Source organism: Pelmatolapia mariae, linkage group LG10_11, assembly GCF_036321145.2.
Source record: "Pelmatolapia mariae isolate MD_Pm_ZW linkage group LG10_11, Pm_UMD_F_2, whole genome shotgun sequence".
Taxonomy (NCBI): domain Eukaryota; kingdom Metazoa; phylum Chordata; class Actinopteri; order Cichliformes; family Cichlidae; genus Pelmatolapia; species Pelmatolapia mariae.
Genome location: NC_086236.1, coordinates 74,989,240 through 75,131,539, shown reverse-complemented (window position 1 = coordinate 75,131,539; position 142,300 = coordinate 74,989,240). Strand labels below are relative to the sequence as shown.

The following is a 142,300-nucleotide window of genomic DNA, read 5'->3' as shown; positions in this document are numbered from 1 at the left end:
CATGAGGGACGATGCGACACTGACTCAGAGAAACACAGGGTTTAAATACAGTGGGAGGTAACGAGGGGAATGAGACACAGAAGGAGAGCACGGCTGGGGGAAATCAGAACTGACGAGACAAGGAAGCGTAAAGTGAACACATTCACGTAAGACACGGACCTCCAAAGTAAAACAGGAAGTATGACACAGAGACGCAAACTTGACACGGTGGAGACAGCAACTAAGAAACACAGAGACATAACCAGTAAGGCAAAGGACTCTACGAACCAAAAGACACAGAGGGAAACTCAAACATGCAGACACAGACTTACACAGAACAGAGGGGACACAGAGAGACATGAAGGGCAACGGATCAAAACTAGAAACCATAGAATAAATCACACAAGTACAATAATACAAAAATCACAAAGAACTAAAAACGCTGGGTCAGGAGACCCAGGATCATGACAAGGTCTGATATAAGAACAGATCTAAATACCTAGGCATCTGTATATATGCTGTCTCCAACTCATATTGGATGTAATACAACATTCAGGGAGCTTGTGGAAGTTTAGCAATGGATCCGTCTGTCAGTAATTTTCTATTTTGTCCCCCCCCCCCCCCGTACCTTTCGTATTTCTCTGCTTGAAACTACATGTTTATTGTGTTGACTTTTTTCCTGTTGTGGCCCGTTGGCCTCCACCCAGGTTTTCCACTCACTAAAATTCTCATGCCTGAGCTAACTTATCATATTTTTCTTTCAGTAAAGAGGCCATGGGCTGCCAAGGATACTGGGTGTTTGGAGGCAGTTGTTGGACCATACAAGTATATGATTCCTCTTTTCGAACACTGCAGGGGTCACGGTGGCTTTCTGATGAGGTAAGAGAACTTATCATTATTGATTCTTATTTTGAAGTGCTGCTCCTTCTGCAGTCTTTGCAGTAGAGACACCATCAGTGGTTAAAAATGTGCGGGTAGGTGGGGGAGTTTAGATAGCAAAACTCCAATAAGATTTCTCCCATACACTTCAATAGGAAAGAGTCTTATCAACCACAACACAGATATTGTGACATCTCTGACATCATAGAACCCAGTTCCAATATAAGCAGAAAGAACCTTTATCAGCTATTTTGTTCCTTTCTAAGTTTTTGTGTACAGCACTCAAGCCGTTACTTCAGAAATCGTTGCTGTTGGTGTATAAACTCAGATTTTTCAGAACAGGTAATTGATGCATACCTGCACCGTCTCATTGAGAGACAAAAGGCAAGTAAGAAATGTCCTTAGCCCACTTATTTTGAAATACTAAAAAAAATGTATTTACTGTATGTTCTATAACATTTTTGTATACTTATACACAATGCTGCACACCTGCTGTGTTCAGTAGTTACAAGCTCCTTGTTTACTGGGCAGTTTAGAGGCATCAGCAAGGTAAGCTGGACGTTTAGTCCAAAAAGGGGACTAGTTTCTCTTTCTGAGGACAGAGTTCAGTTCCTTTAAAAAAGACTGTATTTGAAAACACCCTGAGATGCATGGTACCTAAGTACATCGAAATTATTCTACACTTCCAATCCCACAGATGAAGTTCCCAGTTGAAGACGTGGCTGTGCCCTGTGAACTTTGGTACACACTGGATTCTTCTGGTATGTGTTCATTTAGTTATTAATTAGCATAATTTGTTGTGAAGCAGCTTCTTGATGAATGTGTTATTCTTAAATAGGTTTTCGGTGGCAAATTTTTTTATTTTCTTTTTATTTTAATTTCTAATTTATTTTTATTTTTTTAAATTGTCAACATGTCTGCAAAGAAAATACTGTTCATAGACCCAATGGGGAAGGAAGGTGTTTATGACTGGAAAATTCTGCACAACTGGAGGTATGTATGATACCGAGGTGTTATTCCTAGATAAAACATTTCTTGGTTCATTATAAATTCCTTTTTCAACTAGGAATTTTGTGAGGATGAGAGGGCATGAAGACAGCATGGAGTGGCAGTTACAGACACAATAAGCAACAGAATTCCAGCAGTTGCGGAGTTTATTATTCAAATGATTCCATTTATTGTTAACTATAATTAAGATTTTACATTATAATTATGATAAATCTCACAGTTTGCAGAACACTACCTTGCTTTTTGAGAGGTCAGTGAGGTGTTAACCACTACAGAAGTAGTTGTGCTGGAGCAGATGGCTTGCACCCTACTTGAACATCGAGGTGAGTCCAGTAATGTCCTTATCACGTTAGAGTGTGTAATTCCAATTTAAATAGTGTTTTTCAAACAGCACAGTACAAATAGTACTTTGTAAACACTTTCTGATAAGACCTTTCTTAAAGTCTAATTAAAAAGATTCAGGAGACTAATTTGCCATGAAGTATTTTCGGAAAAAATGTACTATTATTTTTTTTATTATTCGAGCAATGATGTTTGAATAACAGCAAATGGCCATGAATGTGTTTTAGGGAACGCTGAGGTCTACTGCATTGTTTGCTGTATGTTAGATGCTGATGCAGACCGCAGCATGACTGAAATATTAAAAACAAAACACATAAGTCTTATTATCATTACTTGCTAATCATGTTTAAAATGTTATGTAATAGTATTTACCAAAAAGAATATGAGCTATTTATTTTTCCTTTCCAGGTGCCGTGTGATTTTTGCCAAAGATGGGCACATTTTGAATGTGCAAAATACAAGGAGAGCAACTGAGAATACAAATGCAAAAAATGTGAGGAAACATGTAACAACTTCTAATAGAAACAGCTGTCTTTTCCTCTCCGTTTCTCCTTGTATTCTGTGTTAACATTAGATGAATGTGTGCTGGAAGCATGTTTTGATAGTGTGATTTGGCCATCAGAGCCTCCTACCTTTAGATATGTACGATGGAGGCATAAACCACGTAAGGCAGTATATTCTGATAAGGCAGCACGGATTGATAGACATGACTATAAATTTACGCTAGGGTACGACGTTTTGTCAGAACACCGGCACATGCTCTGCTCAGCTGGTATAAAGTTGGCTACCGAGTGTCACAGAGTAAAAAGCTGCACACAATTGCAGAGGAATGAATACTTCCCTGTGCTATGGATATGGTTTCAACTATGATTGATGACACAGCAGCCAGCAAACTACAGGCCATTCCTCTGTCCTATGATACCATTGGCAGGCGCATGTATGATATGTCAAAGGACATAGAGGATCAGCTTAATGATAAGGTGCGTGACAGCCGCTTGTCTCTGCAGATGGATGAAGCCACTGACAGTAAGAAAGACTGCTTACTGATAACATGTCAGATTAATTGATGGAGATGAGATGAGGGAGGAACTGCTTTTCTGCAAACAAGATCCTGGCAGAGCCACTGCAGAGAAACTGTTTAAAATCACTGAGGATGGTGTGGGGAGCTGATGGCTGGGAAACGAGGAGGTCTCCTCCAATGTGCAGTGGATGCACTGTGTGATACACCGCAAAGCACTGGCATCTAAACAGCTGGGCCTGAGCTGAGTGACGTAATGACTGATCTCATCGTCACAGTCAACTACATCAAAACACGACCTGAGAAAGCCCAGATTTCTTCGGCACTATGCGACCACATGGCTGTTCAGTATCACAGCAAGTCCCGATGGCTGTCACGTGGTAAGGTGCTGTCCAGGTCTTTGATCTGCGAGTTGAGATCTGCATGTTTTTGAAGGAAGAGATCAGTGATATTGCCAACAAATTCAACTCTAAGATTGAATTTGAAGATTGTCTTGTAAAACAAAGGGGGGGCAAGCAAAAAAAGTTGGGAACCACTGGTTTAAGCAACAGATAATGATGTGGAACAGACAAATCAGATCAACAGCGCAGTGAGGATTGTTGCAGTCTGGTTTCCTCTAGGCTGGGGCGTAAACAGGATGCAGAACAACATAGACCCAAACGTCATTAACGATAATTGAATCAGACCGAAAGTTTGCCCAGAGCAGCATCCTGTTTGGCATCAGTCCTGATATTTCTCTCATTTCCAGTTTGCTCTGGGACTCGATGCATCTAAAAGAAGCTGATGACATTTAAAGACCTGATCAGAACAACATCTGCTCGGTGACGCATTCTACGATTTTATGTGTGAAAAAAATAAGCCTACAAGAGCTGAAGTATCTATGATGTGTATGAATGTATGTATGAAATATGATGAAATGGTGAATCTGAGTGAAACAGAAAAAAAAACAGTGAGCTCAAGCTCAACATAAAACATGTCTGCAGCAATCTGCTAGAAACCTGAGCATTATTTTCTTTTCCAAAGTCATCCAGTGTTGCTTTGTACAGATTAGATTTGCAAAGATCTGAACAGCACTTCCAGCACAAGGCAGAGTAAATCGATTTGTTGATCAGTTATTAAGTCATGTACTAACAGAGACTTGGAAGAGAGAGACCTAATGTTTAATAATCCACATTTCACTGTTTTACTCTTTGGTGCTGTTCAGGATACTGTATTGTGTATATATAAAACTTTGGTTTAGAAACCTGTTATAGAAAACTGTTCCAGGAACTGCAAACAGCTTGTACTGGATCATTTTCATGGCCAATGTGCCAAAATATAAATAAATGTTTACCAAAAATGAAGCTCAAGTGAGTAAAAAGCCTTTCTTTGGGATAAACACAGAAAGACCAGCCTTAGTCAGACATTTCACTTGAAGGAGCGAGCATCCAGTGAAAAAAGCAGTAGCAGCTGACGTCAGGGCAGACCCACCCCAGAGTTTATCTGCTACCAGCTTCACTCTCCTGAGCTCAGACATGCAGCAATCTTCATCAGCAGGGGCGGCATCGGGCACCGTGGTCGTAGTTTTACGCCGGGACCACAGCGTCACCAGAAAGCAACTGCCGACACTGGGGGTGAGACACCTTTACATCCTGATGGGGTCAGATTGAATCCAGACAGAGATGATTAAACCACTGATCTTTAACCTGTGGATGCTGAAGTCATGTGATTCACGACCACGCTGCGGCTCTGCTGTCGATCTCTGAGCCGACTTTAATGACAGAGGACGTCTGTCCTCAGAGGCTTTTGGATTACCTCGGAAAATAATCTCTGTTGGAAATTAAAGTTCAGAAAGATAATGTCCAGAAGACAAGCTAACGTGAATACAGACTCGTGTTACCTTTTAAAGATAACCAACAAGTTTATCCCATTTATCTGCATGTGGAAATGTTTGGTGTGTTAGTTCAAACTTCCTCTCAGCAGAAAGGTGAATGGTACTCATGGCCATTGATAAATGCTTTTTGATCAGTGGTTGTTGATCAATGGTCGTGACAATTTCCATATTAATGATCAAGGAACTGACCTCACAGCCCATTGTTCATTCAGTGGCGCTAGTTTCAGTCATTGAGCAAATGTACTGTTTATAATGTTGGAAACCTGCAGTCAGCTGAGACTGAAGAAGTCACTTCTTGATGAAACGTTTGTCCCACTGAAAATGCTGTGTCTAGTCACGTACGTCGTCTTTGGCATCACTTGTTCTTAGAAAGGTTGAATGAGCCAAAGGCTCTGAATGTTTCCTCTGAGACTTTGTCTTCCTGCAGGTGATTCAGATCATAGTTGCTCTGACTGTCATGGTCTTTGGGATCCTGAGGGCAACACGGTCCAAAGGTCTGGTGTCTGATTCCTTGGTGTACATCTGGGGACCAGTGTTGGTGAGTATTATTGTAGGGTCTTTGAATTGAACTGAACTGAGTCAGCTAAGACTTCTTACTGCTCTCTCTTTCAGTTCGTCATAGCTGGATGTATGAACATATGTGATGGGACTTCAGAGAGACGATCAGGAACTCATCTCTGTGATATCACCATACCTGTACTTCAGGTGAGTCTGCAAATTTGTAGTCCTGCTGGAACACACTGGAGTGAGGCTCGACCTGATTTTTCTCCAACTGAGGAAACAGAAATTTAACATTTAGTGTAATCTGACTGAAATCCAGTCAGTAAAAACAAACTGAGGCCATAGCTCACTGTGAATGTTTAGAGCCAAATAATATCACAGCTCAGTTAACAAAGTCAGTTCAGTCCCATAAATGCTGTATTTCACTTTCCAGTGACTGATTATTTTGGACCTCAGCTTCTGGAGATACACGGTCTGTTCTTCCTTGATCTTTCTGACATGGTCTGATAATCCATCCATTAGAGTTTCTTCAGAACTCTTACACTGTTACAGTGATTGCCTGACCTGCTACCCACTCTAAAGTTTCAGTGGAAAGAAACACTTCATTTCCTAACCAGGCTCTAACCTGTGATGGAAAACAAACCAGATAAATGGTACTTGAGTATGTCTGTAGACAAGGAGAGCAAACACATCCAGAGAAATGTGAGAAAACCTTAGAGTGTGATTAAGATTGTCAGATGAATATGACTTTATGGTCAATTCGTAAAGTCAAACTAGCCTGTGATCATGGAGTGAGACCCCTGGTCCCCAGTCAGACCAGGAGTGACATGTTTAGAAATCTGCCCAAATTTATTAAACCCCCCAAAATGTGACTATCCAGAGTTGGGAGCAGGAAGCAGAGTTGCAGTCTTACACGCCTCTCTGCAGCTTCTCTCCTCCTGCTACCCCCCCAAAAACCCATCTCCATTGAGACTGTGTCAGCTCCCAAACAGACAAAAAACAAACCAAAAACCAGCAACAAACAACTTAAACATAAAAATCACAAAGAAAGAACAATACAGAATCCACATCTGAACCAAAGAGTAAAACAGTGAAATGTGGATTATTAAATATTAGGTCTCTCTCCTCAACAAATCGATTTACTCTGCCTTACAGAAACCTGGTTGCAGCAGGATGATTATGTTAGTTTAAATGAATCAACACCCCCGAGTCATTCTAACTACCAGAAACCTCGAAGCACAGGCCGAGGGGGCGGTGTGGCAGCAATTTTTCACACCAGCCTATTAATCAACCAAAGACCCAGACAGACGTTTAATTCATTTGAAAGCCTGATGCTTAGCCTCGTCCACTCCAGCTGTAAAACTCAGAAACCAGTCTTACTTGTTATCATCTATCGTCCACCTGGACCTTACACAGAGTTTCTCTCTGATTTCTCAGACTTTTTATCTGATTTAGTGCTCAGCAGGGGCGGATCTAGAGAAATTTTCTTAGGGTGGCAAAGAAATCAAATGGGGAGGCAAAATCAAAGCCTTTTTTTTTTCAAACACATATGCAGGTGGTTACATATGGTTAAAATGATTCAAATGCAGTAAGCATACACGTTTTTCATATAAATATAGTCTATAACTTAATTATTGTCTGTAGCCCACGTAATTACACACTTTAGTTACATAAAACATGTGAGTTTTGATGTTATGTACTGTATAGCCTGTATAATAAATAAATATGTAGCCCAATAAGTATAACATCCAGAAAGCTACACAACATGGGGCGGTTCATTTACAAACACAAGTCTAACTTAAGTTTCACAGTTTTTTGTTAGAAATCAATCACATTGTTACAGCTTAAATTACACAAAATGTCAGAAATCTGCACTGTCATGAACACAAATTTAAACCTAATTTTTCATGATTTGTTGGATTAACCCACTGAGGTCTGAAATACAACCGGCCATTTTTGATTCCTTTTGAGTTTACGTTTGTATTTCACCCTCAGATTGTTTCATTTTATTTTTTCCCCTTGCCTTGTTTGGTTTCTTTTCAGCTCAACTGAATTTAGTTGTTTTGACTGACATACTGCATTAGTGTTACTGATCTGAAATCACACAAAGAACTTAAAATCCTAGTAGTATTTTTTATTGTAAAAAAAAACAAAACAACAAAGACAGACATGTTGAGTAAATGTTTATAACTTGAAATGCAAATATAAAATGTAAATTTTGTAAACATATACAAGTATTTATCTAAAAATGCAGCCGATACACCTGCCGTTTTTTTTTTTTTTTCATTTTGTATAAGAATTAAAAAATATTACTAAAACTAAAAATGAGAGAACAATCAGGTTTCGCAATAAGATGCCCCACAAATGATGTGTGCCAGTAAAAAAAAAAGTTTGTCCACCAAAAGACAGAACAGCGCAGGGATAAACCTGCAGGCCTGACAACAGGAGGTGTATCACTCCGCTGGTTTTCTACTTAGTGACAGTGTTTACATTGTAAATGTGCCTTTGTGACATTCATTAGTGGCCTCACTGACACACAAAACAAAACGACTACACAACAGAACAACTACACAAGACAACACAACACACTAAGTAAACACTCCACACTAAACGTCACAAATCTCCCACATCTAAAAACTCTCTCTCTCTCTCTCTCTCTCTCTCTCTCGTTACCGTCGCTCCCAAAACTCTCCCCTCTTCCTAAACAACCAAATCCCACATGTTGATTTTTATTTTAATTGGTCAACATGGTGCATTTTTCCACCAATAGGAAAGAGGTGGCTTTTTTCCTTTCTTTACTGTTTTCGCGCTGTCCTTAGAAAACGCTTAAAACACACACACAAACGTGATGACAGTATTTAGTAAAAAGTGTGGCTTATATATTTTTTTTTATCATAACTGTGGATTTACTGGCCTGTAATTAAAATTTAAAAACATTGAAGTCCGAACTTTAAATGTGGGCTGAAATAGAGACTCAGCGTGGCTGCAGCTTGTTGCTGTGTCAGCTTACATCAGTCATGTGATTTGGAGGTGCAGCGTGTCCGTGGACCACAGAGGGTTAATAACACTCACCTTCCTTCCATTTCCAGAGTGTAACATCCAAACACCTGTGTAAAAAGCGAAATTCCCATGGTGTTGTTCAAAATGTGCTCTGGCACAATCATAAGCATCACTTGCTACTGAAAACAAGAAAAAAGCCGGTCCTGCTATGGGCTGAACCATTTGTTAATGGTGCAGGGGGGGAACACTATGCAATATATTCAGTTTTAGCATTGATATTCACTGTTGACTGTAACTACACTCAAACTGTTAATGCTATCTTATTTTAATAAACAACACTGTCATATGCAAAACTGGGGTGGCACTTGGGGTGGCAAGAGATCATTTTAGGGTGGCACTTGCCACCCCATGCCACCCTTCTAGATCCGCCCCTGGTGCTCAGCTCAGATAAAATAATTATTGTGGGTGATTTTAACATCCATGTAGATGCTAAAAATGACAGCCTCAACATGGCATTTAATCTGTTATTAGACTCAATTGGCTTCTCTCAAAATGTAAAAGAACCCACCCACCACTTTAATCACACTCTAGATCTTGTTTTAACATATGGCATAGAAACTGAACATTTAACAGTGTTTCCTGAAAACCCTCTGCTGTCTGATCATTTCCTGATAACATTCACATTTACAATAATTGATTACACAGCAGTGGAGAGTAGACTTTATCACAGTAGATGTCTTTCTGAAAGTGCTGTAACTAAGTTTAAGAATATAATCCACCCACTGTTATCATCTTCAATGCCCTGTACCAACATAGAGCAGGGCAGCTATCTGAACGCTACTCCAACAGAGGTCGATTATCTTGTTAATAATTTTACCTCCTCACTACGTACGACTCTGGATACTGTAGCTCCGGTGCAACATCTCTAAAGTTAGAAATATCCTGTCTCAGAGTGACGCTGAAAAACTAGTTCACGCATTTATTACTTCCAGGCTGGACGACTGTAATTCATTATTATCAGGAAGTCCTAAAAACTCCCTGAAAAGCCTTCAGTTAATCCAAAATGCTGCAGCAAGACTCCTGACAGGGACTAGAAAGAGAGAGCAGATTTCTCCTGTATTGGCTTCCCTTCATTGGCTTCCTGTTAAATCCAGAATTCAAAATCCTGCTCCTCACATACAAGGTCTTAAATAACCAGGCCCCATCTTATCTTAATGACCTTGTAGTACCATATCACCCTATTAGAGCACTTCGCTCTCACTCTGCAGGCTTACTTGTTGTTCCTAGAGTATTTAAAAGTAGAATGGGAGGCAGAGCCTTCAGTTTTCAGGCCCCTCTTCTGTGGAACCAGCTTCCAGTTTGGATTCGGGAGACAGACACTATCTCTACTTTCAAGATTAGGCTTCAAACTTTCCTTTTTGCTAAAGCATATAGTTAGGGCTGGACCAGGTGACCCTGAATCCTCCCTTAGTTATGCTGCAATAGGTGTAGGCTGCCCGGGGATTCCCATGATGCATTGAGTTTTTCCTTTCCAGTCACCTTTCTCACTCACTGTTGTTACGACCTGGCTAAAAGGCCGCAACATAAAAAAGGAGATGAATACCAGAGTGTCAGTGAGAAGAGGTTTTTTCTTAAAATGGAATACCAGGTTGGCTAAAATGGCTGGTGCCTCCAAGGCAAAGACAAGTGAGCTCTGGGGAGCTTGCCTCAGGTATGCTTTTATCCACACCTGACTAGGTGTGGCCAATTAGCACCAGCTGAAAACATTGAGGAGATTAGGGGCTGCAGAGGGACATAACACTATGTGTTAATAGACCTCTCTGCACTGAATCATATCTGTTATTAATCTCTGTCTCTCTTCCACAGCATGTCTTTATCCTGTCTTCCTTCTCTCACCCCAACCAATCACAGCCGATGGCCCCGCCCCTCCCTGAGCCTGCTTCTGCCGGGAGGTTTCTTCCTGTTAAAAGGGAGTTTTTCCTTCCCACTGTTGCCAAAGTGCTTGCTCATAGGGGTCCCCTATTTGTCCCCTCTGTGCAGGTTAAAAGCGTCGTGGCTTTAAATGTCGTCGCTGGCGGGGCTTCATTTGTTGCCGCACTCATCTTCTTCCTAGATGTATTTCAAACGGTGAGCTGCTTTTCTTTCATGTTGTACGAAATGAGAACGTGTATATGGTGGGGCGTGGTCTGTGGTGCCGTGCGGACGCACCTGCACGGCGTCTGCAGATCACGCCTGTGGTGTTAAATCACGGGGAAGCAGGGTTGAGAGGGTTGTTGTGGAGAGAAGTGCTCAATAAAATGTCTCAAAACACAGATCTGTGGTCCCGTCGTGCCTTATTCTCACCACAGTGTATTCAGAGCACAGGTGAATGTGGCATGTGAACCAGCTCCAGAGGTCTTTGGTTTCACCAGCTTGCGGTAGAAAAGAAACAGTTTCGAGTTTTTAGTTAAGGTGAGGAAACTTCAGCAGCCTGTTTTTCTCTCTTTCAGTTCGACGGTCCATTTTCAGGATTTTCAGCCATTCTGTGCTTGTTTGAGCTGACCTTGTGTGGCTTTTCTCTAGTAGTACGGGACTCTAATGGCAGTTACAATCCCACATTTCAGGTGAGTCCATCTGCAGAGTCCTCCTCAGACCAGTTTGTACACCTGCCTAATAAATAATGAAGTTAATATTTATCTGTGTAGCCAATTTAATTAAAAAGATTTTAAAAAAATGTAATAGTTTGATCTTAACACGCTTTATCTGAGGCACCCTCTCTGTTTATTCGAGTGCTAATTTATTTTTGCAGTATTCACTCACTGTGCCTTTAGGCATTTGCTAGCTTAACTTAGTTCGTAGCCGACTCGCTAGCAGCATGGCCTCGTCACCTGTCCCTCCTGCACTTTCCTGCTCATTGTGTCAGATGTTTAGTTACTCCTCGGCCGCCTGATAGATTACATTTGCCCTTGTGTCGTCCTTGGGTCATTTTTGTCCCTGAGGACCACAGGCGTATGGAAATCGGGAGGACATTGTGAGGGTTAATAAAATGGGACCAAACGGAGTAGCAAACTGAGATTAAACATTTATCTCCATAGAACAAACAGTCCAAAGACCACTGGATGACATCGCAGTGGCTTCATCCATCTTTTACATACTAAACAAATTCACGTGTGCTGAATTTAACCCTGTCCTCCCATAATGTCCTCCCAATTTCCAGTGTATGTGTGTATGCGGGTGGGAATGCACGTTTGTGTCTGTTTTTCTATGTCGATGTGTCAGGTCGCGTCTTAAACTCCACCAGGTGTGTGGGGGCAATGCCGACAATGCACGATATGCATTGTCGGCATTGCATGCTGCTCAGTAACATTCAATGTTTATTATTTACTGTTACTTACAGTTATCTAGGTTGTTGCTGTGATTTCCCTACTGTTGTTCTCTTTTTTCTTGCAGCAGGTGATCCAGTGGACATGTCTTTTCTCTCTATCCCCCTTCCCCTCTCCTTTTCCCAAACTTCTCTTGTCTTTCCCTTTACTATCCCCCAGTCATGTCTGTTCCATTTGTAAAGTAAAAACTGAAAAGTAAAAACTAAAAGAAAAGAAAGAAGGAAAGTCCCCCAGCAGCCAGGGAAACAGGATGGCTGGGTGACGGTGAGGAGGAAGCATAGTCCTAAACAGAAGCCACAGGTACACCACCAACCTGTTTATGTGTCTAAGTGTTTTTCCCCACTTGGGAAAAGTCCCAGTTCATCCACCGGGGGTCAAACTCTGGTAATGTGAAGCTAGAGACACCGGCAACCATAGTCAATTGTCTTCCAGGGGCCAGAGCAGGCGACATTGAAGGAAATTTAAAACTGCTGGCTAAGGGTAAACGTAAATTCAGTAAAATCATAATTCACGTCGGCAGTAATGACACCCGGTTACGCCAATCGGAGGTCACTAAAATCAATATTGAATCGGTGTGTAACTTTGCCAAAACAATGTCGGACTTTGTAGTTTTCTCTGCTCTGAGTGGTGTCCAAAAAAAAAAAATGACATGGGCTTCATAGATACATGAAAAACTTTTTGGGGTTTATTAAATCCCCCAAAATATGACTATCCAGAGTTGGGACCAGGAAGCAGAGTTGCAGTCTTACACGCCTCTCTGCAGCTTCTCTCCTCCTGCTACCTCCCCAAAAACCCATCTCCATAGAGACTGTGTCAGCTCCCAAACAGACAAAAAACAAACAAAACCAAACAACACAAATCCAAAAATTAGCAAAAAATGATTTAAACACACAGGAAAAAAAAAAAAAAAAAAAAAAAAAAAAAAAATCCACACAGAAAGAACAACATCCACAAATCCACAACTAAACCAAAGAATAAAACAGTGCAACTGTTGTTCCATGTATTATTGTAGGGTCTTTACCTTGCAATATAAAGCACCTTGAGGCAACTGTTCTTGTGATACGGTGCCATTTAAATAAACTCGAACTGTAAGGCCCGAGAACAAAAATGTAAATTTCACGGGGCAAACTTCATTCTTCTGGAAATCTTTGTATTTTTCATCTGAACAAAATACAAAAATCCTTTTTCATTAGAGATGTCACAGCACCACAAGCCACTTTAGACTGTGCTCCATTTTTATTTGAGACATGAAACAAGGAGCACACTCCTGATAATGTCACGTTCAACCACCAGAACTAGCCGTTTCTTGTAGTCTTTTGTCACGCGTTTGTGATGCATCACGTTTCTGATGCTCTTGGACCCAAGTGCGCACAGGGCCTCGTGTGGGTTCCTCTATTCGGCCTAACAGGAAGTCAGTTGGGAGCTGGGGCTCTTGGCCAAACATAAGAAAATAGGGTGACTCATCTGTAGTTTGATGGATCGTGGTATTGTAGGCAAAAGTAAGCTGCTGTAAATACATGGGCCAATGGCGCTTTTGCTCAGGGGGCAAGGTTCTCAACAGATCATGCAGAGTCCGATTAAAACGCTCACAGTGGCCATTACCTTGTGGGTGGTATGGAGTGGTGCGAGTCTTTTCCACACCATATAACTGGCACAGCTGCTGAACAACTTCTCACTTCACAACTCCTCCCCTGATCAGAGTGGATCCTAGAGGGGACACCAAAGCGATAAAACCACTCGTAAACCAAAACACTGGCCACAGTAGTTGCCTTTTGATCCTTAGTAGCAATGGCCTGAGTGAACTTGAAAACACATCAGTAAGAATCAATACATTTTCACAGCCATCAACAGAGGGTTCAAGGCATGAGAAATCAATTGCCAGAATCTGATTGGGCCTCGCAGCCATGAGGTGACCCATGGTTGTTTTAGGTTTGGGATAAACTGCTTTAGCCTGTGCACAACGTTCACATTGCTGACAGTAATCCTGAACCTCCTTAAACATTCCTGGCCAATAACACCTCTTACATATCAAGTCTGCAGTCCTGTCAGTTCCCTGGTGACCATGGTCATTATGCAAGCCATGTAAAACCTCATTCTTGAGACTCTGAGGGACCACTAATTGAAAAACCTACCGATAGAGGACCCCCTCCTTCTCTACCAGCTTCCTCCACTGGCGCAACATTTCTAGCACTGCTGCTGGCAAATCTCTCCTCTCCTGGTGAGTAGGGCCAGTTCCTCTGCGCCAAAACTTCAGAAAGCCACTAATCAAGGGGTCATCTCTCTGCAAGGTAGCAAGGTCTGCAAGTGAATGAGAGGGTAAAACCAAAATCATAGATTGGATTACTTGCTGGGGTGTTAAAACTGTTTGGACTAAAGAGTCTGGAAGGGAAGTACCAGGAAGCAGTGTTTCTAAAGACACAGTGTGCTCTGATGGCTGACACTATCTGGACAAAGCATCTGCATTGCCATTTATACGGCCTGGACGATACAATTTATTACCCAGTAAATATTCCCTAAATTTTTCAGTCATAGCCCATTTCAAGGCTAGGGATTCAAGTTTCATGGAGCTGTAGTTGGACATGCTACGCTCTGTGGGCTTTAGTCCTCGACTAGCATAAGCTATAGGACGCACCTTGCCATCTGCTTGCTGTTGTGAAAGCACTGCACCCAGACCCCAGTGACTGGCATCAACCTCCAAGATAAAAGGTTGGGAAAAATTAGCATAAGCCAATACGGGGGAATTCACCAACCGAGCCTTCAACTCTTGAAAGCTATTTTCACACTGCTCTGTCCAAACTTCCTGTAGTGCACGCTTGGAGGGGCGTTTTTGCTTAGTCCCAGCCAGCTCGGCCACCAGCTGGTGAAGCGGAGCAGCTAGGGATGCAAAACCTGGAACAAAGCGACGATAGTAACTAGCAAACCCTAAGAATGACCTCAATTCAGAAACAGAGCTAGGAGTTTGCCAATTAGACACAGCAGATATTTTGTCTGGGTCCGTGGCTACCCCGTCCTTGGAGATCACATGCCCAAGGTACTTTACCTCTGTCTGCAGAAAACAGCATTTTTCCAACTTGGCCTTCATGTTTTGTACCTGCAAGGTCTCCAGTACTGCTCCTAGGCGCTGAATATGCTCATCTACTGTGGTAGAGAAGACAATCAGATCATCCAGATACAACAACAATGATTGGTTATTCTGGGAACCAAACATTCGCTCCATCAATCTCTGAAAAGTGCTTGGTGCATTACAGAGGCCAAACTGCATGCGGTTGAACTCAAATAACCCAAAAGGAGTGCAGAAAGCAGTTTTCTTTTTGTCTGGCTCAGCAACAGGGACCTGATTGTAGCCACTAACCAAGTCCATGGTGGAGAACCAGCGTGCACCTGACAACACGTCCAAGGACTCCTCAATTCAGGGCAAGGGAAAAGCATCCTTCCTAGTCCTTGAGTTCAACAGACGGTAATCCACACAAAGCCTGATACTGTCCACCCGGCAAAGCAGCAGCTCGGTACTCTGTAAATGAAAGCAGGAGATGACTTACACTGGACAGTAAAATGCAGCACGAGTATCCCTCCAACTGTATTGTTTTAGTTGCCTGTCCACAAGTTCGCATCACACCCTAATAAATATTGGTCAGTGGCGGTGAAGTCCACTACACGTTTCTCACAGGAACGCAATGTTTCCCACCTACAAGGGTGCAAATAACTTTAAATCTCTGCCAAACAGCCAGAAATCAAGTGGTACATTTTCTATGACCTACCATTCTAACAGAAGGCTAGGGGGCCCGCATCAAGCCTTCATAAAAGAAGTTAAAAGTGCCAACTTGCCCAGCTTGGACCAAGCACTCACAGCTTCAGGTTTGCTCCAGAGAATACCTAATCGCCTACACCTGAGCTTATAAAAGGGACAAAAACCAGTTCCGCCTACCAGGGGCGGTTCCCAGACTCAGGTCTCACCTGTCACACAATTAATTACACTGCTAACATCTGCTACAGTTTGCAGACAGGTGCCATCGAGGGAGGATGACCCATCCTAAATCCATGTTACCAGTCAGCAAGCATTAATAGCATGCTAGTGTATTCTGATCAAAATCATCTTAATTGAGAGAAAAAGTGAAGAAGAGTGGTTTTATCCAGGCTGGAAATTAAAATCAAATGTTTTGTCCAAAGGCAGGTGGAATTCTTTATTTTACCCGTTTAGCTTCATTCGCATTCATTAAGTACTAGCTGAGAGTGTCCCCCTGCTGCAAACCTGACCTGTGACTAAACTAATAAAGCTTTATAAGCTTGAAATTATTTTAGTGTCTAATAATTGATATTTTTGTTGTTTAGATGACAGGTACCATCATCAACCAGCACGACGAAACTGCCTCAGTGACTGCACAGGGTCCTTCCACGTAGACTCTGCCCACATACCTGAACCCACCCGCAGCAATGGTTCTGCCCTGCCCTTATCCATAGCTCACTTCCTATTTATTTGGTTCTTTTATCCAAGCTCTACACCAGTGACCGATAGCTCCGCTCAAAGGAGTGATTGGTCAACATTGTCAGTCATGTAATCTTCTTACTGTTGAATAAAAATACTCCAGATTTACCTTTATGTTGCCTTGACACTTAAGGTGCTTTGCAGCTCTGAAAGAGCCAAAGAATCAATAAACTGAAGCTGAAAAATTAATCCATGTATGGAGAGGTGTATCATCATCATTAATGTTGCTTACAGTTCAGTGCAGAGAGATCATTAGAAGGAATTGAACATGATTTATTTAAGTACAGAATTTAATTTGAGGTATTTGGTGGTTAGACGCCGACGGCCCATCACAGCAGTGGCAATGACAATAAGTGAGAAAACAGAGGTCCAGAGAGCAAAGGCAGAACAGAGACTGAGCTGCAACAAAGTTTGAGGGCCATCAGAGGCCAGGAGGGCGCAGAGACACTGAGATAAGACCAGTGTTGGTCATGTTACTTGAAGAAAGTAATTAGTTACTGATTACTTCTCCAAAAATTTAATCACAAGTATTAGTTGCTGTTTACTGTCCACCTAAACAAAACTTTCTCACTGAAATCCTACTCTTATCTCCACTCCATACTACTGCTGTATGATTTTAACATCCACATGGACAGAACATCAAATTCATCCACAAGAGATTTTATATCCTGTCTGGACAATTTTGGCTTACACCAATATATGGACGTTTCCTACACACTCCACAGGACATATTTTGGATCTTGTTTGCTGTACTGGTGTCACCCCAAAGAACTATGCTGTATTGGACATGTGTAACGCTTCCACCTGGAAGAAAGTTACAAGCTGGCCAATCGAAAACTCTGAAAAGGCGATGAAACATAACAAAACCAGATGTGATAAGAATGTCACTGCTTCACAGCTGAATGTTGGAGACAGAGTTCTGGTGAGGAATGCGCGGGTAAAAGGGAAACACAAACTTACAGATAAATGGGAATCATCTGTGTACATTGTAGTAAAGAAAGCCGTCAATCTTCCTGTGTATACAGTCAGACCTGAAGGCCAAAACAAGCCCCTGAGAACCTCCGAGACCTCCTTGTGCCATGTCGGTATTTACCACCTTCTGAAAAGGAAATACTTACTCAGCAAAAGAGGAAACCGCCTGTGTTACCTGTGTCTCCTGTACATGATGATGATGATGAAGAGGAGAAGAACTCATCTCATACCTACCTGCTCCTTTCTCTGCTGAACCTGTCGCCTTCACAACAAGCAATGACAATCAATAAACCAATAACAAAACAAATCATAACATCTCATTATTATAATGAATTTCATTCAAAATAATATTATAGAAAAACATTCACATGGGTCCCATCAAAGTAAGTAAATTAGTAATAAAGCTATTAAACATTATTCAAGGTCAATCAAATATCTAAAAAACTGATTTAACTGTAGGTGTTGTGCAACAAGTTCAATATTCTAAAAGGATAAGGCATCAATTCAGAAGTCCCATAGGCTGTTTTGGCATTACATCATTAAAGTAACAAAACAACATCCGAAACTGATAAAACTACAAAAATCAAATCACTCACTCTGTTAGGTCTGTGCTTCACAGGCCCCGCTGGTTTAGAGACTTATTCCCGTGAACAAAGCGAGACAGAGCTCGATCCATTTTAACTTGCAAGGGGAGCCGATCAGACCAGGGTCACAAACATCTCATTAATCATGCAACAGATAAAACACTCACATGTGAACATATGTCGTTTGTCTCTGCAACAGTGAACATGTGATGTGTGTGTCTATGAGCATGTGATGTGATCAGTGATATGTGTATGTGTGTCTGTGTAGAAAACAGAGGTGAGCGTTCATGCTAAAGATCTAATCGTCTTGTTAAAGATCTAATCAGCTTGTTAAAGATCTAATCATCTTGCACAATCATATTAATCCACAATTCTCTAATACACTCAACTCTTGAAACGTTAATTTAAAATTCAGCCATAGTGGAAAAACCAAAAACAACAATATTCAATTAAAGCTGCAAGCAGCGTTAAGAGGGTCCTCGCACCCTGGCGCGTCCAGCCATGCCCAACAACTACACCCAGCACGTCCAATCTGATGTCACTTTGATGGAATTCATGCGTAGAACCACCAGCTAAAACTTAATCTCATTCAATGAAGATTATAGTTGTTCCACTAGATGGCGCTCTAACCATTACTGACAAATGGCATATCAAACATTTCCCAGCTTGATTCTCGACTCATGCCTTCGACGTTTGGGGAAGACTGGACATTGTGTTTTAGCAATTTTGTTCTTCATGGCGAGACATCAATGTTTGCCATGCTGCTGGTGTGGCGCCCTTTCTCTAAAACTCACAGTTTTCAATGTATTGCCAAGACCAACTCCTTAAGGCTTTCCTGGAGAAATTTGAGGCTTCTTAGGTCACCCATCACTATACTGTACCCCAAAGTGTAAAACATGACATTTCCTGTTCCCACTAGTTGGTGCTGCATCTGATGTCAAATATGGCAGTTGAAATATGTTCAGGGGTGGAGCCTTATTATATGTGTGCACTTCGGTCCAGATCGGACAACCTACAGTGGCTTGCAAAAGTATTCGGCCCCCTTGAACTTTCCCACATTTTGTCACATTACAGCCACAAACATGAATCAATTTCATTGGAATTCCACGTGAAAGACCAATACAAAGTGGTGTACACGTGAGAAGTGGAACGAAAATCATACATGATTCCAAACATTTTTTACAAATAAATAACTGCAAAGTGGGGTGTGCGTAATTATTCAGCCCCCAGCTGCCAGTCTTTTAGGGTATGTCTCTACCAGCTTTGCACATCTACAGACTGAAATCTTTGCCCATTCTTCTTTGCAAAACAGCTCCAGCTCAGTCAGATTAGATGGACAGCGTTTGTGAGCAGCAGTTTTCAGACCTTGCCACAGATTCTGGATTGGATTTAGATCTGGACTTTGACTGGGCCATTCTAACACATGGATATGTTTTGTTTTAAACCATTCCATTGTTGCCCTGGCTTTATGTTTAGGGTCGTTGTCCTGCTGGAAGGTGAACCTCCGCCCCAGTCTCAAGTCTTTTGCAGACTCCAAGAGGTTTTCTTCCAAGATTGCCCTGTATTTGGCTCCATCCATCTTCCCATCAACTCTGACCAGCTTCCCTGTCCCTGCTGAAGAGAAGCACCCCCAGAGCATGATGCTGCCACCACCATATTTGACAGTGGGGATGGTGTGTTCAGAGTGATGTGCAGTGTTAGTTTTCCGCCACACATAGCGTTTTGCATTTTGGTCTCATGTGACCAGAGCACCTTCTTCCACATGTTTGCTGTGTCCCCCACATGGCTTGTGGCAAACTGCAAACGGGACTTCTTATGGTTTTCTGTTAACAATGGCTTTCTTCTTGCCACTCTTCCATAAAGGCCAACTTTGTGCAGTGCACGACTAATAGTTGTCCTATGGACAGATTCCCCCACCTGAGCTGTAGATCTCTGCAGCTCGTCCAGAGTCACCATGGGCCTCTTGGCTGCATTTCTGATCAGCGCTCTCCTTGTTCGGCCTGTGAGTTTAGGTGGACGGCCTTGTCTTGGTAGGTTTACAGTTGTGCCATACTCCTTCCATTTCTGAATGATGGCTTGAACAGTGCTCCGTGGGATGTTCAAGGCTTGGGAAATCTTTTTGTAGCCTAAGCCTGCTTTAAATTTCTCAATAACTTTATCCCTGACCTGTCTGCTGTGTTCTTTGGACTTCATGGTGTTGTTGCTCCCAATATTCTCTTAGACAACCTCTGAGGCCGTCACAGAGCAGCTGTATTTGTACTGACATTAGATTACACACAGGTGCACTCTATTTAGTCATTAGCACTCATCAGGCAACGTCTATGGGCAACTGACTGCACTCAGACCAAAGGGGGCTGAATAATTACCCACACCCCACTTTGCAGTTATTTATTTGTAAAAAATGTTTGGAATCATGTCTGATTTTCGTTCCACTTCTCACGTGTGCACCACTTTGTATTGGTCTTTCACGTGGAATTCCAATAAAATTGATTCATGTTTGTGGCTGTAATGTGACAAAATGTGGGAAAGTTCAATACTTTTGCAAGCCACTGTATGTGGGAATGAAATCCAATAAGATTTTCATGGCGAATCAGCGAAATTCGCTGTGGTGCCACGGCCACATCCTAGTCCGAAAATTCAAAAGCTCCACAATTTAATATGGCCCAGGTGTGTAGTTGAGACTGGCCGAATATGAAGGTGATAAGATCAAATCCCAATGAGGAGTTCGCAAAAGCACAAGGCCTGGAAATGGCAAAATTGGAGCCAAAATGGCAACTTCAATCCAAAATTGCGGACTTCCTGTTGGGTTGAGTCAATGGACTACTTCCATCTTGAGTGAACGCTGGCGCGTCTGGCTGCCGCTACTCACCAGTACATTTTCGATTATTTGGATTCCGATTTGAATGAACAGGTACATTCACTCTCAGGACCACATCAGTCTCTGCCAGGGATTGATTTGTAGCGATTGTCCTCAACGTCTGCTACTTCAGCTAAATGTGCTCTGACATCTTATTCCCAGTGAGCTGCACTAGCTCAACTGAGCTATTTTAGCCTCCCTGTTTGTCGCTCCGGCCGGCTCGGCTCTTTTTCCTCCATATCGTCTAAGATGTGGGCCAAGATGTTTTTGAGCTGGTCAGAACTATTCTGGACTCTCCTGATGCTCGTCTACCATCCTACGGCTGGACTGCTCGGCTATACAGCCGCTGAGCTCCTGCGCCTTCGCAGCCAGCTGTCGCTCCCATCACCGGCGGAGCTCCACTACCACCCGGACATCACTTTCCAGCCTCGCTAGAGATACATCCATCGTGGGTCCTGCAGGATTTTCCTCAACTCCAGTGGAATTAAATCGTTTTTTAGTCTGCTACTCGCCGCCCTCGCAGGAACCCTGATCGGGCTGTCAACCACCGATCTCTAGCTCACCTGACCAGGGCGCCCACCATGAACAGCAAGAAAGAAAATACTCCACTAAACTTCGGTCTTCTAAACATCCGCTCACTGACAAATAAGGGACCTCCCATCCAAGACCTCCTATCTGACTGTAAGTTAGACTTTTTCTGTTTAACTGAAACCGGGCAACAACCTGATGACTTTTCTCAACTAAATTAATCTACTCCTCCGGGATTTTACTTTTCTAAACCTCGCTGCTCAGGTCGTGGGGGTGGTCTCGCGATCATTTTTCGCCAGCACTTGAAAGTCCTGCCAGTGAATGTTGATGCCTTTAGTAGTGATGAGTCGGTCGCGAACGAAACGGCTCTCAGAGCCGACTCTTTGAAGTGAACGACGCGAGTCGGCTCCTTATTGGGAGCCATCGTTTATTTTCCCCCTTTCTCTCGCACTTTTTTCCGCTTCACTCCGCACGTGAGCCATGTGCTTTGCGCTGGAAGGAGGGGGGAGGGGCGGTAGTTACAGTCGCAGTAGCACAGGAACAGAGCGGGAGGGAAAGAGAGAGAAACAGAGCCAGGGACAACAACGTCACATTAGAAAGGTATAGTAATCATCCACAACTATTTTCAGTTGCAGATGATAAAGGATTCAGAAAGTTTATTCATGCAGACCCATATGACAGAGAATGTGCATCTTCTTTTTGTTTTCATATTTTAATTTATATTTAATTGTGTTGTGGTTTGCAGTGTTTTGTGTTGTTTCACTTTAAATTTGTTTAAAAGGAAAAAGCTGAAAATTTAAATAGTTAAGTTGAAATGTAAATAGTTGGTTTTTGTATTATATGATTTATTTATTACATTTTATGTGGAGTAAATAAATAAAAGTATATTTACGGTGGCCCCTAGAGACAAAGCACATACAAACTCCAAAACACGTACAAACTCCAAAACACGTACAAACTCCAAAACACGTACAAAACACAACAGAAGTGCTCCAGGATGCTAGGGGGCAGTGTTGAGCTTTTGTTACCTAGTGGCTACACAAGCCAGGAAGTACCAACGACTGGATTTGGTGTGTGGTAGTAACAGGTAAATGAACATTTTCTTTAATTATTTGAATATATATGAGTGCTTGTGTATAAATACACAAACAATACACATATGCTTTCAATTGTGTAATTTAAGTGATCTAGGTAGCTCTGATTTGAAGTTCAGTTAACGCTACAAATGTGTTTCAGAGTTTGTACGTGCTTTGTCTCTAGGGGCAACCATATATATTTATATATAAACATATATAAATAAAACCACGGGTTTTTTTACATTAGTAATTCCTTTTGTGCATAATTTTATATTATTGTTAATAATAAATTAATTAAAGCAACAAAACAACCTGAAGAGCCGGTTGGGAGCTGAAAGAGTTGGCTCTTTTTAGTGAGTTGAGCCGAAAGAGCCGGTTCTCTAAAAAGAGCCAGAAATCCCATCACTAGCCTTTAGTTCCCTAGAGTGCCTTGCATGTGAGCTGACTGGACCCATTCCCACCATCATAGCTACTGTATAAACCCCCCCCCCCCCTTGTCCCAGGCTGTGGAACGCTCTACCCCCAGATATAAGAAACATTGGTTCTCCCCCCCAGTTTCAATCTCGACTCAAAACCCATCTGTTCAAATCTGCATATTCACTGTGAACCCACTGTTTGTTAATTTTATCTTGTGCTTTGGTTTTATTGCTCTTCATTGTGTCATTGTTCTGTTATGTGTTTTTATCTATTGTACAGTGTCCTTGGGCTTCTTGAAAGAAGTACACTTATAGGAATCTAAGCCTCCATTTGGCAAGACTAAGTGATGGAGGAGTTCAATCACACACACTGATCGACTGTAGAAAGCTAGTGAGTGGAATGCACTTGGATTTGGCTTTGCACAGAAAACATAGTGGACTGCCTCTGAGCTATTCAGCTGAATTGCCTTTAGATCGGCCTGTTCATTAACTGTGGTCAGAAAGTCCTGGCCCACAGGTGCAAAGGGCTAGCTGGTGTGTAATGACAAGCATGGCTCTCCCCCCCGACAGTCTTGGAAACACAAAATTCAACCTTGTCATTAGATAACGCGGAAGCACAACTTAAACAGTCCTTCACATTCACATTACTCACACTCTCATAACACATACATATAGGACCTTGGGGGTGGGCACGCTACACGGCATCCAGAAGACCATCCGGGTGTACAACCTCACCCCTGGCGTCGTTGCCCACCTCTCAATTTTAAATACATGTAGACATTGAGGGCTATCAGGAGGGGCTATGCGCTTACCTGCTGCTCTCTGGCATTGGCCTCTTGTTGTCTTACTCTTACAGCTAAGCATGTGGAGAGTCTCCTGCAAACCTACTTCTAAGTTATGACAATTATGAGCTTTTATTACATTCAGGTACAAGCATCAGCAACCCCCAACTGTAGCTTCCTGTCTCCTTTTATGACAGCAGACCCCCAGTGTCAATAAATTCCTTTCCCTGTACACAATAACACACACACTCTCAGGCCTACAGCTAAACCAAACTGAAACACAGACAAATCCTTCCCTATTCCTCTGATCTACTGCTGGACCCTCTCATCTAAGCAAATTTAACACATTATATTCTAATAATTGTTTTCTTGTACTCACAGACTGAAACAGTGGTTATATCGCATCAGCAGAAGCTTCTCAAACCTTTTATTAGATGGTCTGTTCCTATTCGAGGAAAGCACCAATCCAAACGGAACAGCCGTTCCACTGGTGCACTGGATGGAGTTGGACTGTTGTATTTCATGTACATCTTTTTGAGATTTGGGAACTGATTCAGAATCTCAAGCTCACAGCCTGACCTTAAATAGTCAGTTACTTCTTTTTGTTGTGAGAAGCTTTCTGTGGGCTGCTTCTCAAATTCAAAGAAGTCCATTTCAGCTGGGCTGGCTGGCATTCGGGGCACATTAGTGTTGTCAGTTGCGGAAGCAGCTTTCCAACACTCTGTTATCAGGAGCTTTCTCCTACGCTCATCTCTCAGCCAACGAAGTTTCAACTTGGGACAAGTGGCCTCTGCAAGAAGACCTTCTTGGCTATTACAAGACTAGAGAGACTGTGACAGCTATCCAGAACAGCATCAAAACGAGTCTTGATGGCCTGTAACATACAATATGATGCATCTAAGAATAAAATTATTTTACTATATAATTACCTATTGTATTTATTTTGTGGGCTTTGCTATGCTAAACCATCTTATATGCTATCAATACCGTATGAGATTTAATTTGGGTTGAGACTTCTGTTGATATTATGATTAATATTCATGATTAATGATGATCAATATCCCTGATATTTACCAAGGGATGAATATTTGGTCTCTTATTCTATCATTTTAATAATTGGAAGGCTGGCTGTCATTCTAGAGGTCATCTTTCAGGGCAAGTGTCTTTGACATCAGACTTGTGAGTGTTGGTAGTAAAGCCCCATAGGTGCACCCTTGTAAGATGTCCAGAGCTACTGTCAGGGGCTTCATCACAGTGCAGTACTCTTTCAAGAATTGGTACTCCGTTTCATTAAGGCACTTAATTCCCAGTTTTACACACAGGGGATTAAGTTCATTCAAGGGAATAGTGATGATTCTGGAAATGGCCTCATACAGGGAATTCCACCTTGTGGATGTGAGTGCCCTTAGCTTCCTGCAGCTCACATCCTCCACCTGTCCAGAGGCTAATGTTGATTGACTTGCTTTAGTCCAAAGAGCAGAACATTTTGCAATGCTACTCCTACCTGTCTTGGCCTTGGTGTCTGCACAGGAATTTAGATGTTTATCAACATCGGTTGTTGGAATCAGGATAAGTGTGTACAATGCACATCTGTAGTATGGAGGGAGGCTAAACTGTGCATCACCAGATGTGGTTGAAAGAGCTTCTATTACATCAGTAAAAGTCGTTTCCTCATCATTACCTTCTTCATTTTCAGATTCAGACTCCAGATCACAGGGCTGACATACTCTGAATGGCAAAATTGGATGCATTATCCGTTACAGTGGCAACAACTTTAGCTTTTAGTCCATATGATAAATGGCTTTCTTGAATCTCTGCTCTAATTACATCATAGGTATGGCTGCCTCTAATTCTGTTGCATGCTCGGTCGGCCTTGTTGCGCTGTAAAGTGGAGACCCATAAAACATTTATTATTTACCGTCCAGATGCCAGCAGTGGTGGAAACAAAGTCTACCTCTTCGAGTGTAGCCTTCAAGTTAGATTTCATTCGGTCGTATTTTCTCTCAGGGTATCCTACCGATTACTTTCTCTGGGGCAGCTTGACACCACTTTTAGCCGGTATTTTTTCTACGATGCGTCGCAATGATTCAGAGTCTACAGTGCACGATCGTACTCTATCTCTCTGTTGAGCCAACCATCCCTTTAACGTTAACTAGTAATGACTTCATGAACTTCTTCCCAAATAAAATTTTAATCATTAGAGAAAAAACTACCAATAATCATCCCACAGATGTAATATTATCTACAGCTACTTTCAGTACCATTGATATTCATTTAGACTCTTTTTCTCCAATCGATCTTTCTGAGTTAACTTCAATAATTACTTCCTCCAAACCATCAACGTGTCTTTTAGACCCCATTCCTACAAAACTGCTCAAAGAAGTCCTGCCATTAATTAATGCTTCAATCTTAAATGTAATCAGTTTTCAACACCATCAACCATAATATCCTATTAGAGCGATTAGAGCACGCTGTAGGTATTACAGGTACTGCACTGCAGTGGTTTGTATCATATCTATCTAATAGACTCCATTTTGTGCCTGTAAATGGAGAGTCCTCTTCACACACTGAGGTTAATTATGGTGTTCCACAGGGTTCAGTGCTAGGACCAATTCTGTTTACATTATACTGCCTAAGGGAAGCATGTATAATCAGAAGACATAGCATACATTTTCACTGCTATGCTGATGACACCCAACTATATCTACCTATGAAGCCAGATAACACACACCAATGAGTTAAACTGCAGGAATGTCTTAAAGACATAAAGACCTGGATGGCCGCTAACTTTCTGCTTCTTAATTCAGATCAAACTGAGGTTATTGTACTCGGCCCTGAAAATCTTAGAAATATGGTATCTAACCAGATTCTTACTCTGGATGGCATTACCTTGGCCTCCAGTAATGCTGTGAGGAGCCTTGGAGTCATTTTCACCCTGTCATCATGGTTCCAAATGGTTAGATGTCTTTAACATCCTCCATTGAGAGTGTTGCCAGGCATCCATTGTGTATCCGCCGACTAGGGATGGGTGTCGTTTAGGTTTTATCCGATACCGGTGCCAAACCGGTACTTTTGAAACTGTGCCAGTGCTTAAACGGTGCTCGAACCGGTGCTTAAAGAATGAAGAACACAAACTTTGTCCTAAAATCTCTCATGTTTAGCTGTTTCCCTCTTTTTCTTTGGTCATTTTAGCCTTTTTGGCCAGGGTGAAGGGAGTATCTGCCATCAAACAAGAAGACAGCCGCATGTAACTACGACGGTGTTTGCTAGTTCATCTTACATGCATTAATGTAATAACGTGGTTAGCCTACTCAACGTAAATTACACACGAACAACATCAAGCTACTCACACAGAGAAGAACGGCTGCTGCTGCCATCATCATCCGTCATCATTTCTGCTACACTGGCAGGGCTAGGGGCCAGGACTCTCCTCTTCGGGTTCTTGGGGGATGTTGCTAACTCCAGGTCCGATAACAGGCGCCATACCCGCAGTAGATGTGCACGGTGTGAGGTCTCGCAGCAAGCTATCAAATACGGCGCATTTCTCGGCTTTTAAAAAAAAACGCTATGCGTCGCCAGGTGTTTCATCAGATTCGAGGTGTTACCTCCTTTGCACAGTATCACCTTAAAGCACTTGTTGCAGGCTGCTGAGTTTGCTGTGAAGTACAGCCAGACTTTTGACTGCTTCACCTTGGGCATTTTTAATCTGTAGCTCTGCTCTAAAAGAACGTACGTACCTGGGCCCGCCTACTACGCTTGCAATGGTAAAATGATTGGCTAGAATCTGAAGTCTATGACATCTCAGGAAAAAAAAAAAAAAAGCAACATTCAGCTTGTTCGTGGCCATCATCAGTGATAGGCTTAAGCTACAAACCTATTTGCTGGAACGTTGAAGACAATGTAATTACACAGCAAAGCAAGACACGAGTAGGCAAAATTCCTTATGTTTCCGTGCACGGGAGACCAACTGGACAAACGCCGTTCCTTCGCTTGACCCCAGTTGCTCTCGTCCGCTCCCCCGTAACACTGCTCTTTTATTGTGGTTACATGAATATGCATAGGTTCATTAACATATGACATCTTACATAGGTATAAATGAGAACAAAGAATACCCTGTGTGTGTGTGTGTGTGTGTGTGTGTGTGTGTGTGTGTGTGTGTGTGTGTGTGTGTGTGTGTGTGTGTGTCAAAGCATGACCCCATAAACGACTTCCCTAAACCTGCTGGTCTGGAAGTCCAGCAGTTCATCTAAACAAAAGGCACTTAGACTAAAACAGATATAGATACGTTTATCCTACCATAAAACAATAAGACAAGGTACGACCTCTCCCATGCTCCCAAAGTGCTCTGGAATGCACACAAAGTTTGCAGACTATTAAGGATCAAACCTCTACCAATCTACAACTAATTATAAACTCTAAGCATATATAAGTAGATATTTCTAAGCATAAATGACAATCAACATTACAAAAACCTAACAATCAGGGTTTTTTTTGTTTGTTTTTTTAACACACACACTCTTAGTCTTTTAACTTTTAAATTAAAAATAGAAATAATGACTGAAATGTTCATGTTTATTTATTGTAGCAAAGACAAAAGAAGAAGGAAATGACAGGAAATATTTACAGGTATTGATCAGCTGGTATTGATTGGTCAAAGCTCCGTGCAGCTAAACATTACAACCAGACATCAGAGACCAATGAGCTACTACGGAGTCCTGAAAGGGTCAAACCTTTCAAAGTAAGACAGCTTAGTGTAGTTTGAATCCTGAGAAACAAACCAAGATAGGACAAAAACACTGACGTGTCACTCCTCCAAATTAAACTGAAATAACCGTTCCCATACAAAGACAGACACTGAGGTAAGATGCCTCACTCTGCACCGCATCCAAATACTGTGGTGAGATATTAAAACAGGTGTAGGGAGAGGATGTCCCATTAAAGTGTTACAGAGAGGAAGACAGACGACTCACTCTGTTTGATTAGTATCATATAAACATGCATAAAAATATCACGTGAAATAAAAAAGAATCACTGTAGTTAAATTTTACGGACATAAAAACAAAGACAGCGCTGCAGACAGAGCACTAACTCACTGATTACAGACAGGAGTGTACAAGGACGTCCCACTGAGCGAGATATAAAGTCAGTCAAATTTAGTGAGATTCAAAGACGCCTCAAAAGTTTCGTCCTGATCATTTGGTATAAAACGCAGTTCAGTTTCCTGATTATAGACAGGAGTGTGGGACGAGGCCTCGCTGCAGAAGCCGAGTGAGTGCCGCTCCTCTCACTTCTTGAAGAACTTCTTGTTGAGGAGGAAGATGAGGAGGTTCACATTGACTTTGGCCTTATTGAACATCTTCATCACAGCCACACCCTCATACTGCAGCTGCAGCAGGTCCTAACACACACACACACAGACACACACACACACACACGTTAAACTCGTATCACCTGGTTTATGTGGCTCGGTTCGACGTGGTCTGGCCTCGGTCCTACCTGGTATTTGAGCAGGAACTCCTCCATCTCCACGCCGAGAAATCGAGCTTTTACTTTGAAACTTCCTCTCTCGGGCCCGGCAGCAATCTCAAACATGACGTTCTTAAACCTGGAAACAGAGAGATCGTGAGCACACGTCCTCGCCGCGTGTCATACGTGTGCCGTCTGTGTGTTCTGCGCTCACTGCGTGACTGGCAGGTCTTCGATCTCCAGCAGAACGCCCTTCTCGTGCAGCCGGGTGGCGCTGTAGCTCAGAGCAGGAAGCTTGTTCCTCCCTTTGCCGTCCGCCGCCTTCTGACTGGTCGATTTGCTGCAAGAACAAGCCAATCAGTGATGGACCTTATTGACAGGCCTATCGCCTCACTGACAGCATCGTGACGTGCACCTTCAGGACACGCGCGGTCTAAGCACCTCTTTCCTGTTTCAGGAGCTGTTGGTGGATATTTAAGATCAGCTGATGGCAGGTCGGCGTGGATGCCGGCTCAGCTCGTGACCAACGCTCTTGGTGATGTTTGAACTTTTCATGCAAACATTCAGCTCGTACCCCAGCGAGCTTCTCCTCACTCAGATTTCGAACGCACGGTTTAAAGCTCTCGTATTCTGGCGCCTCTGATAGAGCTTCCTGTACCCGGGGCTCGTGGTCAACCTCGGCTCACCTGTTCCCGAATGACTTTATTTGTTTGTTGTACTTTAGTTTATCCCTTGTGTCATTGATCGTGTGACAAACGTTTGTTCGTCCCGCCCCAAAAACCGACGTCACAACTCTCGAGGAGAAAACGCCTGGTTCACACCACAGTGGTGTGATGTCACCACAGCCCCGCCCCATCGCTGTTCATTGCTGCGGTACTTCTAAACGTTTGGCGCCGCCATGTCCGAGAACAGAAAGTTATATCTGATGCTAACGGCCTGAGATGAGAAAAACTAGGTTGTTACCCAAAAACAGCTGCTTGTGCATACCTGTCGGTGAGGTTGTCCAGACAGGAAGTGATGTAATGCCTGTAATAGTCCACCTGCTCACTGTGGAAGCTGCTCTTAGCCTGCAGGCTGCTGAGAGTCTGATGGAGCTTCAGGAGCTCCGCCCCTCGGCGCTGGCGGTGGAGACGTTGCTGACGGATGTCCTGGTGGGGAAACATGCAGTGACATCATAGTCAGGGACGTTTTCGAAAACATGTAGGCAAAAAAACAACAACAACAAAAAAACGCAAACAAAACCAGAAACATGCCAGGATGTAGCGAAGGAGGACGCTGGAATAGGAGGAGATGGAGGCAGGTCTCGTTACCTTGGCGATCATCTGCAGGATCTGGTTCTCGCTGTCTGGCGGTTTTAGGGTGCCGAGTCCCTCCAGACGACGAAGACTCCTCAGGATCTTCCTCTTCTTCTCCTCCAGGCTCAGGTTGCCGTTGGCGACCAGCGACTGGTTCCGCTTCATCTTCTCAGGAGTCCGAGCATCCTGCTGTGCGCGGCGCTGCATCAGCCAATCGTGGCACACTTCCTGTTTGAAGAGATCAGATGACATCATTAGAGATGGGCCGAACCAATATTACGTATCGGTCCGATACTGACCTAAAATACTGGATCGGATATCAGAGAGAAATAAAAAATGAAATCCGATCCATTAAACATCACAAAAGCACCTCACAATACTTGCGACATTTTTTATTATAAATAAATTTTTTATTTATTTATTTATTTTTTTACACGTGCATTAAATTTAGGTTGATTGCGTTGTTTAAGCATCATGAGGTGGAGGGTGGAGGGTGGAGGGTGGGGGGTGGGGGGTGGTTCTAGTGCAGGGCGATATGACCAAAAATATTTATCACGATATATATTTGAAAATTTGCGATAACGATATAACTGACGATATAATTGAATTGAAATACTTTACAACTCCAACTTTATTAGTGCAAAAAACCCATCATTGTATTTTCACTTAAACAAGCACCTGTTTTTTTATGTGCATTAAAGTTATATAAAAATTTAACAGTGCAAATGCAAATTCCTTGCTGACAGTTTAACCAAAAGGCATTTCCAGTGGAAACTGGCTGAAATATTCTCAGCATAACCATGTATAATATCCCCAAAACTTAAAAAGAGGTTATACACACACAATACGGTAATATTATGTTGAAGCACAGTACGTATCACTCCGCGAGGCTCCTGCCTACGATAGCCGTAATGCTCCCACAATCCATCAAGCGGTGCGGCTTCGTAGCTTAGCAAAGTCGTACTGAAACATTTGACATTCGAGCGCCGTGTAGCACATAAAATCGTTTCGAGGTCAGTAAACACAACCAGAATTCATACATAAGGCACACGGGATTATAAGGGGCACTGTTGATTTTCAGAAAAATCACAGGATTGATTTTAAGTGTGCCGTATTTTCCAGAAAACACGGTAATAACGACGGCCCGCTAGCATGCTCTACCAAAAATAGTGCTTTGTTGTGTATCTGACGGACGAAAGCTAAACCAGTTCCACACCACTGAAGCTGCAGCATTTTTACAAACCAGTTCTGGTTCATCGTTTCATTCAACGATCCGCTTTCGCCCTTCTCATTCGCCGTCGCCGCCATGCTTTTTCCGCCATGTGTGTATGAAAACAAAAGCGCATTTTACCCATATTCTATCGCCATATTTCATTTTCTTATCGTTGCCCAACATTATACCGGTATTACTGTGAACGGTATGATAGGGAACCTCCTAAGGCTGGGCCATATTTGCTTTTTTTTGCTGGGAGTTGGCGACCCTATTAGCTAGCAGGAATATTAAACAACCTAAGTACTCTTTAAAACACCAGGATAGGGAGGATGGTGCAGGTTTAAGTTTATTAGATTGATCAGTTTTGCTGAACTATGAAATATTTTGGGTGCAGTGTATTTCTTGCATACAGGTATAACAGTTGTTTTTTAAAACTAGAGTATGAACTTATACAAAATGCAGCAAGATATTTAAAAAAAAAAAAAAACGCTTTATTGATTATAAAACACACTATATCGGATTTATATCGGTATCGACAGATATCAACATTTATGATATCGGTATCGGTCATGAAACAGTGGTATTGTGCCATCTCTAGACATCATCAAGACTGCAGCGGGTGCCGGTCACCGACCAACCTATTAGTGCGAGTTTTACCTGGTCGCGTGACGGTGTCGTCCTCAGGATGTCACACAGAGAGTCACCTGACTGCGTCCTGATGACGTCGATGATCAGCTGCTTGGTGCTGGAACAAAAACAAAACAAAAACCCCCACAAATATTTTCTGTGAACACCAGGTTCTTCTTTAATGTTCAGGTAAACAAACCCTGACAGACAATGAGCAGGTGAGGCTAATGGCTTAGAGGCGGGGCTACCTGAGCAGAAGTCCTCTGGCGTCTGGCTTGTCATTGGCGTCGTCGAAGATGTCAAACTTGTTGGTCAGGGTCAGAGAGACCTCCATCTTGCTACTCTGAGAGTCTGATCCTGGATCAGCTGCGGAGTCACCTGAAGGACAGAAAACAGTCAGACTCGGACTGGCTCAGACCGGAGCGCGACGGCAGAGCATCGGTTGGCTGTACCGATGAGTTCCTGCAGGCTGGGAACCGGACCGAGATCCTTCAGAATCAGGCCGAGGGGGTCTGAGGGGTCCGGGCACAAAACCTCCTGATGCTCCAGCAGCAGCTGCAGAGAGACATGTGAGAGGTTCACGGGTTTATGTAGACCAGGTATAGGTGCACATGCAGCGAAAAGATGACAGTACAGCTGGAGGCGGAGCTTCCTGACCTTGTGTGTGTTGAGCAGCTCGCTCACAGAGATGTAGATCACGGGTCTGTTCACGATCAGCAGCTCCGAGTACTCATCCATTCGGAATCTGTCCTCCGGTTCAGGAACGTCGCAGACGGACTGCAGGAACCTCCTGAGACACACAACACCGTCAGGAGAACCTCCACCTCCCCGACACCTCAGAACGGAGCGAGGTCACCTGAAACCCACCTGAACCTGCTGTGGGTCTGGCTGATGTACTGGTTCAGGGCTCTGATGTGGTAGCCACCTCCATGGAAGTGTTTGTTGGCAGCGGCGTGCTGCAGCACGCGGGCAATGGAGCCCAAGATGTGGCGCTGTTCGGGCTGCAGAGCAGAGCTGGCCAAACGGTCCACCACGTCGAAGCCGTCCGGGGCCACAATGGCCGGGTTCATGTAGCGGTAGTAGACCAGGTTACCAACGATCTGCGGGGAGTAGGGCAGATTCGGCGTTAGCGGTTCAATTCAGGTCACAGCGTCAGAGCCACGTGGTTCTGACTTCAAGACCCGCCGCCGTACAGAGACCAAGCTTCACATCGAGCAACCAATCAAATCTCAGCTCCGACCTGTAAGCTGTGATTTCTGTAGACCTCCAAATCTGCTGATCACACATCCTCCATCATCAGTCTGAGCTCACCTGAGCGCAGCAGGAGCAGAAATTCACGTGAAACACAGCCCACCTTCATCACCTGCAGCACAGGTGTCCAACTGCAGGCCTGGAGTCCTGCAGGTTTTAGATGTGTGCTTGATCCAACACAGCTGCTTTAAATGACTAAATGACCTCCTCAACATGTCTTGAAGTTCTCCAGAGGCCTGGTAATGAACTAATCATGTGATTCAGGTGTGTTGATCTGTGTTCTTACCTTGTAGAGCTCGTCCTCGCCGGCTTCAGGAAACTTTGCCTTTAGGGCGTCTCTGAGGACCTTGGCAGTGTAACGCAGACCATACCTGCGACAACACAGACAACCGGTCAGCAAAGAAGAGACGGGTGAGGCGAGGTGCAGCAGCAGGCACAGACGTACGGCAGCTTGTGGAGGCTGGCGGTGATGGCTTTGAGGACTCGGTCCGTCAGGTTCTTCAGGTTGATGATGGAGATGTCGATGCGTCTCTGGACTTCAGGCTGAGCCAGAGCGTCTTCGGGAGAAACCTCATAGGGCAGCGAGCTGGGTGAGACAGGTGAGACGCACAATACAAGTGAGACGCACAACGCAGGAGAGACGCACAACACAGGAGAGACGCGCTCTGACCTCTTGTGTCCGGTCTGCGTCTCGGTCTGGTTGATCCAGGTCTTGTAGACGTCCACGGGGTCGGTCCTGATGCTGAGCGTGCGGTCCTGCAGGACGTCCTGTAGAGCCGGACCCAGCACCTCGCGCAGGGCGTTCTGACCACGAGCGTGGCGGTAGAAGTTCACCAGCATCTTGATGACGGTGGGGTTTCCTGTGATCACGTCCTGGGGCTGCTCCACCTTCAGCCTGACATCACACACACACAGGTAAGCAGTGACAACACGTTACAGCTCAGATACAGGTGCAGTGACATCATCGTTACCTGATCTCATAGCGGAGCGCTTCTGTGAAGAGCTGCAGCAGCAGAAAGGCCTCGCGGCGGTCGGAGCCGTAGTTAAACAGACTGAACACCACCATCTCCATGAAGGAGGTGGAGCGACTCTGAGGCATCAGGAAGATCAGCTGAGCCAGGTACAGGGGCTGTGTCTGCCACACACACACACACACACACACACACACACACACACACACGCTGTAACTGGCCTGCTGCAGATATAATGTATCATCTGTTCCACTTGCAGTTGCTCAATATCACCACCAGGTGGAGCCCCTGCCTTGCTGGTGAGGCAGAGATGACTGCACGGATCAGGCAGGTGTGGTAATGTGTTGCCATGGACCTGCTCAGGTCAGCTCGAGGTAAGCGAGCAGCGGGCAGGTGTGCGTTTTACCTGCAGCAGGTAGAAGAGGTGCTGGTAGGCCTCCAGTCTCTCCCTCCTGTCTCGGCTCAGAGCCTTCAGGCCTTTACTCCTCTCCACGTCCATCATGTCTGACAGCTGCTCCTTGTTCTTCTTCGTCAGTTTCTTACAGTGAGACACCACTTCCTGTTCACAGACGGCGCTTTGTTAACGAGGACAACGAGGAGCCAATCAGTGTCTGTCTGTGTGTGTGCCGATGAGCTGAGGGGGGCGGGGCCGTACCTGCAGCGTAGCACGGTTGCGGACCAGCAGCCCGATCTTCAGGTCCATCAGGTCCAGGTCGGCCTCCAGCTGTCGGTTGAAGCGAATGCTTCTCACCACCTCCTCCCTCAGACGCAGCAGCTCCGCCTCCTCTCTGATGTCACCATCCCCGAGGTCGAGGAGGTGAACGAACTTCCTGACCACAGATAGAGGGGGAGTGGCCGAGTGCACTAAAACAGGTGAGGGAAAGAGGTCTTATTAATGAGTCATCGATGACACGGCAGCCTGACCAATCAGAGGCATCTGTGAACTCACCAAGCATCCTGTACTGCTCGCGAGCTCGGTTAGCTCTGAAGAAGGCCTGGATCTTTACGACAGCGCCCACCTGTGGACACAAACTGTTACTGTGAAAACAGGAGATTTTGTCTGATTGGCTGACACAGTTGTACACACTGTTGTACTGCATCAGGAACTCACAGGTGGATCTTGATTACCGAGATGCTGAGAGCTCAGCTGAGTTCATGAGTCATGTGAGAGTGACATCAGCAAACTCACTACAGTCTAGTTTATAGTAATGTAACTATCCTGAATATTGATTACAAGTTGTTCACATCCATTATCTCTAAGAGACTAGAAACAATATTACCTGGGTTAATGCATAATGATCAAACGGGTTTCATCAAACAGAGACAGGCCCAGGACAACATCAGAAAGGTCGAGAAACGAAAACTAGAGACCACCGTGTTAAGTTTAGACACCGAGAAGGCGTTCGATTCAGTGAGGTGGGCCTTTTGAGAATTTTGATAAATCTGCAATTGATATTATTTCAGGGCTTTACAATAAACCAATAAACCATTGGAACACGGGACACGACAGGGCTGCAGTATTTCACTGCTGCTTTTTGCTTTGTTTATAGAACCATTAAGTCAGTGGATCAGGCAGAGACAGGATATAACTGGAGTAAGAACGGCAGGAGGGGAACAGAAATTAGCACTATTTGCTGACGACTTACTATTAACAATATCCTATCCCTCACAGGCACTCCCCCAAATCATGGAAATGCTATCAGAGTACGGCTCTTTTTCCGGATATAAGGTTAATGTAAATAAAACGCAGGTATTAACTTTAAACTATGAACTACCAGTTGAAATTAAGAATCGTTATGAATGGAAGTGGGATGCAGATAGCATTAGGTACCTAGGGGTGGTAATACATCGTGACTTCACCAAAATGTTCAATGCCAACTATGCCCCGCTAAACCAATCTATACAATCAGATCTACAAAGATGGAATACCATTCTGTTTCTGGACCTACACTCCAGGATCGAATCAGATTAAATATTCTTCCCCGGCTGCTGTATTTGTTTCAGTCTTTACCGATTGCCATACCACAAACTGTTTTGGTGGATACGATGTTCTCAAAATACATCTGGAACGGGAAAAAAGCCAGAGTTAAATATAAAACGCCCCAACTGAAGAAAGAAAAGGGAGGCCGTGGGCTTCCTTGTCTACGAGAATATTACTGTGCAGCTCAGTTAAGACCATTGATATGTCTCTGCTGTCTAGATCACAGCGCTGGATGAAAAGATGCTGAAGGAACAATAGTTAAAGGAAAACCAGTTACAGCTTTAATATCGGACATAAAATTACAGAATAAAACACACATGGCAGATGAAACCATACTACAAATAATGACATCTGCTTGGAAAGAAGTAATCAGAATTTGCAGTTTGGAAAATGCCTCTAAGGTTTATCGTTGTATTTTTACTCAGTTGTATATAGCATTTGTATTCTATTTTTATCTTATTGTATATTTTATTCTATTTTATTCTATTCTGTACAGTTGTGTACTGTATTTATTCTTATTTTATTTTATTCTAATTTTTGCTTCATAACTTTTGCACTGTCCACTTCCTGCTGTGACAAAAACAAATTTCCCACGTGTGGGACTAATAAAGGTTATCTTATCTTATCTTAAGATGGTGCGCATATGATTCAGATTTTTCCCCGAATCAGTACGATAATAGATTCAAGAACTGGATTTCAAAAGGTATAACTAATTATTATTCATTTGTCCACAAGGGGGCATTTCAAAGCTTTGAATTCTTAAGGAGTAAACATGATTTAGGCTCAGACGACTTCTTTAGATATCTACAGGTCACAAATTATTTGAATCAAAACTTAAAAGTGAACCTAAACGAATCACAATTTGTAGAAACATTTTTATCATTAACCAAATCTGGAGCGCAAAGCACAATTATTTCCAAACGATATAACAGCATCCTGCGGTGTAAAAACGACAGCACTGTCTATACTAAAGCAATGTGGGGAAAGAAGGTAATCTGTGGATTACAGAGGAGTGTTGGGGCCACGCATGCATGACACAGTGGGCTACCACCGGGTCCAGTGTTCGGCGTGAGTTCTGCTGGAAAACCATTATGAGATTCTTCATCAGCCCTGCTCAACAAAGATATCGGGGAATTGTGACACTTGTTGGAGAGGTGGTGGAGATGGAGCTAACCGTTTCCATATCTTTTAGGATTGCAAAGTTATTCACCAGCACTGGTCTCTAATCCATGAACATCTACAAAATGTTTCTTCATTTGTTTTTCCTTTAACCTTTGAGACCATATTTTTATGTAACACACCAGTGGATAAATTTAACTCTAATGATAGAAGACTTTTGTATATCCTACTGGCTGCGAGTAAAAAGCCCCTTACGAGGAGATGGCTTAAGCCCGAACCAGCAACGATGGAAGATTAGATACACTCTGTACAAGAGATCTATACCATGGAAAAATTATCATTTTCTCTGAAACTTCAGAGGGATACTTTCTACAGAACATGGATATGTTGAGCCTGTGAGGTGTGATTTTTTATGAACCATGATTTTTATTTACGTTGAAGCCCTGAGTTAAATTCCCACGTCAATATTAAGATGCTAACGTACCGACCCTGCTACCCGAGGTTATTTTTCCCCTTTCTTTCGTTCTTTTTTTTTCCTCTTCATTTTTCTGTTTTTTTTTTTCTTTTCTCTTCTCAATTACAAGTTTAAAAACGTGAAAGCAAAAAAGTCGCACTACTGTTCTGTTCAACTGCTTTCTCAATAAAAGAGACAATGTTTAAAAAAAAAAAAAAAACAACTCACGTTACGTCTGAAGAAACTCAGCCGAGCGCAATATCGTCTCCTCGCCAACCACATCCTCGCAAACGCCTGGATCTGTTCACACAAGCAGACGACGTAAATAACACTCATCAGGTGAGCTGCACCTGCTAATCTCAGTCACATGATTAGGAACAGCAGCTGTTACCGTGACGACAGCTCTCCAGTTCATGTAGAGGAACTGCAGGCGCCGTCTGTAGACCCTCTGCTCGACGAACCTCCTCCAGTGAGACTGAACACAGAGCAGAGCACACCTGTGACACACCTGTAGCTCCCCGACGAGCCTCGGCTCTCCAAGGGGACTCACGCTCACCTGGATGACAATGACGGCGGCCGTCTGATTCATGAGGAAGTGACGTCGTGCCGCCATCCGCCGTCTGATCAGGAAGCCTCGACAGAGTGCCTGCAGGCGAACGACGAGGGCCTCGCTGTTCCGCCACAGCACGCCGCGACTGTACTGGGCCGAAACGCTGCTGACCACTTCCTGCAGGGGGGGGGGAAAGTGGCACAGCGAGCTTGTAGCCAATCGCAGATCAAACTTTCCAAGCACAGAAACGCGGTTCCGGTTTGACAAGGAAGTGAGCAGGTGAGCCTCAGGTGTGTCTCACCTGTATGTCGTGGCGATCCAAGAAGACGCTGTTGTGCACGAAGCCGGGGGGCCGCTCCCAGCTGCCCTCCAGCCTGCTCAGGTGGAAGAAATAAACGGAGCCGTCCTGCAGGCGGACTCGAACCCACGGACTACGGTTATCTCCTGAAGACACACACACACACATGATTCTCTGTGTGTGTGTGTGTGTGTGTGTGTGTGTGTGTGTGTGTGTGTGTAGGTGTGTCACCTGTGCGTGTGCGACGTGCCATCAGGGCGCTCAGCTCTCTCTGATATTCCGCAGTACAGTCAGGTAGAACTCCGTGAAGCTCCGCCTCCGGCAGAGACAACACCCGCAGCGTCTGCTTCGCCCTGTTCTCCTTCACGGCCTGATTCACCGCGGCAACAGACAGACACACTGACGGACACACAATCAATAATCAATACACGGATCAATAATGAACACGCTGACAGGAAGTTCTGTCCTTTAGTCGTTTCTTCTTGTGCAACTCAGAGCGATGTTCACACCTGTCTCCAAGCACACCTTTAGTGATGTCACTCTAAGATGAAGACGTTTCGCTCTCACAACCTTCCTCCGTCTGACACAAAGCGCCGCAGGTGCGTCGCAATGATCACGAATATCATCAAACACAAACGATGGCGGTCCAGCCTCTGATCGTTTCTAAGCCACATGCTTAAAAACTGAACAGGTGTGGTTACTTGTGCAGGTAAATGAATCTGTGGGCGTTTATCAATATGCGTACTTGTGCGTACTTGTGCGTACTTGCGTTCTCGTGTACTCGTGATACGTCATCAGTCGGAGACCAAGTACTGTTCCAATTCAAAGTACGCATCACGCCGAGAACGCGAAAAAGTCCCGGATGTGTTCTCGCTCCGCCCGTTTTATCGAGCATGCATCGGTGTAGACTTGGGACAGCTAAATATCCCAGAATGCATTTCGTCCAAAACTCTACAGCAGACTCCCGGCACATCGTTTCCAACCCCCCCAAACCGCTCGCGGTCTTCTCACTACTCAGGTTAAAGAAACCCCAGCAGCTGTCTATAGTATTGAGTGTCCACTAAAATAAAAATAAAAGCGTTCTAACATCTCACCTGCTTGTTTTTATTAAGGTATGTACACGTATGTACATGTACACTATTTTTATTAATAGAGGTTTCACTACTGAGGTTAAAAATGATATATAAGTCACTTAGATCACTTCTAAATGTTAATGTTTGGTTTATTTCAGTGTTTTATTTGTTCCTGAGTAAACCGGTTTGGCTGTGATTAAAGTTAAGCTTCATAACATGTTACTCACAGTTAAATTAAGAGGGGACGGCAGTAGAAACTCCGGACCTGTGACATCATCACGTACGCTGGTACAAATCACGAGTCCGTGCTCGCGTTCTCGGCGGGTACGTACTCACCGAGCACGCGAGTACGTACTCGCGTACTTGGGCATTGATAAACGGCCTGTGACTCACACTTTAGAGCTCTCTGACTCTGCTGATTGGCCATCCTCACGGCCTCCTGGATATCAGCCAACCACAGCTCGGCTGCCGGGTCTCTGCTCACCTGGTTGGACAGGAGGAGGACATGTGACTGAAAGTTTAAACTTCACGTGGATTCTACCTGCAGAGGGTCATGATAAAGACTAAAGTCACAGTTTCAGAGGGACTGTTGAGGTGATGGCTCGGTTACCTGAGCTTTGATCTGCCTGGCTTGGCTCAGCAGGGTCAGGTACCTGCAGGCATTGGCAGGTGAAACCTCGTCCACGCCGCAGGAGGGCAGCAACAGGGCGGAGATAAGCCGCTGAGGGTCTCCGCTCATCACGGCCTTGTTTATCAGGCCGACAGCCAGGAGCTCTGAGGGTCACAGGGGTCAGAGGTTGCATGGTCAGCTCAACAGAATTCAAAGAAATTCATGTTTGTTGTTTATAATGACATCATCGTGTGCTTGTAACGATGTCATCGCGTTGTCGTACGCTGTTGTTCGTCCTGCGCCGAGCCGTTCACAGCAGCGATTCCTTCCTGCAGCTGGTTCCAGGTAAGCAGGTCTCGGCCCACCTGTTGTTTCACACCAGCCAGAGTCTCAAAGTACCTGTACGACAGTGACATCATCAGCAGGGATGTCATTATCAACAGTGACATCATTAGCAGGTAAATGGGTAAGAGGCGGTACCTGTCGAGCAGAGCGGGGTCTACATCAGAGAGCCCTGCAGACGAACTGACCAATGAGGAGCTGAATTGCTGTAGGTGTCCCGCCTCCAGACCCTGATTGATGAGAACAACGGCTGATAGCATCTCCACGGCAACAAAGAGCTCCTCCTCCTGCAGTTCTCCCTGGAGGAGACAACAGGAAGTGCCAGTTGAATGACAGTGACAGCAGGGGCGGATCTAGAGAAATTTTCTTAGGGTGGCAAAATCAAAGCCTTTTTTTCCAAACACATATGCAGGTGGTTTATATGGTTAAACTGATTCAAATGCAATAAGTATACATGTTTTTCATAGAAACATAGTCTATAACTTAATTATGTTCTGTAGCCCACATAATTAAACACTTTAGTGACATAAAACATGTGATGCTGTGTACTGTATAGCCTGTATAATAAATAAATATGTAGCCCAGTAAGTATACAATCCAGAAAGCTCACAACATGTGGCGCTTCATTTACAAACACAAGTCTAACTGAAGTTTCACTGTTTATCGTTAGAAAAAAGGTAAAATCGTTACACGCTTAAATTACACAAAATGTCAGAAATCTGCACCGTCATGAACAAAAATTTAAACCTAATTTTTCATGATTTGTTGGATTAACCCTCTGAGGTCCAAATACAACCGGTCATTTCTGACTCCTTTTGATTTTCCCCCTTTGCCTTGTTTGGTTTCATTCTTTTCAGCTCAACCTCACGTGTCTGAATTCAGTTGTGTTTTCATTGACATACTGTGTTAATATTACTGATCTGAAATCACACAAACTTAAAGTCCTAGTAGTATTTTTTTACTGTAAACAAAACACAGACATGTTGAGTAAATTATTTTTATAACATCTCCAGGTAAACCCGCTGTTCCACCTGTGCCGTCTGCCTCTGCAGCAGCTGCAGCTCTCGGTGATAAAATGTCGCCGCAAACGGAAACACTTCAGGCAGCTGGAGGTCAGAGGTCATCAGGCAGCTGACGGTGCGTCTGGGGTCATTTCCACGCAGTGCCGCATTAACGCTCCGGAGGGCCGCCTCCACTGAAACACACAAACACACACACACACATACATACTGAGGCGAGGTCAGAGGTCAAAAGGTGAGCCTGATTCGGGCGTGGGCAGAAAACGGCGTACTGTCTCTGGCGCTCTGAGCTTCCTGGTTGGCAGCGGTGACGCCTTCCTGCAGCTCTTCATGCTCCAGAGGATCCACAGAGCCCTGATTCTGGGGTCAGAGGTCACAGAGAGGTCAGAGGTCACAGAGAGGTCAGAAAGAGGTCAGAGGCCGCACTTGTTAGTTTACCTGGGCCTTCTGCTGGCGGTCTGCGGTCAGCTGATCCAGGTACCAGGGCCCATTGTCAGTACGGAGGCCCCTGAGGGCCAAACACGGCAGCTGGAGCGCCGACAGCAAAGCAAGCTCGTCGGTGGCATCCAGAGCCTCGTCGACCTGCTCCACCGCTGCCCGCACTGACGCCCACAGTGACATCATCGTTAGGTCATCAATACCAGCATTAATGCCATCAGAACAGGGGGAGGGGCTTATTTCTCACCATTGACGGCATTGATGTGGTCCTGGATCTCCCTCTGGGTCAGATACTCCTCGTACATGTCTTTGTCCTCTGCCACAGCCTGCTGACACACGCGCACGAGCACACGCACAGACGTCAACAGTCTGCTCCCCTGACGGGACGGACACAAATCTCTTTAACCAATCAAATTCTTACCCTGCCAGCAGCCCGTTCAGCCTTCCTCCTCCTCGCTTGTTGCAGCATCTCCTGGTAGACACTCATCAGCGCCTCCTGCAGGTCAGTCAGGAGAGCAGCGGGGTTCCTCAGAGCCGCCGCCGTCACACTCACATCCCCTTGGTCCACGGCCTCATTAATGGCTACCACCGCCGCGTGGACTGTTGGCAGAATGCAGGGTCAGTACCCCCAGCAGCCAATCAGTCTGGTCCTACCTGCAGCTTCCTCCTCTATCAGCCAGAGTCTGGTCCTACCTGCAGCCTCGTCCACTGACAGCTCATTGGCCAGGATTCCTCCGATCTTGTTGAAGGCGGGCATCTGGATCCCGTATTTGTCGAGCTCCAGCTTCATGTTGTTGATCTCTTCCTCTGAACAAAGTTACAGGTCAGCAAAACTGACTGTGATTGGTCCAACACCCAGTACTGTAGCACCCACCCTCCAGGGTTTCTTTTTTCAAACATTTTCCAAACCTTCCCAGCACCAACTTCTGTGAAAGTACACGAAATCCAAATTAATCCCAAATTATTAGTTACCTATGTGGCGTTTACCTGTGAACTTGACTTTTCCATACAGGTCGTGAATCTGTGGAGCCAAACCGAGTCTGTACAGGTACAGGCTGCAGAGAGACATGTGAGCACAGGTGAGAGGCGGCACAGAGGACAGGTGATCAGATGAGCAACGAGGCGTACCTGAGCGCGTGGATGCAGTACACCGCTCTCGGCATGTTCTTCTTGTCATACACGTCGGTCGTTTCAGGATGGAAGATCTGGAAACAACAACAGGTGATCAGCCCAGCCTAAAACCAATCAGCTAATCGATACTGTGATCTGTCGATGTGTTCACTGACCGCTGGCAGCCCAAGCGCCGTCATGGCGTTCCTCCAGTGGTTGATGTTGTCAGTGTGGCGGAACTGAAGACCAACAGCCTGCAGGGATCAATACAGAGCTGATCATCGATTTGATCGGTAACCCCCCCCCTAAAGAGCGGTAGACCGGATCAGACTGGTTCTAGCTGGTGTGTGTTGTGACCTGGTATCGCAGCTGCTCCGGGTCGTAGATCTTCTTCTGAGGAACAGTGCTCGGAGCGAAGCGATGACCCAGTTTGGCGAGAATAACGCCGTTCCTCAGCGCCTCCTCCAGCTCTGTGGGAGCAGGAAGCTCCTCCCCCAGACACGCCTCCATCCACCTGAAGAAGAAACTGGTTCTGTTAACAAAAGTGAGCAAACACTTGAGGTTCTCCCGGTCCGGGTCACTGACCTCTTGGCCTCCTCCAGCCTGCACAGGTACTGATAGGCCACGTTCTGGATTCTCTGTTCGTCCATCTGCTCGGCGGTCAGACGCTCATCTGCAACACGCCGGGAAACATGACGTCACACCCGTGTCGCTCCTTCAACCTCAGATCAATATTGTGCTCTCAGTTTGTTTAAATGACGTTGAGCTCATTTCTAACACTATGTCAGATCAAACTGTTCATTACGTTCCCAAAAGGTCGACTGTGTTCGTCTGAAGTGGGAGAAACGTTTCCCCCTCATCAGCTGACCAGCAACGGGCCGTGAGGTCAGTTCCTGGACCGTCGGTCCTGGTTTCAAATGTCCGGTTCATAACCTGCAGTTAGCTGATACTGAAGATATCACCTGATGATGATGATGGTGAAACGTTTCTCCCTCTGAAAACACTTCAGATGAAGAGAAGCAACTTTTCCTTACCCGGATGATCGATCCTGCATTTATTGCTCTTTATCAATGAATGTGATCAGCACCAAGTTACAGACAAAAACACTAATGAGCCACATCATTAAAACCAGCTGGACTCCTGATGCTTCCCTCACACCTGAAAAAAGTTCCAGCTCAAAGATCGTCTTCTCACAGGAAGTATGGAATGTTCAGCTTCCTGCCATCGTCAGTTTACAGTCCCATAGGTGATGACGGTCAGCCGTGTTTCGAGGTCTCGGAGCTCCTTCAGGTGAGCTCGGGTTGACGATGATGGAGGCTGTGACGCACATTTGATCCACAATCTTTGAATCGGTCTGAAGCAGCTGAAGCTTCCTCGCACGTTACAAACACGTCTTCATCCAGATGCAGGCTGATGTTCCCGGGAACCACCTTCATCACTTTAAGGATTTTTATTGAAACTGATGACAGCAGGCTGCTGAGGATCTTTGACCTGGAATCTTCTTCAGGTTAGTCGGAGATGGTCAGGTGGGAAGTTTTCGCTAAACCAGTGAGCTCAGAAAGCAGTCAGTAATAATAATCGATGTAAACTCCGAGTCTTACAAAGGCTGCTTTACTCTGATCCCAATCACAGAGGAGCCACAAGGGACCGTCCTCTCATATTATAAAGTTACAAACATAAGAAATCGCTCTAATATTCACAAACGGCTCAATTATAAATATCCAGAACATTACAGAGGTGAAATATATATGATTGACATTTAACCTGTGAAACTTTATTGCTTCACTGGTTCAGCGTGTTGCTCTTATTGTCTTGGAGTGACTGTAAACACGTCATTTCATTAATAAAAAGTCTTCTGATGACTTTTTGTTTTTTCACACAGAGAAAAACTATGTGCAGCACGTGGGGAAACGGGACTCTTTTTTTCAAACCTGTGACATACACCTGGTTCTTGGTTCGGATCACGTTCACACGTCCACAAACTAACGCCTCCTCCACAGGTTGTTTCACACCAGCGGTGTCCACCTGTACAGGTGAACCAGAACACCGCATGTGTGAAAACGCCCTTAGATCTAGGCTGAGACCCGGATCATAAGGAGTCCACCTGGACAGGTGTCGATCGATCACCTGACCTGTGACAGGTGACTCACCTGTGGTGGTTTTAATGCTGTGGCTGATCGGTGCAGCTGCAAGCAGCAGCACTGAGGTCAGCTCGTCTCAATGACCCCACAGACGCAGAAAATCACGGAGTGTGACACCGAGTTAACTGCATATGAATCTGATTGACCCTGCGATCATTCCGGACTCTTTGACCGACACTCACAGCGGCCGTTCGCGGCTAAATCCACCATGTTGTCCCCCCTCTCGGTGTCCCGGGTCTGTGTCGGGTCGTTACGGGTGTCTCGGTGTCCCGGTCCGGGTCCTCTCGGTGCCCGAATGTGTCCCAAAGTCTCGGTAAAAACACAGAAACCGCAGCGGAGCTCCAACTGTCCTCCGACTGTTTCCTGCCTGGAGTTTCAAAGCTCCCGCCGCTCTCTGATTGGTCGAGCCGTTAGCCTTGCCTCCTATTGGCTAGAACCTCATTGCGGTGGATTGTGGTCTATGGAGTTCACTGTCGTAATAGCTGAATCGAAAACGGTCTTCCCGCAAACATTTACATATAATAACTCACCTGGCGTGACGTCATAATGCAAACAGTTTACTTGCGAAGTCTTCTTCTGTTGCTGCCGTTTTTACCGACCACTTCCGCGTTACCATAGCAACGAGTCAACCTGCAGGTCGGAGCGGTTTAGCAGAGGGGCTAGCTGCTTCAAATGTTCGGTTTCAGGGGACAGGTGAGCAGTGAGGAGGAGGAGCTTCATCATCACCTGCAGGCTGTGAGTGTTCAGTGATGTTCTCTGCTGTAGCTGATTCAGCCCTTTAATAACCTCAGTAAGCTCTTATTGATCAGACCTTTCCTCACGGATCAATAATGACGATAATCACTGGTACTGATTTGTCTCACTTACCTGCGCCTGATCCTGAGGATGGATCTGACTAATTGGTCCACACACCTGAACCTGCAGGTTCTCCAGTGGTCGGCCAGTTCATTGATGAAGGCAGCAGGTTAGCACTTCTGCATGTCTTTATCCAGGTGACTCTTCCTCCTTCAGGTCCAGCATGACGTCCCGTGCAGCCCCTTCAGGTAAAGAAGCTGTGAAGGTGAAGAGGAGGAGTGGGAGTTTGGGGCGGAAGCAGACAGCAGACATCGAGGAATTGACATCTTCTGGGCACAAAGCGCTGCAGGAGGGACGCCCACAGGAGGCACTGGGGTGCTTCAGAGATGCCCTGAAGGCCGCAGACCAGGTGAGGCGGTTACAAGAACAGATGCGGTGTCAGCAGTGTTAGTTGCACTCCTGGCACTACATTTCATATCATGCTCTCAGCTCCAGGACTCGCGGGTCCTGCGGGCCTGTTCCTTTAACCTCGGGGCTGCCTACGTGGAGGTAGGACGACCTCGGAAAGGTCTGGACTTCCTGCGACGTGCTCAGCCTGGTCCCAAGGCCAACCGCCTCCCTGACCTTCAGTTCAACCTTGCCCTGGCCCATGATGCACTGGGGCAGAGCCGGGAGGCCACCACCTACTTCCTGCAAGCTGCCCAGCTGTATAGGTCACAAGGAGACGGCTGCAGCGAGGGGGATGCCTGCGTGGAGATGAGCCGCTGTTACGGCAGGACACGGGTCAGGACCAAAACCTGAATCTGACACAGAACAGGTGAGCCAGGTGACTCAGGTGTGTCTGTCTGTGTGTCACAGGACTGGGCGCTGGCGGCTCAGGGTTACCTGCGAGCTGCAGAGAGTTACAGAGTGGCCAACATGTTGGACTATGCAGCCACCGCCCTGTCAGAAGCAGGAAGTCACATGATCCAATCAGATCAGTGCAACCAGGATGACATCATCGGTGTGCTGTCAGAGTGTCTGAGTTTGATGGGGAGCATTACGGACCCGAGGACTCTGGGTAATCACCTGAAGGAAGGTTGCTTGATACAGAATAGAATAGGCCTTTAGTGTCATTGTGCAATCGAACTGTGGTGCTCCACGGCAACTGTGCAGGAATAAATAAACACACAGGAGTAGGGATGGGTATCGTTTAGGTTTTATCCGATACCGGTGCCAAATCGGTACTTTTGAAACGGTGCCGGTGCTTAAACGGTGCTCAAACTGGTGCTTAAAGAATGGAGAACACAAAATTGGTCCAAAAACCTCTCACGTTCAGCTGTTTTTTGTAAAAAGATAACAATGTTAGCCTTTTCTGCAGCTATAGGGCATATATGGTATCACTCTTGGCTGGAAGCAGTGCTTAAACAATGGAAAAAACACAAACTTTGTCCAAAAACCTCTCATGTTTAACTGTTTTCCACTTTTTCTTTGGTCATTTTAGCCTTTTTGGCCAGGGTGAAGGGAGTATCTGCCATCAAACAAGAAGACAGCCGCATGTAACTACGACGGTGTTTGCTAGTTCACCTTACATGCATTAATGTAATAACGTGGTTAGCCTACTCAACGTAAATTACACACGAACAACATTAAGCTACTCACGCAGAGAAGAACGGCTGCTGCTGCCATCATCATCATCTGTCATCATTTCTGCAAGCTATAAACACGGCGCATTTCTCGGCTTTAAAAAAAACGCTATGCGTCGCCAGGTGTTTCATCAGATTCGAGGTGTTACCTCCTTTGACAGTATCACAGTATCACCTTAAAGCACTTGTTGCAGGCTGCTGAGTTTGCATCTTTTGCTGTGAAGTACAGCCAGACTTTTGACCGCTTCGCCTTGGGCATTTTTAATCTGCAGCTCTGCTCTAAAAGAACGTACGTACCTGGGCCCGCCTACTCTCCTCGGAAACGTAAAATGATTGGCTAGAATTGGCTCAGGAAAAAAAGCACCGAAATAAAGCACCGAAATGTGCGCTGCTTTTCGGTCTGGTTACTACCGTTTATGTCAGAACCGGACACCGGTACCCATCCCTACACAGGAGACACAAGAGAAAGCCATTAGAGAAAAAACTTGCAAAATGCTTGGAGGTGGTGCAGAGATTTGGTCTAAGTAGAGCAGGGGTCCCCAATCCCAGTCCACGAGGGCCGGTGTCCCTGCAGGTTTTAGATGTGTCCTTGATCCATCGCAGCTGATTTAAATGGCTAAATTACCTCCTCAACATGTCTTGAAGTTCTCCAGAGGCCTGGTAATGAACTAATCATGTGATTCAGGTGTGTTGACCCAGGGTGAGATCAAAAACCTGCAGGGACACCGGCCCTCGTGGACTGAGATTGGGGACCCCTGAAGTAGAGTCTGTGTGTGACTGACCTGAGTGACGAGGGTTCAGATTGGTGGGTGGCCAGGGTGGGGTGTGGGGGGATAGTGTTTGTTAACCGTCCGAATGGCCCAGGGCAGAGCTTCCCAAAGTGTGGGGCCCGTCCCCTAGGGGGGGCGCAGAGCCATTGCAGGGGGGGCGCGGTATGAAAAGGGAAAAAAAACCAAAAACGCTTGGACACTGCTAGCACGGGGCTCCCACACAAACGCAAAGCAGGAGATGAAGCATCGCTGAATATGTTTCCAAACCAGCTTCATTCTGTATGGGCTCAAAATGTGGTCATAAATATTTTGTACTTGTAAATCAGTTTTGTACTTGTAAATCAGGATTTGTATGTGTAAAAAGAATTTGTGTGTGTGTAAAAAAGATTTGTATGTGTAAAAAAGATTTGTGTGTGCGTAAAAAAGATTTGTATGTGTAAAAAAGATTTGTGTGTGCGTAAAAAAGATTTGTGTGTGGACTTAGCCAAAAACCCCCTGCAAGTTACACGTACGAATTTTGACCCTATTTTTCTTCCTTTCATCTGATTGGTCAATGTCATGTCAATCACAAATGTAATAATCCAATCAGAGAACAGATGGGTTTGCCTGTCGGAGGGGCACTTTTTTGAAATGCAGGTCCTTGAAGGGTAATACAGTTTGAAGCTGGAGGATCTCTATATAAATATCCGATAGCAGCTAGGTCCCCTAACTTTCAGCAGCTGTTGAAAGGATAAAGTTGTGGTATGTCAGTGGTTAGAAATACCATCATTACTTTAGGATTAGTTTAACACAAAGTCAGGGCTGACCCGGGACCATTGCTGTGAGTCACAGTGCGCAGCATAAAAGTCCTTTCACATCGGACACAGGATGTGCTGCTAATGCTAACTGCTAACTAAAAGCAAAGGATCCAGAATTTGTTGCGCTGGCTGCTGAGCTCTGTGGGTTTTTGCAGCAGCTCTACCTGTACTAGCTGCACCTGCTCCTTGTCGTTTCTATCTCTGACTTTATGTCCTCTACAAGAGTTTGGGTTTTTTTTTTGCTAGTTCTTCAAATGTTCAATAAAAACATGTATGCTAATTCATAACGAAGAAAGCTTTGTAATGAAGACTGTCATTTCCAAAACACTGCCCGCCCCCCGCGGTCCGCAGCGCTGTTGAAAAGGCTGTGGAAGTCCCTGTATTAAGCACATAGACCTGTGACACAAAAATCACCAAACTCAGACGACCACAGACTGTTTTCCTTCGTGGTGATGAAGGAAAACGCTGGGTTGGCATGTAAAAGGGCATTTATTCCCTTCAAAGACCTGCAGTTCAAAAAAAGCGTCCCTCCGACAGCCAAACCCATCTGTTCTCTGATTGGATTGTTACATTTGTGATTGACATGACATTGACCAATCAGATGAAAGGAAGAAAAATAGGGTCAAAATTCGTACGTGTAACTTGCAGGGTTTTTTGGCTAAGTCCACACACAAATCTTTTTTACACATACAAATCTTTTTTACGCACACACAAATCTTTTTTACACATACAAATCTTTTTTACACACACACAAATTCTTTTTACACATACAAATCCTGATTTACAAGTACAAAATATTTATGACCACATTTTGAGCCCATAATTCTGAGCCAAAGACTAGAAAATATGGTGAAGCAAATCTTCCCTTTGGCTTCACCTGCACAAGTGCCGAGGTAGGGCTCCTCAGCAGAATTGGTTTCCCCTGTGAGCACACGCTGGGCTCTCCAAATCACGGACAAACAGTATCCTACATTCTTTATTTTTTTTTAGTTCACAAACACTTGTTGTAATGACTAACTACTCCTGACATTTTGGAGATGTTAGCTCTTTATACAGTAAAGTTACAGCGGGATACAAATAACATCAGGCTGATCCTGACACGATTTGTTCCCCCGGTTCAAATCACAGACAAACAGTATCCCACAGCTGTTTATGTTTTTGAACCCATTTTGCACAGAGAGGCATTTTTGAAAAATGTATTGATAGCAATGTTGAATATTATTACACAGGAAAAAACAACTACATGTAAAATAATCACTGCGTGATGCCTCTGCCTTTCTAAAGGGAGGGACAGTAACTGTGTGTGTGTATGTAAGCGTGTAAAACCTGCAGATAGTCAGATTAACAGTATTTTGTCTCTATCTGCCATTCTGCAATTCATCTCATGTAAACAATAACGTGGCGCACAGCGTGATGTGAAAAAAGGCACACACCTTTGACGCTGCGTGACGAACTCTGTATTCCTCGTCCACACGTAAACACAAAAACGGCGTTTTAAAAAATCTCAGTTTTCGGTGATTCGAAACTCCGTTTACGTGTGGACGAAACAGCTGCGTTTTCAAAAATACCCGTGTAGGTGCGGACGCAGCGTAAAAGAGTTAGTAGTTTATTTTTTTACTACCTGTAATTTATTGCAGATTCCTCGTATTTGCTTAATTGTTTACTAAATGTTTGAGGTGTGAAATAAACTGCAATGGAGCAAAATATGGGCGTGTGTGGTTGGAGGATGTTTGTGCGGGGGGGTGGGGGGGAGTTTGGGAACCACTGACCCAGGGGAAGAGGTGAGTCTGGGGGTGTGGGACCTGATGGACCTGTGGCCCCCACCAGAGAGCCGCGGGTCAAACGTGTTTGTGGGCGGGATGTGAGTCGTCACATGGCCCTGGTTTACCTGAGACAGGAGGATCTGGCGATGGCCTCCAAAGCGGTGATAATAACCATCTGTGCAGACTTCCTGTTCTCAGTCGTGGGCCCTGCGTACCAAACACCCAGGCAGGAGGAGAGCACGCGCTAGTTATTGTAACTGCTTCTCTGTCACTCAGGTGAGCTGTACCTGTCGGTGGGCGTGTCTTACTGCCGGCTCAGGTCTTTCCAGGAGGCAGTGCAGTTATTCCAGAAGGCTCTGAGCCCCGCGGCTAAGTGGCCCCCCCTGCTGCCCAAAGTCTTGCACAACCTGGGAGCGGCGCTGAACTCCATGGGCCAGTTCAGGTCCGCCGTGGACTACCACAGGCTGGCCGCTGGACTGTACGGTGAGGCGCACACCTGCGGCTCACCTGTTTAAGCAGTTCACCTTTGACCCTCACAAACACTTGCCACATCTGTGACCTTTAACACCGATCAGGAGTCTGACAGGAAAATCAGTTTAGCTATAACAATGTTCTGTGTTTGTGTACAGGCTCTCAGGGTTGCCGTGGCAACCAGGCTCGGTGTTTCAGTAACCTTGCGTTTGCCTTCAGTCGGATCGGTGAGGAAGAGGAGGCAGCAGAGAGCTTAATCCTCGCCCTACAGGGATTCAGAGACACAGGTAACACCAGTACTGTCTGTGTACATCGGACAGGTGAGACCCCTGTGCTCACGTGTGTGTGTGTGTGTGTGTGTGTGTGTGTGTGTGTGTGTGTGTGTGTGTGTGTAGGGGACTACCTGGCACAGGCTCAGGTGTGCGAAGCGCTGGCAGAGTGTTACCTGGTGCAGAGGAAGCAACACAAAGCAGTTCAGCTCTACAAACAGGCTCTGAGCGCACTCTCTCACTGCCAGGTGAGTACGGTGGTAATGTGAGGTCAGCAGGAGTGTGTACTCACCTGTTGGAGGTTGTTTGATCAGTGAGAGCGATCAGAGCATGAAAGAGTCGCCACAGAGCAGCGTCGTCGTGTCTCTGTTCAAACTGTCGTTGCAAACTGTATTCATACAGCATTTCATCACACACATCAACTCTACACACTTCACACAAAACAAAACTACACAAAAAAACACAGACACACACACTCGGAGCAGTTCAAATATCTGCCGCTGAGCTGAGCAGGTCACAGCTGTATGACAGTATCGGGAACCAGAGGATGGATTTAAAGGTCATTCTGTGCTGACCTGCAAGCTGATGCAGTGACTTCAGATTTCTGCGTACCCGTGAGGGCTCTGCGTTCTGTATGAGGTGCAGTCGTCGTGCTGCAAAGAAAGCCTTACAACAATCTGACCTTCTCAAAGCTTGGGCCTTGGCTCAGAGTCAGTTTGATAGAATAATTTTCAGTAACACTTACAGTTCTGATGGCCGTCTTGTCCATTAAGATCTCTGTCAGATGTTACACTGGAGCATCAAACCTCGTCTTCTTCACTTTCAGGACAGCGGCGGCGTCCAGGAACAACTGGTGGAGCGACTGACTGCCACGCTGCAGCAGAGTCTGACCGTCGGTCCTCAGGTCTGACCACAACACCCATTCACTAAACCCATCAGTGTTTATAAAGCCCAATAACCTCAGTTTGATCTGAATTAAGAAGCAGAAAGTTAGCGGCCATCCAGGTCTTTATGTCTTTAAGACATTCCTGCAGTTTAACTCATTGGTGTGTGTTATCTGGCTTCATGGACAGATAGAGCTGGGTGTCATCAGCATAGCAGTGTAAATGTATGCTATGTCTTCTAATGATGCTGCCTAAGGGAAGCATGTATAATGTAAACAGAATTGGTCCTAGCACTGAACCCTGTGGAACTCCATAATTAACCTCAGTGTGTGAAGAGGACTCTCCATTTACATGTACAAACTGGAGTCTATTAGATAGATATGATACAAACCACTGCAGTGCAGTACCTGTAATACCTACAGCGTGCTCTAATCGCTCTAATAGGATATTATGGTTGACAGTATGGAACGCTGCACTGAGGTCTAGCAGGACAAGCACAGAGATGAGTCCACTGTCAGAGGCCATAAGAAGATCATTTGTAACCTTCACTAAAGCTGTTTCTGTGCTGTGATGAGCTCTGAAACCTGACTGAAACTCTTCAAATAAGCCATTCCTCTGCAGATGATCTGTTAGCTGTTTGACAACTACTCTTTCAAGGATGTTTGATATGAAAGGAAGGTTGGAGATTGGCCTGTAATTAGCTAAGACAGCTGGGTCTAGAGATGCGTTTTAAGTAAAGGTTTAACTACAGCCAGCTTGAAGGCCTGTGGTACATAGCTGATTATTAGAGATAGGTTGATCATATTTAAGATTGAAGCATTAATTAATGGCAGGACTTCTTTGAGCAGTTTTGTAGGAATGGACAGGTTGATGGTTTGGAGGAAGAGAGTTCTGTCGTTAGTTCAAAGAGATCAATAAGAGAGGCTGGCTTCAATAAATATAAGCATGTCACATGACACAGTACCACCTGCCCACACCTGTGAATGAGCACAGGTGATATCAAACCATCAGACAGGTGATTATTGTCCTGACAGCAGTATAATATGTCCTCCTGTTTAAATGACTCAGAAGCCCCACCCACCGGCACCACACAGCCTCAGGCCACATCGACACAGCCTACCTATTGGACCTCACGTCAGGTAAGTCCCACTGTTACACCCTACACCAAAGGTCAGATAGATCACTGATCAGCTTTGTCCTCACAGGAAGAGTGACATCACAAAGAGCCCGGGCACAGCAGCAAATCAGCATCCAGATGCTCCAGAGACTGACGCCCCAGGTGAGTCTCACCTGTTCCAGCTAGAAACAGGCTTGTGCAGGACTTCATAGTTTGTGTGATTCACGTTGTGTGTGTATGTGTGTGAACAGGATCTCAGCAGGAGGCCTCTGAAACACCTGAATACATGAGCATAGCACCTGGACAGAGGTAAGACCAACACAGCCCAAATCTGGACCTCAGGTGGGCTCCTGTTTCCTCTGAACAAACCACAATGTTTGTATTTCTGTTTCCAGCTCAGAGCAGTTAGACAAGCAGCAGCACAGTGAGTCTCCACCACCTCATACACATCACAGCACACCTGGGGAACACCTGTGGGACATGTGGACAGTATCACCCTATTAGAGCACTTCGCTCTCACACTGCAGGCTTACTTGTTGTTCCTAGAGTATTTAAAAGTAGAATGGGAGGCAGAGCCTTCAGTTTTCAGGCCCCTCTTCTGTGGAACCAGCTTCCAGTTTGGATTCAGGAGACAGACACTATCTCTACTTTCAAGATTAGGCTTCAAACTTTCCTTTTTGCTAAAGCATATAGTTAGGGCTGGACCAGGTGACCCTGAATCCTCCCTTAGTTATGCTGCAATAGACGTAGGCTGCCGGGGATTCCCATGATGCACTGGGTGTTTCTTCTTCACTCACTATGTGTTAATAGACCTCTCTGCATTGAATCATTTGGCTCTCTTCCACGGCGTGTCTTTGTCTCGTCTTCCTCCCCTCACCCCCGCCCCTCCCTGAGCCTGGTTCTGCCGGAGGTTTCTTCCTGTTAAAAGGGAGTTTTTCCTACCCACTGTCGCCAAAGTGCTTGCTCATAGGGGGTCATCATATGATTGTTGGCGTTACTCTGTGTTATTGTAGGCTACACCTTACAATACAAAGCATCTTGAGGTGACTGTTGTGATTTGAATTGAAGTTGAAGTTGATGAAGAGCTGGGGTGCACCTGTTGCCTTGAGGCAGATTTATAAAGGTGTGAACAAACATGTTGTCTGATGTCTGTCTGTACCTGAACACCACAGGAAGAGGGAGGCAGGCTGTCACTGCCGGAGTCAGTTCAGAGCTGAAGCTGTGTGAGGAAGAAGAGAAGCTATTTAAAGCTTCACAGTCACCGTGAATAATAAGGAGCCTGATGAATTATTCACTTTGTACCCATGAATATATTTCTATGTGAAAGCATGTGCACACCTGCAGTGAGGTCTACGTGAGGTTATTATTCCATCTGCAGCGATCTATATTTGGAGCTGCGCCTCCCATTCGGGGACCTCCGAGCGTCTCCGTGAGCAAACAGCAGCAGAGTCTGAAAGCCTCCTGCTGATTGGATCAGAGAGAGCAGGCAGACCGATGCAGGCGGGAGTTCTGTGTGAGCTGCCAACCCCGTTCTCACTCCCAAATCGTAACATTTTACGCTAGGTGACAAATCGTCAACATATTACGTTTTCGGGCACCCAAGGCGTTCCTACGTCACGACATCGGAAAACTGCGGACACATGAGAACCGTTTGGACTCAATCTACACATCTTCGCTTTTTCCCTTAAAATCGCTTTAGAAAACACTATTTCACCTCATTAAAGTGCTGGTTAAGGTTTAGCCATAAGGTTAGGTTTAGGCTTAGGTATACGGTTATGGTTAGGTTTAGGCATAAGGTTATGGTTAGGTTTAGGGATAAGGTTAGGTTTAGGCGTAGGGATACGGTTATGGTTAGGCATAAGGTTATGGTTAAGGTTAGGCATAAGGTTATGGTTAGGCTTAGTGATAAGGTTAAGTTTAGGGCTGCAGTACAGGGCTGGAAACCGCCGCGTACCATAACAACGTGGAAGGTCACCTTTCGCGTTCCTCAGGAACGCCGCAGGACGTGACAAAACGTCGGGATGTTACGCCTCGGGAGTGAGAACGGGCTCGAGCTGCTGAGGGTGGCGGCGCCTTCCTGACGGTGCTGTCTGTCGAACAGGGCTGACTTTAAAAAATTGATTTTAATTTGAATAATGCAATATTGATTCCTTAAATCCTGAACCGGCCTGGTTCTGCTGAAGGTTTCTTCCTGTTATAAGGGAGTTTTTCCTTCCCCCTGTCACCAAAGTGCTTGCTCACAGGGGCTGTTGAGGTTTCTCTGTATTATTGTAGGTGTTTACAGGATTGGGGCGACTGCTGATATAAATAAAGCTGAATTGAACTGAAACCTCATTGGGTGATCACCTCGTCAAACAGGTGTGCTTTGCTTTAAATGCGACAGGAAGTGGAGCTGATAACGTACCTGTGTGTGTTTCCAGGTGAGTTGTGGTTGGACAGAGGGAACCCTCGCGCTGACAGGTGACACATCCATTAATGAAACTTTATTAATCAATTTTTTAAAAGTCAATAAATAAACCTTTTTTTTCTAGCGATGCTTCACTGGCTCAGGACAGTGAGGCCCCGCCCAGCAGCCCAGGTGACATCAGAGAGCAGTCCTCCCTCGTGTCCAGTTGGAGGTCTCAGTTTTGTTTGCTGATGTAAGCTTGCACTGTCTCCTGATTGGACAGTCGGTAATCGGAGAGGACCTGTCAGCGTCACTGAAGTCCTTAGAGCTTCAGTCAGCTGATGCGGTGGCAGCGTTGCCGTGGCTCAGACCGAGAATCAGAGCTGATCCGTCACATTGTGCTGCTCACTCTGACCCGAGACTCCGACAACAGAAAACCTAAAAAAAAATAAAAACACACAACCAGCCGTCTGTCTCCAGGCAGAATTCTTTGGACTGTTTTTCTGTGCAAAACATTTATTATTTAATTGTAATTAAATTATTAGTGATGAAACTATTGAAACAATGATTTTGACTCAGCAGGAAACACACACACACACACACACACAGGGCTGTAGCTCCTCCCCCTCCTCCTCCTCCTCACCGCAGCCTGTCTGAGTCTCAGTGGTTCTCTTCACTGCTGCAGCTGAGGATCAGGATCAGAGGCGGTTCTGTGGGTTCTTCTGGGTTCTGCTGTGCTGGAGTGCAGGAAGAACATGAGGAGGAGAGGAGGAGAACAGAGGAGTCCGACCTGAGGCGGAGAAACGATCCAGAGCTGCTGAGCAGGTAGAAACAAACCCTTTCACAATAAAAGCCTCAGTGAAGGTGCTTTGATGTGACTGTGAACTGAGCTTGGTCTGTTGCTTGGCTCTCTGATCAAACTCAACCTGATCACATCATCCTGAGGGGCGGGGCTAACCTGTCAGAGGATCATCTGACAGCAATGAGCCCTGAACAGCTGTTTGATGATGTCATCTTGTTATTTCCTGTTTTATTTCAAACACTGCAGAGAGGAGACACCCTTCTTTTTCTTTGAGCAGGTCAGCTTGAGCTGCAGGTGAAAGGTGGATGTGTCGGGGGAGTTAGAAGCTGGGACTAATTTGCATACTCAAAACGGAGGTGAAGTAAGAGGGGCTGGGTTTGATGGCGTAGAAGAAGAACTTTAACAGGAAGTTTGTGCTCTAGTTCACCATTGTCGCCCCTGGCGTGGCACACGGCGGTGCAGGTTGTTGGTTATTGTTCACCTCCATCGTCTGGACTGAGTGAGCAGCTCGAGCTGTACAGGACTGTCACCATAGTGTGTAAGCGTCATCTGACTGTAGAGTCTTTACAATACTAAGGACCTTCAGGCGACTGGTCAGTGCTGAAGGTCAGGTGCTCTGAATCACATGTTTATGGAGACTTGGTTTAGTTAACAGGTTGTATTCACTCACACACACGCGCGCACACACACACACACACAGGTCAGGTTACAGCTCAGAGAGGTCTGCAGCTAATTTTGGCTCCAGGATCAGTGTGTGTGCGTGCATGTGTGTGTGTGTGTTTGTGGGTGTTCATTATATCACCTTGGCAACCTCCACCTCTGTCACTGCAGAGGTTCAGACTCCGCCTCCTACGTCTGACTGGCTGAGCTCCTTGGCCGGCATGTTTGTGTCTGATGCTAGAGAGGCAGAGCCTCCACCAATCCGAGGGCTGGGTGGGAAATATCAGTGTGTTGAACAATGAACGAGTGTGTGTGTGTGTGTGTGTGTGTGTTTTTACTATCTCGGTGGGGACCAAAATCCAGGTCCCCACAAGTTTAAAGGCATTTTTCACTCTCAAAATGTGGTTTTAGTGTCAGGGTTACAATTGGGTTATGGTTAGGTTTACGGTTAGGATAAGCAGCTAGCTTATGTCAATGGGATGTCCCCACTAGGATAGCAACATCTGATGTGTCTGTGTGTGTGTGACGGTGACAGCAGACGTCACACTGTGAACAACGAGGGGAAACAGGACACTCGTGGTGCTGAAACACATGTGAAGGACCAGATGTTGATAGGTTCATAGCATAAACCTATTCGCTGGAACATTCAAGACAATTCAGCTACACAGCAAAAAGCATTGAACACCAAGCAGAGCTCTTTATGATTCTCGTATACGAGGGAGACCAACTGGACAAACGCCGTTCCTTCGCTTGACCCCAGTTGCTCTCGTCCGCTCCCCCGTAACACTGCTCTTTTATTGAGGTTACGTGAATATACATAGGTTCATTAACATATGACGTATACATACAGAGTACCTTGTCTGTGCGTGTGTGTGTGTGTGGGGGGGGGGGGGGGGGGGGGGGGTCAGAGTGTCAGAGTGTGACCCCATAAAGACTTCCCTAAACCTGCTGGTCTGGAAGTCCAGCAGTTCCCATGACCCTAAGATTGTGAGTGTGCATGCCAGAACACTCTGGAATGCACACGAGGTCTTTGCAGACTCCTAAGGATCACACATCCTATCACTACACAACCGATTATACACCTCTAAGCATATATGGTTAAATATTTCTAAGCATAAATGACAATCAACAATATAAACCTGACAGTGTTTCTCTTAGAGACAGTTTTCATATGGTCATATTTACCATTAGACTGAATCCACTCAGAGAGCACATTCGCCTCCATCTACCTGTGAGCATCATCTGCTGACAGCAGCCCAGACAGATTTCAGCTGCTTCTCCATCAGAAGCCTGAAGGTTCATTCCACCAATCAGTTGAAAGCGTGACAGATTTATGTTCCCTATTGTCTGGGATTTATCGTCTGCATTATTGATCGCTGATTGGTTCTTTTTAATGAACCAACACTTAAAGGCCTTGTGCTTCCTGCTGGAGCTATTTTTATCTTTAACAGGTGAACCTGAGTCAACTGACTCCCCAGTTACCATGGTAACCCCATCCCCTTCTCCTCAGCCTTTAGGGAGATTCTTATCTGTGACAGATAGGAAGTCTATTACACAATAAGAGCTGTTGGACTACAGGTTGGTAGACAAAGAGAGAAACAGACAGGTGGTCTGCAATATCCAATCAAAGGTCAGCTTGTGAATCATCTTCTGTGACTTAGGAACAGATTAAACCTAAAGAAAACACCTGTACACCAGGTCTCTGTGTGTGAGGTTCAGTGACCCCCAGAAGCCTTGCATCACAATGCAGAGAAGGTCCACTGGTTATAAGATACAGAAGAAGAAGAACATCCCAAACGATAACATGAAGGAGAACATACTAGTGTGACCCCAGGAAAACATTTTAACTGTCAGACAACCCTGAGGGCACAGGTACACAAATGTACCTGCTATGAATGCTCAGCATCCAATGAATACGCTGCTTAATGACTAAAAGAAAATGGGTATAAGAAGGTTTTTGCTAAGCTAACCGTTTCAGATTGCTTTTATAGCTTGTGCTAAGGTAAGCTAACAGTTTGTAACTGCTGCTAGTGTTTGTGCTAAGTTAACCCTACCTCCTAAAACTTACTAACTAAAAGGAGTTAGTAATTTTTAAGAATCTGATTGTGATTCTAAAACTTCATTTTCGTTTTTCTTCTTCTGTACAGGATGGCAGGTAACTGGTCCATCCTGAGGTTGTCTTTACCCCCCACCAGTTCTATGGCCACTACCCTTCACAACACCTCCCAGTACCCTCCTCTACTAGACTGGGAGGCTCCCAGCTTCACCCGGGCTGCTCAGTTCCGAGTTGGAGCCACCTTTGTCCTCTTCTTGTTTGCTGCCTGCAGTAATCTTGCCCTATTGGTCAGTGTGTGGCGAGGGCAGCGTTTGGCATCTCACCTGCGCCCATTAATGCTGAGCCTGGCATCAGCCGACCTGATGATGACATTTGTGGTGATGCCTCTGGATGCAGTGTGGAACATGACAGTGCAGTGGTATGGTGGTGATGCCCTCTGCAAGCTGCTCTGCTTCCTGAAGCTGTTCGCCATGCACGCCTCTGCCTTCATCCTTGTCGTCATCGGCCTAGATCGCCAGCATGCGATTCTGCACCCACTGGATGCTCTGAGTGCACACAGCAGGAACCGACGCATGTTGCTACTGGCTTGGACCCTCAGCATTCTGCTTGCATCACCACAGGTAACTGTGAGCACAGGTAACTGTGGGCAGAAGTAACTGTGAGCAGAGGTAACTGTGAGCAGACGTAACTGTGAGCAGACGTAACTGTGGGCAGAGGTAACTGTGAGCAGACGTAGCTGTGGGCAGACGTAACTGTGAGCAGAGGTAACTGTGGGCAGAGGTAACTGTGAGCAGAGGTAACTGTGAGCAGAGGTAACTGGGGGCAGACGTAACTGTGGGCAGACGTAACTGTGAGCAGAGGTAACTGTGAGCAGAGGTAACTGTGAGCAGACGTAACTGTGAGCAGACGTAACTGTGGGCAGAGGTAACTGTGAGCAGAGGTAACTGTGGGCAGACGTAACTGTGAGCAGAGGTAACTGTGAGCAGAGGTAACTGTGAGCAGACGTAACTGTGAGCAGAGGTAACTGTGGGCAGACGTAACTGTGAGCAGAGGTAACTGTGAGCAGAGGTAACTGTGAGCAGACGTAACTGTGAGCAGAGGTAACTCTGGGCAGGCGTAACTGTGAGCAGAGGTAACTGTGAGCAGAGGTAACTGTGGGCAGAGGTAACTGTGAGCAGAGGTAACTGTGAGCAGAGGTAACTCTGGGCAGACGTAACTGTGAGCAGAGGTAACTGTGGGCAGAGGTAACTGTGAGCAGAGGTAACTGTGGGCAGAGGTAACTGTGAGCAGACGTAACTGTGAGCAGACGTAACTGTGAGCAGAGGTAACTGTGAGCAGAGGTAACTGTGAGCAGACGTAACTGTGAGCAGACGTAACTGTGAGCAGAGGTAACTGTGAGCAGAGGTAACTGTGAGCAGACGTAACTGTGAGCAGAGGTAACTGTGAGCAGACGTAACTGTGAGCAGAGGTAACTGTGAGCAGACGTAACTGTGAGCAGACGTAACTGTGAGCAGAGGTAACTGTGAGCAGAGGTAACTGTGAGCAGACGTAACTGTGAGCAGACGTAACTGTGAGCAGACGTAACTGTGAGCAGAGGTAACGGTAACTCACGGTTGGAGTTTTGTCTCTGACGTATACGCAAAAAATAAAACACCTGGAGATGACTCGCTTTGTTATGAATGACATGAGTTTGTTGCACAGCTGAAAAGTGAATCCAGCAGTCTGTCGTGTAACATAACATTAAGTTGTGTGTCGCTGCTACCTGTGCACCTGCTGCTCGCTCTGCACCCACATGTATGAGGCGACAAGAAGCTTGATTTTATTAAAGCAGGTCAAATGATCATGTTTTCTTGTTAGAGATCCTCCTGTCTGAGCAGTGAGCAGCTTCTCCACCTGTCAGCAGGTGCCGGCTGCTCTCACATACAGCTGATCCAGGTGAAAGTTCCTGCAGTAAATTCTGACTGAGTGTTAATCCTGGCAGGAATGCTCTGGATTATCCATGCACTACCTCCTGCTGATAGCTCAGGCTAACTGCTCCCCTTTGTTTCTATAAGGCATGCTACCGATGCTAAGACGTCAGTAGCTAGTTCAAAGTAAGAGCAGCTTCAGAGCAGAAATGAAACTCAGACCAGGAAGTCACATCTGGATTTTTATCTAATGAACTGTTGTTTATTGTTAGAAATACTAATGTGAGGCCTCCAAAGTGTGACTCTGTCCGTCCATTAGCTGTTTATCTTCAGGACCATCAGGGTGGACTCGGTGGACTTCACTCAGTGTGCGTCTCACGGTAGCTTCAGCCGCCGCTGGCAGGAAACTGTTTACAACATGTTTCACTTCACCACGCTGTATGTCGTCCCCCTGCTGGTGATGAGCTGCTGCTACAGCCGCATCCTGCTGCACATCCACCAGCAGCACCTGAGAGACAAAGGTAACACATCTGTGAACAACATCTGTGAACAACACCTGTAACGCATCTGAACCACACCTGTTCTCAGCCATCACAGCTGATTTGTTGTATGATCACCAATGTAGACACTCCCTCTTTCAGCAGGTGAGTCGCCCCTGCGTCGCAGTGGCACCGACATCATCCCAAAGGCTCGGATGAAGACTCTGAAGATGACGGTGGTCATCGTGCTGTCCTTTGTCGTGTGCTGGACGCCATACTACCTGCTGGGGATTTGGTACTGGTTCCAGCCCGACATGCTGCGCATTACACCGGAGTACGTCCACCACGCCCTCTTTGTGTTCGGGAACCTGAACACCTGCTGCGACCCCATCATCTACGGCTTCTACACGCCGTCCTTTAGGGCCGACCTTGCCGCCTGCTGCCGCTGGGTGAGGAGTGATGCGGACACTTCGCCCCAATACATAGACCGAATGTCCACCAGAGAGGGTCCTCACAGCAAGGAGCACGAGCCGCAGCCCTCCACCAACAACCAGATTGCAGCAGACCAGCCAATGAAAGCACAGGACTTTAGCATGTGACTTATGCTTTGTGTCAGGTGATTTGTATTTGCAGGCGCCTGAGCAGAGTTGTTGCCACAGAATCAGAATAACGCGGTCATTTTGTCTGCATGTTGACTTTATCAGTTTAGATCACATGGTTTGTCACGCCCTCCACAGATGATGCTCAGAGAGAAGGCACTGACCTCTGACCCTTGTGTCAGGCCTTTAAGAGAGGTGACTGCAGTCAAACAGCAGCAGCATGCTGATTCCTCCTGACTACAAATTAAAGTGCATCTTTTTTTCTCATTAATCTCAATCAATCGTTAATCTCATCTGAATCCAAAGAGCAGCTTCTAGTGTCTGGATGACCTCGTCAGGGACACCTCCAAACATGGACGTGCCCACTCTGTGAACCACAGGGTGGAGCTCTAACACAACAGGATGTGCTGCATCCACAGGCTGTATAGGCGTGGCCTACAACAACATCAAATCAAATCTCACTCATTCAGAGCTCAGCCTTCTCAGTCTGTTAGTATGGTGACCTCACAGCAGTCATGTTATTGGTTAGATGATGTCTGACAGCACACACGTGGTCCAGAGATCCAGTTCAGCCAAGGGGACAGCGAGCAGCTACAGCTGCCTGTGTCACCATCCACTTGTCAGTCAAGGAGGCCACGCCCCTAATTATGCAAGCTTTAAGCCTTAATCCAGTTTAAACAGGTGAGTTATGAAAACGCTCTCCCCCCACACACGTTATAATCTTTGACATAGAAGTCTCTGGGGACTGACTCACTGGTACATCTGCTGGATGTTAGAGGAACTGCAGCTTTGGCGGTTCAAACATGACCATACCCATGATCCTTTTGAGCATCATGGAGAAGCATTGATGTGACTCATGCATGTTTGTTTGTGTTTCAGGTTTTTAGCAATGTTATCATCCTCGGCAGTGTTGGGGTAGTTACTCAAAAAAAGTAATGGATCACACATTAGTTTTTACTTTTCTTAAAAGTAGTGTAGTAACTTATTTAATTCCTCGCCGGAGAAGTATGTTGTCAGACTACTGGTTACATTACTTTCTAATTTCTCTACAAAATGACCTGAAACCCATTGTTACCAGTTACAAGTGGGAATTCCACAGTGTTTGTCCTTTAATAAACACCAACCTTACAAGCCCTGCTGAACGGCTGCGGTCTCATCATACGTGAAGCGAGCAGAGTTCATACAACCAACATACAGTTCATACAACATACTTTGAGTTAGTGAGGTAACGATATGAGGTCCATGTGCGAGCACGCTTCTCCCACACTCTACAGAGGGCAGTGGTGAATACCTGTGGCTGTAGCTCAGGTGGCAGAGCAGGTCAGCCACTAATCAGAAGGTCGGTGGTTCGATCCAGGGCTACCTTGTTTGTGTCCTGGCTGCACTTTCCACTCTAGTGTCGTCTTCCTGTCCTTTTGTGTAGTAAAATAAAAGCAATGTCCACATCTCCACTCCTCGAAAGCTATCGCTGTACTGCTCCACCATTGTCCTCCTCCTGCACATGAATCAGCTGACTGTACCATACAAGAATGTTTCTTTAATATTTGTTTTCTTTCTGTCCAGCTGCCACTAACTGAAGAACTTGTTCAATGAAAGTAATGACATAATTGCAACTGTAATGCGATTACATTACTGCATTACTGAAATGTAATGTGATTACGGTAACTTGTTACTTTGTAATCCTTAACACCCAAAACTGGCCGTGGAGTTCCTCAGGGTTCTGTGCTGGGACCAGTGATCTTAATGTATGCTTCCCTTATTTAATACTATTAGGAAACACTGCATCCATTTTTACTGCTATGCAGATGATACCCAGGTGATATGCAGGTGTTAAGGTGAGGTACAAAAGTACTTCACCTCACACCTGCACGAGCTGCTCAGCCATCAATCTCTCGCTGCACAGTTTTAGTGCTGATGCAGTCACTGAGTCAGCCGAGCATTGGTGACCGCAGCACTCGGTGACCCACATGACACAAATCGCTTTAACGTGTCTTTATCGGCAGGTCACATGACTGTACATTAAACTCACCTTGCCAAACCTCAGGTGTCGCTGCATACGCAGCTCGTTCACTAAATAAATGATGAACAAAGACATGTTTTCTACTTCAGCTTTATTTGGTTTTTATGTGTCTGAACAGCAGAAATTAGGACAGAGAAACAGTCTGTGGAGAGAATCTGCAGCACAAACAGGAGGCTCTGAACACGAGAGCTCAGAGCTCGGTTCGGTTTAAAAAGCAGTTTAAAGCTTTGGGTGCTTTTATTTTTGTGACACATTATTCAAACATTTATATATATGTTTATAGAGAAAACAGAATCATTAAAGCATCATTTTTCTCATTGGTTCTAGGCTTCAGTCACTACGATCGCTACATCTCAGGTTTAGTTTCTACAGCGTGTCGACAGCAGGAGGTGGACTCAGCTCGGACAAACAATAAAACAGGTTTTTACGCACAGCATGGCTTTGACATCACGTATGGCTTATGGGTAAATATGGCTGTTTAATTAGAGGCTCTACCGTCAGCTGGGAACAGCTTTTACAATTCTACAAATATCTTCACATCAGCTACAAACATAAAGAATCAGAAAAAAGTCAAACTGGAAGAATCATAATATTATTAGAATAAAAATACAAATTTTAACGTCTTTATTTTGGCAGCTTTCCTCTTTGCTGCCAAACGGCAGCGACGGAAAGTTCTAGAAAAAGAACAGCCAAACAAAACATCCCAAAACTTTACTTTTAGAAACAATCGTCTCGTTTCGGAGCAGAGACGAAGGCAGCGGGGAGCTCTGCGACCTCTGACCTTTGATCCTGAAGACAGCAAGGAGGGTGTTTTGTTGAACTGGGGGAGGAGGTCAAAGGTCCAAAATCAAAGACACTCTGACACAAAGATGGCTCATGACAGTTTTCACCTACGCTAGGGATGTCGAACTCCAGGCCTCGAGGGCCCTGCAGGTTTTAGACGTGTCCTTGATCCAACACAGCTGATTTAAAGGCTTAATGACCTCCTCAACATGTTGTGACGTTCTCCATAGGCCTGGTAATGAACTCATCATGTGGTTCAGGTGTGTTGACCGTGAGATCCAAAACCTGGAGGACACCGGCCCTTTAGTTCCCCACCCTGACCTACACTTTGGCACAGTTTACACTCTGGTCTATTAAGTCTGGGCTTTAAGGAGGAGCACTGTCTCCAGGAAAAAGTTTGAGATTCTTTTCTGCATCAGTGCGACTTAAAACATCCTAAAAGGTTTTAAACAGAAAGCAGTTCAATAGCATTCAAATATGACCCTTTATTTATGGGTGAAAACGATATTTGAAACAGGTGTTTTCAGGTAAAGATCTCCGCATGTTCTAGGAAGTGAGTCCTGAACAGATGAGAAGATGATCACCACTGCCTGTAACGCAGGTGATGAAGGTTCTTTAGAGGACGGAGGAGAGCAGCGTGAGTAGAAAGAAAGCAGTGAGAACCAGAACTCTGTCTCAGCCGAGGACCACAAAGCGCTTTCACATAAACTGTTGTTATAGTGACGCTGCAATTAATGAGGGTGGAGGTGAGCCCAGAGAAGAACAGAGTTCACTGTCGGTCCTGTTCTCCATGGTTTCTGCCATTTGTAGAGCTAACTGTTGATTACACTGTTTTAAATGGCGAGTGATGGTGGTGCACCAATCAGCATGCACTTTGTCACTCAGAGAGTAAAAGTCCTGAATTAGCAGCTAAGAACCAAAAACAGGTTCCAAGAACTTTGGCAGTTTGTACTTCCTGCAGCGTGGAGTGACCACAAGTACGAAAATGTTCCCGCGGTCCAAAAGCATCTATGGTGGTGTCATGGTTTGGGACTGCTTCAGTGCACATGGACCAGAACAGCTCACCATCACTGATGGAATGATGGATTTTGACTGAGAAGCAGGACATCTGCCTGTGGATTGAATCGTTCAGCAGAGACAACAACCCTCAGCTCACAAAGGAGAACGTTAAAGAAACGTTCATGTGAGGAGGCCACAAACACCACAGACGTGAAGCTCAGAGTCCTCAGGGCTGATGGCCAAGCACGGCGTTCATGTACTCGAGGTGATACCGGATCATTTTCATCAGCAAATCCAATCTTTTCATTCTGTTTTTCTACTCTTTTAACTTGTTTTAGGTAGCACCAATGCCAAAATATCAAAAACCTAAAAGAGTTCAACGCTCCTGCAGAGAGAAAATATCATTTATGAGTTAAATTGGAAGGATGTATGTTTGGAAGAAGGATACGTTTCTAAAACATGGACGATTTTTCTCTGTTGGTCTGGAAAATGTTTCTACACATACTGAAAGCACGGATCAGACATGGGACCTGGTCCCGGTCACAGAGCGCTACAGTAAAGTCCTCAGGATCAGGAGGTCAGGGGGTCGGAGGTCACTCGTAGAGACATTAATCCGCACAGAGTGAGCATGCTCTGTGGCGTAAATAAAAACACAATATCTGGATATTTCTGAGCTTTTGGTCAGCGCGGTTTTATCCTTCATTTATTTGGTTTTCCTGACAGCTCATCCTACGACGACATAAGAAAATATACTTTCACTTTCACTCCTTTTACCAAAGTGTTTGTGTGAGACATAAAATGTGATGGCGAGGAATTATTTTGGTTTTGTTTGTTCTTCGACTCAGACAGGAGTGAAAACAAACAGGAAATGCAGGTAAACTAGTTTTTCTTTTCTTTGGAAGGCATTCAGCTCATTTTAAATAATATTTGGCTGAACTCTACAGAAAGCTGCTCTTCATCTATATGAATTCATTTGACACATTAAAATACATCAGAGGTCAGTTTAGACATGGCTTATGGGGCTGTACACACCTGTGGGCAGGTAACGGAAGTGGAAGCCCTTGAAAACATAAAAAAATTTATTGAAATCGGGACAAAAAAGGCCAGAGATGTCCCACACTTTCCTGTCTCACCTTTCCCAGGTGAAGCAGTCAGATCTTCTCAGGTACAGAGCTGCTCTTCCGTCCCTCATCAGCAGAAGCAAAGACGTCTACAGACAGCGAGGGACGGATCCAGAGCAGCGAAGCCAAGGTCTCGCAGGCAAAAAGGTTAAAACAGGGAAAAGGTCCCAGAGGAGGCTTTTGGTTTGAGGTAGGTTAGCTTGACCTGCAGCGGGAGGCTAACAGCAATTTAGAGGTTTGGCATGAAGCCCGAGGTAGCTCTCTTTGGAGGGAAACAGTTTGGCAGAGGAGATGGAGAGAGGGATGGAGGGAGGGGAGGAGAGGCCAGCCGACCGTGGGCCTCGTCTACATCCTGACCAGAGGCAAACTCGACGAGACAGACAAACACTGAAAGGCTAAAGCGGAGCAGAGGAGCGTTAGCGTCCTCTAAGGTTACCTGCTGACCAGAGAAACAATCATTCCCTTTGGCTCTGGGCCTCTGAGGACCAGCAAACGGCAGGTAGAACACCTTCTCAGGTGCATCTCAGAGGCCCGTCTCTGGTCAAGCCGGCAAAAGGCCTCATTGTCTCTGGAAACTCGGCACCGTCGGTGACTAAAACAAAATGACCCCAAACTGAAGAAAAAAGCTTTTGGTTTCAGCAGGAAGTAAGCATCAGCATCTGAACGCACAGGGGGAGGAGCCAGAGTCATGTGACCAACAATTTGTGTGTTTACAGGTGAAGAGTTCCGCTTTGGTTGTGATCTGGAGACAATCTCATTTGGAATTGGTGTCACAGCAGTCAAGTTCAACGGGTTCAGTCTCCCTGTGGGATCAGACGCCACCTGGAGCTTCCTCAGACAAATCATCATCATCATTATAATCTTTACGTTAATCTCTTATCCTAAATGTGTTAAGGCTGTCAGGAGGAGAGGAGGCGCCACAGGCCGGCGTTCGGGGGGGGGCTTCGGGTAATGTGTGGTGTTTTATCCGGTGCCTGTGCCCAGGTGAACAGGTAGAGCAGGTTCAACCATGACCATCAATGGAGGAAGGGTGGAATCGCATCTCTGTAGGCGGAGCAAGGGAGAAGGGGGTCATTGACAGGAAGGTGTTTCCTCAGGCAGGTATTTGACCCCGAAGTCTGGATCAGGACCACCACTTAATAATCATCCAGGTGTGTGTGTGTTTACCTGGCTGAGCTCGAAGCTCTCAGGTGTGTGACCTTTAGGACCACTGATGCCATTCAGAGTGGGTGGAGTCTCCCAGCTCTCCCCCTTCCTGCAGAAAAAACTGAGCACAGAGAACACAGTGAGGATGATGAAGACGATGATGGCGGTGGTTGTGAGAACGATGAAGACGATGATGGTGAAGGCCTTACTTGCGTCTGTATGCCAGCAGGACGAGCAGCAGGCAGCAGAGAATGCAGGCTAGGCCACTGTGAAGGCCGACCAGCAGAGCGGACGTCGAGCTGTCAGACTGATCGCAGTTACAGCTTGAACCAGCTGAGGGCGACAAACATCACATGTTACACTGCTTCCATTGGTGACGGTGTGCAAGAGGTCAGAGGTCAGGCTCCTACCTGCTGCAGCTCTCTCTCCCTCTGCCAGAGATACGAGGCGGCGGTTGGATGGACTGTCTCCGTTCCCGTTAAACGCCACCAGCTGGATTTCGTAAATGGCTGCTGGCTCTGCAGGAAGTAAACAAACAGATTATGACAATGCTGTATTCACTTCCTGTCAGGCTGCCCGTAAACACCAGCCTCGTACTCACCCAGGTGGGAGATGGTGTGGGTATTGATGTGTGCTGGGAAGGTTTCCTGCCCCTGCACTTCTGGGTTGGAAACGCTGCGGTACTCCAGTCTAAAGCCCTCCAGCTTCCCCGGCTTGCTGGGCAGCTCCCAGTACACCTGCATGGCGGTCTGGTTCAGGACCTTAGTGAAGAAACTGGGAGGACTGGGAACTGTGGGGCAGACAGAGCCTGCGGTCATTCACAGAGACAGCATCTCCAAAACGTTTAAACGTGGTTTTATTTCAGAGCGATCAGAGCAGGTCTACCCCAGCCCAGGCCCGCACCTCTGAGGTCAAACCCTGTTCATGACATCAACACATCAAACAGTGACAATGTGTTTCTGCATTCATCCTCTGAAACATAAAGATGGTGCTTAAAGCCTCAGGCTGGGTGGCTGTGCCCTCTGCTGGCAGAAGTGTGGAGCTGCAGCATCTTTCTATCAAACGTCTGATCAGATTACTGTTCATTAATATGAACCCAATCCTTCTCTTTGTGTGTGGTAGGAAGCGCTGCCCTCACACCGATGGATCTTTACCAGAAACTTTTACCAGCCGGGTCTCGTTTCCTACACATCTACAGCTTCCTCAGCTCCAATCAGGACCAAGCTGCAGACCTTCATAACAGACTAGAGCTAATGTTTTCATGTCATTGTGAGTAGATCTGAAACACCTCGTGAACTCAGACGCAGGTGATTAGTTTTAGGTGGAGGTCCTTTTCCGAGGCTGGAATGCTGAGGATGGCGAGGTTTTATAGATTTTAGATATAGTGTGAGTGTTTTCAGTGTTATCAGTCAGAGGTGACCTACCGCCGCCCAGTGTGCTGGCCATGATGCTGTCAGACTGCTGGCTGCCTCCCAGTGCCGAGTATGCCTTCAGGTAGATGGAGTAGGTGGTGGCAGCTTCCAGGTTGCTGAATTCATGTTTGAAGGTGGTTTTACTGACGGCCTCCTGCAGCTCAGCACTGTCCGGCTCTGAGGAGGTCACAGATCAAAGGTCAAACAGGCGAAAGCAACCACAATCGGTGATGGTGCTGCAGACTGATTGATTGGGATTATCGGTTACATGCACCAATCAGTCTCCAGCCAATCAGGAACCAGTAATTATGCCCCCACAGAGAAAGTTCATATCACGTCATTACCCTTTAATCTCATTTCTAGTCTCCTCACATGGACGATCTCAGACTTAAAAATACCAACCCCACCCCTCTCTCACCGCCCAGTTTCCTGATGTGCAGGACATATCCGATGATCTGCTGGCTCACGTGCTCTGCCGGCTGGTCCCAGGTCAGCTGCAGGCTGCTGGAGCTCAGCGGCGCCGCCTGGAGGCCGGTGGGGGCCTCGGGCAGCTCTGAGCCCTGGCTGATGGCGAGGCGAGCGCTGGCCTGATTGGTGCCAGCGCTGTTTTCGGCAATGCACTGGTAGATGGCCTCATCCTCGGGGGTGATGCGGGTGATGGCGAGCGTCCTGCAGGTGGTGGCAGAGAAGAGGTGGGGCGTTAAACCGTGCAGTAACCTCACAGAGAGAAAGACCTTCTGAGCGTAAAAACAGAAGGATCTCACGTGTTCCCGTTGGTGAGCTTGACGTTGCCGCTGGGCATCAGCAGTTTGCCGTTCTTCAGCCAGATAAGGTGGGGGTCGGGGACGCCGGACGCCGTGCAGCTGAAGACAGCGCTGGCCCCTGCTGGTCTGGAGACAGACTGTGGCCACTGAACAAACTCTGGAGGAGCTGCAGGCCAGAAGACAGAGCGTTACAATTTTACCACAGGGCAAACCTGAGCTGGTGGTTTATCCTCTGAAAACTTATTCTCTGTGTGGCCTGTGGGGGGGCGCCGCAGCACCATCACGAGTGGAGACGAACCAGGAACTGTAAAGCTGTCAGAATCAGACGGACGTGCTCATTTTATCTAAAGAACCTCAGAAATACCACAAGTGAGGAACGCTATCAAACATCGTAGCAGCGCTGTAACGATGAGAAAAGCCACGAGCCCAAGGTCAAAACGTTAACACGTATTTAATTTGTATTTAATGTAACTGTAACAGAGGTTTAAACATGTCTTCAAAGGTGATGTTGCTCATGTGAGTCTTTGGAGCCACCTGGTGGATGAATAACTCGCTACATCAAACTAATCACTAAAAACTCATCATGCTATCATCACAAACACATCCACGCCGTGTCCTCAGAGTGAAAACTTGACCTTGTGTCTCTGTTATCTTTGAACACCACTTTGACCTTTGACCCCCGCCCCCCACCCCCGCCTCCCCACCCTCCCACCACCACCACCACCACACACACATACACCACACACACAGACACAGCTGTCTGTCTCCACCCGCTTCATCTCCACGGCTACAGGGAAACCGTACACACACATCTCTGTCACCCCACAAGAGCCCCGCCCCCTCCCACTCTAAATGGAAAGAGGGGGAGGTCAGGGGTCAGAGGTCACAGGGGAGGGGAGAGAGTTCGGGGATGAATAGGAGTCATTTATAAAAGTGTGTGTGTGTGTGTGTGTGTGTGTGTGTGTGTGTGTGTTGCTCTTGAACTTGGGGTTCTGTATCTTAGGAGGTCAACGGTCATTATCCCTCCACAAATAAAATGTATTTATGTGTCCACCCCCATATCTCACACACACAGACACACAGACACACACACACACACACTTTTTTATCATTTTTAGCAGAACTGTATTTTGTGTATTTGTACTTTCCTATTTTCTGTTCTGTTTCTGTTGTGTTGTTGTGTGGGCTGTACGCTAGCCTGAACGATGCACAGCAACAATAAAAGACTTGAGCTTTAAAAACTCTTCTGATTGGTTTTTATTAAACTGCTGAGAATATTTTTGTTCATATTATTGATGATTATTGATTATTGATTATTACGATTGCTATGGGATTGCTCTGCCTTCTGGATGATTTTGTTTACTGATGATCAGCTTCTGAAGACACTGTCGAGTTCATCCTGACTGAAACTGAAACGGCGACGTCAGCACATCGCGTCTCCTCGCTTTTATTTTAGCGTCTCTGATTGGCATGTCTGTCGCGCGTGCTTTTTGTTTGCAGTTAGTTTCACAGTGGCACACGTGTAAAACGATGAAGTCGTCTTTGCAAAAACAACTCAGATGTGATAAAACGATAACTCACACCAGCTACAGACAAGGAAACGACGTTCCCTGAAACTAACAACAGAAATAAGCTGAATTAAACACAATAATGATAATAATAATAGAAGAAATGATTTGTGATGTTAATGCGTCTGTCTCTGATGGGAGTCACGTGGACGTGTCGGTGAGAAGAAGGTTGTTACGGTGGCTTCTTCTTACTACTGGTTAGGTCTCTGTGGGCGCTGCCGCTGATGATGTGTGAGCCATCTCCTCTGGATGCTGTTGTGTAACAACATGTTCTTCACATACTGTGTGAGTGGAAAGCACTTTGGGTGGTTTTACTTGTGCGTTGAGTCAAATTGACTTCAGCTGGGTGCATGAGGGATGAACCCTTTCATGCAGGACAAGGAAAGCTGGGTCATCACACAGAGCAGGAGCCGCGGTCGGGTTTAGACCGAGGCCGTCTGTTGTGGCCCTGCCCGTTTGTGCACTCGTGTTTTTGTGGTGAGGACAGTCTGCAAGTCTGAGTGTCAGAGTGACAGACGGAGTTTCAGTGGGAATAAAGTCCTCATTGTGAAGTGGGGCTCTTCTCATGCTAATCCAGATTCTCATGAAGCTCTCAGTCACACACACGTTCACAATGGGCCTGTGTGACCTCTGACCCCTCCTCCTACGTGACCTCTGACTGAGCTGCAGCTGAGCGAGCAGGACTGGAGTCCCTGAACGTCTCACACGTCTGCGTGGAGCTGCAGAGGAAACTCTGGTCGGAACCACATGGAGTCCTCGGGGCTGTGTGCTGGTCTTTCCACCGTGTGTGGAAAACACTGTGACTGCTGTGTCGATGACACGCGGCTGCACGCATCCAGAAACTGCAGGAAAAGCTGCAGCCAGAACGTTTTTCTCCCACAAACTCACATATAAGATCATCAACACCTCACGGTTTCAGAAACAAACGCGTCTGACGCGCTCACGTTAACAGGAAGTGAACCCTGAGGTGCTGCTGTCACCTCTCTGATTTACAGAGAGGGTCAGAGATCACAGGTCGGGGGTGAAGAGTCCGACAGCAGCAGGCTGAACTGAACTTGACACACAACCAATCAAGTTCAAGAGCTGACAGATGAACACACGCACACTGCATGTGTGTTTGCACACTCGACATGATGAGGTGGATCTGAACAGATGGAGCGGTTGCTCTGCAGCTGCTCGCCACTGTGCTCACAGGAAGTCTGCCTCAGGCTTGTTCTGAGGATCTTATTGGTCAGTAATCACGTTCTTTCCTGTTCCACCTGAGTGCTTGAAGCACTGCCTCATTCACACATAACACCAGCACTTTTTTCTGCACCTGTACTTCCTGTCTGACGTCCTCACTCTGGTGGATGCATCTGAGGGCATCTTTCCCGGGAATATTTGGGACTGAGCCACCGATCTTCCGATTAGTGGATGATTTGCTCTACATCCTACGCGCCCCACTTTCAAGGAGAAGTGTCAGTCATGAAGGAGCAGCAGGTTTGTTTCAGTCTGCACACCAATCATTGGTGAGGGGCCAGCAAATCAGACTCGCTGCCCGCCATCTGAGTCACTTCAGTACCAAAAGCTGCTCCTTCAGGAGAACAAGAACCAGAACTCGCTTTGAAAGGAGGACAGAGAGTGACTCATTTTCAACCAGCAGCAGTTCCTTCATCGCTGTGCCTGACAAACTTTCTCTGATAATCACAACCGTTCCGAATGGATTTGTCTGAAACTGAGTGTGAATAGAAATAAAGGTTTATTCAAACAGAACAGACACACGTACATCCAGAAACGTTCCTCAGTCTGAAGATCAAAGATCTGACCTGCAGGACTTCTAAGGTGAAAAGTTTGAATGTTTAAGGTGAGGACAGCTCGGCCACGTTTGGCCAGCTGATGTGTTGTTACTGTGTGCAAGCGTACCTACCTTGTACAACGAGGCGTCCAAGCGCCGTCCTCCTGGACCTGCTGCCGGGTCTGTTGGCCGAACAAACGTAAACGCCTGAGTGCTGCAGAGTGGCATCAGAGATCATCAGGTTTCCTGTTCCCAGAACCTGGATCCCCTCCACGCCGATGGACCGGCCATCTGACCGCACACAGACACCCTCATTAACACAGCTGATCTTTACAGGTAATCAATACTAGTGATTGGTTCAATGAGTGCAGGAGGAGGCGTTACCGAGGCGACTCCAGGACACGATGGGCCGGGGGTTTCCTGTGGCAACACACTCTAGGATGGCGGTCTGGTGGACATTGATGGTGAGGTTCTGAGGGCCGGACAGGATGACGGGCTCCTTGTAGATCCTGGATCCTGCAGCTGTGTCCAGAAGACCAGAAACCCTCAAAAACACCCCGAGACTCTGTTTACCCTCACTCTAGACTCTTTCTACCCTCAGTCCGGACTATTTCTACCCGGACTCTGGACTTTTTCTACCCTCAGTCCGGACTATTTCTACCCTCACTCAGGACTGTTTCTACCCTTAGTCTGGACTCTTTCTAACCTCAGTCCGGACTATTTCTACCCGGACTCTGGACTCTTTCTACCCTCACTCCGGACTGTTTCTACCCTTACTCAGGATTGTTTTTACCCTTAGTCTGGACTGTTTCTACCCTCAGTCCGGACTATTTCTACCCGGACTCTGGACTCTTTCTACCCTCAGTCCGGACTATTTCTACCCTCACTCAGGAATGTTTCTACCCTTAGTCTGGACTCTTTCTACCCTCAGTCCGGACTATTTCTACCCTCACTCAGGACTGTTTCTACCCTTAGTCTGGACTCTTTCTACCCGGACTCTGGACTCTTTCTACCCTCAGTCCGGACTGTTTCTACCCTCCCTCTAGACTATTTCTAACCTCACTCAGGACTCTTTCTACCCTCAGTCCGGACTATTTCTACCCTCACTCAGGACTGTTTCTACCCTTAGTCTGAACTCTTTCTACCCGGACTCTGGACTCTTTCTACCCTCAGTCCGGACTATTTCTACCCTCACTCAGGACTGTTTCTACCCTTAGTCTGGACTCTTTCTACCCTCAGTCCGGACTATTTCTAGCCGGACTCTAGACTCTTTCTACCCTCGGTCCGGACTATTTCTACCCGGACTCTGGACTCTTTCTACCCTCAGTCCGGACTATTTCTACCCGGACTCTAGACTCTTTCTACCTTCGGTCCGGACTATTTCTACCCGGACTCTGGACTCTTTCTACCCTCAGTCCGGACTATTTCTACCCGGACTCTAGACTCTTTCTACCCTCGGTCCGGACTCTTTCTACCCTCAGTCCGGACTGTTTCTACCCTCCCTCTAGACTCTTTCTACCCTCACTCTGGACTCTTTTTACCCTCAGATCGGGCATTCAGGCTTTAATTATGTGAGTTTTGTCTTACAGAACCCTGCCCTCAGTTTTGTCTTACCGGTGACAGTCAGCTGGGCTTCGTGGCTGTAGCGAGTGTTGGCGATGTTTGAGGCGATGCAGCGAAACAAACCGCTGTCAGTCCGCTGAACGCCGGTGATCTGCAGCACGCCGTTAGGAAGCAAGGTGTACCTGTACACAAAGCATATACAAACAGGCTTGAATCCTTATACGTTAAAATTTCATCTCATCACACTTCACTAAAGACATACCTGTGGTTATCAGTGCTCAGTGAGCGTCGGTCTTTCTGCCAGGTGATGTTGGCCTCTGGGATACCATTCACCGAACAGGTGAGTCTGGCCACACCCCCTACATCCACATGCATGGACTCTGGGTGAGAGAGGAACTTAGGGAGGGCTGGTGGGAGGTGGAGCAGAGACCGTTAGTACAGGTGGGTCACCTGTGTGTTACTGTGAGGTTTGTTTGATGTTTTTCGTGTGTTTGGGTGGACGGCAACTCACATGCGAGCTGGACGCGGGCCTTGCGGCTGACCAGCATGCCATAGCGGTTCTGCGCTGCGCACTCGTACTCTCCGGCGTCAGTCTCGTTGCTCTCTCGTCTCTTGGAGAAATTTCTGATGAGCAGCGTGCCGTTGGTGAGCACTGTTGCTCTGGTACCAGTCGCTATGGGAACCCCATTGCGTCTCCAGGTGATAGTGATAGGCCCCTCCCCCTCCACCTGACAGTCCAGCATCAGGGGACGGTCCCTGACCGCAATAACATCACCAGGTTCCTTCAAGAAGGCCAACTCCAATGCTCCGAGCACACCTAAGGTGAAGCAGGAGGGTCAGGGGCGGAGTCTCAGTGGACGTTTCTGATGGTGAAGCAGGTTTAAAAACACAAACACTCACTGACAGGAGGCGGCTGTGGAGATGAGGGTTATGATGATAATAAGGGCGAGGAGGTGGCGATGAGGTGGCGATGATGATGACTGGAAACACCTGCCCAAAGCAGTATCCAGGTGACTCCGGCAGGCAGGACTCAGGGCTCGCGTTGACCCTCAGGCTATGATGAACACATGAATGTGACGATGGCAATGATGGCAATGATGTATATGTACTGAAAGAATCAGAGCCAGTGTTTGTTATAAATCAGCTCATGGGCGCTGGTTTAGCTCAGTAGGATGAGCAGCGTGGATGGAGAGAAGCAGGCCCGGGTTTGAGTCTGACCCCCGGCCCTTTGCTGCATGTCTGTCTACACTGTCTCTATCAAATAAAGGCCAAAAAATAATTTAAATCAGCCTGGGAACGTTAGAAGACTGCATGCACCCAATTATAATCAATCAGGTCAGTCACACAGACTGAGGTCTTTAAATTAGGTGTTACTACACCTCTCATCATCTGAAGGCCTGGACTGAACAAGAAGCAGAAAGCAGCCGGGCTCAGGTCTGCAGTGTGTTGTTTCCATCACGTGGTGAACGAACTTCTACAGCGCTTTCCTGCTCCACCTCAGAGCAATTTATACCACACATTATTTCTACAGAATTCTTTCTGTGATGGATGTGTCGGAGAGCAAAGTGGACCTAACATCTTGTCCAGGGATATTTGGCATGCTGGAGCAGCAAACTGAACCGCCACCTGCTCTACAGCCACCCCTCAAACACAGCACAGATCAGCCTCTCTGCAGGCCCCCTCAGATAAAGACCAATGCAGGTCTTGTGTCTGTTTATTATGCTGTTCAGTGAATGCATCGTTCCTCCTCCTCCCTCCTCTGGCCCTTTTCAACTTGAACTTGGTTGAGGTGACTTTCCCAGGCTCCCCCCCTCCTCCCCATCGCCTCTTTGAGAGGATGCTGTGGGAGGAGAGACTGAGACTGGCAGCAGGACCAAATCCTTTAGTGTGAACGACGACAATAGAGAAACAAAAGTTAACCCAGACACAACACCCCACCCGACCCCCAAAGGATCCCCACAAACAACCAAACACACCAAACCCTGCAGCTGCCGGACCCCAGGACGCCTCCAGGCCTGCAGCTCCTCATAAACATCCATCACTTCAGCCTCTTTATACAGCTTCACGCTTGTTTCCACAGACTCTGAGCACAAGTCACTCTAAAGGCCAATTTCATCTCCTCAAAGAGGAGAACAGGAAAACATGTCAAAATCTTCCTTCGGCACCAACACCGGGCTGGCACCGGGCCGGCACCGGGCCCACATCACTCCTCTTTATCAAAGCAACAATGAATCCTGATGACGTCACGTCAGGAAAACCCCTGCTTTATGCCAGGGGTGTCCAACTCCAGGCCTCGAGGGCCGGTGTCCTGCAGGTTTTAGATCTCACCCTGGGTCAGCACACCTGAATCAAATGATTAGTTCATTACCAGGCCTCTGGAGAACTTTAAGGCATGTTGAGGAGGTCATTTAGCCATTTAAATCAGTGGACACTTCTAAAACCTGCAGGACAGCGGCCTTCGAGGACTGCAGTTGGGCACCCCTGCTTTATTCAGACTGCGACTCGATAAAGAAACCGATGCAGTTCTGGCCGCGGATCAACCCAGAGGCGTCTTTATTCTGGAGGACGTCAGTGGACACAGACAAATAACCTCCTGGATCGTGGGCAGTGTTGTGTCTCGTGTTCAGCAGGTGTGTGATGGTGAGTCATGCTCACAGATCACGACTCAGAAACACATCAGCTGATGTTTCAAACCATCGAGCTGCTCAAGTGAAGCATCTGATGATGATGATGATGATGATGATGATGATGATGAGGAGGAGGAGGAGGAGGAGGAGGAGGAGGAGGAGTTGTGATGGAGGTGGAGGACAGCTGTCTGATCAGCTGATGATGTCACATGTCTCCTCCTACAGGATTTAATCCTTCGCCTCCCATCTGGGTCCTCGCCATGGGGGGTGGGGTTTTTAAGACACTGGAGCAGACAGTCTGCCCCCCACCCCTACCCCCCATTTACCCCTGACCTGCCCCCTAAATCCCCTGAACTGAACTGAACCCCCCGAGGCCCCTGCAGGTCATGAGAGCTGCCCCCCCCCCCCCCCCCCCCCCTTCCATTCTGCGGTGTGATGTCACACGCCGCTCTGACCGTGAACTTCACGGTTTCATGGTGCTGACAATGGATTCCCCACAGACACGGGAGGTCTGAGCCCTGAGAACCAGACTGTTACCCTGCCCACCCCCTTCCAGGTCACATGTCTGCATCTGCCCCCGACCCCACCCCCCACCCCACTACTGCTAATCACGCCAATTAACAAGCTGCTGAGTCACTTCCTGTCCAGTAGCTTGTTAACCTGAGAAGGTTCAGGTGTTTCAGTCTGAGTTTCTTTACCAGCTCAATTTTTACCACAGTGCTCAGGTGTGCCAATCAGACCCCGACAGACTAGCACAGACCCCCACAGACCTGCACAGACCCCCACAGACCAGCAAAGACCCCCACAGACTTGCACAGACCCCCACAGACCTGCACAGACCAGCACAGACCTGCACAGACCCCCACAGACCTGCACAGACCAGCACAGACCCCCACAGACCTGCACAGACCCCCATAGACCTGCACAGACCCCCACAGACCCGCACAGACCTGCACAGACCTGCACAGACCCCCACAGACCTGCACAGACCTGCACAGACCCCCACAGACCTCACATCAGCTCTTGGGCGCTCTGGGTCATCAGCTGACTGACAGTCTGGAGAGTTTCTAGCTCTCGACACATCATCAAGTTCAACAACAAAACACACTGAGCGCGCTCAGTCTACTGCATGGAAATGAGTCTGATGAATATGAATGTGACCTTCTGTCCTCATCACACACACACACACACACACACACACACACACACACACTGTGGTTTCATAGAGATGGGAACTTTAAACCAAACTGGAGTTCAGAGCCTCACAGACACACTGGGACCAGTTAAAACCAGTTTATTATGTTTTACTGTCCAGTAAGGAGCCAAGAAAACACCTGAGAGACTGTAAACAAACAAAGAGAGGAAAACGATGATGAAATAAAGGCGTAATCAAAGGTATAAAGAAGAAAGGAAGGAATAATAGGTGACCTTTCAAAGTTAAAGGAAGAAACAAAAGGAGGCATTAAAGGAAACAGGAAAAGGAAAGGAAGGATCACAGAGAATTGCAAGGAATGAAGAAAATCAAGCTTTTATTGCTGTTTTTCATTTTTCATTTTACTGTTTTTTACTGTTCATTTTACTGTCACATGACTTCATGTCTTCTCATTCTGAGCTATGACATTTTTTCAGATCTTTCATTTGTGGTTTTCTGAATGAGCTCTGCCTCATCACACGCTGTTCTGTAATCTAACTGGTTTAGTCAGTGTGAGTGTGAGTCTGACCTGAGCAGCAGAGTCCCTCCAGCAGCAGCAGCAGCAGCGTCCAGCTCCACGTCTTCTTCATGCTTTAGGTTAAATCCAGAACATCAGATGCACGCAGGTCTCAGCGCTGCTCTTCTTCCTTTGCACCTTCTTCTTTTGAATCTGAAACCTGTGCAGCTCACATGCGCTGCTGAACTCCGCAAGTCTGACTTCAAATTGAGCCTGCATTCAGGGGCTGAGGGGGAGGAGCCTACAACGGGGGGCGGGCAGGGAGGAGAGAGGAGGTGGGAGGAGGGGAGTAGGGGAGAGGATGGAAATCAGGAAACCAGACCAAGGAAATGAAGGAAGGGGTTCTGCTGGCTTTATTTTAGTAAAAGTCTGAATTGACTCAGGTGTGCTGCAGGCAGGTCCTCACCTGTACCTGCTGCTGAGGTGCAGACGGTGCGTGTTTGAAGACAGCAGCTGATAAGGCGGCACTGACAGCAGTTCTTTGGTTCAGTCTAAACGCCCACTTCCTTCAGCTCAAACATCCTGCTGTGGTCTCACTCGGTCCAAACGAGCACTTTAACGGGACAGAGTACAGGTGGAGGTGGGGGTGGAGGGGGCAGTCAGCGAGTGTAAGAATTCAAAGAACTGAAATTTAAACAGAAAGTGGAACACAGGGTCCAAGGTCAGACACTCATGTAATAACAGGAGAAAGTGGGGCAAAGAAAAGCAGCTGGAGGAAACAGAAAGGAGGAAGTAATCACAGGGTTAGACACGCAGCCAATAACAGAGCAGATCCAGGGCAGCGTGGCAGGTGTCTCAGTGAAGACGGACACAGCTGAGAGCTTCCAGCTTTGATCCCACAGGTGAGCTGATCAATCCACAGGTGAGTGTTACACCGTTATTGTGGCACCATCACGCCCGTGCTGCTGATTCTCGGATCTTCACCCAGCTCAGTGGACGGTGCTAATACACCTGACTGTTGGTGTCAGCCACCAAAGAAAAAGAAGAAGTTAAACCAGGGGTCTCACACTCAAATGAGCGGGCTGGCACTGGAAGGCCACCTTAATGTTCAAGGAGTACAAAGTGTTTGTTTTTAACCCTGTAAGACCCAGGCCATCAAAAAATAACCAGAAAATTCTCATGTTTTGGAACTGAGATGTTTATAAACCCTTATAACAAAATCCACTTTTTTTTCTGCTGCATCATGATGATATATTTTTATTATATATATTTTTTATCTCATCTGATACATTGAGCATTTATGGCTACTTTTTGTTAACAGCAATGTTAATTTTAGACAAAAAGAGTTTGGTCCATAACATTTTGAAATTATGGCACGTATTGATCATGATACAAAGAGCATTATAGGTTTAATTTCAAATATTACATAATAATAAAAACTGCAAATGTGAGTGCAAATCTTTTTTCCTCAGTCTTAATTAACTGAAGCTTTTGAGTGAACCAACAGTCAGACACATTGGTCCTCTGTTTCTGGACACACACGTGACAGCACTTCTATCATTTAACACAATATTAATGCAGACACTTGTGTACACATTAGAACTGTTGCACTCCACAACAAATAAATCCTCCTAACAAAAAGGAACTTCCAGGACCAAACAGCATTATATGTTTTACATGAATCTATGGTCCGGAACTGGAGGTGACACGGGCCGGAAGAGGCCCCTGTGCAGGGGGTTTGAGACGCCTGAGATAAACCGTCGGAAACACTTCTGACCTGCAGGTGGCGATGGCGGACCGAAGCAGCAGCACACCGCAGAAAAAGAAGAAGCTGTGATGGCGCGGAGCAGCACGTAAACAGATGTGAACAGATGTTTTAGCGCATAGAACCAGGACAGCTGCTCCGACAGAGACCCGAGGAAGAGATGAGAGAGAGCGGAGTCAGAAGGCGCGACGGGACGGACTGAGGCTGCAGAGAGAGGCGCACTGACGGTTAGGGAGCTCCGCTAACACCGCTGCTAACAGCTAACACTGCTAACACATGCTAACAGCGGCTAACAGCTACAACCCGCTGCTGGAGGTCCGCCTCACCAGGTGTCCAGGTGTGGACTGTCCCCGCACCGTGATTGGCCTCGCTCTCTGTCTCCATACACACAGAAGGACATGACATGCACATAATGTGCTGTTTATCTGTTTTCATTCGTTTTGCTTTTTAATCCGGTTAGTCGGGTTTACTTGAAGCTCTCATTGCGGATGAGTGTGTCACCTGTGAACTGAAGAAAACGTTAAAGTCACGCAAATCATCAGTCATGTAGCGTCTCACCCCGATACACGTGACAGACTAAACACGTTAACCTGACCTGAGCATCGAGTTAAAGACATTCCTGATCACATGATCACCAGTTGACGTGTGAACAGGTAAGTGCAGGCAGAGGACAGGTACAGGTCGGGTGGTACTGTCTTTAATCTTTGGGTCAGTTCTGCTGTTGCCGACAAACGTGTGTAACATGCAGAGGAGCTAAATGAGCACGATGTCCAGGTAGACTGGAACACCTGAGCCAGTAGGCGGAGTTTGTTCCTCTCAGGTGTGATCCTGAGGCAGGTGTGTGTCTCATCGACGAAGCAGAGGACCGTCCTGTCAACAGACATGTGACAGGATGGTCCTCAAACGTTTGTTTGCAGACATCACCCCCCCCACACACACACACACACACACACTCACTCACACTGTTAGCCCCGCCTCCACTTCAGCCTCGCGTGTTTTGGAGAGGGGTGGAGTTCTAATTGTGTTCCGTTGGTTCTGATCCAGGTTCTGCTCTAACTGCTGAGAGGATCTGTGTGACCCATCCGAGCGGCGATGGCAGCACGTGGGCGGGGCCAGAGGACGCTAAGTTTCACTATGGAAACAGTCAAAGGAGATGCTCCACCTCCATCGGTGCAGCAGCCCACACCTGTGTTTCCTGTAAGAGACTCACCTGCACCACTCAGAGGGGGGGGGAGATCAGCATCAGACTAGATGTGACCTAATGATGTCACTTGTAACTCAGACGTTGTAGTTGTGTAAATATGTTTTACAAACACACAAGTTACAACTTATTTATTTTTAAGGTCTGTTTGCAGATACAAAGACCCGCAGGCACAACAAACACACAAATCCTCATCTATACACAAACATAACATTTTCGGATATTTTGGTTACAAGGTTACAAACACCACAATCTGAGCCGCATGTTATCGCAACACTTAGCTTCCTGTCCTCTCAGATTATTGATTATTGATGTGTTCAGGAGTTTGACAGAGGTCTGTCTTTCACTGATCAATAATCTGATCAATGCACACAGACAAGCTGTAATTTAAGTCTGAAATGAAGTCATTAAAGTGGTGAAAGCAATGCATGCTGGAACATGGAGTTAATGCCTTGCTGTCGTCAAGGTGATGGAGCAGAAGCCCCTCCCCCTGACAGGCGGGGAGGAGGCGGAGTATCTGTTGGCCCTGAAGCAGGATTTCAGAGGCGCCATGAGGAATCTGCCCTGCTTCATCCAGCCGCTGGTGACTCACAGAGGTCAGAGGTCACACGTCACGCTTGGCTCGTCTTTCGGCTGATGTTTTGCAGCTTTATTTTGAAAGTCTCACCTGTGCTTCCTGTTTCCTGTCCAGATGTGGAGCGTTACTCTGATAAGTACAACAGGAGCGAGCAGATGGACAAGCTGCTGGACTGGGCTCCAGGTGAGGCTCCGCCCACAGCAGGTGACCAATCAAAAACCAGCAGCATTCACTGTTTTTTCAGGATTTATCCAATCAGAAACCAGGTGAATTTCTGCACATGCTCAGTAGAAGAATTTGGGATAAAAATTTTCAGGTATAAAATAAATATAAATACAGGATGCAGTAGCAGTACACAGTCATACTATACAGTAATACTGCACAGTAACAGTACACAGTAACAGTACACAGTGCTGTTAACCACTCCTTGTTTTCCAGACTGGAAGAGATTCCCCAGAGAGCTCCGAGTCCACGTCAGGAAACCTGCCAGAGACAGTCAGTACACTCTGATTACACTCTGCACTCTGATTACACTCCGTGTAATCAGGTGATGGTCCAGTGTTTACCGGTGTGCTGTGTGTGTGTTCAGGTGTATCGGCCGCCGTTCAGTCTCCTCCTCCTCCTCAGATGAAGAAGAAGGGTGTGAAGGATAAAGAGGAGGTGCTGCTCAAACTGGAGGTGAGTCTGGATTTAGTCTCGCTGTCAGTCACGTTCCACATTTCTGAGTTTGGTTGTTTCTGTGAGCTGCGTGCAGCGTTTGATGTTTAAAAAAAAAAAAAAAATTGTAACGTTAATTCAGTTTGAAGGTGTTCCTAATAAAGTGTCACAGAGTTGGGTTTTATTGATCCAAGTTTACTTTCGGCTTCCTGCTGGTTCCACCTTAAACTAACGAGCCCACCTTAACTGTGCCAGAGCCTGGAGAAGAAGGAGGAGCAGGAGACGTCAGAGGACGAGGAGGGAGAGACAAAGAAGAAGCAGGAGGAGGAGGAGGCAGAGGCAGAGGAGGAGTACGATGAAGAGGAGTTCGAGGAGGTGAGACCAGATCGATCAGTTTATTCAAACGCTCCTCTAACGAGGGTGTAACCAAATAATCCCAGATAATCTCTAAAGGTAGTTAATCTCATCTTCAGTGATGTCACTGGGACTTCCTGTTATAATCACACCTGCAGGATGTCTTCTGCTCTAAACTGGGATTAACTGGTTTGAAATGCAGCCAATCAGAAACCAATCTGGGTTTAATCTATTAATAACATGGGATTGATCTCGTGGATTTTCTGAGGCTCTAACTGATGTTTTCTTGGCGCCGCAGGAGACGGATTACATCATGTCATACTTTGATAACGGCGAGGATTTTGGCGGCGACAGCGATGACAACATGGACGAGGCTATTTACTAAAGCACCAGCACACACGACTTCCAGTCACATGTTCCTGCGGTCTGACCAACGACAGTGATGATGATGATGAGGAGACTTTTTCTGAATGTTTTTAAACTTTTGTACAAAATGTAATCGGTTTTATTTTCTGCTGCTGGATCAATAAAATCGTGTCAACAACACGTCTCACACACGCTCTGTAAGCGTTTTAGGGAACGTTCCTCCTGGAACCAGCTGATCGTGACAGGAAGCAGCAGCTGGTCTGAGGAGGACCGTTGTTACACTCGTGCCTGTGGTAAAACAAAAACTAGTAACACACAGCAACAACAACAACAGCATCTAGTAACATCTAGTACCCAGGCCTCACAGTCAGAGGACGTGCACAGCTGTGGAGGAGCGTCGTATCAAAATAGAAGGAGGGACATCGTCATTAGGAAAGGAGAGACAGGTCAGATGAATGGCTGCTTTCACCATGAGTCACTTGCTGTGTCCGAATTCAGAGGGAGGACGCTTCAATGCCATATTTGGAGGCAATGACGTCACAGCGACGCGACGAAGGCTGTCCGAATTCAAAGAGTGCTCAAAATGTGGCGACATATGCGTCCTACTTTTCCCCAAATTTTAAGGATGGGTCCGATGTATCCTTCGTGTCCTACCATATCCCAGGATTCATTGCGGGTCATAGAGGAGATTTGTTTCTGATAACGATGGTGGTCGAAGCAGGAGAGGAAAACACTTTCAAATGTAAGTATATGAAAATCTGGTTGTACAAAAGTTAAATTGTTATAGTGGTCGTGTTGTTAAGCTTTGGGCATCTGCATAGACATGTTTCTTTTATTTAAATAACCGTAAACCAGCTTGTATGGTGGGTCCCGCGGTTTTTCATGTATTGACGCTTACATACAGCTAATTTGGATTTTTTCGAATTGGTGATATGTTGTGGGGAACAAAGACCAAACGGCTTCATTTATTAAAAAGGAGAAAACGGTCACCTCTTCACTGGGGTGAAGAATTGGGCCGCTACGGCGTGGAGGTACAAGAATAAATCAGTTTACACATCATATTCATATGAGTGCGGTCCTATTAACCCTCAACCCCAAACCTTTTTTACGCCACAGACCGGTTTATGTCAGACACGGAGCGGCCTTTAAGGTATCGCGGATAAATACAACCACATAAAATGATCCGACCAAGACAAAAACTGTGGTATTTTGTAAATATAATAATAAACGTGACTGTACTGTGTAATTGTGTAACTTTATTAGCAGCGTCCTCCTGAAAATGCGCCAATATTGAGAGTAACATCCTCCTCTCTGCCGCTTAATGCTCTCTGGTCGCTATGGTAATGTGTAAATATTTCTTTCAAAATAAGACACACAGCTACAACAAGGGAAAGACTCAGGGAAACAGAGTTAACGATAAAACCCCTGAAAACCATAAATTTCACAGCGGAGCCTCAACTCTCGCAGCGGTACCAAACGACTCACGGACCGCTGCTGTACAGAACCTGTGATGTCCAGACGGTGTTCCTCTGGTGTTCTGCTGTGAACACTTTGGGATTTAGGGATTAACATAGTTGCCATGGTTTCCTTTCTTCTCTTATTTGTTGTGTGTGATCAGGACAATTCTGGAGAAGATGGGCCTGCAGGGGAAAGTCACCCCCTGCAGGCCAGAAGACATGAGATAACTTTAAAGAATACAAAGTACGTATGTGTGTTATCAAGAAGATAATTCTTAAGAACACAAGTTAATAAATGTGCAATTACTAAGAGTTGTTGTGGTGTTTTTATTTGCCTGCTGTCATTTTTGATTTCCTCTGCCTTTAGGATTGCAAGTATCCAGGCTCAGGAGAGGGGGTCAGTGGGAAGCCCACTGCTGCTACTTGGCCCTGGTTTGCCCTCATGGATGAGGTGATAGGACAGATGCCTTCCATTAAGCCTCTTGTCCAAATGTCCTCTCTCCCTGAGGACACTCCAGGGCCAAGCACAACAGTGGGTGACCAAAACGACAGCGATGATGAAGCGGCTCAGCCACCTACGACAGGGAGAAAGAGGAAAAGAGATGATGAGCTGCTAGACCTCATCAGAGAGGACATGAGGCAGCAAAGAGAGGCAGAGGAGAGGATGGACAGACTGTTTTCACTTCTAGAAAGATTAGTTCCCAAATGAGTTTTGTATTGAGAAATTTATTTATTTGAATATATTTGTTACCTTGTTACATGTGTTACATTAGTTTAAAGGTTTTATGTTATTAATAAATTGATTCGAACAATTTACATCTAGTCTGATTTACAGGCATTTTTAACATGTATGAATATAACGCTAACTTTGAACAGTATTGCATGGATATTTATTTGATAGCAATAAAGTAAATAACAATAACAATTAAACAAGAATATTTTAAATACACAGTATGTAAAGATGGAAAAACAATATTTTCAGTTGTTCACACAGGATTAACCTGAGTGACCTGTTCCTGGACCGTTTCTTTAACAACTGTAATAGATTACAGGAAGTCTCTGACAGTGTTGCTGAATCTGCCCGAGCAAGATCAGACATGGATGAGGTGCAACTGAGACCTGCGGTTTGTCTTTTCTGGTCGGCGAGTGGAGAATCACACAGGGTGGTCTGCAAAGAGCTTTAGGATGCTTCCTCCCACTGTCCACTGCATCGTCCATCCACAGGGTTTGCAGGGCTCACTCGTGGCTGCCGCACCACTAAGATGTTTTCAGAAATATGCAAGCAGGAGATGGTGGATGCTACATTATTAGTATAATACTTGTAACTCTGTAGCAGACAACAGTTTGATAAAGTGCTATGTAAAAAAAACAAACAAAAGATTAGATTCTATACGTTTCAATGATATTTAGTTTATATATTTTATATGATACAGTACATGTGTAAGAATGACCGATGTTGTGGCAAAAAATGATTTCCGGTTTTTGCCCTAAACTGATTGCTCGTATTTAACCTGCTATGAATAACTTGTTGGTCTATAATACGTGAAACATGTCAAATGTTTCCCTCATTAATGATATCAAGTCACTTTGAGCCACCTCCGCCTTTGATACTGTGGACCATCATATTCTGCTAGATAGGCTGAGACACTGGGTGGGTATATCAGGGGCTGCTTTGGACTGGTTTGAATCCTATTTGCATGAACGATCCTTTTCTGTGGCTACCTCTAAGTACAGTTCCTCTTCTACTTTTCTTGCCTATGGTGTGCCACAAGGTTCAGTTTTGGGGCCTTTATTGTTCTTACTGTATTTACTTCCTCTTCAACACTTATTGAGCACTTTTAAGGACATTTCGTATCACTGCTATGCAGATGATATTCAGTTATATATCTCCTTTAAGTCCCATGATGTTTCCAAGCTACAGATTTTGCATAAGTGCATAGACTCCATTAGATGTTGGATGGCTGGAAACTTTCTTCAACTAAATGAGGAGAAGACTGAAGTTCTTGTTTGTGCTCCTAAAAATTTTGTACCTAGTGTTATGGAAAACTTGGGTCCACTTGCTACATTTGCAAAACCGTCTATCAGGAGCCTTGGTGTTAGTATTGACTCAGCTCTGACTTTGGATGCCCATGTAAAATCTCTGGTTCGCTCCTGTTTTTATCACTTGAGAAACATTGCTAAGCTGAGTTCCATTGTATCGCGCTCCGAATTAGAAATTGTCATTCATGCATTTGTTTCATCTCGTCTGGACTATTGTAATTCTTTGTTTACTTGTTTATGTAAAGCCTCTTTGGAGCATCTGCAAGTTGTTCAGAACGCTGCTGCAAAGCTTCTGACCAAGTCCTCCAAGTTTTCCCATGTCACACCCCTGCTGATTCAGCTGCACTGGCTCCCCGTTAAATTCAGAATCCAGTTTAAGGTTTTGACCTTGACTTTCAGGGCTCTGCATGGACAAGCACCAACATATATAAGTGAACTTTTACATCCATACATTCCCAGCAGGTGCCTGAGGTCATGTGACCAGGGCTTGCTGGCTGTCCAGCACACGAGGCTGAAAACAAAAGGCGACAAAGCTTTTGTAACTGTGGCCCCCAGATTGTGGAACTCTCTCCCTTTGAGCCTGAGATCTGTGGACTCAGTGGTCGCTTTTAAAAAACAGCTAAAAACTCATCTTTTTAAACTTGCTTTTGGTTGATTTTTATTTTTAGGTTTTAGCTTCTGTGAAGCACTTTGTGATTTTTATCTTGAAAGGTGCTGTATAAATAAAGTTTTACTTACTTACCAGCAACATTCCTGTAACAAGGTTGAAGCTGCAATCAGTTTTTGGCAGTGACTTTTATATATCCTTTATTTATCCAGTTCACAAACAATCTTGTTGACATTAGAAATTTATTTTTTAAGAGTAATCTGGCCAAGAGGACAGCAGACAGCGCAACAAATATATCAACTGTAACCAGAGTTATAAAGATACTTGAACAACAGGTAATTATTGTATATATAAAACCCCTTAGTAAACCATGTTCACCGAAGTCTATTTACCAACATACATAAAGATATTACACATATTACACACGGAAACATTGGAAATCAGTTTTGGCAGGCGAACACTTTTTTGGCACAACGCCGGCAATAATTCAATTATCCGTGTAAATATCTCAGTAATTCCTAAATGTGTGTAGATTAAAGGAAATTATTTTACCTGGATATGATTGTCTCTGATGAGCCTAAGGTACAAAACGTGCGGCCAACGACGATAAGGTTTTTCTAGCTCCTCCAGAATTAAAATTATCCAAACATTTCTGGGTCCATTTTAAAGTTTTCGCGCTGTGGCGCTAGCGACCGGAAAAACACGCAAGTAAGGGCGGAGTTGAAGGCTAGGCGGCTGTCCACAGCCCATCTGTTATGTTGGTACTCATTGTTTGTTCAATAAAGTTTCTATGGAGAAAAAAAGGGGGCTGTCCACAGCCGCTCACTTCCTGACTACCTTTTTTTTTTTTTGTTTTTTGAATACGCTTTATTGACAAAGCACAAAATACAGATATACAGATACAAAATAGCAAACACAATGTCAGGGGGTTTCGTATAAAAAAACAAAATAGACACAGTCTAATAAAGAATCACATGCACTTCCTGACTACCTGTCCGTCTAAGGACACTACCTTGTGACGTAGGTAGGTAGTGTCCTTATGAGCATCCTTCCCCTGAATTCGGACACAGCAACTGCTAGCAGGTAAAGTGTAGCGTTTAGTGATCGGCACATGCTGCGGTGCAGCTGAGGACTAATCCAGCTCCACCTGTACCAGCCTGATGTCTCTCTCACCATTACGGCCCACAGTTTGGGAGTCACTGCACGGATTACAGTGCAGGTGAATGATGTGTCCCTGGACTCTGTCGTGCTCTGGAACAACGTCAGGTGTATAAACCAGGTGTACACTAGGGCTGGGTATCGTCACTGATTTCTAGAATCGATTCGTTTCCGATTCACAAGGTCCCGAATCGATTCGATCCACGATTCGATTCAATTAAATTCAATTTGAATCTGGGAAATTTTGACAGTCAGAAATATTATAATTCAGATCAGTACATTTACATATTTCTGTACCTATAAAAAGGAAGCTGACACACGCAAGACTTTATGTAAGCGTCACAGCAGATGCCTTTGTGTCAAAGTAGCTGAAGATAAAACACAGAAAAACATGAAGGTGGTTTTCCTGGCCTGGGATTTTATAAAAATATTCTGCAGTACATCAAAAACGAAAGAAAACCATTAATCAACATATGAACGTTACCTCTGACGTTACAGCGGTTTTATTAGAGACACGGCTAAGCGTTTTGCATTTTGCATAATTTTAAAAAGTTTAAATTTGTTCAGTATTGAACGGCAGAAATTAGAGTTTCTTTTCAGAAGTAAGTAAAAGGAAAAAAACGCGGCCGACAGCGCTGTAAACAACAGTAGACTTGTGCGTAACAAGCAAGCGAATAATGCAGAAAACAGTACAGAGAGAGAGAGAGAGAGAGAGCTGTGCATGAAGTGTGATTTTATCGTGGTGGAAGCAAAACAGTAAAAGTCAGAGTGAATTCATGATGATGTTTACGTGAAGCGTAGTTTGGATCTTCTTTTGCTGCTGGTTCGGTCAATATTGTTTGGACAGAGATCAAACTAACAGCTTTAGAATCAGCGCAAAAAGGGCGTGAACACAAAGCGCGGACGCGCTGACAGATCAGAATCAGCGAGCTGTCGGCTTTCAGCCCCGACCGTGTTCGTGGAGTTGTTGTGCCAAAAAGTGATTGCCGTCCGCGGGAGCGCGCGCAGCCGCTTAAAGCTGCAGCGCCCGTCGGGTGAGAAGGGCGACATCTCACTGATTCTGATCCACGGGTCGGCGCTGTGTGTTTACGTCCTTGTGCAGAATCCGTGTACCTGCTCTCATTTACTGTCTTAGCTGTTTGGTGGTTGTTGAAATTTTGTGAGGTTTCACCTGAGATTCTGGCGTTTCGGGCAAAATAAATTTATATTAAAAAATCGATTCAGGATTTTAATGAATCGATTTCACGTTATCCAAGCTAGAATCGATTTTAATCGATGAATCGATTATTAAAACCCACCCCTAGTGTACACCTCCCACAGGCTTCAGACCAGGTGTTTCAGCCTGGCTCAGATTCAGCAGATGAAGTTTACCGTAAAACATCATATTTGGAGGACATAGGTGCAAATACAACAGGGTCACCGTTGAGATACAAACCTCTGCAGCTGTGGCCAATCACCTGCTTTCTTTCTGTGAACTGATGACCTTTGCCCTCTGAGCATTCCGCCTGGCTCTGATTTTTAAATTTGATGTTTTCTTGTCTTTGCGACTCCAGACATGCCGATCCATGTTTCCTTCGCGTCTCCTCAGACACAAACTGGACCTCTTTGTTCTTATTGTAACTGAAGACTGAAATTATGTGTAAATGATTTGTTTTCCTTTGCATGTGTCATGGTGTGTGCTGTGGCAGGCAGGGACCCAAACGCAGGACTCGTACACGGGATGCAAACTTAAAGCAGCAGCAGAGGAAAACACAGCAGGACAACGAGAGGATGGGGAACAGGAGGGAACACAGCTGGGACACATCAGACCTAACGAGACAGGGGGAAGCAAAACTAGATACACTGCACACAGGACAGGAACTATCAAAATAAAACAGGAAACACAGACTCAGGACACACAGCTTAACAGTGAGTGGGGAGACATGAAACGTGGGACATGGGAAATCACAGAGTAGACAGGCTGAGGTAAATACTACGGGAGGAACAATCAGTAAAGAAAGCCAAAACCATGAACAACAATAATCAAAGAACAGTTACAAAGTCTGAAACACAAAAACTTGTGACAGCATCCATCAACAGATAAATATGACATAAATAAAATCATGACTTTATTATAAATAACAGACGGACATTTCTGTTTCTGGGTTCATTTTGAAGCTTCTAGTATTTTGAAGCGCTGTGTTATTAATTCATTTATTTCACACGCTGGGCCACGCCCTCATTTTTAGTAGGTAAAAGCTTAGACATGAACTGAGCTGCGGTTTGGGGAAGGCCTGGAAGGGGCCTGGCAGACCCCTGTGTACTAAACAGAGGTGAAGAAGTTGGAGAATTGAAAAGGGAGGGTGGGGCTCGTAAACGAGAATGAACAGCTTGCAGAACTGGGGGAACATGATGAGAATCAGAAGGAGCGTGTTTGGAGGCGTGGTCACGCTCCTGAAATTCCGATACTTAATCTCCATGATTTGTTTCAGGAAGTGACCTTAATTGGTCGAGAGTGTCTAATGCTAGTTAGACTATCAGTCTGCATCCACACATACTGCTAATTAGTAAAATCCAATCTAAACCGTAGAATTTCTCTCACTACAACTGGAGCTCCGCCTCCACAGATGCTCTGTTAGTACAGAGTTCATGATGGAAATATGTTATATGCAAATATATTTTTGTACATGTGAAAATTTCATACATGTTACTGTGTTCTGTTTGCAGCGAGAGCAGCGACAAACTGGAGCTCAGTTCCTTCTGTAGGTACACCTATAAAGGTGATTCTGATGCCACACAGAGTCACGTCATGAGGTCACGAGGTCGTCTGACTGCTCACTCTCTCCCACCTGCTCCTGTGTTTCTGTGGCCACGCCCTCTGACCTCTCCTTCCTCCTCCTTCTCCTCCTCCTCAGCACCAGCAGCAGCAGCAGGACGGCAGCGAGCAGCAGGAAGACCAGAGGCGAGATGGAATGAACTCTGTGAGAGTACGATGACTCCGCCCTCCAGTTTACCCTCAGCCGGTTGTCCAGGCTCAGGTGAGACGCCTCACAGGTGTAGTTGTGTTTCCTCTGCAGCTCCTTTTCGCCGACCATCAGTGTCTTCCTCACTTGGTAGAGGCCGTTCCCATTGGGCAGCACCGAGCCGATGCGCAGCTCGCCTTCGTCCACGGGCTGGCCGTCCCGCAGCAGGCTCAGGTTAATGTGGCGAGGGTAGAAGTCAGTGGCCAGGCAGGTGACCTGAGCCCCGCCCACCACTTGCCTGGTGATAAAGCGGAGTCGAGGCTTCACCCTTCGCATCACAAGGTGCTTCTCACGCTCCAGGAAGTGTTGGAGCGTCTGCACGCAGATCGGGACATAGACGTTTCTATACAGCATCTGGACAGATGTTTTCTTTAGGGCGTCCCACTGGATCTCCCAGCCCTCCCTGACAGCATACGTGAAGTGGGTCATGTTGTAGAGCAGGCTGTCGGCGTCCTGCCCGTTGGAGCCGTCTCTGGACATGATGAGTGCCGGCTGGCCGTCCTCCAGCACCTCGCACCCTGCCAGCCTCTGCTGGACATGAACTCCATCGATGGTCAGGTTAAAGTGATGCTTTACCAGATTCAGCCTCTTCCTCATGCTGGAGTAAATGTCTCGTAGCACACTCACGGGCTCCTGGCCCAGGTTGAGTTCCGCTTCGTGGTCAGATGCTGTGCTCGCCCTCATCACCCGGTTGACCTTTGAGTCATAGTATCCCACCTGGATGTCATCCAACATCAGAACAACAGTGAACTCTGGGAAGTGGGCGGAGCCTGGGATGTAGGAGGCGAGCGCCCAGAGGGAGTGTCGTCCTGTACCTGATGGAACAAATTTACAACAATGTTACTTAAAATAATGTAAAAAGTCCACTTCAGGCTAATGTTCCCCATGCTCCCGACCTCTGGGCTCTACCCTTCCCCACTACTGGCTCCTGCTGAACCCGATTATCATGCCATTGGCTGAGGTCGGAGTCCTGCAACCAGTGGCTGCTCTCCGTGGCCGGTGTAAGCACAGTGGTTGTTGTGTTGGTGTGTTAGCCTTGTTTGAGACGTTTCATCCATGAAGCTTCATCAGTTCTAAAACCAAATGGTAAAAAGTCCCAGGTATGTCATCATGTGCCTCATCACATGACCCATTGTAAAAAAAAAAGAAAAAGGATGTAGGTCATTATCAGCAGAGGTTTTGGGTGAAACCATTGTTTCACTCTATATCACAGGTGTCAAACTCCAGGCCTCGAGGGCCGGTGTCCTGCAGGTTTAGATGTGTCCTTGATCGAACACAGCTGATTTAAATGGCTAAATTACCTCCTCAACATGTCTTGTTTTCCAGAAGCCTGGTAATGAACTAATCATGTGATTCAGGTGTGTTGAACCAGGGTGAGATCTAAAACCTGCAGGACAATTCAACACCCCTGCTCTACATGATGCAAGGTATGAGTGCGGGTTGAGGCGCCTAGGAAACTGGTTTACAGGTGGCAGACGGTTGGTGTCGTTAGCCAGCCCCTCTATTCAAAGATGGTTATCAGAGTTTTGGCCTCTGCTACTTCAGTCTAAAATGGTAGGAAAAGCCCAAGAAGTGTGTTCAGCTTTGTCATTAGTTGATAGCTGTCAGTGTGATGTTGTTAAGTCTGCTGTCCTTGCTTCTTATAAACTGGTGTCAGAAGCATCTTGACAGCTTGAAATATTCATTTCTGCGTGCAGGAAATGTGTTTCAGTGTTTGCTATCATTCAATTTCAATTTCAGTTTTATTTATACAGCACCAAATCACAACAGCAGTCGCCTCAGGGTGCTTTATATTGTAAGGTAGACCCTACAATAATACATACAGAGAAAAACCCAACAATCATATGACCCCCTATGAGCAAGCACTTTGGCGACAGTGGGAAGGAAAAACTCCCTTTTAACAGGAAGAAACCTCCGGCAGAACCAGGCTCAGGGAGGGGCGGGGCCATCTGCTGTGACCCCTCTCGCTCAGCTCTGTGTGCTGACAGACGTGTGCAGACCCGCCCCACAGGGCTTAAATCTGGGACCATTTGACCTCAGAACTGAAGAAGCTTCTCGGATGAAACGTCTTCAAGCAACTTAAAGAAGTCCAGACGCTTTTCTTCCCGAGCTCCTTAGACTACTCAGGGATTAATAAAGTATTCTAATTCTGATTTGGTGTTATATAAATAAAATTGATTTGAACTGAGTTGAAAATGTAATATTTTTGATCAATTATTAAATTATTTAACAGGGACTTATTAGAACTAATGATTAATAATTAACATTTAATAGTTTTAATCTTTGGTGCAGTTGAGGATGGTCTATTGTTATTTCTTTGTAGATTTTTATGCTTAAATGGTTTCTTTGGTTTGTTTGCTGATGGCCTGGGAGCAGACCGAGTGTGGGGATGGGAGAGGTTTTCAGGGATGACAGGAGGAGAGAAGCTCCAGAGATGGTGTTTAGGGCCTGCTCATGTGTGGTCAATGCGGGCCAACATGCGCAACCATTTTCCCATGAGTCGATCTGGCATTCTTGTGTCACAAAGTACACCAGTGACCTGTCGCCATTTTAACCAGGCTGCATTATTCGTGCTCGGACATCGGAGGTGATATTTCCGTTGTAGCTGATGACTGAGCCCAGGTAGCGAAACTTCAACTCTGTGTTATGATGGTGCCATCAGTTTGGGGGGTCTCCTTCCAGGTATTCGGTCTTTTTCGTATTGACTAGGGTCAATACGAAAGACCATAGTCGTCGAGCCGAGTTTTCCAGAGTTGAGTTGCCGTTTGGGTCTCTTCCCTGACCATATGAAGACAATCTTACCAAACAAAACGAGGCACACCGATGTCTCGATTTCACATCATTTCATGATGTGGTAAATGATGAATACCTGGGAAAGGAGAAGTGTGAAATCTGTCATGGTCCTGAGTCTGTGGACTTTTTCTGTTTGTATTAGTTATCCTTGATTTCATGATGTGTTTTTGCTCGTCTCTTGGTTTTGATTTCTGTCTCCAGTATTTCTAGCTCCTCAGTTCCTTTGCATTTCCTGTGTTCTAGTTCTTTGGTTGTGGTTCTGCCCTCCTTCTGTTTAGTGTACACTCATCCGGTGTGTTCCCTTTGTTCTCTGTCAGCTGTGTCCCCTCGTCAAGTCCGCGTCTGTTATGTTTCCTGTTTTACTTTGAAAGTCTGTGTCCTATGTCAATGTATTGAGTTTTGCTTCCTCTGGTCTTGTCATGTCAGATTACGCCCAGCTGTGCTCTCCCCCGTGTCTCATTCCCCTCTTTATCCCTCAGTGTCGCCCTGTGTTTCTCCCTCATGCTGTGTGTTTCCCTGTGTGCCTCCTCGTATGCTTAGTTTTCCTGATTCCCAGTTTAGGTTTTGTATGTTTTTTTTGTTCAGCAATAAAGCTGCTTTTGACTTTCACTTTCGCCTCTGTTGAATCTGCACTTTGGGTCAGTTCCTGCCTGCCACACAGCCCTAACACAACGAAATCCTTTTAAAACTGAACCTAAATGCTGTCAAAGTTTGTTTGTTTTTTTTTGTTTTTTTCTTCCTTTTCTAAAATCAAGTTTGAATCCAGTTTTTACACGAGCGACATTTTAAATGTACAGAGAGACTAAAAAGTTTGAACCTGTAAAATCAGTCTGACATCACAGGTCCGTCGGTGAAATCGCTGACCACGTTTTTATCTTTTACCTTTGATTTAAAAATGTGACGTTTGAGTCTCTGAATGATCTAATTAATCAAGACGTTGAATCGAACAGATAACCAGACACTGACAGATACAGGTACAGTCAGACAGGTGAGCACAGCAGCTTTCACTACCTGAGCTCATGGTGCGGTGGAGCAGCAGAGACATCAACATCAGCTGCAGGACAAACATGTCGATGAAGCTGATCAGTCCTGAAATATTCCGGTTGGTCCTGATCCATATTCGATCTGTCTGTGTCTCATAGTCTTCACTTTCATTTTCTGAGCTCTGAGTTCCGGGGCAGTTTAGGCCAATCAGCATCCTTCTTTCACTGTCTCTGGGCAGATTTGAGGATTGTGACCAATCAGACAAAAATAATAAAAACGATTTGTGTTCTTTGCCACAGCTGCAGTTTCACATCATGACCAGCTTAACCTGGACTGTTTGTCCAGCAGCTGCTTCACTGAGTGCGTCCATGAACACGTTATTAAAAAGTCGTTATTTGACTTCCTGAGTTTGTAAAATGAATAAAATCTGCTATCCGGTCTTTAAGTGATGAAGTGATGAGTCCTGCTTCCGGGCCCAAAGTAGTCTGCATTTAATAAGGCTGTTGTGTTTTTAACACGTTTTAATGCTTTGTATCTTGGTCTATTTAATCTGAACAAGGCCCTAAAAACAGTCAGTGATCGCTGTCAGCCTCTCTCGGTTTTTATTACCGCTAATCGTTTTAAAGCTCCGTTTTAAACCCTTCTGCTGTAACTCCAGCCCAGCCCATGCAGCAGTATATTAATGACTAACCTCGTATTGTGGATGGATTATCTCAGTTGTTCAGTTGTACAGCATCCTGCCATTCTACTGCATTTGTCTCTAACCATCGGGAACCCTCACGTTAACTTTTATCGAGGGGAAAAAAGTTAGCGTTCATCCTCCAGCTTCACTGCGTTTATGTTATGCTAACATAGCTGTGTCGCTAGCGATCACGTAGCACATCATTATATAGCAGCTAGCCCAACTTCAGTGACCGTACAAACGTCACTGCTGTTTAGTTTTCTGTCTTCATTTATGTTGGAAGTGATAGCAGAGCTGTACGTTTGAATGTTTCAGAAATCTCTCAGTCAGAACATGCTATATCATGTTTAGGTGGAAGCTAGCGAGCTAACTTCCTGCTAACTTCTAACTCTGTTAAATGTAATAAATTTGGTTTTCATGGATGCCTGGATGTTAAACTTAATTGTTACACCTGGTAAAGCAGCCACAGTGATCATTTTATTACAGATGAAAGAATTTAGACAGTTTTTCAACTCTCAGTAATGCTGCAGTGATCATTTGACTTTGGGACCTGGAGCAGAGTTTAGGCCCAGACATGGCTAATGACATCAGACTTAAAAACCGGACTGTAAGGAAACAAGAAGGAAATGAGCCTGTGACTTTCTGCCCCAAAAGTGTCAGTGCTGGACTCATGCAGACACAGATAATCCAGAGTATATCACGGTCAGGCCGACACAGGTGAGCTCTGAAACAGGCTGAAGGGTTCAGGTCACACTAACTAAAGGTGCAGGTAAATATTAATAAATAACAATCATAATAAAGCAGAGGCTCGTTAGCGACCTGCTGACCTGTTGTCGTTAAGGTGAGTGTGGAGCTGCAGGTGCAGCGTGTGGATTCAGACATTAGGCTGTGATACTGACCTTTGCCCTGCTTTCTGCCTGCAGGCTCTAAAAGTGGAAGCAGAGCTGGAAACATAAGTGGCTGAGTCAGACGCTGTCACGCTGACCCTAAGCCAATCACACACAACTGCTGACACACACACACACACACACTGGTTTTCATATCTTGGTGAGGACATCCCATTGACATAATGCTTTCCCTAGCTGCTTACCCTCACCATCAAAAATGAATGCCTAACCCAACTGTAACCCTGACACTAAAACCACATTTTGAGCCTCAAAATTACCTTCAAACCCGCAGGGACAGACATGATGTCCCCATAAGGGCTGTTGGTCCCCGCAAGTATAGTGGCATGCCAATTCTCTGTCCTCACAAAAACGTCTAAACGTGTACACACACACACACACACACACACACTGCAGTGAGTCAGTGGTTTCTAAAAACGCCCTCGTCCAGCTTGTCCTCATCTTTCCAGGAAAAACAGGAAGTTAAAAATACAGATGCACCTGTGCTGCTCAGAAATGCATCTGTGCGACCTCTTACCCACTTCAGTACACACACGCACACATTTGTGGTCCTCTGTGTCAGGTATCTCTGGATGTTATGTGTGGACTGTTTTTTCTTGTTTATTTGACATGTTTCAGTCACGTGTTCATTTCTCCTGCCAGCCGGGGGCAGTTCAATTCAATTTAAGTGATATAGCACCGCCACAAGAACAGCCGGCTCAAGCTTTATACTGTCAGACAAAGACTCTACAGTGTTACACAGAAACTCCATTTAGACAACCTCATGTGTGAGCAGCACTTTGGCAACAGTGGGAAGGAAAAACTCCCTTTAAACAGGAAGAAACCTCCGGCAGAACCAGGCTCAGGGAGGGGCGGGGCCATCTGCCGGGACTGGCTGGGGTGAGGAGAGCTGCACTGACAGTGCTGTCATGAAGTAAACCTGAACATGTTTAAATCACAGAGCAGGAAGTGCCCCTCTCACCGTGTTTAACAACATCAAACAGGAAGTGGAGAACCCGAAACATTTAAACGCAACTTTCCTCTAAGCTCCTCCTCCTCCTCATTATCATTAAAGGAGAACACTTTCAGAAAGTATTTGAATTCTGAAAGAAACAACAAAATTCATCTGACAGCCCTGCTCTGTACTTTATTATGGCGGGGCCAACACTGTTTTACTTTGGCGGGGCACTGCACTTTGCCATCGAGGCTGTTTTTCAGTTTTTGTACTCATCTTCATTTCATGAAACTGTAGCAATATTTAGTTTCTACAACAAAAAGAAAATGAATAAAAGTCAACATTCTTCATGATCGCTTTATTTTTGCTGTTTGGGAACAAACTGTGAAAACACCCAAACATTTTCAACTCATGTATCAGATAAATAAAAAATAGGCTCTTATTTACAAAATCTTACACACAGGTAACTTCCTGTTACTACAGTAAATAATGCAACAACAAGTATCTAAAAAAAACATTTTCTCTGTTTTCACTGACAGGAAACAGCTGAATCAGAGGGGAATGGCTGTCAGGTCAGATCTCGATGCAGAGCTGAGGCTCCGCCCTCAGCCCGTGTCCTGGCGGAGAGACGGGGCGTTGGACCGTTTAAAGGGGACGCTGTCCTCAGAGGATGGGAACCACCTGAGAGGAGTTCTCAGAGTTCTGATCTACCTGAAGAAGAGAAAGAAAAACGAATGGATGACATCATCAGGACAGGATTAGCTGACAGCAGACCGCCAAACGACCCCGTGACGTCCAAAGTGCTGCTGCTGTCGCTGAGATCACACTAAGTTAAACTGGCGTGCTCACCTCACTGTACACGGGGGGAGGGGGGCAGTGAAGTTCAGGCGCTCTCATTATGAGCCCACCCTCCTCCTCCTCATCCTCGGTGCCATCGTAGTCGTGGAGCAGCGGCGTGCGGGGGCCGTCCACCCTGAGGTCGCGGTGGATGTTGCTGTAGCTGGGTGGGGCCGAGGGGAAGGAGGTCCAGCTGGAGCCGGCCTGGCTGCACATGCTGCTCGTCCGGCTGCCCACGCCACTGAATGGGATCGTCCCGATGACCAGCGGCAGCTCCAGAGTCAGCTTCTCGCTGCCGGGGATGTGCAGGTAGATCTGAGGGGGTGGGGCTACAGGTTAAGCCTGCATCATTCCATTTTACTCATTTTACTTCTGATCTTATGACAACATTAGCGGTCTTTCACCATGAGAGCGTAGTCCACCTGGATGATGTCACAGCCAAGCAGAGAGGGCTTCAGTTTGGGCACCCTGATGGTCCTGCCCTGCCACATGTCGCACATCCCAGAAATGATGTGGTTTCCTCGCACCGCCGACAGCTTCTGACGCAACACCTGCACACAGGAAACCGCACAGGTCACACTTCCTGTCCCATGGCACTCACGTCTGAAAGTAAAGGTTAGGGCGTCACCTTGGTGCGTCCGTCCACGGCGTACGAGTGTTTGGCGATGATGGCAGCCTTCGGCACCACAATGCGGGAGCACGTGTTCTCGAACTTGGCGTTGATGAAGATGTCCTCGCCCTCGCAGAAGCCCTTCCTGTCGATCTGGGCGCTAATGGACACCTGGCCGTCAGGGATGAACATGCAGGTGACTTTCTTCTGAGCAGAGGCTGCCACCGGCGCCTGAGAGGAGGGGGAGGAGTTATTGAGCAGCACAGGTGACATCTCACAGCAGAGCTGCGCTGCATGGCCTTATGCAAGGATTATTCTGAACTGCACAGTTCAGAATAATCCTTCTTTACTGATACTGAGCCGCTTACTTTGAGCTCCACCCACTTTAAGACTACTATCCTCTGACTGGCTACCCCTCACTGACAACAGATGGGTGGGGTTCTAGCCCTCTCTATGACATCACAGAGATCAGAGAGTAGAAAAGCCTGTAACAAGTTGAGTGTTTCTCCGTGTCTGATATGAACATCTATCAGTAGAACAGGAAGTCAGCGATAGGAGATGTGCATTAACCAGAATCTACTTTCTGTCTGAAGTTTGATTCCGGGCGTTTCGTACCAGCAGGTCGGCTCGGTTCACGTCCAGAGGCTCCTCCACCTGAAACTCCTTCTCACACTGCAGGGCATGCTCGGACGGGCGGCGCAGCTCAGCCCGCACGTAGTACCGCACCGAGCCCAACTTCCCTCTGAAGGACGACACCAGGCGCCTGAAAGCAGAGCAGTGCCGTTCAGCAGCATGATCAACATGCCATCAGAAAGCAGCGGCGGGACTGGAAACTCACCCGGGTGGCGGCAGCTCGAAGCCAAACTGGAAGCTGAAGGTTTTACCGGCAGGAAGCAGGAAGCAGCCGTCAGAGTCTGAGACACACAGGAAATACGTAATGAGCAACTTCCTGTTTCACATTAAAGCTCAATTCTCTGACTGCAGAAAATGGAGCTTTTACTTCTTGGGAGTAAAAAGAGCGACTTCCTGTTTCTTTTTGTTTTTATCCTGTCTGGGTCTGACATCCTGCAGTTCCTCTGGAGTCCAGCAGAGACAGCAGTGAGCCAGACCCCGCAGACTCCCATGTTAAAATGAACATGTTTACAGCGTGAAGCAGACACTGCTCTGGTCCCTGAAGACCATTTCCTCCTTCATTCGTGGGTTTTTATAAGTACAATTAAAGTTTGCATTAAATCAGTCAATCACTGACAGACTGCAGGAAATCCTAAAATCATGCAGATTCAGATTCTTCCGCGTGTTTCTCTAACTGATCTGGATAATAAAGTTTTTTTTATGTGAGCTTTGAATCGATACCTGTATTGATTAACTAATTCCTGTACTGTCTGATCTCGGAGCTTCACCTGGGCTAAGCGCCTCCTCCAGCCGCACATCCTCGTCGTACTTCAGGTACTCCACCTCCTGGCTCCTCCCGCGCTTCTTGCGGGGCTGGACGCGCGCGCAGCCGGCGGCGGTGACGTGGAGGCCGGCCACCCTGCAGGGCTGCTCGGCCTCCAGCTGCACAGAGCCGGACAGCTTGTCCCCGCTGCTATAGGAGGCGCGGCCGGGTTCGGAAAACACCACCCGGAACAGCCGCAGCCTGCTGGCCGGGGACAGAACCATGACGACGGCCGAAACGGACCGGAAGTCAAGGGTTCAGAGTGTCACGGAGCGACGGTGAAATGTCCGGTTAGTGCAGAAGCCGCCACCGAGGCGCGAAAACAAAATGAAATAAGGGTTTAATGAACCAGGGCAGCTGCTAAATTAGAGAACTGGAAGTGCCACCGGGCCAGGCTGTCGGTACCGTCTGTGATTCTTTCTGTAAACAACCCCGGCCCGTTTTATACCGCAGGAGGGGCGGGGGTCCCGCTACCCTCCGAGCAGCACGTGCGGACAGCGTGAACTCGCCAAGCCTCTGCTACAGGGAACTCTGTGATTGGCCGGCCCAGAACGTCAGCCAATCGGAGCGCAAAGTGGACGCGTGAACAGTGCGTGAAATGGACTGTGGGCGGGGCGTCAAGCTGGCGGGCCATAAATGAGAGAGAGCGCCCGAAGAGCGGAGTCATCAGAGTGAGAATAGAAACCTTCAGTAAACAGCACGTGTACACAGGCATCCACAGCTTACACCCATCGCCATACACTACACCTCCATCCACAGCTTACACCCATCACTATGCCTGGGTGGAGGTCAGGGCTGGACTGGGACAAAAAATCGGCCCGGGCATTTTGACTAGAGACCGGCCCACCAGGTATTATAGGAAAAACCATAAAGCCTTTGAATGAAAACAAACGCTGCTGTCACAGTGATGTACACTGTCTTGTTGGTATATATGTATCAGTCTAATAAACTCAAACCTACACCATCCTCCCTATTCTGGTATTCTAAACAGTACCCGCAAGTAGACTGCTTGGTCTAGTTAACCTCCTGAACTATCTACAACACATGGTGAAAACCTGAAATTAAGACAGAGGAGACTAGAGGTGAGACATGATCATTACTGATTACTTATGACAGATTTAGATATATTTTCATAAACCATTCATTTGCCACATCAATAAACACCATGGCAGGGCAAAATATTTTTTCTAACATGGCAACCTTTAATAAGTGAAAGGAGACAGAAAGACAGGTGAGAAAATAAAACTTAATTGACTTTTTGATGGCATTTTACACACAGTACTGGTACAGAATCTAGAAAATGTGGGAAATACTGGCATCATATACAGTACTTAGCTACTTCTGAAGAAAATATGATGGGACCCTAAAAAAAATTACTATGTACAATAATGGATTTCTATACATTTTACATCAGATGAAAACGTTTGTTGTATGATTCAGATAATTATTTATTAAAAGCGAGACATTTTAAATGAGAATAAGAAAGAAAAGTATTTCTTTGTGCCCCCCTCTCCCTGTTAATGCCCTACCTGGCCCCCTGGCAAAGCTTTGCTAGACCCGCCCCTGCACAGTTACCAGCTGTCAGCTACATAGAAAAGGATCCTGGTGTTATTTGTCTCTCAGAAACCGTTCATAACTTCAACTCATTGATGTCACCTAAAAGGTAAACCTGTTTCTCCATCACCTGTTCAGCTCTGATGATTCAGTAAGGACATCTCCTGGTTTCATCTTCATGTTTCCCTCTCACCACATATCCAAACCGACATCATGACCAGCAGCTTTACAGCTGTGGCTCCAGCAAACATCAGCTGATACTAGAAATTAATATTAAATAAATTCTAACAACAGCTGATCAAGCTTAAACGTGCTGCTGTTGTTTAGCGCAACATCCGCTGGTTTCCTCTTTCTGGCGCAAAGTGGGCGATAAACAAACAAGAGAGAAAAGCTGATCAGCTGATCATTGATCAGTTTCATGATTGAAGTAGCAACAGGAGAGGGAGGGGGAGAGAATGAGAGGAGGAGAGGCAGCTGCAGCATAAAGACGCAGAATAACTGCAGCTTTGTGTCTTTTTCATTGTAGCTGAAGTACGGGACAAACTGTGTTCCTTTTCACCTCAATACGAAACGCGTAATATTTTCTCTGAATACCAGACGATTCCGTTTTTTACGGGACGGTTGGAAAGTCTAATAACTAACCTTATAAATAAAATAAGATAAAACAAGTTCAACATCAGTAACATCACAGCACCAATGTTCCCTCTAAGCTGCGCACGTGCGCAATTGCGCACTGCTGGCACGGTCTCTGCGCACAGAAAATCTGTGTTGCGCACAAAAAAAAATCTAACCTGAATTGAAATTAAAATTAATACTTTAACAATTCTGTTTTTCAGTGTTAGTCAGTAAGTGACTGGCTGCTCCTGTATGGGATTAGAACGATGCCACCTTATCCCATAGTCCAGCCAATGATGCGATTCACATTCGTATATACGCAGCTAATCAACGTTGTTGACAGGCTATGACAGCGCCCTTATGTGCCGACACCGGTGTTTTAGCGAGCAAAGCGGCGTGGCTGATGTGGAGTGAAGCCACGTTAATGACAACGTGTACAACCATTGAAGATCTGAGCAGGACAGACGGAACAATTATGGAAAAAGTGTGGACTTTATACCAGTTTTTAAATTGTGTTGATCGGCCACGTAAAACCAGAGTTATGATAAAAATATCTGCAATGTTTGGTTTTCTTCCTGAATACTGTCGCTGTTTATATTTACTGCGGGAAGAAACGGTAAAAACGGCGTTTTATAAGGAAAACCAACACAGGCGGAGAGTGCCTGTGAGCAAAAACAAAACCAACCCCCACCCTTTCCTATTGGTCGAAAAAAGTACCATGTCGACCAATCAAAAAATGATATGGCAATGTGGCATCTAGTTGTTAAGAAACGGGGGGAAGTTTTAGGAGTGACGGCGTGTTTTGAGATGTGAGAGATTTGAGACGTTTAGCGCAAATCTTGTGTAGTTAGTGTGTAGTTAGTGTGTAGTGTAGTCAATAGTTTTGTTGTGTGTGTCAGAACAATGAGGCGACTGCTGAATGTTACAGGTTTTACAGCAGTGATACATCTCCTGTTGTCAGGCCTGCAGGTATCAGGCTGCTGTTCTACTTTATCTCATAGTGGACAGAAATTATTTTTGGAGTGGCACAAATAATTTGTGTGGCATCAGATTTGATGCAGAACAGCTGATTGTTCTGTAAATAGTTTGAAATGTTTATTTAAAAACACCTTGGCTGCATTAAAAAAAATAGCTGCAAAAAACTTTGTTGTTTGCCAAACTGAGTTACTTTTTTGAAGAAGTAACTATATAATTAATTGCCCAACATTGGTCATTATATACTGTATTTGGCAGACAGAGTTACAGGACTCTCTCCCAGATCACAGACTCATAATACAAGTCAGAGCTTTATGAAAAAAAAAAATTGTGTTTTCAAAATTGGAGTTCAAGTTATTTTTACTTCCAATAGTGTTAACATGCTACACAGGTCATCAACAAGATTTTTTAAATTTTCATTTATGAGTGGGCTAAAGCAGTTAATTAAAAGTAGTCTAACATAAATGTAAATGCTGTAATTTGATTATTTTAATAAACCATGTAACTTGGATGGATTCGATGCTGGCGTGACCACATTGCACACATCTGATGTCGCTCACAGTGGTCCAAGGGATCGCTCAGGGAGTTTGTGTGTTCGCTCAGACACGTGAAAAATTAGAGGGAACATTGCACAGCACCCACCCAGCAGTATAGAAACTCCGTCATGCTAGCTAGTACACAGTACGAGTTATTGTAACTGACTGTAAAAAGTCAGCACAACGAAAATAAACTTGGTTTATATCTGACCCAGATAGACTGCAGGTCATAACTTCTTACCTGAAGTTCAGTTCACCGCCTCGGGTCTCTGCTCCTCCTGCCTTTCTGTCATCACCACTTGCTAATGTTACTGAATCTGTGGAAGCTCTGCAATAGCCACCACCAAACAACTGAGTTATTTTTACACATCTCCCTTCATCTGGCCAATCCACCACCTTTCAGTGTTTATACCGTTACGGAAAAAAACGAAAAAAAAAAAAAACCCATCGGCCCATAAAAACGAAAAATCACCATCGGGCATACCGGGCATGGCCCTAATTAACAGTCCAACTCATTTCTTTGGCTAATTACGCAATGCGCAAAGTGTCCAGATAAATTCAAGAGTAAGTAATTTTTTTCCCCCTCGATGTCCTTCCAGGAACAGTGCAGACGTCTGAGGCTCAGTTCATCGTCAGGGACGGCTCTCTCGATCAGATGCGGACTGTGCGTTTCAGGTGCACCAAATGAGAAGTCAGTCTTTCGGCAGCGAATTTAAAACGAAATATTGCTAATTTGCACGTGATAGACCTTTCATGTCCTCCATATTGCTCCAACTAAAATGCAAATAAACTCAAGTAAACATTTCCACGAATATCCATCCAACGCGACATCTGTGTGCACCGCCCAAGTCCAAAGCTCCATGCATTTATGCACAGAGAGGAGTGTGGGCTCTATTTATGGATCTCCTCCACCCACCCACATGCACACACAAATAAAACACCCCTATTTTACTTCAGTCTGCCAATCTTTTATCCACATTGTGGTGCGTCGTGCGCTCTAGGGAAGGGACGTGCAATTTCAATGTCAGTCAGTCTCACACACGAGCTAAACCAGGTCCCCTCACTAACCTTAATAGGGCTATTTAATTACTTTATCTGCTTCTGCCCCTTTGTTTTTCAGTAGCATTAATTCCAAGTCATAATGCTCTTTGAAGTCTGTAGCGGGAAGAAATCCGAGTGGGGAGCCAAGAATACTCCTTCGTGCAGTTATTTGCAGCTTGATGGACATTATGGCAACAAAAGGAACGTTCATGCAAATGAGAAGGACAAGAAAAGGGCAATTCTTCTTTAAAAACCGGCTGCCTGGATAGATTACAGTGACATTTTTCTTTTTAACACTGGAATATAAACACATGTTCTGGTACTTAAAAATATATTTTCAACCGCAGGAAACATACCGTACAGTTCTTCGCTGAGCTTGATGCATTTTCTCTTCCTGGCGCGCACACACACAACAAATTGGGACAATAAACACAATGTCTCCTCAGTTTTATGGCTTAACTTCAAATACAGGGGCGCTCGGAAAATCGGAAGAGACGCACAGAATTGGATTGGTTTCCATAAACGTCCCCAGTGACATAGAAAGTGTTTGCAGGACTGCCTGCCTGGTTGTGTGAAGTTAACAAAATGGAATTAGAAAGATTAGCATGGACCAGCCATGATGTATTATTTTTGTTACCTTCAGGAAAATTACAGTTAATTTTCATTTTACCTCTACAATAAATAATAATCATCCTTGAAAGCACATTTCCTGTCCTTTATGTCTGGATTTAGAATATTCGAGATGACATTATTTATGATCATTTATTTACATTTAAGAATATATTTTTCCTTTAATACAAATATAGAGAGCTTACTCAATATGGACAAAAAAATCTATTTACATTTGTTAATGCAAAGTCAACTATGTCACCAAATTTCATAGGAAGTTATTATCCATGAAGAAATCTGTGCCTGCGTCATCTGTCTCCCTCAAAATGACTGACAGAGTTTTCCTAGCCCACCTGACTGTGTGTGATATTTTAAACTGGGAGCCATTGCATTGCAATAAATACTTCTGGCCATTAAAACAGTGCAGACCCCCACCAATGTGTTTTGAACCTTGAAGCCAAAATGAGCAGTTAAATGCAATTTACTTGGAGTGGCGATTGCTTGTTGCTCTTTAAAATGTTTTATAGCTCTGCTGCAAACTTTTACCTCAAACCTACAATTTTCAAGCCTTTTTCAAAATGATAACACTCAGACGCAATAAGAACTTGTGCTAGAGCCAACTATACCACAGCAATGATTTGACTCTATGCTATATCCATTACCCGTCCTCCTTAAACGCACAAATCCACACGGACACCTGGGAAAAGATGTGAAATAAACTGCATGTGTGCCATTAATGCAGAACCGACTCTAAGTTGGGCTAAAGCAGTCATAAACTACACCGTGTCTGTGTGTCTCCAGCATTACCAGAAAACAGCAAATCCCTCATAAATGGCATTGCCCTAATCTCCCATAAAACTATTCTTAGCATGTAGTGCACTGCTGGAGTAAAACGAATGGAGAAACCGTGAGATGTGTGATGTGGATGTAGGCCAGCCTCTCAGGCTTTATTGTGTACAGGCCCGCCAGGCACGAGCTGCTCTCAGAGTGGAAAGCAAGAGGAAAGAGTGAAGGAAGAAATTTACAACAGATATAGATGAAGTGACATCGTTCTGAGATTTTTTTTTTACAGCATTTTTTGCAAATAATGTTTTGACAATAAAAATGACCGTTCTGCTGTCCGTTTTTTTGGTATGTTTGTTGGTAGGATGAATAGTAAAGTGTGAACATATTTAAAAAATAATTTAGAAAAGAAGAAATTAATCCAATCCACTGTTTCCAACATGTGCTGCACTCCTTTTTCCAAGCAAATACATTCTCTCAATGTTCAAGATGTATCTTCATCAAAGCTCCCAGCTGTGAGAGGTCAAATACCAGCCTGAAAGGGTCAGGGGGATCTCCTACCTGTCCTATGACTGCTCCTCTAATTGCTCCTCTTTCTCTCATTTACAGGGCTTAATGGGGGCCGGTGGGGTTAGACAGCCAGGGTCAGAGGAACAGGGACCCCCTACCTCTCACCCTTAGTGTTTGTCCAGGCTGTTCATACATGTGTGTGTCAAGCACATGTAGCCCACACTTCTGCATCTCCTTCTCCCTTCATGCTTCATTTGTAATCTACATGTCAGCTCATTTGTATCTCCAGGGATGAAGAGGATTAAGCTCCTTCCTTACATGACTTTACTCCACATGGGCCCAGAGGCCGACATGATCGCGCTTTCATTTGCTTTGACTTTTTTTTTCCAGCTTAATTTAAAACATCTCCATTTTGTTGTGGACATTTTGCTATGGCAACACACGGTAGGATTTCACATGACATTATCCACTGGCCACAGGGGCAACCAGTAAAAGACATGGTGTGCTTGAGGTAAGCACTCGGGTTAGAATTAATTGGCATGTTGACATTTTTTTTAACTTTGAGTCAGATTTCATTTCTTTTCTAGGCTTTTCAAGATGAACTAAATAGGATAGATAGCCCAGTACATCCAATAAATCCTACTAGCAATCAACAACTTTTAAATACTTTATCCTGAAAACACCAGTTGAAATGTGGTAGACAGATCTATGGTTCAAATATAATGGAGAGATTAGAGGTGCATTTCCCCAGGATTGCAGGACCAAGTCGGTCCATTGTTTTAATTTGTTATCACTGTGAGAGTGATAATCAGTGTGGAAAGCTTTCAAAGAGACATCCTTACTGGTGTTTATTGTAACAGTCCTCATGTCGCACACTGACATTAATCAAGCGCAGACAGCTTACAGGCAGACTGCTAACTTGTTGTTCATTTGCACATCTACTTTGCGTGTGTGTGAGACGACGTTCCAGCATCATAGGTTCAGATTACACTGTGCCTCTTTGATGTGAGAGAATGAATGACACAGATTAAGTTGTCAGGCCAGAAAATGATCGACGCCAGATGAGGCAGAATGACAAATAATGTCCTCTGGGAAGCCCAGGGGCACACTGCCAAACAATAATGTGTGCATCTGTGAACTCATGGGTGGATATGTGAGTGTTTGCTCACAGAAGAGTTATGGCGATAATCTTACATATGTGTGACCTTAACTGAAACAATCCAGAACTGTTCCTGTATACAGAGAAAATGGGAAAATTAGCCTCCCAGTGAAATTTTATGTTATTGTTTAAAATTTTCCAAATACTTTTTCATCAGTGCAAGGCATTTTTCAGCATAGCATTTCTAAACATACTTGTTTTCCTTAGAAGCAGAAATCATTTCTGCTTGACACAATAACAGAATTATTTCAGAAAGAACAAACAAATATTACCAAAGCCTGTCGTATTAGCTTCCTGAAAAACTGACCTTTTTATTGAGCCACAGCATAAAGCGCTGCTGTGCAGTGATGTGCTTTAACTTTGTGATGCTCAAATCAAGTTTAAACTGAGGGTTTTCTTGAGTTTACACACAGTATAAAAACATCAGCAAAGGTTTAAGCTGTCATTTAAGAAATAATCATGCCAAAAACAGAAGAAATCACTTTAGACTTGAGGGGAAAAAAGATTTGCTGATGCTCACAAAGCAGGAGGTGGATATACAAAGTTATCACAGCGTTTCCAAGTATCATCAAGAAATTCAAAGAGTGCCACACAGTGCAGAACAAGACTGATAAAGGTAGGAAGCAAAGGATTCCAAAAGATTTCACCTCTAGCCAGTTTTGAAATGTGTCTTAAGATCCCAAAACAACTGCCAAACGCTAGTGAATGACTTAGCCAAGTCAGAGAACCGTAGAGAGAACTCAGTAATGGGTGACCTCCAATTCTGCAGAAGTTACACCTTCAAGCCAGAGTAAAGTATGCTAAGGACAACCTTAAGAAAGCATATTGGAAGCTGCCTTTAATTTAGAGAAAGAAAGGAGAGCTCAGGAGGCGTGTGTGAGACTTGCTGAAAACTACAGCAAACCGCTGCAGGCTGTAATCCAGCAAAAAGGACACAGAACTGATGATTAGCACTGGGTGTGCTAATGATTTTAACCCTGGCAGCTTTTGTTTCTGTGTGAAAAGTGAAATAATGTAATCATCCAAAATAAAACCAGGATATCTGGAAAAGCTGTGCTAAAAAGTCTGTGCTCTGTTTGACAGCATTTGGCAAATACTTTAAAAAAAAAAGGAAATTTAAGAATAATTCTGCTTTCCTCCTCCTATTCGTTACTGATTCTAAACAAGCATGCTGGGAATGCACCAGATGAAAGTTGATGGCTTATTAATAGATGAAACTGTATACTGTACACATACACACATGAAAGTACACATTCCAAATACTGTCCACTTAATCTTTTGTCTCTGATTTTTTTTTTTTTGGTATATCTGTTTATGATAATCAACTAAGAAACTCACTATTTCCTTATGTTTGTGACTCACATAAACACACTGTCACTCCAACACATGAACATATGCATGCAAGCACTGACACAGTCACTTGATAACCTTTTACTTTGCCCACCCACACACACACACACAATGGTTTTCTACAACAATAACACACTACATGTGCTGTGGATTCAATTCACTGCCTTCTCGTTCTTCCAGCTCAGATTTACACACCCAGTTAGATAAAACACATGTTTCAAACAGCTTCAGTAAATTCAAAGAAAAATACTTTGGCATGAAAATGTGACATAAATAGCAAACAGCGAAATGAAGAAAGTAGCATAATGAAGCAGGGTTACGTGATTAACACTCATTCTAGGAGTTTGGGATAAGTTAGCCGCAACAGTTACAAAATTAATGTTTGTGCTTAAATAAACCCAAATGGATTTTTAGCTTTGAGTATTTTTACTTCGTTCCCCTTCAGAAGTCATGCTTAGAAATGGGAAAATGAAAAATCAAATGCAGCTGCTTCAGGTCCCAGGACATAAGTTGCAGGCTCTGGGCCGCTTTGTTGCTTTGAGGCCCTTTTCAACTCATTAAAAGTGTTTTTACTGGCATACCAAGTCCACCTGTGAGTCATCCAACTCATGATGGCAACTTCAATGCATAGCCAAGTGCAAAGGTCACCGTTAAACAACAGTAACTCATAGGAGCAGGCAATGTCAAAAATCTGCACGGGTACCGCGTCATGCATGTGTGGCTCGTATCGGCTTCGCCCTCGTAAAATGCAGAGGAACAAAGCGCGGCCATGTTAATGTGACATTTGCTGCCCTCGTGGTGCGTCTTTTTCATTTATCAACTGACACTCGTGACATTCATTGACCACTGTGGTGTTATCTTCCAGATCAGATGCCCTTTAAATAAGAAAAAGGGCTTCGAAACGGGGTGTTTGTTCTAGGTGTAAATTATTCTCACTGTGTTTCCAGGGCTTTGAGCTCCAGAGTCTAAATGTGCAAATATATATAATCCCTTACAAGCAATGGCGTAGATTTGGTTTTGGCATTGGTGGGGGCGGATGATCCAACCACCGAACCCTGCCCTGTTTCTTTTTTTTTTCCTTTTTGTCTTTGCTTCTTGATAAAAAAGGAGAAATATACTTCCCTGCATATGCTATTCTACATGCTTTTAAACCATTTAAAATTACAATTCATAGTTTTATATGTGAATTATATAATGTTAAATTACTATTAAACAAATGACTGATTTTAGACTTTAGTTTACTTCAGCCATATTCCATATAAATCAGGTATCATACACAAATAAAAATAGCTTCAAATACAGTCATGACAATAAAAGAATATGACTTTAAGGACTTAACAACATTACTTCAGTTATAGTACACCAACATCTCTGACACATTAGCACTAAGGGAACACTGAATGACCTGGTGGGTTTTGTCCATAAAACTATCTAAGATGACCACAAAGTAAAAGATCTCTCAGCAAAATGATGCAACATTTTAGGCACTATTGCTCCGATCAAATCAGTGAGCTGGGATTTTTTATTCTAAACATGAACTACTGTTACAGCAACAGACATGGACTGGTGCCCCACACAACAACTCAATGTCCACTATGTGAAGGAGTCTATACTATACTGTCTATACTATACTGTCCTGGTGGACATGGCAACACTTTTTTCATGGTTACATACAGTTTTAGACTGATGTGGGCCAAAGCCTAGCACATACTTGCCAACCTTGAGACCTCAGAATTAGGGAGACATTCAAAGGGGTTTTACAGTGTTTACTTATTGGAAAAAAATAAGTTAAATGTCACTGGCCTGGCCGGAAACAGTCCAAATTCAGAGGCTGCGTCCACCTGAGGACCCGGCCTTCGCGGTCTAAGTGGGCCGGGTCCTCCGAAAGCCGGGTAGACCGGAAATGAGCGACTGTGAAATCGGGGGGTCTAGCCTTCATAATTACGTCACCTCTGCCGTCTGCTCCTTGCTGTCTAAATAAAATAAAATATAACCGGACACTTGCGTAGATTCTCAACCATCTCACACTTCTGTTTAATCAGTTTTCTGTTTGACGTTTATTCAGCTGTGTGAAAACCCCGGAGGAACCCTCCCGAGGGATTAATAAAGTTTTATTTAATCTAATCTAATCTAATAACTTTAATCTCGGCCAAACCGATTTACTCACGAACAAATAAAACACTGAAAAAGGCCAAACAATAACATGTTTAAGTTATTTGAAGTTTACACAGCTACATTCTCGCCTGAAAATATGTTAAAAGTTTATTTCGCGACCCAGAAAGAGTAATAAGAGTAATATTAATACTAAGTAGCTGCAGTCCCAGATAGCAAGACGACATTGAATCTATGTTGATTTTTCATCCGAACCGTCGTATATAGTCGGGGTTGAAATGCCAATGTTGTAACAACATTGAAATACTGTGGTAAACCGACGGTCTTACTATAGAGACGTTGTAACAATGTTGATTTACCGTTGTTTTTTTGTCATTGATATTTGATCTATTTATAGTCGACCAGGTGACAACAACAACGTCGAGAAAACGTCTATTTATAGTTGACGATCATTCGGCTCCGGTCACCATCAAAAACCATCGATTTGTAGTTGAGCATTAAATTGCATTGCAACTGATCGGGTATAAAGTACCAGAGAAAGTAGATTTATTGTTCATTTGTTATCAATGACTTGGTTCACCGGCTTTAAAAAATCGTGTCTACGTGCAATTTATGTATAGTTGACCGGGAAATTAAAGCAGCGATCACTTGGACTATTCCACAGCACCCCTCTCACAGTGGTACATCCCCCCAGGTATTCATTGTCTTGTACAGTAGAGCGGGACATTTGATTTACTCTCAGCGGAATTGACCGGAGAAGGCATCAGTTCATGCACTGCACTGGCCTGCACCACGATTAGTATAAGGTAAGAATGAATGATTTTGTTTTCTACACATTATTTACATGTTTGCATTTGAATAACAGTAAAAAACTCATTAATGTTGTACAGTAACAAGTTTTTTTTACTGTTATTTACGTTGCTCCCACAAAATGTGGGAGCCCGAAATTGTGTCTACTTCTTACAATCCGGCAACAAATAAATTGCACTGCGAACAAAGTATATCAACAAAGAAAACATTTTCGTTTCCTACTTTCGTCGTTATATTCCCTTACAAAGCTAGCTTTAACGCTTCGAGGTTTCCTTTGTTGATATACTTTGTTCGCAGTGCAATTTATTTGTTGCCGGATTGTAAGAAGTAGACACAATTTCGGGCTCCCACATTTTGTGGGAGCAACGTAAATAACAGTAAAAAAAACTTGTTACTAATCCTAAAGTCAGGACAGTTTTTGTCTCAGTATCAAGTCAGTTAAAACTTTTAGTCGTCAGTCCATCACAGTCCAGTCACATGCGTACATCCACACACATTCATACCAGATATTGCTGATAATGGAGTCTCACACGCAACCTATTCGAGTATCCATCACCAGCAAGATGACGTCATCATTTTAAAAGGAAAACAATTCTTTGTTTTTTTGACTGGACTGACTCGCTGCAATCCTTTTAGACTCAGGACTTCTCATGTGATCAGTGTCCCATATAAGTGTATTTCTCCAAAGCCCATTATAATCATGGAGAAGCACACTTTGCAACTGTTTTCAGTAAGAATATTTTATAGCGCTTTAAATTTCAATCTGTCAGGCCTGGTTTAAAGAGCTGATTGTTAAATCATGAACTCACAAAATATCACCACCGGTGGATCACACCTCTCAGATTTTCTTATTTCCATGCACTGTAACAAAAGCAAAAACAGACGTAACCAATAAAATACTAATAAACTAACAACAACAACAACAACAACAATCTTTATTTATAGAGCACATTTAAAAACCAACGGTATGCCAAAGTGCTTAACATAAAACAAGGAAATAACACAAGTATAATCGGGTCATAAAAATGTAAAAAAGTAAAATTATGTTCACAGGAAAATGCCACCAATACACAATGGCGATATGACATACACAGCACAAATAAAGCATAATAGAAAAATTAATAGAATAAATCTATGCAAACAAAGCCAGCATTAACCGGTAGAAAAGGCAAGATTAAACAAATACGTTTTAAGCCATGATTTAAAAGATTGAATAGAATCAGACGCCCGGATGCCAATCGGAAGGTTGTTCCACAACTCTGGTGCAGCCAGGGCAAACGCCCGGTCACCTCTAGACTTCAGCCGAGATCTAGGCTGCACCAACAGTAACTGTGAAGATGATCTTAAAGCCCTAGCAGGAACATATGAGTTAAGGAGTTCCTTAAGATAGCTCGGTGCTGTGTTATTAATGATTTTAAAAGTAATCAGCAGAATTTTAAATTGGATACGGTATTTCACAGGCAGCCAGTGCAAATCAGCTAGGACGGGAGTGATGTGGGCAAACTTCCTAGTTTTGGTTAGAATGCGTGCTGCAGCATTTTGGACTGTCTGCAATCTATGAAGGAGGGCAGAGTGGAGACCAAAATAGAGTGAATTGCAGTAATCCAGCCAAGTCACAAAGGCATGGATGAGCTTTTCCAGGTCTTTATGCGGGATATACTGCCTGGCCTTAGAAATAAGGCGGAGTTGGTAAAAACTGGATCTAACAACAGCAGACACTTGTTTATCAAGTTTAAACGAGCTGTCAAGTAACACGCCCAGATTCCTAGCAGTGTCAGAAAAGGAACTAGTGAGAAAACCAAAAGCATCACAAAGTTGGGCACGAAGAACGTTACTGCCAAAGACCACAATTTCAGTTTTCTTATCATTAAGGATAAGAGTATTTGCTAGGAGCCATTGCTTGACCTCGCACATGCACTCTCGAAAACAATTCAAGGACAAAGCTAGGTCATCATTTAACTCAAAGTAGATCTGAATGTCGTCAGCATAACAATGAAAAGCGATGTGATATTTCTCAAAGATAGCGCTTAAAGGAAGCATGTACAATGAGAACAGAGTAGGGCCTAACACAGATCCCTGTGGGACACCAAAGCAGACAGGTACAGCGGAGGACGAGCAAGTGCCCAGGTTAACCGAGGAGAGCCGATTGGAGAGGTATGATTTAAACCAATCCAGGGCAACACCCTTGATACCTACAGTATGCTCAAGTCTCGCCAATAGGATGTTATGATCAACCATGTCGAATGCCGAGGATAAATCCAATAGCACTAGGACCGCGGAGCGTCCATTATCAGCCATTAGTAGAAGGTCATTAAGGACTCGGAGCAGCGCTGTCTCGGTGCTATGATGTGGTTTGAAGGCCGATTGGAATTTATCATTAATGTTATTCTCATCCAGGTACGCCTGGAGTTGAAGCAAAACTATCTTCTCAAGAATTTTGGCCAGGAACGGAAGCTTGGAGATCGGCCTATAGTTCGCATAATCATTATAATCAAGGTTCCTTTTTTTAAGAACAGGTTGAATTATAGCATGTTTAAAGGCTGATGGTACGCAGCCGGAGAGCAAGGAAGAGTTCAATAGCGACAATATACTGGGTCCAATTACACTGAAGCAGTCCTTAAGTATACGAGATGGGAGAACATCATAAACGGAATTAGTATTGTTCAGATGTTCAACTAGACGCTTAAGAGTAGGAAGTGAAACGGGTTCAAACTGATAGAAAGTAGACAAACAGTCAGGGATAAACGCAGGGCCTGTCATTAAAGGAAGAGCGGATTTAAGAGATGAAACTTTATCTAAAAAATGATTTAAAAATTGTTCACAAAGAACCGGGGAGCACGGCAGCGGCATAGTAGGGCAGGGGTTGACCACAGAATTAAAAATTTTAAATAAAATTCGAGGATTGTGTCCATTGGCTGAGATAATTTTTGAAAGGAAAGCTGCTTTAGCCATTTTGGCAGCAGTTTGAAACTTCAAGCGGCTGACACGTAGGATATCGTAAGATGCCTGGAGTTTATCTTTCCTCCACCTCCTCTCATCACGCCGACACACACGTCGTAGGGCGCGAACAGAGTCGCTTAACCAACATTGTGAATAAGTTCTGGGGCGCTTCATTTTAATAGGTGCAACGATGTCGAGGATAGAGGAACATGTAGTTAACAGGGTGTTGGCAAAATTCTCAACCATATGAGGGGTAAAACAATCTAACGTAGTAAATGCAGAATTCAGAAAAGAAGCAGAAAAATTCACCACAGTATCAGCATTAACTGTACGCATAGGGCAAAGAAGGGCCTCAAGGTGCAATTCGGTATTACCTAGGTCAACATCAAAGATAACCGGGGAGTGGTCAGAGAAACCAGCATTTCTAATATCCTTAATGCATATATCCACGCCATATGTAAAGACCAAATCAAGGGTATGGCCTTTAACATGGGTTGGTTCATTTACCCACTGAGTAAGATTAAAAGAATCAGTCAATGCAAGAAAATCTTTGACCAATGGGTCATTCATACAGCAGACATGTATATTAAAATCACCAGTAATAATAACACAACCATATTTAAAAAGAATGGATCCCAAAAAATCAGCAAATTCAGAAATAAACATCTTGTGGTATTTAGGCGGACGATAGACCACAACACACAGAGTAGTCCGAGAGCCAGTCAGCTCCAATAACTGAGCTTCAAAGCTAGGGTAGATGGGGGAGGATAGCAGCCGAGCTTCATGTTTGTTTTTAAAAACCGAGGCTAAGCCGCCACCTCTGCACATACTAGGGCCCGTTGCAGACATGTTCAAGCATAAAACCATCTCTCTCTCTCTTAGAGAAAGAAAACAACCCAAACCTCACTGATAAAATCGACCTAATGCTAAGCAAAACCCAAAAATCAACCAGAAATTCACAGGAAAGTTTTTGCTTCCTGCTGGGACAATATTGTGTTGTAATGAGAACCTCAGGTGCCGTAACACCTTTTGTTCCTCCTTGAATTAAACCTCAATCACCGAAATAAAACTCACACCATTAGTTCATCATTTTCACTCTTTACCACTGCTCCTCATCAGGCTGTGTGAAGCACAGCAAACAATTCAGTCGAGGCCTTGAGCCATAAACAGACATCACGCAGACATTGTTTTCATAACCAAACTGTTTTAGACCTTGTTCCTTAAATCTACATAAATGCCCTCCTAGTGACATAAAACACATTCTAAGTAATCAATGGCTTCTTATAAAAATTATTTATTTGCATGTTTGTGTGCAGCATTTTGCATATCAGCATAAGCATTTGTTAGCAAAGCATTCTTTGTTGCATCAGCATGTGTGTGTGTGTGTGTCACTCTTCATTGCACAAGCGTGTGCATGTGTACGTGTGTGGATCACTTCTCTGTGAATCAGCGTTTCGATTTAGGTGTGTGTGTCATTTCTCACTCAATCAACGAGTGCACATCTGTTCATGTGTGTTTCTCTTCATTCTGAGTCAGTGTATGTAGATGTGTGTGTTTGTGTGTGTTTGTGTGTTCATCACTTTCCTGTTCTGGGGCTTTGGGTAAACCACGGCCTGAAGCGTGCCCTGGGGTCCTGCCCTCCTCCTTTTCAGTCTATCTGCGACCATTGCTGCTGCTGTTCAAAGTTCAGTCCGTCCTGGTTCTGGCCCCAGTTGGGGCAGTCCTTTCTCCAGTGTCCATGTTCACCGCAGGTAACACCTGCATCTTCTTCTGTGTTTTGTCCGTTCTGAGGTGACTTTCGACCTCAGTTGCTCCTCCTGTCTCTGGCACGCCCTTTTTGCTGCCCGATCATCCGTGTTGGTCCCTCACTCTCCTGCACAGTGTTAATGCAGAGTTACCAAAGTCAGCATTATCTTGCTCGGCCTCACTTTCCATTCTGGCTTATTGGGCGTCTCGTCACAGCTCTGTCAGCTGAAGCTGTCTGGTTATTTTCCCCCGTGTAGTGAAACGAGCCTTAGGTTTAACGCTCTCCGTCTCTGCTGCATGAGATCCTTTCCTGCAGCACTGTTGACATTTTCAGGTTGTTGTTGTGGGTCCAGCTGCTGCAGCATTTGGTCAGGGTCACGTCAAAGATGGTAGAGGGGAGAGCAGGAGTCCAGGTCAGCCTCGGCTTTCAGGGCCGGCAAAGCAGCCTGTAATTAAACATAAAGAGAAAAAACAAAACAGACGAACAGGAAAATGATGTTGTTTTGGCTGTGTTATTCAGAGAGGGGAGAAACACCGGGCCAGGCCCTGTGTCAGCCTTCTCTCCGCCTTTTTTTGTTTTTTCTCACCATATAATCAACTCATAACCCCCCAAGTTGACAGGACAACACAGGTACATGTTTAAATTCTTAAGATCATGTTTAAACTCACAAAAGGGAATTTTCCTTCCTTCAGTAATCACTTGTGTTGATCAATCACCAGAAAACATCTCACAATTTGACTCTGTATGCGGGTTAATTTTATGTGTGTTCAGTTAAGCTGCACATCCAGCAAAGCTTCTCTCTGCCTTAGCTTTTTCCAAAAAAGGCGTTTCCTTAAAAGGTGCTTTTCTCTCACCTTTCTCTGGTTGTGTGTGTGTTTTTGTATATGTTTCTTTTGCAGTGTTTCAGACTCCTTCACAATTTTCCCACTTAAGCAGTCAGTTTTCTTTCCCAAGGTTGCTAACCCAAATTTTGATTTCCTACCTTAAATAACAGCATTCCTTGTCTTCAGCCAGGAGTTAGAGCTTGCTTGTGAGGTTCAGGGACACATGGCGCTGTCAACAATTCAACCAGAAACTTGCCTGAACATTTCCAGTAATGGTAACCTATAACTTTCTTCTGACAGCTGCATGTGGAAAATTGGTCCAGGTCTGCTTGCACCTACAGATACCAAAACTGAGACATTTTCATTATTCTCATCAGTGCTTCACCGACCCGTTTCTCTCTCTCCGGTCAGAAATACCACTTTATGTCATGTATATAAATGTAAGCGTGTCTTCCTTGCATTTGTTATGTGTTCATATTAATGTTGAGTGCAAGCTGCTTCTTCATTGCATATGTATTTTTATAATCAGGATTAATTCATGCATCTTTGCACTGAGCTATGGATTCAAACTATCTCACTTCTGATCCTTTCCAAAACTAATTTCACATGTAACAATTTGTGTATGTGTGTTTTCTATTCATTAATGTAATTGTTAGTTAGTTGCTCTCTTTACTTTTACCTTCTTTTTGTTTACCTCTTTGTTGTGACGTGGTGGACATCTCTAAACCATCATAAGTTCAGGCTTCAATTTCAATCCAATTATATCCTGTACGCTCGCACTCGAACTCGTCCGGGCTTGACCTCTCACTGGTCCCTGTCCCTCTCTTCTCACAGTGTCCTGTGTGGCCTTGAAATCTCCAGCACAGGCCCAACTCAGCTGTTTCTTCTTCTCTGTTTCTTCTCTGTTGATCTTTTCAGTCTTTTCTTGTAGGTTAACTCCCAGCATGGCAAATATCACGTCCAGTGCCTTCAAACAGTCATGTCACTTGTCAGGTTTCCAGCTTGTAATTCAAAGCTCCTGTTCCATCAGTGGTGGTCATACATGCTGCTGCTTGACCCTTCAGTGTTATAGGTCAGTTGCACTGTCTTTTGCCTGCTGTTAACTCTTCCAGTCCACGATGTTCTGTCTGTCTTCATCAGGAGATTGACTGTCCTTTCTGCTTCTTTTCAGGGTGGGGACAAAGTGAGAGGTCAAGCTGTAAAATTTTAAGCCAAAGCCTGGCCTGTTTGTCGTCCCAATTCTGTTAATCTATCCTTTTGCCGCTGTATTCATGTTTCCAGGTTGAGAGAAATCCACCTGTATTAACACACTAAAACATTCAATTAATATTTCTTTTCTTAAGACATCCATTGGCTTCATCTGCCTAGATTTTAACTCGTCTCTCTCTCTGGGTGCACACTTCGCACAGTCAGTTTCCTTTTATGGACATGCAAAGTTCCTGCCACACACACAGCTACTCCCACCCATATTTTTAAACTTTTTTTATAGCCCTCTAACAGACATAAACGGCGTCTTAAACACACGCATTCAACAATGTTCGCAGCAGTATTTGTGAAACCAACGGTGGTTTAAGCAGGTCACAGCTTCCTAATTTGCATTTTCATACACGCTCTAAAAATAGCCTCAGTCCTTTCACTCACTGTCAACTTACAGCCTTCCTCCACATAAAATGTCTTACATTATATTACAATGACGTCTTATAATTACAACTGCACAGATTGTCAGGCCTTTTAACACCTACACAATTTCGACAAATTTAAATTAACCGTCCAACGGATAAACTCCAAGTTTTTTGTCATCAATTAACCAGTATCAGTCCCGGACTGTGGCCCGATATCTAGTGCCCTAACTCAATTTAAAACATGAGTTCTGAACTTTGCTGGCCAAAAAAGCGCAATCCACCGTCCCGGACGGTAAAGTGATCCGATCACTAGCCTATTCTGAAGTGTCCTCAGTCCTCCACGGCGGTCACCCCGGACTATCCCTCCCAGAGGAAAATGCGTGCGTCCGCAAAACAATGCGCTTCTAAGGACTCCCGGAGTCCCGTTCTAAAAATTTAATTACTTTAAAGACACCCCACAAAATCGCACAAGCAATTTTATTGATGTCCAAGCCCGGCTTTATATTCAATTGAGACTTTAATGTCACAAACAATTCACCAATTACCTATTATCCTATATTTCTGTTTTCTCTTTTCATTTCTTTATCTCTTTACTCAGTACTGTCCTTTCAAAGTTTCATTATCCTTATTTCAACTTTCAATTCTCATAAGACTTTCACCAAAATCAAAACAGACATTCACCGGCAATTTTACTGAATAGACATTTAATTTTGTTGTCCAATTCAGCACAATTCGGATAAAATCAACAGGCCTGTGCCTACCTCTTTTTATAAAGGCGCCTGTCCACTCAGTTCGATTGCCGGATCATGCCTGCCTGTCTGACCACCCTCGGACCCCGGATTTCTCCGTCCAAACCTCCAACTCACTCCCTCCTCAATACACGGACGAGCCCCCAAAATGTTGCGGGTTCAGATATTGAGGATGAGCACAAAAACAACACTGGTCCAGAAGAGTTAAGTCAAACGATGATTTTTAATGAACACACGCGTGGGGAGATGAACACTGCACACACCAGCATCGATCTCCGCCCAAGACTACACAAGCAGTTGTTTTTATAACATCAGGGTTGGACGCCCCCTCTTGCGTCAAAGCAGATACAATACATGCATAAGTTTCAAAACCACAAATAATCTATTGACGACTTTCGACACATTTAAAAAGGACATTTTCTCCGTCTCGAGGCCAGGTGCTTCCTGTTAATCTTCTAACTCTCGCTTATCTCCTGGAACAAACTGTCCCTTATGCAGACACAATTTTGCAGTTACAAGGTTTTGCAAACTATTATTTGAACTCTTACCTAAAACATGAGTCTAACTACTGTTTGTGTGTGTGTGTGTGTGTGTGTGTGTGTCTCGACCTCTGTGAGGACAGAGGCCACTCTCATGTGTGTAATAACCTAAATGAAACATTTATTGAATAAATGTTTTAATCAGATGCCACTACTCAATGCTTAATAAAAAGGATATAAATGAATAAAAGATAATAATGAATAACGTGGTATATGTGTTTTGTAAGCATGTAGGCCATCTTTCCATAGCTCAAAGTCACTTACACAAAAGATTGTCTGGACATAGCGCCAAACAAAGCTTACGACCCTCAATTACTGTATTTATTCTTATTTTATTTTATTCTAATTGTCCTTCATAACTTTTGCACTGTCCACTTCCTGCTGTGACAAAACAAATTTCCCACGTGTGGGACTAATAAAGGTCATCTTATCTTATCTTATCTTAACTGACTGAGCTTCAACTCTTTAAATAAGCACAAATGCAAGGTGTGTAGAAAATGATTATAGCTGCACCTGTAATACAAGTTTTAACGTAAGGCCAACAGCTTCAATAAATGCTTTGATGAAATGATAATTAATGCAATGGTAATGATGATGATTATGAATATTAGCAGTAAAATATTTCCCTGGTCTCCACAAGAGCGACCAGAGGTGGACCAGAAGGACTGAATTGGCTTGGAATTATCCTGATGGAAATACCGACGGGAGCCCCGATGGACGTACTTTCGGCGAGGGAGGAAGGCAATGTCCGTGTGGAGATGAAGAGCAGCCAGCGGTGGGGCAGCCAGGGAGAAGCGGCGCCGGAGGAGCTCATCAGCTGTATACTGATGGAGCCCAGTGCCCAATCGGTAGATCGATGACATAAAGATCCAGACTCACACAGACAGTGCATAGATCCTGAGAGGCCACATCACGGACAGGAACAACCGGACAGAGACACCGGTGGGCCGCAGAGACAGGAACAGGACAGGAATCCGAGCGACAGAGATGGCGGTGAGTAGCGGCAGCAAGTCGCGCCAGCGTTCACTCAACCGGAAGTGATGCCAACATGTGGTAAAACACTTTTGTCTTTAAGTCACTGAAGTGCTCTGTGTGCTTTTGCAGGGACTCTGTCCACCACCGGCCACTCTACCAACTATGTGATATCGTTGGAGTTGCCAACACGTCACACCCAGAGGCACTGGATCAAACGGGGTGTTGCACTCATCTGTGCACTGGACTACTGAGCAAACGCACACTTTTACACGCACCTGCAAAACCACATGCAAAGAAAAAACACCCTGCCATGACGACGATCAAATAAAACCGAGGTTTCAATGTGCACCCTGTGGTTAGTTATATTAGTTATTGCTATTAGTTATTGTTATCTACTTTAATCTGTCTAATAAACTGTTCACAAGCAATATCCTCTGTGTTTATTTACCATCACTAAAATCACTTGGTAATTGGATCCTTTTTTGTGTGTATTTTCTGCACAGCCAAATATACAACCGTCATTACCACTGACTAGTTTCACCTCCCTGCAGCGCTCATTTGATACTTGAATATCCGTCCTGCTCCTTTAAGGCGGCCGCGTAGGTCAGTTGAGACTTGACTGAAGGAGGGTGGCGCTTAAACTACTGTGACAGCGACTGGCCATGTGAATGCAGCTGAAGGAGTGATCAGCGGGAAACCGAGATCAACAGATAATCGTCACCACTGCCTTTTTTTTTTTTACCCCCCCAAACACGTCTGACTGGAATTTTCTTAAATGGTTCATTTGCGCTCAAATTCTTTTTTAGATAAGTATTTTATAACACTGAATAAGCATATCTCTGCTTTTATTTGGAATGGCAAAAGTCCACGAATTCGTAAAGATTTTATGCAGAGAACTAGACCAATGGGTGGATTAGCCTTGCCAAACTTTCAGTCTTATTATTGGGCAGCAAATATTCGAAATATGCTGTACTGGATGAGTAATTTTACTACAGAGACTCCAGCTTGGCTCCAAATTGAGTCATCCAATTGTGGCAAAAGCGCTTATCAGCTTTGCTGAGCTCAGCTCTCCCATTAGAACTGTACACCTATAAACGTAACCCTTTGTTGTAGGATTCGCTCAGAATCTGGGTGCAATGTAGGAAAAGGTTTGGGTTACACTTAATGTCAATTAAAGCACCTATCTACTCAAATCATATGTTCCCACCCTCCATGATGGACTCTGCCTTTAAAATATAGGAAAGTAATGGCCTTGGAAATATCAAAGACCTTTTGTAGATGGAATTGTTGCCTCATTCACGCCGCTCCTGAAGCAGTTTAATGTTCCTCGGCAACATTTTTTCCACTATTTACAAATTCGCCACTTTGTAAAGTGTAGATTTCCTCCATTTCCAGAACTACCTGAGGAAACTTCTTTGGATAAAATAATTAATATAAACATTCATAAGAGAGCGGCGATTAAAGAAATCTATGCTATATTATTAGATCTTCAATCTCCTTCTCTCTCCATCCTTAAAGCACAGGGGGAGAAAGACCTTGGGATGACTATAACAGATGAACTCTGGCAATCTTTTCTCCATAAGGTACACTCTTCTTCGATATGTGCCAGGCATGGGCTCCTCCAATTCAAGGTCCTACACCGATTACATATCTCCAAGGAAAAGTTAGCCAAGTTCTATCCAGGAGCTGAGCCTCTGTGTAACAGATGTAAAGCAGAAACCGGTTCACTCCTTCATACCTTTTGGACGTGCCCCAATCTTCATAACTATTGGGTGTCTATATTTAACACTCTGTCAGAGATGTATAACGTTAAATATGATCCTTCTGCTCTAACGGCTGTCTTTGGGGTGATACCTCAAAACATCACTTTGCCAAAATACTATTCGAATTCTATTGCCTTTGCTTCACTTATCGCAAGGCGTCTTGTACTTTTAAGATGGACGCAGGAAGCTCCTCCCACACATGAACAGTGGCTTGCAATAAAAATATGATTTATGTTAGCTGGCTTCATTTAGCAAACAGATAATTCTGTTTATATAGATACAGATATTAATACAGATATATTTTACGCATAATTTTACCTCTTTTTTTTTCCTAGATGGAAAGTCTATCCAGTTCACATTACAGTAATGCTAACACCCCTTTTGGTCATCTCTCCTTACCCCCCAGCATTCATAAATCTCTGCGCCGATGTCCATTTTGCTCTGTCCTCCTATAAAAAGCATGAACATTTGAGTGTCTGACTAGTTTTAGATTTCCAAAAATCTGATATTTGTACAACTAAACATTTGAACTACAATGATATGCTATTGAGAGATACTTTTATGGGTACTTTTTGGTAAAGAAACTGGTGACAGAGAAGTAGGCTTTTTAGAATACTATTAGCTAACCATTTGAACTGACTTTCAAAGCTGTTTACCTTTTAAATTGCTGTGGATCAAAACCTCCAGTGGGAAGGCGGCCATTAGAAGAACACGTACCATTGAACCTGAAAATAACAAAAACAAACAAACAAACAAAAAACAGAACAATATATAAGAATCCAGTAGGGTAATAAATCTCTTCTGGAGCAATCTAGTTCATTTTGGGTGAAAAACAAAACATTCCTCTAAAATATATATACTGACATCAGCAATCAACATCATGATTGTAATTATTCACCTCCTAGTCCATCTACTGCTCTGTGCATGTGTCAAGCACTACGACTGTATCTATGCATATAAATTCACCATATACATCCTGCAAAAATGCAAACAAGGCAAACAAAAAAAGGCATCCAAAATAAATAAATAATAATAAAAATAACATGATGTAATTAAAATGCACAACTTACATTAAGGACATCTGTATTTGTATCCACAGGCTAAAAGTAAAACAGTAAATGTGTTAGTAATAGTCCAGGTACTTGTAAAAACAACAACAACAAAAAAACGAGACAGTAACTGTGACTCTTCTAGTGGGATGCTAAATGCAGAGATTTATATTTACAGTATAATTCTGCATGTACAGGTAACTGTGGTGTGAACTGTAACTGAATATTAGAGAATCTCAGAGAAATTAAATGTATTTATTTTTTGAATTTATCAATCATGAAACCGTCTGTTTTGTAGACCTGTTACGATAACAACTTTTTGTTGGTCGGTATATTGCCCCATAAACAATTGCGACAAGTTTTGTCATTGTCATTTTAAGACCATTTTATGCCATTGACTGTATAATCATAATATAACACCATAATAATGCAAGATCTACACACTTTCAATTGACAAACCAACATCTTGTTATGGAACGGCTGCATGCAGACAGGAAAAGGACCCAAAGTGCAGACTCTGGAGACAGAAAGTAACTCAAAACACAGCTTTAATGCTGAACTCAAAAGGGTAACAAAACAAGGAATACAAAATACACTTATGCAGACAGAACACACAGCTAGATAAGGGTAGATCGCAACACGGACACAGAGAAACACAGGGCTTAAATACACAAAGGGAGCAATCAGGGAATGAGTAACAGGAGGGAAACACAGCTGGGGCAAATCAGGCCTGACGAGACAAAGAAAGCAAAACCAGATATATTAACATAAGACATTGACTTTCAAAGTGTTAAGGTTCATTTTGAGGAGAGAGAGATGGTGGAGATCGGAATAACACCCTGAGCCTGTCAGGTGGAGTCAACGAAGATTTAATGACACACGTGCGGAGAGATGAATCCTGTACGCAGACAGCATTGTTCTCTGCCCAAAAAGACACTTCAGATTGCTTTTATACATCAGGGTATATTTCTTGACGCCCCCTCATGCGTCAATCAGATACATCAACTCAAAACCGCAAATGTTCTATTTGACAACTTGTGACACAACTAAAAGGACACTGGCTTCCATCTTCTCCCCGGTGGTTTCCCGCAAGCCAGCTCAGCTCTCGCATCGTGCACCTGCTTCTTCATCAAACAGTCAGGTACACCAACATAAAACTGCAACCCTAGCAAAACATGCTTAAACTTTCACCTACAAATGAACCCACTAACTTGTATGTGTGTGTATGTGCTAACCAAATAGGGTGCTAACCACAGTTGCACCCTATTTCACCTCGCCGACTAGCTCCTGACCTCTCACCAGACAGAGAGACAGAAGCCACTCTCATATATGTGATAACCGAACTGAAACTATGTATATGTAATCTACTGAATAAATGTTTTAATCAAGAACCTCTACTAAAAGCTTAATCAAAAGATATAGATACATACAAGATACTAAAGAATAACCTGATTGTTCATAACCTGCTCAAAATACTTGCACTCAGACTCTGCTTTCGGTTTCACTTTTGCAAAGCATGCAGTTTCCTGTCTCATTTTGGCACAGAGTATACTTCCTCTCACAATGCAGTCTGCATTTAAACATTTAAGATTATAAAAGCATTCAAAAGCATTTAGGATTATAGATTCAACTCAACAGTTTAACATGGTTCTTACTGGACCTGTAATAAAGACTAATATGATACCAACATGTTTAAACATCTGAATGCAATATCAAAACTGTTATTAATGGAATGGTAATGATGATTATAAAAATAGCAGCAAATAATAGCAGCAAAATATCCCTATACTCTACAAAAGCAAAACAGGAAACATAACACAGACTGAACTTACAGACACAGACTCACAGGCAGGCACTACAACAGAGGGAACAGAGACGTGGGACCAGGGCAGACACAGACACTGACTGGACATGGGGAAATAGCCTGGTGTCAGGCTAGCAACTAAGGATTACACAGAGACATAAACCATAAGACAGAACTCAAAGAAACCAAAGACTAGAAATGATAAACAATATAATAAACTCAAAACCCTGGGTCAACGACCCAGGCATCCTAACACATCTAATTCTTAAAGTATTAAGATCATTGAAATTAGGTATCAAAATATTAGTTACCTTAAAAACTTGTATAAATAGTAAATTTTCTAACAAATAGAAAACAATGTTATTTAATGTTATTGTTTTGTTATTATTATATTTTATTTTTGTAATTTTTTATGTAAATGTAATGGCAGATATATTGCATCATCAACAATTATTGAGGTCATGTACATATATTGTGCGTTAAGTCGATATATCGATTATTGTGACAGGACTACTGTTTTGATCTCATAACAAGCTTGCCAAACATGCATGACCACTAAGCAATGTCTAAGCAGTAGTACTGGTCTGAATGACAACAAACATAACTAGTGTTTTGGAAAATCTGTTAGAAAACAGTTATTATTTCAATAATTATGCTTAGCATGTGACACAGAAACTGCATAAAAAACTACAACAACAAATACTTACTTTAGGAGGATGGGAGAGGGCAGCATGGGGTTGAGACTGTTCCCTGCTCAGATGCAGTGTACAAGGACAATCAGGGCTGTCACAACAATGGGGTGGGGCCAAGTGGCTGCAACCCTAGGTACAATGTGCAGGTATATATAATTACATATAATATATGTGAATAAAGCAAGAATCTGTTTAGGTTAGTCACTGTGCTGACTGATGCTTGCTAGGTTTATATGATTGCAAACTGCACAAAAACAACAACAGCAACAACATTAATGACAATGACAAACAAAATTACTTAGATTTATGTAAATCTCACATCAGGAAGATCTGCATTCGATTTCATGGGCTGAAATAAATAGGCAGAAACATTACTGCTAAACAACCAAAAAAACTCTAAAAAGCCTAAAAATGACTAAAAAAGCAAGGAAATGTGGAACATTGTAATTAGCGAACATTAATAAAGCATAACTGTGCTTTGTTTCTAACCTTGGTAAGTAAGTGCTCTGTAGCCAGAAGGAGAGGTGGGATTTCTGTGAAAGCCAAATTAAATGTGAATATTGTATATAACAAGTGTAAAAAGTTTTATTTGTAATTTTTTTCCCTTTCTGAGAAGGCAGAATAATAAGAAAAGGCAAAAGTACGTCACAATATAATTAATTAAGTTACATATTTTGATTACCAAATTATGGAAGCGTGGAGCTGCCACCCAGGCAAAAGAAAAATAGAGCTATATCACCTTATAACGTGAAAAGTTTATTGTTCTGACATTATGCTTTTCATGTTTGTATAATATAATATCACGTTATTATAATATACATAATTACCACGTTCGCACAATATTGCACGAACGTGAAAATTATGTATATTGTAATAACGGGATATTACATTGTTCAAACGTGAAAAGTATATTGTACTAACATGATAGTATATTGTTAGAACGATAAACTTTTCACGTTATAACGTGATATACTTATATTTCTCTTTTGCCTGGGTGGCAGCTCTACGCTTCCGTGCCAAATAAGCAAGAATAAAGTAATATTATGGCCGTTTCTCAATTCTCAAGTACGTACTCGCGTTCTCGGCGAGTACGTACTGGCCGAGAACGCGAGCACGGACTCGCGATTTGTACAATTGGAACACCAGCGTACGTGATGATGTCACAGGTCCGGAGTTTTTACTGCCGTCCCCTCTTAATTTAACTGTGAGTAACATGTTATGAAGCTTAACTTTAATCACAGCCAAACCGGTTTACTCAGGAACAAATAAAACACTGAAATAAACCAAACATTAACATTTAGAAGTGATCTAAGTGACTTATATATCATTGTTAACCTCAGTAGTGAAACCTCTATTAATAAAAATAGTGTACATGTACATACGTGTACATACCTTAATAAAAACAAGCAGGTGAGATGTTGGAACGCTTTTATTTCTATTTTAGTGGACACTCAATACTATAGACAGCTGCTGGGGTTTCTTTAACCTGAGTAGTGAGAAGACCGCGAGCGGGGGGGGGGGGGGGGGGGGGGTTGCAAACGCTGTGCCGGGAGTCCGCTGTTGAGTTTTGGACGAAATGCATTCTGGGATATTTAGCTGTACCAAGTCCACACAAGTCCACACCGATGCATGCTCGATAAAACGGGCGGAGCGAGAACACATCCGGGACTTTTTCGCGTTCTCGGCTTGATGCGTACTTCGAATTGGAACAGTACTTGGTCTCCGACTGATGACGTATCACGACTACACGAGAACGCAAGTACGCACAAGTACGCATATTGAGAAACGGGGTATATTTGAGAAAAGACACCTGCTAGCTTGATGATGGAGGCTTCATAGACCGGCCACCCGCCTTTTGGCTCCTTGTCGCCACTCCACGAAATAAAGGTCCGTTTCCTCCATGCCGGCTAATTATTCATCCTCATTAAAATCTCGTATATGTTCAGTTGGCAGTATTTTACATCTTCCAACCACTTAATTAACGCAAACATAATCGGCTTGTTTCTTCCCGTCTCCTGTGTCCGGCCGTTCCTCTCACTGTCGGAATTCGCGCCTCAGAGACGTCGTTATTTTTCAAAAAAAAAAAAGAAATAAAGAAACAGCAACAACAACTAAACAGAGTTTTTGCACGTTCATTGCACATTTGTGGGAATGTTTAAATATTTACTTTTTATTAATTACTTTTCATTTTATCTTTATTTTTAAAATCACCATGGCAATGCGCATGCGCATACTCTCCTGCACGCAACAGGCTTTGGAGTTGACGTAACGCCGCAATGCATTGTGGGAGCACAGCACCATATTGGCAGGCCACGAATCAAAACAAACACACTCAGTAGCTGTGTCCCAAAACGTCGGCTGCATCCTCCGGAGGCCGCATTTGAAGGCCGATTACGTCACAGCCAGGCGAGGAAGGCTGTCCCAATTCGTCGACTCCTTCAAATGCGGCCAACAAATGCGTCCTTCATTTCCCCGAATTTGAAGGATGGGTCGGGTGTGTCCTTCTTGGCCCACCATATCCCAGAATTCATAGCGCGGCCCAGCCAAATTTCAGCTGCCAACAATGGCGGCCGCTACTATGTTTTAAAATTAGTCTTATTAATCTTTCTGGGTCACAAAATAAACTTTTAACATATTTTCAGGCGAGAAAGTAGCTGTGTAAACTTCAAATATCTGCTTGGTTTATCAAGACATATATTTGCAAAAGTGTGCCGACGTTTTCGGAGACGTCTGTTACCCACCTGCTCGATAGCAAGCTGGGGGGTTCAATGGTCACTCCAGCCGGCGAGAGCAGCGGACTCCCGGCTTCATCGTTTTCAGACCCTCGCTCTTTCGCTACTCAGGTTAAACATGATATATAAGTCAATCGGATAACATAAAAATGTAATTGTTTGCCTTTTTCGGTGTTTTATTTGTTCCGGAGTAAATCGGTTTGGCTGAGATCAAAGTTATTAGATTATTAGATTAAATAAAACTTTATTAATCCATCGGGTGGGTTCCTCCGGGATTTTCACACAGCTGAATAAACGTCAAACAGAAAACTGATTAAACAGAAGTGTGAGACGTTGAGAATTTATGCCTGTTATATTTTAGATAGCAAGGAGCAGACGGCCGAGTTTATTAAACTCCACCAAGACAGCAGTGACGCAAATCTGAAGGCTAGACCGTCCCATTTCACAACCTCGCACTTCCGGCCTTCTTGGTCTGCGGAGGACCCGGCTCACGTATACCGCGAAGCCCGGGTCCTCCGAAGGATGCAGCCGACGTTTTGGGACACAGCTTTTGGCTGTGTCCCAATTCAGGGTCTGCACGCTTGAAGTACGCACACTACGCGTACTACGGACGGTGCGTACTATAAGTACGGGAAGTGCGGAAGTGAGAGGCTTGTGAAATGGGACGGTCTGGCCTTCGTCACGCTGTTCAGGTTGCCTAGCAACCATGATACTAACCGCGAGAAACGTGTCATACAGCAGTGTGTGACAGAAATGAGGGAGAAAAAAATGTTCTGTTGGTCCTTCATTTTTGTCATGACATCACTTTGATTAGTTGAGTATCTGAGGCTGAGACCACGGGACTGTAAAACATGATTGTTGGGCTTCATTTCTGTACTGAACAGTCATTTAAGATTAGCTAGTAAATAACAATCAGCTAATGTTGTTCATGAGACTAAAATCATCTCACTGTGGTAATGTAAATATAATATGGCCAATATTATATGTATTGTCAGATTATTATGGTATATATATATATATATATATATATATATATATATATATATATATATATTACAGCAGTGAGCTTGAACTCTGGGTCAAAGATTAAAGTTGCAGTTATTTATATTTCCTATCACCTTAAATCTTCACTCAAAGACAAGTATCTTTGACAGTGTATATATAGATGTATTATATATAAGAGACAAATATTGTTCGTCTAATATGTTGGCATTATTACATTTGGCTCAATGCTTACATATATGTGTAAAAAGGAAAATGTACGATCTGTGATAACTGTTCCTGATAGAATGAAGAGTAGACTGATATATTAAATATTCCTTTATTGGGTGAGAAAATCAGACCATGTCATAACTGCTTTAAGTCATACACAGTGTTGGGAAGGTTACTTTTAAAATGTATTCCACTACAGATTACAGATTACATGCCCCAAAATGTATTCTGTAACGTATTCCATTACGTTACTCAATGAGAGTAACGTATTCTGAATACTTTGGATTACTTAATATATTATCATGTTGTTTACAACTACGTGAATGTACTATTGCTGTGATTTATTACTGTTACTGAAGGTCCGCGGCTCCGAACCGTAGTAAAGGGACCTCTGGCTAATACGTCGGGTTCGTGTCGGGCTCGTAGCTGAAAACTAGCTTTACTTTGTTGTCTGGATCAACTTTGCTAGCAGAGACAGAGAGAGGCGTTGAAAGGCTGCTCCAACGGAACTTATTGTTTCCGGAGGAAAACACGAACACAGCGTACAGTCGAGTCTTAATAGCTTACTTACAAATGGGCTCGTCAGGCACTCTACTTGGCTGCAGTGGTTATTATTATATTTACATGCTTCCAGCTCCCGTTTCTGCTCGGTGACAGCTCGGACTTTTCCTTTCTCTCCCTCCCTCGCTCACAGACACATAACGGGTATGGCAGTCCATTCTCCCTGCAGCACGGACTACACTGCCCATCAGGCTACATGCTTTAGGGCCATGCCTGTAGCATTCTGCCTTTTAGCTTAGCACAACAACAACAACAAAAAAGCGCTCTCTCACCCAGGAAACACGCAGAGAGAGAGCGTCGCCCTGTAACCATGGCAACCGTAACGCTGCCGCCTAGAACAACAGAACAGCTGTCAAACAAACCCAAACAGTCCTGACCCGCGACAATATGAAACAGGAAAGTACCGCCGTGTAATCCATTTATTTCAACAAAGTAACTGTATTCTGAATACCACCTTTTTAAACGGTAACTGTAACGGAATACAGTTACTCATATTTTGTATTCTAAATACGTAACGGCGGTACATGTATTCCGTTACTCCCCAACACTGGTCATACAGAATAGATATCAGAGCCTTAAACAGGCTGACTTCTGCTAAATGGGTCAAACTGGGCAGAAAGTATACAAACACATAACATCCTTATAGAATATGATGTAACACTATAGATCAACTTAGCTCAGAATATATAAAGCATATAAACAATTACAGCAATATGATGCAACAAACACAGCAGTGCTACTAATCCAAAATACTCAAAGCTTCATAGAACTGAAACAAACATTTATTTTTAGCTCCATTCTGCTGCTGATACATACTTTAGGTTTCTGAATATTAAACTTGTTGCTGCCTTTCATAGTGTGTAACTTGAAGGCCCTGAGTACTTTCTCCCACACTGAAAACACTGGGATGAGAACATTATTTGAACATTACCTAATAAGACTGATTCAGGACAGACATTAGTGATGTTAAACTTTCCTAGCAGTCCTTCACAAACAGGGAACAGTCTGTCTATTCTCTCCATCTGTCAGCTGCTGCTGGCTCTTCCTCCTCCTCTTCCTCACACACTGCTGAGTTTGTCCTGGTGGATCATCAGGGGTGCAAAGCCTCACAGATGATGTGCAGCAGTGGGTCCCTCAGTCTGTCCTCACTCTGGACACTTGCAGTTGTCACACATGGAAATCAAATGTGTGATAAGCTGCAGGATTCAAACACAAGTGTAACTTATAAATACATGTTCATACTTTTATTCCACAATCAGAGAGAAAGAAACAGAGAGAGAGTGCAGGACAGACAGACAGGTGACAGTCTCAGGTGTATACACTGCTACAAAACAGCACAAGAGAAGGAGGATTTAGTGTTTGTGTTATTACGAGTGCTAAACAAGAAGAGTTCCCAGATGGTACAGTGGACACATGTGTGACTCCTGTGATTAAAGCATCTTTCTTTCAGCTTAACGAGTGAACCGTCAGCTCGTTCAAACACACGTTAAAGTCCGTTTGGCTCGACGCCACCGAACAGAGGCAGCAATATAACATAGCTGACATTAACAGTGCAGTGAATCCTGCTTGTGCCGTGATATTCAGGACTGCAAACCGAGCAGCATCACTGACTTTCAGCTTGTTGTGTTTGTGGATATATGACTGACTTTAATTATCCATAAAATCATCACATTCTCTGTAAGATTAAGGTCGGCTATTGAACGGCGTATATTTGAAAGTAAAGGCTTTAAAACCAAGTTAGTACAAACATCACTAATGTCACATAACTTTGCCGACATGTGGCCAACAGTAATGTTTTAATGTTCTTCATTATTAAACATTCGCACATAAATAAGTGACATCATATTCAGTACTTACTTCTTGACACACACCAGTTTGCCTACAGAGCAAACCGATCGACAGAGGACGCCATAGCAACAGCACTCAATGCAGCATTAACACATCTGGAGAAGCGAGGAAACTATGTGCGTATGCTCTTTGTGGATTATAGCTCTGCATTTAACACCATTCTCCCATACAAACTGGATGCTAAGCTAAAAGACTTGGGGCTCCCCCACAGCACTTGTAAGTGGATTAATAGCTTCCTCACCGACCGCAGACAGAGAGTGAGAGTGGGATGTCACACATCTCCAGCCCTTAATTTAAGCACTGGGTCGCCACAGGGCTGCGTGCTTAGTCCACTGCTTTACTCGCTTTACACACATGACTGCATCCCCGCCCACCAGAACAACACCATCGTAAAGTTCGCAGACGACACTACTGTGGTGGGGCTTATATCTGGGGGAGATGAGTCTGCCTACAGAGATGAGGTGGAGCGGCTGTCTTCATGGTGTAAGGACAATAACCTTCTCTTAAACACGAAAAAGACTAAAGAGCTCATAATTGACTACAGAAGACATAAGACAGAAATTCAACCACTAATCATCAACGACGACTGTGTGGAGAGGGTGGCAGACTTCCGCTTCTTGGGAGTCAGCATAGAGGGAAACTTATCATGGAGTGTGAACACCTCTGAGCTACTGAAAAAGACACAACAGAGACTGTACTTTTTGAGAGTACTCAGAAAGAACAACATCACACAGAGACTGCTGGTGTCTTTTTACAGAGCCTCCATCGAAAGCATACTAACGTACTGCATAAGCATCTGGTACGCTAGCTGCACAGTGGCTCAGAAGAAAGCACTACAGGGAGTAATCAACGCTGCTCAGAGGACAATCGGCTGCCCTCTCCTCAAATTGGAAGACCTACACAGTTCTCGCTGCCTCAAAAGAGCCCATAACATTATAAAAGACATCTCACACCCTGGACACTCCATGTTCGAACTGTTGCCTTCAGGTAAACGGTATAGAACAATATACACAAGGACTAACAGACTCAAACACAGTTTCTACCCAATTGCAATATCCTGTCTCAATGCTACTAAAAGTAGATGACGTTCACTGCCCCTGCTGTTATTTATGCCCTGCTGTTGGAATGTTTTAGACATGTCTTGTTGGATACGCTAAATTGACTGAGTGTTTGATTGTTGAGTGATATATCAACTAGGACGTATGTTGAATGACTGTATGTGGCATTAGGCCTGGATTACTTGGGTGCATTTACTGTATGAGAAGATTGCACTTTATTTTATTTTCTACAGTATTTGACAACATAGTTTTTAATATTTACAACATAGTTTTTAAGTATTTATTTTCGTGAATGTTGCATTGACCAGAGACATCTCTCAATTTCATTGTACTTATGACAATGACAATAAAGAATATTCTATTCTATTCTTTTGACAGTTCACTCTTCGGCCGCTCCCTTCTGCCGTATTTTGCGGCAAAATTATCCACACCCACCGCTGCGCTATGAATTGTGGGATATACGGGACCACGAAGCGTGCACCGGCCCACAATTGATATTTGGGGAAATCGACGGCGCATTTGGAGTATGCATTTGAAGTACACTTTGAATTGGGACAGCCGTCGTCGCGTGGCGGTGACGTATTCGCACTTGAAATGCGTACTTCAAGCGTGCATACCCTGAATTGGGACACAGCCACTGTGTTGGAAGGAGCAATTCTGAAAAGTAGCTCAAAAGAAAAAGGACGGTATAGAGACAGATTGTGTCCAGATGCAAAGAGACGGTACTTGATTGTTGAAATGTGGACCCGTATGAAATCCGGCAGTGGAGTAGAAACCCTGAAGACCAAACCGCTATTGACTTAGCATGATCTATTCTCGTACCTTGTCTGTGAAGTCAGCGCATACACGGCGCACCAATTTCGCCATTATAAATCTCTGGAGGCGCACATCCAATTCACCAAGGACCGGGTACAATTGTGAGTACGCCGTCATTCAAACAAAGGTAAGTCAGCTCGAGTACTGCAAGTAAAATGCGTTTGTTTTCCCTCCGAACATTCAGATTAGTGCAGCATAAATTCATCCATGAGGGGAAATTACAGTGAGAACATGTGGAGGCTCTGTTAGATGGATAACATAGTGAGTTCAGTGCATTGATGTGACATTGTCCTGAAGGATTTAGTTATTCTCTATGGTTAAAGAAATTGCACTAATTAATTCATATTTATTATAAATAATCCTAATTACACTTAAAGTCGAACTTTATGCTTTCTCACTCTTGAAAGTGATTACATCCTTCCATTACATACTTAAGTTTTTTGCTGATAGGTTTCTAAAAAGAAACAGGCAGATTTAAAATGTAACATGCAGCTTTCTATAGATGGATACATAAAAACACTTTATTTGTTACATTTATGATTAATGTATTTGAACGTAGATACAACACATTTGTGTCGGCCTTGGCTTATTAAAGTTCTTGTCTTGAACTTTGTCTGTGTGTGTTTCAGGTACTGCACTCTCAAAGACTGAATGAACCAGCATTGCAGCCATGGGTCATTGTGAGCATCACAGGGAAGGTTGAAGCCGCCCACTGCACCTGTATGGCCGGAGTCGTGGAGACCTGCACCCATGTCGCTGCTCTTCTTTTTAAAGTAGAAGCAACAGTGAGGATCTGTGGCACAAGGACTGTTACAGATGAACCTGCATGCTGGGCTTTGCCTGGTAATGTGACCAAGATACAGCCAGAGGTTGGCCATAAGATGGACTTCTCCTCCTCAGCTGCCCAAAAAAAGGCTCTCAATCAAAACATAAACAGACCATCTGTAGTGACAGGGAAAAGAAGCCGTCCTCAAAACAGAAAAATTCCACCTGCTACTGTGGAGGTGTTGGATCAACTGATGGGAAAATATTTTTCCAAGCATAGTTCTGTTCTGAATAACCCATAATGTTTTAATTTAGGGGGGCATGTAAATAATTTGCATTTACTGAATATGTACTTACTAAGTACCACTGTTCAAAAGTTGAATAAAGAAACAAACAAATTTGCCTATGTTTAATTAAAAGCACTTTGTAACTGATGTGATGTTCTACAATGTAGAATCAATGTCATGTATAGTTTACAAATAACAAAGTGTTCACATAAAATCATGACAGCATTTAAATAATATCACCCACTACTAGCATTCTGTAATTTACTGTCTCTTTTGAAAATGTATCACTACATATACAGCACAAGACTTTTAAGAGTATTTAACAAGAGCATTTTTCCCTGGTTTTACTACCACACTGGGGCACATGTTCACCAAAACACAGCAAACCTTCACCATCTTATCCAGGAGGGTCATCTCTTCACCCTCACATGGAAGAAGTAATCTGATTGGCATGGTGGTGTGTAGCATGTAGTTTGAAACAAAGATTTTGTAGTGCCCCATGTGTAGTGTTGGAACCCAGTCAGGATTTGTTTCATCCATTTCATAGGCTGGTTTGCTGCAATAATGCCAAATAATTAGCAACTCTATAAATAAAGGTAGTTCTGCATGTTTGTTCTAATTTGCTATGACCTCAGAGCGCATTGAAAATAAAAAGAGTAATATGAACTTATTTAGAACTTACCAGAATGAAAATACTGAAGCACACCATCTGTGGATGGTAGAGAACTGAATATCAGCTCGTCTCGCAGCTGCTATCCAGGCTAGACGTCTTCTTTTGGTAACATCCAACACATAAGCTCCCTCATGATGCTTCCAGGTGAGGAAACAATGAAAAGAGAGCCCGTTTTCAAGCTTATTCCTTTGCCAGTAGTGCAGTCTAACATTACAACCGACCACACAGCAAGCATTTGTTTGGCCTGCTAATATGGCGAAAGATGGAGAATGAGCCTGTTTCCAAAAAAAGTGGAGTGTGTTCCCTTAAGTACTATATTGTATATATTGTCAAAAACTAAAGTGTACATAGCAGTTGTTGTATCTTGTTTACTGTATCACTGACAGATAATTTCAAAGTCAAGTGACTGCTACATTATAGTGAGATATTGTGTAATGTGAAATACTGTAAGCAAATGAATAAACAACCTAATTCTTGCTAAACCTTTGACTCTGTTTTGTTTGAATCCAACTGTTTTTTGCAGATGTAAATAAAACATGTTGTTACTTTTATTTTTATTTTTATTATTATTATTATTATCATCATCATCATCATCATCATCATCATCATTATTGCACTAAATACATTTCAAATAAAGGATACTTTGATATACATTCTACTGTAAGGTTGGAAATGTATTTTCTTTACCCTGAAATATCTTTTGAAATGTATTTTGGTTTGAAAAAAATATATTTTCAATTTTAAAAATATATTTTTTTGAGCATCACAAATACAACATATATTTACCATATATTTGAAATATATTTTGGCCAGGAAAAATGTATTTTTTTACCGTATGAGAATAGAGTGCACCTGTGTGTAATCTAATGTCAGTACAAATACAGCTGCTCTGTGACGGCCTCAGAGGTTGTCTAAGAGAATATTGGGAGCAACAACACCATGAAGTCTAAAGAACACACCAGACAGGTCAGGGATAAAGTTATTGAGAAATTTAAAGCAGGCTTAGGCTACAAAAAGATTTCCCAAGCCTTGAACATCCCACGGAGCACTGTTCAAGCCATCATTCAGAAATGGAAGGAGCATGGCACAACTGTAAACCTACCAAGACAAGGCCGTCCACCTAAACTCACAGGCCGAACAAGGAGAGCGCTGATCAGAAATGCAGCCAAGAGGCCCATGGTGACTCTGGACGAGCTGCAGAGATCTACAGCTCAGGTGGGGGAATCTGTCCATAGGACAACTATTAGTCGTGCACTGCACAAAGTTGGCCTTTATGGAAGAGTGGCAAGAAGAAAGCCATTGTTAACAGAAAACCATAAGAAGTCCCGTTTGCAGTTTGCCACAAGCCATGTGGGGGACACAGCAAACATGTGGAAGAAGGTGCTCTGGTCAGATGAGACCAAAATGCAAAACGCTATGTGTGGCAGAAAACTAACACTGCACATCACTCTGAACACACCATCCCCACTGTCAAATATGGTGGTGGCAGCATCATGCTCTGGGGGTGCTTCTCTTCAGCAGGGACAGGGAAGCTGGTCAGAGTTGATGGGAAGATGGATGGAGCCAAATACAGGGCAATCTTGGAAGAAAACCTCTTGGAGTCTGCAAAAGACTTGAGACTGGGGCGGAGGTTCACCTTCCAGCAGGACAACGACCCTAAACATAAAGCCAGGGCAACAATGGAATGGTTTAAAACAAAACATATCCATGTGTTAGAATGGCCCAGTCAAAGTCCAGATCTAAATCCAATCCAGAATCTGTGGCAAGATCTGAAAACTGCTGTTCACAAACGCTGTCCATCTAATCTGACTGAGCTGGAGCTGTTTTGCAAAGAAGAATAGGCAAGGATTTCAGTCTGTAGATGTGCAAAGCTGGTAGAGACATACCCTAAAAGACTGGCAGCTGTAACTGCAGCAAAAGGTGGTTCTACAAAGTATTGACTCAGGGGGCTGAATAATTACACACACCCCACTTTGTAGTTATTTATTTGTAAAACATGTTTGGAATCATGTATGATTTTCGTTCCACTTCTCACGTGTACACCACTTTGTATTGGTCTTTCACGTGGAATTCCAATCAAATTGATTCATGTTTGTGGCTGTAATGTGACAAAATGTGGGAAAGTTCAAGGGGGCCGAATACTTTTGCAAGCCACTGTATGCAAATAGTTGAGTTCTGGTGCAGGTGAAACAGCCCACACTGCTTACATAACAGGACACTGAAGTAAACTCTCGACCATCTCACGCTTCTGTTTAATCAGTTTTCTGTTTGATGTTTATTCAGCTGTGTGAGAACTATAACTTTAATCTCAGCCAAACCGATTTATTCACAAACAAATCAAACACTGAAAAAAGCCAAACAATAACATTTATAAGTTATCTAAGTGACTTATATATCACGTTTAACCTGAGTAGCCAAAGACCACGGCGGGGTTGAAAACGATGTGCGGGGAGTTCACTGTTATCGCCCCGGCTAGCTATCGAGCTGGTGGGTAACAGACGTCTCCCAAAACGTCAGAGCACTTTTGCAAATATGTGATATCTTGATAAACCGAGCAGATATTTGAAGTTTACGCAGCTACATTCTCGCCTGAAAATATGTTAAAAGTTTATTTTGTGACAGAAAGAGTAATAAGAGTAATATTAAAAGTAGCTGCTGCCATTGTTGGAAACTGGAATTGGCTGGGCCGCGCTATGAATTCTGGGATAATATGGGCCACGAAGGATACACCCAACCCATCCTTCAAATCTGGGAAAAGGGGAATGCATTTGGAGCAGCTTTTGAATTTCGACAGCCTTCATC

At 44.5% G+C, this 142,300-nt stretch overlaps 7 protein-coding genes across 13 annotated transcripts; 3 read left to right on the top strand and 4 right to left on the bottom strand.

Annotated features, from left to right (window-relative positions):
• Positions 1-28,223: 28,223 nt before the first annotated feature.
• iqgap3 (IQ motif containing GTPase activating protein 3) lies at positions 28,224-46,520 on the bottom strand. Of its 3 annotated transcripts, none has more exons than XM_063487315.1 (38): positions 46,486-46,520; positions 44,063-44,150; positions 43,835-43,991; positions 43,654-43,731; positions 43,496-43,572; positions 43,355-43,422; positions 43,061-43,174; positions 42,789-42,967; positions 42,615-42,696; positions 42,368-42,531; positions 42,202-42,289; positions 41,942-42,105; positions 41,049-41,209; positions 40,852-40,967; positions 40,569-40,732; positions 40,352-40,442; positions 39,117-39,284; positions 38,889-39,031; positions 38,594-38,764; positions 38,429-38,512; positions 38,266-38,337; positions 35,433-35,502; positions 35,139-35,347; positions 34,890-35,042; positions 34,484-34,647; positions 34,183-34,407; positions 33,958-34,098; positions 33,799-33,883; positions 33,129-33,361; positions 32,919-33,051; positions 32,714-32,816; positions 32,510-32,639; positions 32,292-32,379; positions 30,437-30,649; positions 30,114-30,274; positions 29,341-29,466; positions 29,157-29,265; positions 28,224-29,058 (listed from the first exon to the last, which is right to left on the bottom strand). In XM_063487315.1, the coding sequence occupies exons 2-38, from the start codon at positions 44,125-44,127 to the stop codon at positions 28,945-28,947; spliced, it is 4,863 nt and encodes a 1,620-aa protein (XP_063343385.1). In that variant the 5' UTR covers positions 44,128-44,150; positions 46,486-46,520; the 3' UTR covers positions 28,224-28,944. The 3 variants fall into 3 exon arrangements, with proteins under 3 accessions (XP_063343385.1, XP_063343383.1, XP_063343384.1); XM_063487313.1 differs by lacking the exon at positions 46,486-46,520 and adding an exon at positions 45,801-45,946; XM_063487314.1 differs by lacking the exon at positions 46,486-46,520 and adding an exon at positions 45,801-45,946 and having other exon boundaries at positions 42,615-42,693.
• Positions 46,185-56,909, top strand: LOC134637003 (tetratricopeptide repeat protein 24). The gene is given in 13 exon segments (XM_063487316.1): positions 46,185-46,353; positions 46,630-46,822; positions 46,903-47,473; positions 51,645-51,851; positions 51,998-52,126; positions 52,235-52,356; positions 52,935-53,012; positions 54,061-54,131; positions 54,198-54,271; positions 54,361-54,418; positions 54,505-54,533; positions 56,530-56,569; positions 56,641-56,909. Coding segments are annotated over 12 exon segments (1,677 nt in total). The 5' UTR covers positions 46,185-46,353; positions 46,630-46,636; the 3' UTR covers positions 56,753-56,909.
• A 271-nt stretch (positions 56,910-57,180) lies between these two features.
• On the top strand, positions 57,181-65,051 carry LOC134637309 (gonadotropin-releasing hormone II receptor-like). Its single transcript, XM_063487702.1, has 4 exons — positions 57,181-57,320; positions 60,105-60,633; positions 62,240-62,441; positions 62,562-65,051. The coding sequence occupies exons 2-4, from the start codon at positions 60,106-60,108 to the stop codon at positions 62,996-62,998; spliced, it is 1,167 nt and encodes a 388-aa protein (XP_063343772.1). The 5' UTR covers positions 57,181-57,320; position 60,105; the 3' UTR covers positions 62,999-65,051.
• A 3,833-nt stretch (positions 65,052-68,884) lies between these two features.
• On the bottom strand, positions 68,885-80,557 carry LOC134635589 (immunoglobulin superfamily DCC subclass member 3-like). The gene is made up of 14 exons (XM_063484965.1): positions 80,497-80,557; positions 76,660-76,965; positions 76,411-76,555; positions 76,200-76,330; positions 74,970-75,107; positions 74,718-74,876; positions 71,244-71,409; positions 70,898-71,148; positions 70,492-70,656; positions 69,669-69,857; positions 69,478-69,585; positions 69,277-69,400; positions 69,089-69,188; positions 68,885-68,965 (listed from the first exon to the last, which is right to left on the bottom strand). Exons 1-14 carry the CDS (start codon positions 80,555-80,557, stop codon positions 68,885-68,887), a joined length of 2,124 nt encoding a protein of 707 aa, XP_063341035.1.
• A 1,660-nt stretch (positions 80,558-82,217) lies between these two features.
• On the top strand, positions 82,218-85,524 carry polr3glb (RNA polymerase III subunit GL b). Of its 3 annotated transcripts, none has more exons than XM_063486133.1 (8): positions 82,218-82,416; positions 83,234-83,386; positions 83,857-83,986; positions 84,082-84,150; positions 84,406-84,462; positions 84,557-84,645; positions 84,880-84,999; positions 85,277-85,524. In XM_063486133.1, the coding sequence occupies exons 2-8, from the start codon at positions 83,282-83,284 to the stop codon at positions 85,361-85,363; spliced, it is 657 nt and encodes a 218-aa protein (XP_063342203.1). In that variant the 5' UTR covers positions 82,218-82,416; positions 83,234-83,281; the 3' UTR covers positions 85,364-85,524. The 3 variants fall into 3 exon arrangements, with proteins under 3 accessions (XP_063342203.1, XP_063342200.1, XP_063342201.1); XM_063486130.1 differs by having other exon boundaries at positions 84,082-84,171; XM_063486131.1 differs by lacking the exon at positions 82,218-82,416 and adding an exon at positions 82,417-82,526 and having other exon boundaries at positions 84,082-84,171.
• Positions 85,525-92,713: 7,189 nt separating this feature from the next.
• LOC134636334 (hereditary hemochromatosis protein homolog) lies at positions 92,714-97,508 on the bottom strand. The gene is made up of 2 exons (XM_063486272.1): positions 97,413-97,508; positions 92,714-94,423 (listed from the first exon to the last, which is right to left on the bottom strand). The coding sequence occupies exons 1-2, from the start codon at positions 97,468-97,470 to the stop codon at positions 93,393-93,395; spliced, it is 1,089 nt and encodes a 362-aa protein (XP_063342342.1). The 5' UTR covers positions 97,471-97,508; the 3' UTR covers positions 92,714-93,392.
• A 2,757-nt stretch (positions 97,509-100,265) lies between these two features.
• LOC134636431 (thioredoxin-interacting protein-like) lies at positions 100,266-129,810 on the bottom strand. 3 transcript variants are annotated; one of them, XM_063486408.1, is made up of 9 exons: positions 129,562-129,810; positions 127,072-127,101; positions 126,658-126,726; positions 102,192-102,267; positions 101,969-102,116; positions 101,372-101,584; positions 101,148-101,294; positions 100,756-101,058; positions 100,266-100,617 (listed from the first exon to the last, which is right to left on the bottom strand). In XM_063486408.1, the coding sequence occupies exons 3-9, from the start codon at positions 126,719-126,721 to the stop codon at positions 100,570-100,572; spliced, it is 999 nt and encodes a 332-aa protein (XP_063342478.1). In that variant the 5' UTR covers positions 126,722-126,726; positions 127,072-127,101; positions 129,562-129,810; the 3' UTR covers positions 100,266-100,569. The 3 variants fall into 3 exon arrangements, with proteins under 3 accessions (XP_063342478.1, XP_063342479.1, XP_063342477.1); XM_063486409.1 differs by lacking the exon at positions 129,562-129,810 and adding an exon at positions 127,495-127,510; XM_063486407.1 differs by lacking the exons at positions 126,658-126,726; positions 127,072-127,101; positions 129,562-129,810 and adding an exon at positions 102,754-103,812.
• Positions 129,811-142,300: the final 12,490 nt, after the last annotated feature.

Excerpts from the sequence above, each read along its gene's own strand:
- iqgap3 (XM_063487313.1), bottom strand. The coding sequence starts at position 45,828 with ATGGTGGATTTAGCCGCGAACGGCCGCT. Across the intron at positions 34,099-34,182 it reads ACGCAGACCGGACACAAGAG|CTCGCTGCCCTATGAGGTTT; the intron begins GTCAGAGCGCGT and ends TGTCTCACCCAG. Across the intron at positions 29,059-29,156 it reads AGTTCCTGCTCAAATACCAG|GACCTGCTGCAGCTGCAGTA; the intron begins GTAGGACCGAGG and ends TGTGTGTGTTAG.
- LOC134637309 (XM_063487702.1), top strand. The coding sequence starts at position 60,106 with ATGGCAGGTAACTGGTCCATCCTGAGGTTGTCTTTACCCCCCACCAGT. Across the intron at positions 60,634-62,239 it reads TTCTGCTTGCATCACCACAG|CTGTTTATCTTCAGGACCAT; the intron begins GTAACTGTGAGC and ends TCCGTCCATTAG. Across the intron at positions 62,442-62,561 it reads GCAGCACCTGAGAGACAAAG|CAGGTGAGTCGCCCCTGCGT; the intron begins GTAACACATCTG and ends TCCCTCTTTCAG.
- LOC134635589 (XM_063484965.1), bottom strand. The coding sequence starts at position 80,557 with ATGAAGAAGACGTGGAGCTGGACGCTGCTGCTGCTGCTGCTGGAGGGA. Across the intron at positions 71,410-74,717 it reads TGGACGCCTCGTTGTACAAG|CTCCTCCAGAGTTTGTTCAG; the intron begins GTAGGTACGCTT and ends TCTGGCCTGCAG. Across the intron at positions 69,189-69,276 it reads CTGCTGGCATACAGACGCAA|TTTTTTCTGCAGGAAGGGGG; the intron begins GTAAGGCCTTCA and ends CTCTGTGCTCAG.
- polr3glb (XM_063486130.1), top strand. The coding sequence starts at position 83,282 with ATGGCAGCACGTGGGCGGGGCCAGAGGACGCTAAGTTTCACTATGGAA. Across the intron at positions 83,387-83,856 it reads AGCCCACACCTGTGTTTCCT|GTGATGGAGCAGAAGCCCCT; the intron begins GTAAGAGACTCA and ends GCTGTCGTCAAG. Across the intron at positions 84,172-84,405 it reads TGAGGCTCCGCCCACAGCAG|ACTGGAAGAGATTCCCCAGA; the intron begins GTGACCAATCAA and ends CTTGTTTTCCAG.
- LOC134636334 (XM_063486272.1), bottom strand. The coding sequence starts at position 97,470 with ATGTTTGTCCTGCAGCTGATGTTGATGTCTCTGCTGCTCCACCGCACC. Across the intron at positions 94,424-97,412 it reads CCACCGCACCATGAGCTCAG|GTACAGGACGACACTCCCTC; the intron begins GTAGTGAAAGCT and ends TTGTTCCATCAG.
- LOC134636431 (XM_063486407.1), bottom strand. The coding sequence starts at position 103,012 with ATGGTTCTGTCCCCGGCCAGCAGGCTGCGGCTGTTCCGGGTGGTGTTT. Across the intron at positions 102,268-102,753 it reads GGAGGAGGCGCTTAGCCCAG|ACTCTGACGGCTGCTTCCTG; the intron begins GTGAAGCTCCGA and ends TGTGTGTCTCAG. Across the intron at positions 101,585-101,968 it reads TGAACCGAGCCGACCTGCTG|GCGCCGGTGGCAGCCTCTGC; the intron begins GTACGAAACGCC and ends CCCTCCTCTCAG.